Raw genomic sequence first — 144,179 nt, 5'->3', positions numbered from 1 at the left:
TTCTTGTATGTGGATTATGGAGCCCAATAAGGTTGTGCAGGCTCTGAAAGTGTTGCAGGATGAGGGGAGGGAGGACCTCATTAAGGAAGGTGTATTAGAAGAATCCTGGGTGGGGCTTCGAAGGTCTAAAAGGCTTTCTGCCGAGGGCATGACGGCTGGAGTTATTGCATGCACGTCACCTGAGAGAATGTCTAAAAAATTCAAATCCAAGAGTGTTATTGGTCGGACGGAAAAATATCAGAGGTTGTAGAGGATGTTTTTGGGGGCTTACCGACTGTCAGGTTGCAGCGGCGGGGTGGGGGTAGGTTTTCCAGGCGTTCCGGCACTTCGTTGACGCAGCGTGTGGCTGCCGGAGGGAGAGGGTCTGGCTCCTCGAGTGTGGTGAGCGTAGGCAGCCGCATGAGGGAGCAGGCCTGTAGGGAGCAGGTGCGGCCAGGTCCACGTGAAAGACGAATTAGGAAGCAAGCTCAATCGTCCTTCGAAAGAGGCATTGAGCTCAGCGAAGGACTTTTAGAGGAATGTACGTTGGGAGGCACGTCCAAGATGGCGGCGACCTCCGATTCTTATAGGCAGAGAGGGAGCATTTTAGAGGAAAGGTCCTTAAAGGGGGCGAGCAAGATGGCTGCGCCCATGTTTAACATCGATGATGCTGTAGTGTTGATTTCTGATGATGAGGTGGAAGAGCAGTGGGGCCAGAATAGTGTTGAGTGTAGTGGTAAAGTCAACAGTGAAGGTGTTTTTAGGCGAAAGGCAGGTAAGATCATTCAATGCAGTCAGTCCGATGCTGAATAAGGTACAGGCTTGGGAGGTGGAGAACCAGGCAGTATTTAGGTTAGGTGAGCAGGTGGAGTTTGTTGACAGGAGTGGTTTGGTGCTTAGGGATACAGTGTGTGGGGAAGCTAGCGGTGATGGAACAGTAGGTAGGGTTCAGGTTATGCTGGATTTTTGGCAGTCGGATCAAGGTGAGGGTCTTGCTGGGTGTGACAGTCCCATGTTTCGGGCAGACATGGGGATAAGACGGTGCATCAGTAGTTTGGGCGGCTGGCTGGTGTGCAGAGTTTGCTGGTGAAGGTCGGGGCACCTCTCAGACACTGGGCTGAAGGGAGGGTTAAATCCAGAGTGGTTTACCCGACATCGCAGGAGGCAGCTGGGCATTGAGCTCTGGGTCAGGGTGATGACCCAATTTTTGATGTGTGGCCATCTACTAGCCGGGGCGCTAGTGCCAGTTTGGAACGCGTGGAGGAAGAATTGCTCGACTATGATAAAGAAGTGGAAGAACATGTAGTGTCAGTGCCGAGGGGTGATTCAATGGAGACGCCCAGAGTTGTTCAGAAGGTGGTCCAGGGCGATCACTTTGGGGGCCGTTGTCGGGAACTGGTGGCTGGCAATTTGCCGAGAGGTGAGGAAGGGGTATTGGTTTCGGTTGGTTTTGGAGGTGGGAGGGAGGGTTTTGGGGATGCCATACAAAAGATTGGTAAGGGCATATGTGGTGTGGCCAAAGAGCAAAGGAAGCGTAGTGTAGACGCTTCCATCCAGCTAAGTCTGGTCCAGGATACTGGGGCAGGTAAGTCGGAGATGAGTTTGGGGCTGGGTTCCGAGGTTGTACAAAAATCCGGATTTGGGTAAGGCAGGTGAGGTGCAGGTTACCCCAAATGCTGCAGGGGGTGAGGGTTTGGGGGTTACTTCCAAAGCCAAGACATTACCTTATATGGGAGTGTCGATGCCTTTGGGGGTGCATCTCACTCCGAGTTTGAAGGAAAAAATATGGAAAGGGGAGTTTGTTGAAGTTTTTAAGATGTTACACAGGGAGGTCCAGGCGAAGGAGGGTTCAAAAGAAGAAGAGTGGGAGCTAGCGAGGAGACCTAGAGTTCCAACTACAATTGAAAATTGGACGTCAGCTTTCTTAATTTATGCTAGCGTGTATTGTGAGCGATATCAAGATTCTTGTGTGGCTTTGTTTAAATATATGGATATTGTGCGTTGGGCTCAGATGGACAATGGAGGTTTTGGTTGGTTTAGGTACGATGAGGAATTTAGAGCACGGAAGGCCATGGATCCAAAAAAGGTTTGGGGTGAAATTGACAACGAACTTTGGATGCAATGGCTAAGGACGGCGAGGAATGCGCCAACTATGCATACGGCGTCCCACCCAATTTGGGGTGGGTTTTGCACATCGAGGACAGTTCCAGAATAATGGGGGGCGTTGTTCGTTCAATAGTGGACTTTGTAGCAGGCTGCAGTGTAAGTTTTGGCACGACTGCTCCAATTGTGGAGGCAGACACCCAGCATACTAATGTTATGGTGGGCTCCAATGGGGCTGGCATGGACCACAGGCCAGGGGTGTTGAAAGAGGTAGGGGGCAGATGCAACAATTGGCAAGTAGAGGGCCCTACACCTATTAAGTTGGAGGTGGTTTCTTATTGGTTGCAGTTTTATCCATATGTCGAGGAGGCGAAAATTCTGTTTTATGGTTTTTTGGAGGGTTTCAGGTTGTGTTATCAGGGCCTCAGGCTGCGTAGATGGGCCAATAATTTGAAGTCTGCGAAGGACTATCCTGAAGTGGTGAGCACTAAGTTGAGGAAGGAATTGGAGTTGGGCAGAATTGTGGGCCCATTTTCAGAGTGGCCTTTGCCGAACTTGACCATTTCGCCCCTAGGTGTGGTGCCTAAGAAGCAGGCAAGGGAGTTTTGTTTGATTCATCACTTGTCATGGCCGGCCAGGGCTTCGGTTAATGATTTCATTGCACCTGAGGATACGGTTGTGCATTATGCTTCAGTGGATGAGGCGATTTCATTGGTGCAGAGGTGTGGTCGGGGTGTGGAAATGGCAAAATCTGATATACAGTCAGCTTTTAGACTTTTACCGGTTCACCCAGAGGACTTTTCCTTGTTGGGCATTCAGTTTGAGGATGCAATATATGTGGACCGGATGTTACCAATGGGTTGTTCGGTGTCTTGTTCCCTGTTTGAGCTGTTCAGCACTTTTTTGCTGTGTTTTTTTCAGTTGCAAGGTGGCCTGAAGTTGGTGACACATTACTTGGACAATTTTTTCTTCGTCAGTAGGGCTAACTCAGGTCAGTGCGGTAGGTCCCTGTTGGTGTTTGAGCAAATGATGTCCCTTTTTGGAGTTCCATTGGCGCAGGAGAAGACGGAAAGGCCGTTGACATGTATCAATTTTTGGGGAATTGAGCTTGACTCTGTCAAAATGGAGATGAGATTACCTCAGGACAAAGTGCAACAGTTGATTTCGATGTTGGAGGAGGTGGTGAAGAAACCTAAGTTGGAATTGCATCGTGCTCAGTCCTTGCTTGGTCATTTAAAATTTGCCTGCAAAGTGGTGAGAGTGGGCAGGGCATTTTGTCGAAGGTTGGGTTTCGCCATGCGTGGTGTGGTTCTGCCGCATCATCATATTCGGCTTCGAGCCGGTGTCAAAGACGACTTGAAAATGTGGATTGGTTTTCTTCAGGAGTTCAACGGAGTGACAATGTTAGTGGAGGACTCTGATTGGTTTTGGCAAATTAAAATTTGTTCAGATGCATCGGGTGCTAATGGTTTTGCCCTGTTTTGGGACGGGCATTGGGCGGCGGAGGCCTGGCCAACGAGTTGGAAGCAAGTGCGGCATAGTATTGCCTTTTTTGAATTTTTTCCCTTTGTGGTTGCTTTGGCTATTTGGGGTCCCTACTTGGCTAATAGGAATGTGGTTTTCAATGTGGAGAATCAGACTGTGGTTTACTTGGTAAACTTGCAAAGGGCAAAGGATGAGAGAGTGCTCAGGCTGTTGAGAATTTTCTTGTTGAATTGTTTGAGATTCAATATAATGTTTAAGGCTAGACACGTACCTGGCATTAATAATGATATTGCTGATGCACTATCTCGTTTTCAGTGGCATAGATTCCGTGGTTTGGCACCGGGAGCAGATGTGCAGAAGACTGCAATACCTGGGGAGTTGTGGGAGATAGGAGAGTGAGGATGTTGGAGCTGGTACAGGAGTCCATAGCTCCGTCAACGAGGAAGAGTTATTTTCAGGCCTGGTTGGAGCTTCTGAATTCAGGTGCTCTACAATGGGTGGGTGGGTTTGATGTTTGTTCAAGGAGGCGGGATGATGCGGTTCGTTTTATCATGCAGCAGATTGAGACTGGGTTGTCTGCAGTTACAATAGCGAGTAAGTTATCAGGGTTTTCATTTTACAGTAAGTATTTTTGGGGTTATGATCCGGCGGAGGGTGAAATTTGTTGTAGAATTTTGGCGGGCTAGGTAAGGGGGTGCGCAAGGGGATCGCAGGCACCCGATTACATCTCAGCTCTTACGGGCATTATTGGGAGCTCTGGTGGAGGTTTGTTTTTCAGTGTGGGAAGTGCGTTTGATATCACTTTGCATGTCTTGGTTATTTCACAGTGCATTTTGTGTTTCTGAGCTTCTGTGGGTGAGGGGAAAAGAAGGCATCTCACGCGTGGATGTTCAGGTAAGAGGGGGGGATATTTGTATTTGGTTGCGTTCATCTAAGGTGGATCAGTTAGGAAGGGGCCAGGAGGTTATTTTAAAAGGTAAGGACTCTTGCGACTGTCCTATTAGGCTTTGGATGTCTTTTGCCGGATTATTGCCCGAATCTTCCAGGTTGGTATTTGTTCACCAGGATGGTTCTTGTTTATCAGCTTCGCAATTGCTTGCGGTTTTGAAGATGGCAATTAGAAAGTTGGGTTTGGATCCAAATTGTTATGGCACACATTCGTTTAGGATTGGTGCTGCCACAGAGGCAAGAAGGCTGGGTAAACCTGATCAAGCCACTAAGGATTTGGGTAGGTGGAGATCGCAATGTTTTCAGCGCTATGTGAGGTTGTATAGGTAAGGATGAGGTACTTTTAATTTTATGTTTTGCGCTTTCTTCCCCGCCAGACTTTTTTTTCCGCTCGTCTGTTGTGCTGCTGTTATTGTTATGCAAGTCACTTAAGATATGTTCTCTTGTAGGTTGTGTCGCGGGCCCGGACAGAGCCTGTCCTGTGTGGATTGTCGGGCATTCTTTCGTTCGTTGGGCTGAGAAACAAGCTTCATCACGGCATTTTGGTCGGCAACTGGGCTTGGATGAGGCAAGGATTAAAGTTAGTTTGGTGGGTAAGAATGGCATGAGGTGGGGAACATTGATATATTTACTTTCTAAGAGGCTAGAACAAGGGGTTTGCCCAGATTTATTGGTTATCCATTTGGGAGAGAATGATTTGGTGTCACTATCGGGTATTGGCCTTTTGTCTAGGAAATCCTGGACATCCACAACAGCTTCATACCACACACACCCACCACACACACCCCTCACTCACCCAACTCAACCCCCACTCATGATCCCCCCACCACACTCACTACCTGGGCCCCCACCACACACGAAGAAACTGAAAAAACCATGAACTCCATCCACTCCTGATCCCCCTCCGACCCCTGTCCTGTCCACACTGCATCTACAACAAAGCCAGCCCAAACATCGCCCCCATACTCCGCGACATCATCAACTCCTCCTTCGACTCCGCCACCTACCCAGACCCTTGGAAGCACGCAGAAATCACAACTCTCCTAAAAAACCCAAAGCCGACCCAGAGATCCTCTCCAACTATCCCCCCATCTCCCTCCTCCCTTTCCCCGCCAAGGTCGCCGAGAAACTAGTCAACAGCCACCTATCCCACTACCTCGAAGAAAACAACACTCTTGACCCCTCACAATCCGGGTTCCGCAAGAACCCAGTATGGAAACCGCCCTCATCGCATGCACTGACGACATTAGGACCAAATTCGACAAAGGCGAGACCGTCGCTCTCATCCTCCTAGACCTCTCCGCAGCCTTTGACACTGTCTGCCACCAAACACTTCACACACGCCTCCACAACATAGGAATTCGCCACAAAGCCTTAGACTGGCTCACCTCCTTCCTCACTGACCGGACCCAGAGAGTCAGCCTCCCACCTTTCCACTCCACCACCACCAAGATCATCTGCGGAGTCCCCCAAGGGTCCTCTTTCAGCCCCACACTCTTCAACATTTACATGATCCTCCTAGCCAACATCCTCCGATCACACGAAATCACTATCCTCTCCTACGCAGATGACACCCAACTCATCCTCTCCCTCACCCGCAACCCCACCACCGCCAAAACCAACCTACACACAGCTCTCCTCGACACCGCCAACTAGATGACAACTAACCACCTCAAGCTTAACTACAACAAAACCAAGATCATCATCTTCGGCCCCAACAAAACCATATGGGACGACTCCTGGTGGCCCACCACCCTAGGACCCGCACCCAGCCCCGCAAACCACATACGTAACCTCGGCATCATCCTGGACCCCTTCCTCTCCATGACACAGCAAATCAATGCTCTAACCTCCTCCTGCTTCCACACACTCCGCACTCTAAAAAAAATCCTTCAAATGGATTCCCCCAGAGACCAGGAAGACAGTCACCTATGCACTCATCAGCAGCAGACTAGACTACAGTAACGCCCTCTACGCCCGCACCACACTCAAACTCACACGCAAACTCCAGCAAATCCAGAACACAGCTGCACGCTTCGTCCTTGGCCTCCCCCGCCACAAACGAATCTCACCACACCTCAAAACCCTTCACTGGCTCCCCATAAACAAGAGAATCACATTCAAGGTCCTCATCGATGCACACAAATCCCTCCACAACACCGGCCCGACATAACTCAAAGAAAGAGTGAACTTCCACACTCCCACCCGCAACCTCCGATCAGCCAACCTCGCCCTAGCCACAGTCCCCCGCATCCAATGCACCACCACAGGAGGCAGGTCCTTCTCCTACCTCGCCCCCAAAACCTGAAACTCCCTCCCCACCAACCTCCGCAAAACCATAGACCTCCTGCTCTTCAGAAAGAACCTCAAAACATGGTTTTTCGAACAGTGACCCTCCTGCCCCCCTCCCCAAGCACCTTGGGACCCTCACAGGTGAGTAGCGCACTTTATAAATTTTTTGATTGATTGATTGATTTTGAAGGCTATGAAATTGGACTTGGGGAGGGTTAAAGAACATTGGGCAGGTACACATATTGTATGGACTAGTTTGGTGCCTAGGAGATTTTGGAGGGGTGCAAATTCTCTTGTGGGAATAGAGAAGCAGCGTAGGAAGGTGAATAGGGAGATGAGGAATTTTTGTAGGTCGCAAAGTTTTTCGGATTTGACTCATGAGAACATCATTGGTTCAGATGTGGAGCTATTTCGGCAGGATGGGGTACATTTATCTTTCTTGGGTAATGAGCATTATCTGTTGGAGCTTCGTATGGTGATTGCAGAATTGTTGGGTGAGAAACTTTGGGATCGGTAGGTCTGGCTGGGTGGGGCAGGAAAATGCCTATCGGGTTTTCCTGTGTGGCGGGGGCTTTGTTCACAGAAAGCATTTCGGGGGAAGGGGATCGATCATAAAAGATGAGAGGGCAGGGAATTTTCACAGGCAAGGGTAACTGCAGAAGGTGGACAGCAGGACAGATAGGTAATGGGTTGGTCGGGTCAAGGTGGGGATGGGACAAGGGGTAGCGCTGAGGGGTAAGTTTAGAGGGAGGGGGAGGGGCTAGGAGGTCAAATTTTGTATTAATGTGAATATTTTGTAGTTTTGTGAGGCTTTTATGCCAAGGTTATGGTTTATTGCCAGACCTGTTCTATTAAAGCAGCCTTTTACCCCTAAAAAGAGTGTTGTGGTCTTTGCACTGTTTTGCCCGATGGGGGCTTGTGGGGAGCAGAGGGCTAGCCCGGTCTCCCAACGGGCTTATCGCACGACTGTGGAATGGTCTACATAGCGAGCGGGGATTGGGTGAGGTGTCTGGATGGGGCGGTGATCATGGTGTGGGCATATAAGGCATGGGCAGACGTTAGCATACTCCGAGCAGATGAACATGCACTGTCGGACCGGGTTGTTGAGATGCTAAAAAAACGATATGGCAGGACTACCTCCAGCGGTAAAAGAACTACAAGAACAGATGAGACAGCTGGCAACGGAGATGGATGACCTAAAGCGCAGAGCGGAAAATGCGGAAGGATGATCGAGGCGCAACAATATCCATCTGGTCGGGTTCCTGGAACTCGTTGAAGGCCCTAGTGCTGAGCTGTTCGTGGAGCGATGGCTCACGGAAACTGTATTACGGTATAAGATTCCAAAGTTCTTCTCGATTGAACGCGCCTATTGAAAACCTGGCAGGCCCCCACCGCCAGGAGCACATCCTCGCCCCTTGATAGCTCGGGTACTCAATTAATGTGACAGAGACCTCATATTGCAATTATTTCGCAAAACCGGCCCTTTGCGCTATGAAAATGCAACGATTACAGCCTATCCAGGCTTCACTGTGGAGGTTCAAAGGAAACGCAGCTCTTTTTATCAGGTAAAGGAGCACCTCCGAGAACATAATATTAAATATGCGCTGCTGTTCCTGGCCAAGCTTCGAGTGCAAGATGACTCTCGAGTGCATATTTTCACCTCACCAGAGGACGCCTCGACCTGGCTACATGCCAACGGCCTGGCCCGATCTGCAGATGCTGGAAACACAGAGGAAGGCTGGTCCTCCCCTCAGGTAAAGCACAGACAACGGAAAAGGCATGGGACTAAACCCACACCAGAACAATTGGTTGAAGAGCGCTCTGGGCTACTACAGGCCACGTCGCGATTTGTATCTGATGCTCCGACAGCTGTGTCCAGCCAGACGGATGCTGAACCAGACCAAGACACTCGCTCCGATTCTGTGGATTCTCCCAGGGCCCATTCCTCACTCCGCGCTTAGCTGACGATATCTGAAGTATACTTTCTACCTTGACACTCACAGGATTCATGCTGAGTTGGGTCCACAGACCCTAGGTTTTGATTAAGCATAATGCAGTCACCAAGCTGAATGACGAAAGGGGCCTGTTGCGCAGCTCTCCTTTATGACACTCCCGGCTGGGGTCTCGGGCGGCGGGTCGAGGGCAACCGCTTGAGGAGCTGGGAGCTCGAACTATCAGTCTTCATTTACATCATACATGCCCCGCTCCATATGGACCAGTTTCACCCGTTGTCTGTCAGCGGATTCTTCTCCGCTAGGACACAGTTAATGCTATTGTTTAACACTGTTGTTTGTTTCTTTATCTTTCATTGGGTTTTCCCCATGATGTTTACATGGGTCTATCTCACCAGTGTCACGTACCACATTTATCCTACAGGGCGATATGTTGTTGATAGATTTAGGGGTGCAAACACATCTGCGATGGGTGGCACTGAGGGGCATATTTATACTCCGTTTGCGCCGGAATTGCGTCGTTTTTTTTTACGCAATTTTGATGCAAAACTAACTCCATATTTATACTTTGGCGTTAGACACGTCTAGCGCCAAAGTCCATGGAGTTTGCGTCATTTTTTAGCGTGGACACCTACTTTGCGTTAATGAGATGCAAGGTAGGCGTTCACGTCTAAAAAATCGACTCCGAGGCATGTGCGTCGGATTTATACTCCCGGGCAAAATTCACGCCCGGGAGTGGGCGGGTCAAAAAAAATGACGTACGCCCGCTTTTGCGCCGTTTTTTAGCGCCTGCAAAAGGCAGGCGTTAAGGGACCTGTGGGCTCTGAAGGAGCCCAGGAGATGCCCTCCCATGCCTCCAGGGACACCCCCTGTCACCCTTGCCCACCCCAGGAGGACACCCAAGGCTGGAGGGACCCATCCCAGGGACATTAAGGTAAGTTCAGGTAAGTGTTTTTTTTTTTTTTTTGTGGCATAGGGGGGCCTGATTTGTGCCCCCCTACATGCCACTATGCCCAATGACCATGCCCAGGGGACAGAAGTCCCCTGGGCATGGCCATTGGGCAAGGGGGCATGACTCCTGTCTTTGCTAAGACAGGAGTCATTTCTATGGGGGTTGGGAGTGAAAACAAATGGCGCAAGTCGGGTTGAGGCGAAAAAATTGCCTCAACCTGACTTGCCCCATTTCTTGACGCCCAAGCCCCATATCCCCCTACGCCGGCGCTGCCTGTACGTCGTTTTTTTCCACACACACCAGGCAGCGCCGGCGGCTAACGCCGGCTAACGTCATTGATTAAATACGGCGCCCGCATGGCGCTTCAGAATGGCGTTAGCCGGCTCTAAAAATTTTTACGCAAAACTGCGTTAGCGCAGTTTTGCGTCAAAAAGTATAAATATGGGCCTGAGTGTTTCTTGGATACGATAGGGATGGGGGTCTTAAGGGGGATGGCGACACCGCGCAAGCATCAGCGAGTACATGCTTATCTCAGGAGACACCAGGTACATCTAGCTATGCTCCAGGAGACACACCTATCGGATGCCACACTAGAAAACACACGAGTAAAATGGAAGGAGCAGTTATATGGGACCACATCCTCGTCCTTCGACTGTGGGGTGGCGATCTGGATCGCCCCAGGAGTACCGTAAGTGATTGCTCGCACACAGATTGATCCTAATGGTAGATATGTGATGCTGGAGGGCGACCTAGATGGTTCACCCCTGTCGCTGGTAGCACTATATGCCCCCAACACCAACCAATGCAACTTCTTACACACATTATCAACGGGGACACTTCGTGAGCTGGCAGTAGATAGCATATGGGGCGGGGACTTTAACTGCGTTTTAGATAGCCACATGGATCGTTCCTTCCCTCCACTCCCAACCGCCCCACCCAATCGAATCTCACGCGAACTAGCAGCATGGGTGTCGAGAAACGGCTTAAGAGATGTTTGGAGACACACCGCAAATACTCCTTTTACTCCCCTGTGCATCGCCTACACACTAGGATAGATATGCTTCTTACATCGCCGGCAGTAATTCATAAGATATACACATCAGACTATCTGGCTCGCACCATATCAGACCACGGCCCGTTATGTTTGACACTAGACTGGGGTCGTTCACGCACACGAATTCCCGCATGGCGCCTGCAGACAGAGGCACTTGCAGACCCCTCCTTCCATGCTGAAGTTGCCCAGTGCTTAACCACTTATTTTTCCTTGAACAATAACACTGCGGCATATCGTGCAACCGAATGGGATGCACACAAGGTAGTTGTGCGGGCCATTGTTCGGCAGCTTCGGTGGGAGTAAGGCGGATGTTGCTCAAAGAGTTGAAAGGATTAGAGACTAAGTTACGCGAAGCGGAGGTGGCGGTGTCTAGAGATGAGATGTCAGTGGAAGAACTGAAGTCGTTGAGTGCTAGTCATAGGGAGGCAGACAACAGACTATGTAAACACGACTACAGACACTACACGACACGTCAATATGCAGAGGGAGATAAATCAGGTCGGTTGTTGGCCTGGTTGGTTCGACAACCATCATAGGCTTTACCTATAGGAGCGATCCGACTGCGTTCAGGGAACATAATCAATTCCCAAGTGGAAATTAATGACGCCTTTTATGCATACTACCAGTCTTTATATTCACCCCCTCCTCCTTCTCCAGTAGAGCAAATGGCCGACTTCTTGTTGTCAGCTCCCCAGAACCACCTGCTGATCGAGCAAGCAGACACAATGGATGGCCCAATCAGTATGAATGAAATCCGCCTGGCGCTGGCACTGATGGCACGCAGTAAAACACCTGGCTCAGACGGGCTACCAGTAGAATATTTAACTTCCCAAGCAGCTCATCTTCTGCAGCCATTACTTCAGTTGTTTAACGAAGCATATGATCGGATAGAACTGCCAGATTCAATGTGCAAAGCTTTAATAGGGGTGCTCCCAAAACCAGGCCGCGACCCCCTAGATGTTCGATCATATCGCCCTCTTTCCTTGCTCAATTTGGACTGCAAGCTATTGGGGAAGATCTTAGCAAATAGACTTCTCCCCTTCCTGCCAAGTTTGATCCACTGAGACCAATCGGGGTTTATACCCGGAAGAAGCACCTTCTTGAATATTAAAAGATTACTTTGTATAATGCACAATGGCAACCATGAGGAGGCAGTAGCTCTGTCACTAGACATAGAAAAGGCGTTTGGTACGCTGAGTTGGGATTTTCTTGTGAGCACACTTGAAGCAATGGGATTCGGCTCAGGATACATTAGGTGGATTAAAACGATATATGCTAAATCCACTGCCTGTGTTAAAACAGGAAAGATTATCTCTGACTCATTTCCAATAGGTAGAGGCAGGGCTGCCCGCTGTCCCCTCTATTGTTTGTAATAGCCATGGAGCCATTAGCTGTCAAGTTATGCAATCAGGCCCAACTATGGGGCATCCCGGAACTCAACACACACCATATCATCTCTTTATATGCGGATGACGCCCTGATATATCTACGAGATCATGCTACCTCTATGGCTGGGGTAATGTCGATACTGGACACCTTCGCATCCATTTCCAGCCTACGGATTAATTGGTCTAAGTCATGCATCTACCCTCTCTCCCCCATAGCACCAGAACTTCACGGGGCTCTACCGGATTATTAATTGCCATGGGTCCACTCCACCTTCAAGTATTTAGGTGTACAGATATATCACTCTATGGTTGATCTCAAAGAGGGCAATATAGATAGAGTCCTTCGATCTGTCCGCAGTTCCTTATCATTCTGGGGGACGCTTCCGCTATCCCCCATGGGACGGGTGGCCATTGCCAAAATGCTTATCCTTCCGAGATTCTTATATTATTTTGCTGCGTTCCCGATATTCCACCCACGATCGTTCTTCAAATCCCTGCATTCACTAATGACTGACCTAATCTGGGGTAGGGACAAACGCAGAGTTGCACTATCCATATCACAATACCCACAGAAGGATGGAGGATTGGGCATGCCAAATTTTGAATTATATTATGCAGCTGCCCAATTACAGTGGCCGACCATATGGCTCAGCGAGACCCCCTCAGAGGAGCGAAAAGTGATAAAGGACTCGCTAGCACCGATTTCGATTCTAACTTGGCTACTAGACAGCTCCAATCGCCCACAACAAGGGTCTATCCTACTAGACGTAGCCAGACTGTGCTGGCAAAGATACATTCACGGCAGAAGTTCCTTGATCCCATACTCTCCTGCCCAAGTGCTAACAGTGCATGATATGCGCGTTATAGGACTATCGAACACAGGCGAATATTATTCGGGCTGCACATTAAGATCTTTTAGGGAACTTATGGAATCAGAAGGGATCCACACATTTGCTTTCTTAACATATTGTGCAATTAAATACCTGCTTGACAATATATGGGAGCACGGCAACACTGAGCCACAGGAATCGCAGCTACTTACCATGATTCTCACAACTGGTAATACAAAAGGCATTATATCAAGACTATACAAGTTGCTGCTAGCCGGGGCTTGCCCTGAATTGCCTCACGCTAAGGCCCGATGGGATGTAGCACTTCCCTCCCCATTGCCCAAGAGTGCCTGGGCTGTTGCATTATCAATGGTCAAAAATGTCTCTCACAATACTAGACTGCGTTACACTCAGTTCAGTTATATACTCCACTCCTACTTATCCCCGTCCCGCATAAAAAGGATATACCCAAATTCAGACCCGGTATGCCCTAGATACGCGACTCCAGCAGTGGACTTTTATCATATGGTGTGGAACTGCCCCCCCCCCGTGAACACGACCTGGCAACGCATTACCAACACCATAGCTGGCATTACTGAGCATACCCTGAATTTAACACCAGAATCTTGTCTGTTGGGAATACATTGGCATGGCAAAGGAGACAAAGAGCTTCATAGATTTATTGACCTAGCCTTCACAGAGTTCAAACGCTTCATAGCCATGCACTGGAAAGCTTCACATGCTCCGGTATACACAACTTGGCTGCGCGACCTACTAAAGTGCTCACACGCAGAGGCTCAGACAATGCGCCAGTTGCAGTACAGAGGGCTGATCCAGGGAGGCTCAGAAATATGGGACACCTTTATTGTGGACATAGAGGCTAAGAGCAACATATATCCGCCATGAGCCCCAAGTATAATACACAACATTGAATCCGCTATGCCTTCTTACCTAGCGACTATTCACACATCACCGTAGCTAGCTCATGTACTACATTCACTGCACACTACGTAGTGTCCACACACATTGGATGCATGGGCACTACTTATGTTGTGCTCCTTTTGCAAAAGGAATGCCCACTACTAGGACAGAACCATCTCCAAAGTGTTACCCAGACCAGCTTGCTTGTTGAACTGTAGTTGTATATATCCGGCAGCCAAGCCACCCCCCGGTCTAGAGACACACACAATGTACCACCTCCCTATCCAAGACATGGACAGATCAACCCACCCCACGCATCCTGTAAACAACACAAAGGACATTAATGTGACGTAGTGTAACAGTTTATTGTTATGTGTTATTCCACAGTACAATAATATACGAACTGCACTATATAAGTTTATATATGTGCGTAGACGGTATACTAAACTTAACGGATAAATGTACTATTGCTTCTCATTAAGTTTAATAAACAGATTTTTTTTTTAATAGTATGAAGAATACTATTTAAACTTCATCTCCAGCTGAGTTATTTTTAAATATTACTTGCTTTAGAAGGATGATTTAGAATGTAACCCCAAAAATCCTCTATGTGACTCATAATTCCCCTGCTCTCCAACGAGCATAATCTGGTGTTTCTGCACATGCAATATGTCTTCACACATGCATTGTGTCTCCAAAGGTACAAATTGCCTTGTGAAATGATAATGGACACCCTACCTGGCCCTAATAGCAATGGGTAGGGACCATGGCTGCGAGTCCAAGGGAAAGGAACTCTCCTCCCATGGGCATGTGAGCACCAGACCATGGATGTGAGGCCCAGAACAGTAGGGCCACATCCCATGGGCCTTGCACCACTAGGTCATAACTGTGAGGCCCAGGAGATGGGACCACCCTTCCCTGTGCCTCACATCTTTGGATCATAGTGAGGTGATCCACAAGAGGGAACACCCTACTACTGGGCTTACAGTGCTACACAATTTTTATGAGGCATACGGAAGAGGGCTATCCTATTCTGGGCCCCTTCTCTTGGGCCTCACAGCACTAGACAATAGTTGTGAGGCCTAGGAGAGTGGAGGCCCCTACCCCATGCCTCGTTGCCATGGTGTAGCACTGCAAGGCCCTGGAGAGAGTCAGTCTCCCTTGGGCCTCATAGCCATGGTTCAGTGCTGCGAGGCCCGTTGGTAGTGGGCTCCCTCCCTTAATCCTCTCAGTGCTACACAGTAACTAAGAGGCCCAGGAGAGGGGGCTTGTGTGGCTCCACCCCCTGGGCCCAATCGAAATTGTCCCACTGCTCTATACCACACCTCTGTGCATGGGGCCATGTCAGGGGAATAGCCATCAGTACTACATAAGGTTCAATAGCACTGGGCTCGCGGTATAACGTGCCCGATGATCCCAAATTATGGCTTTATTTTACTGTGCGAGGGTGAGGAGACACTTTTAATTTTCTCCAAGTCCCATGGCACCATTGCTATGCCCCTCTTTCATGGGCCTCACGGTCATGTTCCAAAGCTGAGAGGTCCAGGAAGAACACAATTTGCCCAAGATCAAACAATTTGGTCAAGGAGAACCAAGACTGCAAAACAGGACTGGTTGTTTCAAGATTCATAACTTTCCCAGTATAACATATGCTTTAACTGTTACAGATTAGTGGTCTAATTTAGGACATGGTGTAATTCGATAAAAACTCTAAAATTAACTCTAATTGATTTTTAGTATCCTCCATACAAACATCTTTTTGGTAAAACAACAACCACAGGAAGTGTCCTGCTGTGTATTAGTGGAAAGTTGGCTTGTGTACTGGGGAGGGTTGAGCCTCTTTGAAACTTTTAGAAGTTAGGGATTAAGGGTGTCATTACAACATTGGCGGTAAAAGCCGCTTACCGCTGTGCAGAAGACCGCCAACACACGGCCGCGGAATTCCACCACAGCTATTATGACCCACATCTCGAAATCCGACAAAAGTCAGACACCCACACAAGTCCGCCACACCAAAGGTCAGGGATGAACTGGCAAAAACAAAACCTCCACCGTCACGCCAACAGAAACACGCCCATGCTATCACGACCCACGAATCCACGCGGCGGTCTTTCAACCGCGGTATTCCATTGGCGCTACACACCGCCGCGCTCAAAATACACACACATCTCCAAAACACCGCCACATTGGACAATTCGAAATACACACACCTGATACACATACACACACCACTCCCACACAATCAATACTATATAAAACACACACCCACATCACCCACAAACCCTTACGACCAAAAATGTAGACGAAGGCCAGAGAGACAGCACAGCATAGACAACCCCACCATACAGAGGCACACAACACCATCACCCACACTACTTCCACGCACAAAACACCACACACCACTACATATCACCACATACACCACCCCACACATCACCTACACCACCCCATGGCACGGCAAAGACACCCCAGGTTCTCGGAGGAGGAGCTCAGGGTCATGGTGGAGGAAATCGTACGGGTAGAGCCACAGCTATTTGGAGCACAGGTGCAGCACACCTCCATAGCTAGGAAGATGGAGCTATGGCGAAGAATAGTCGACAGGGTCAACGCAGTGGGAGAGCACCCAAGAAATAGGGACGACATCAGGAAGAGGTGGAACGACCTACGGGGGAAGGTGCGTTCCGTGGTCTCCAGGCACAACATTGCGGTACAGCGGACTGGCGGCGGACCCCCACCTCCTCCCCCACAACTAACAACATGGGAGGAGCAGGTCTTGACTATTATGCATCCTGAGGGCCTCGGAGGAGTCAGTGGACGAATGGACTCTGGTAAGTCAAATCTTAACTATCATATCCCCCACCCTTCCTGCATGCTATCACAGACCCCCACCCTCACCCCTCCCCTATCACTCCAACTCCTCACATATGTACTACTAACACAAACCACCCATCCCAACATCAAGCCCTGCATGACACAACAAAGCATGGACACCCATCACTAAAGCATGCCCACTGCACATACCCATAACACCCCCCTCAACCATCATCACACAAGCCCCCACACAGGAATGCTAGCACTGGGGTACACGCTCACCCACCCATTGCACACCATGACACACACAGATGCAATAATCATGCTTTTATACCCCTGTAGGACCACTACCCAACGTCACCAGACAGGAGGGTCCAGACATCTCTACCCCACCCACAGAAGAGGCCCACAGTGATGACAGCAGCTCTGTCCAACTGGATCCAGATGACCATCCCGGACCATCGTGGGCCTCGGGACAGTCGGTTCCCCACACCCAGTCACAGGCCACCACAGACCTTCCACTCTCTGGTAACACCAGCACAGCACCCACCCAGTGGGCCCATACCTCTGTACCCAGGACACGTCAATCAGCTGTGTGTCCACCACTACAGGGGACCCAGGATAACCCACCACCCCAACAACAACAGGGACCTGGGGGCAGTGGTAGTGGGCACACGGTCCAGGGGACGGAGGCACAGGAACACAGGGGAACTGGGAGGGATGCTGTGCGACAGGGGGCGGACAGGCCTAGGGAACCCACTCTCCACGAGGCCCTCTCCTCCATCATGGGAGCATACCACCACTCCCAGGAGACGATGGCAACGGCACTGGCGAAGTTTCAGGAGACCCAGCGCCTGCAGGAGGAACAGTATTTGGGCTTCAGGGAGGAACTCAGAACAATCAGCACCGCCCTGGGCACCATCGTAGGGGTGCTGAAGGAGATACTTAACACCAGGAGGGACACTGTGGCACTCTAAGGGGCCCCTGACACTAGCATGGACGAAGAACTGCCCACCACCTCCGCCGGCGCTAGTGGACAGGAGGCACCACCACACCAGCACCCCACCCCCTGCAGATGGAAAACCACCCCGCAAGCGGTCCCTGAGATCCAGGAACAGGACAGAGCACGATGCCAAGACCCCCGCCAAGAAATGAGACCACCCTGATTGTCATCCCACTGTCCCACTTTGTAACCCTGTTCATATTGGAACTGCCCCAGCTCCACTTCCTATGCCCATATGGGCAGTGCACCTGTGAGACTAATAGACTGGACTCTGCCATGGACATTCCTCCACCATCACCCATCACCATTTTACCACCACCCTCCAATATTTAGCACTTCAATAAACACCCTTGAAGCACAAAACAATCTGGAGTCAGTCTGTGATTTTGAAAATGTGTATTAGCAATGACAGTGACAAAATCCGTTCTCAAATGTAATGTCAACATACCTATGTCACACATCTCAAGTCCATGAGGAATCTAAGCAGATGACACACGTTGGTAACCACACCTGTGAAACCGTAATGGAAATGTACAACTCAGTTACCATATACTGGTTGAAATCGACAGACAGGATAGAGGTAGAAGTGTTAAAGTACTTGTAGTAGGCATGAATGTGTTCTCACCTGTGTGTCACTGGAAATATTGCTGGATAAATGAGTCCCTGTTGTCTATGTCTTCTTCCACTGCTTCCTCCTCATCACTATCCACAGGCTCCACAGCTGCCACAACACCGTCATCTGGACCATCCTCCTGCAGAAAAGGCACCTGTTGTCGCAAGGCCAAATTGTGAAGCATACAGCAGGCCACGATGATCTGGCACACCTTCCTTGGTGAGTAGAATAGGGAACCACCTGTCATATGGAGGCACCTGAACCTGGCCGTCAGGAGGCCGAAGGTGCGTTCAATCACCCTCCTAGTCCGCCCATGGGCCTCATTGTAGCGTTCCTCTGCCCTGGTCCTTGGATTCCTCACTGGGGTCAGTAGCCATGACAGGTTGGGGTAACCAGAGTCTCCTAATAGCCACACCCGGTGCCTCTGGAGTTGACCCATCACATAAGGGATGCTGCTATTCCGCAGGATGTAGGCGTCATGCACGGAGCCAGGGAACGTAGCATTTATCTGGGAGATGTACTGGTCTTCCAAACATACCATCTGTGCATTAATCGAATGATAACTCTTCCGGTTCCTGTACACCTGTTCACTCCTGTAGGGGGTCCCATCAATGGCACCTATGATGTTAGGGATATGTCCAAGGGCATAGAAGTCACCTTTAACTGTAGGCAAATCCTCCAACTGAGGGAAAATGATGTAGCTCCGCATGTGTTTCAGCAGGGCAGACAACACTCTGGACAACACGTTGGAAAACATAGGCTGGGACATCCCTGATGCCATGGCCACTGTTGTTTGAAATGACCCACTTGCAAGGAAATGGAGCACCTGCACTTGAGGGGGGATCCCTGTGGGATGGCGGATTGCTGACATCAGGTCTGGCTCCAGCTGGGTACACAGTTCCTGGATTGTGGCACGGTCAAACCTGTAGGTGATGATTAAATGTCGCTCCTCCATTGTCAACAAGTCCACCAGCGGTCGGTACACCGGAGGATTCCGCCATCTCCTCACATGTCCCAGCTGACGGTGCCTAGGAAGGACAACAGCGGCCACAGAGTCAAACAACTCAGAGGTATGTACCCACAGTCTACACAGAACACGAAACATAATCCAAAAAGTTGCCTGTATGTGTGTTGAGTCTAGGCCTAGGTATGTGTGACGCAGTTGAAAATGAAGCCATGTGGGCCCCTGAAATGGCGGCTGCCTGATCTCTAAACTGGGACAATGGGATGTGAGGTAACTGCGCTGGTGTGGTACACCGTCACGGTAGGCGGTTGAAGACCGCGGCGCAATGCTGCATTGGTTAACATTGGACCCTATGGGTCCCAGGAGCCAATGACGAAGTGCGCCGGCGGTGGTGATACGCACCGCCGCGGACGTCACCGCCGCAGACGTGACCGCTATTTTCTATCTGTTGAATCACTCGATACCTGATCTTCAACAGGAGAGGACCTACACTGCAAGTGCTGCTGTGACCTCGGTCTGGAAGAGACAATGGCTCGTGCGTATGGGGAAAGGGCCCCTGCCTTCACTGCACAGGAGTTGGAGAAGCTCGTGGACGTCCTCCCCCAGTACACGCTACTCTATGGTCCTCCAGACCAACAGGTAAGTACACAGGGAGCACGTTGTATGGGCTATACCTGAGTGTAGAGGGCTGGTTGTAAGAAGGAAGGGGCCACAGTTCTGCGTGCATGAAGGACTGTGAATGCATGTGCCACAGGGCAAAGCTAGGGATGTGGGCCACTCACTTCGACGGTGCAGTTGCTAATGACTTCTCTTCTTCCCCTGTACATTTCATGTAGGTCAGCGCCCACCAGAAGAAGGATATTTGGCGTGCCATCCCCAAGGACGTCCGGACCCGGGGGGTCCACCAGAGACGGAGCACCCACTGCCGTAAAAGATGGGAGGACATTCGCCGCTGGAGCAAGAAGAGGGCGGAGACTCAGCTGGGGATGGCCTCCCAACGTGGGAGGGTTGCCCGTCGTACCATGACCTCCCTGATGTTCCGGATCCTGCCAGTGGCCTACCCTGAGTTGGATGGGCGCTTGAGGGCATCACAGCAGACACAAGGGGGTGAGTACAACATCATTCTGCGGACTTTGCATGCAGTGAAGGTGTCTGGGTGGGGGAGCAGGGCTGTGGGTTCCCCTAGGCTAGGGCGAGTTCTGTAGGCTAGGCCCCTCCGTAATGCAGGCCATGTGGCACTCCACCCCACCTCTGTAGAGTGCCAAGTACAGGTATACATGCCCCTGTGTCATCTATGTGTGCAGATGTCGACCATAGCCATGTAGGCCATATCCCAGGTACTGCATCTGTAAAGCCCAATGGCGCGGAGTAGTGCAGGGGGCTGCTGTGTCTGTCTTGTCCACCAACGGTAGCGGTAAGCCATGCACTCAACCTGTCTTTCTTCTGTCGTTCCCCCCCCCCTTTTTGTGGTCTCCCTGTTCTTGTGTGCATCAGCATCATCAGGCGGAGGTCCAGTGGCACCGGAGCACGAGGGAGCTGCATCCCACATGGCCATGGAGGGCCACACCACGGACTCTGAATACACCAGTGGGACGGAGGGCGAGGGGAGCTTCACGGCGGTCACAGGATCTGCAACCAGCGACACAGACTCATCATCCGATGGGAGCTCCCTTGTGGTGGCGGCAAAATCTGTGCCCCCCACTTCTACAGGTACAGCTGCCACCCCCCCACCAGCAATGCCCTCCCAGCAGCCCCTCAGCCTTCGCCCGTGCCCGCTCACCCAGGAGGGTGGGCATCACCTTCGCCCCAGGCACCTCAGCCCCTGCCCCTGTCACCTCTGCTGCCCTCAGTGAGGAGGACATTGACCTCCTCAGGTCACTCACTGTTGGGCAGTCTACCATTTTGAATGCCATCCAGGGTGTAGAAAGGGAATTGCAACATACTAATGCATTCCTGGAGGGCATTCATTCTGGTCAGGCTGCCCTTCATCTAACCCTGCAAACTCTGGCCTCAGCACTGATGGCAGCCATTGTCCCTGTCTCTAGTCTCCCCCCTCCAACTTCCTCCACCCAGACCCAATCCCCTGTACCCCAGCCTATCCCAAGCACACCATCAGACCAGCATGCACACACCTCAACACACAAAGGAAGCTCAGGCAAACATAAGCACCACACATCCCACAGGCACTCACGCAAGCATCACACACATACAGACACAGCAACATCCACTGCCTCCACTGTGTCCCCCTCCTCGTCGTCTCCCTCCCAGTCTCGTCTACACTCTCACCTGCATGCACTACCACTACAGCCACTAGGCCCCGCACCAGCACACCCACCACCACACCCCGCTCACCTTCACTCACCACCCCCACTACCATTTACACGTCCCCTGTGTCCTCTCCCAGTGTGTCTGTGACGCCCCCTCCCAAAGTATACAAACGCAGGCACACATTCACCCAACATACATCCACCTCACGACAGCCTCCAGCGCATGCACCTGCACCCAAAGCCACAAATGTTACACCTCCTACAACCACCTCCTCTTCCTCCACTCCCAGACCCCCTCCAGCTACCCGTCCCAGTGTTCCTAAGAAACTTTTCCTGACCAAATTTGACCTCTTTCCCACCCCCCCCCTCCAATTCATAGGTCACGTACTAGCACCTCAGCCAAAAAATCTCCGGACCAGTGGTGCCTGTTGTTAGAGGTATGTGGAGTGCACCGGGCACCACGGCAGCCAGTGTGACACGGAGCCACAGCACAGCCAGTCCCCCCCCTGTGAAGCACCAGAAGTTGGACAGTGCCCGGTGGGAGTGGGGGAAGACTCCAGCCAACAAAGCCGCTCACAAGGGTCCCGGGGGGAGTGTCCACTCAGCTGTGACTCCTCCCAAGGTGGGAAGGGGCAGAAGAAATCGCCAAAGTCTGGGAGGAGCAGCACGGTAGAGAAGACCGCCATCATCCCCGCTGCCCAGGAGGCCACCGCCAGCCCCATCGTCAGTGGCCAGGAGGCCACCGCCAGAGTCAGTGCCCAGGCGGGCAGCCCCATCGTCAGTGGCAAGAAGCCCACCGCCAGAGTCAGTGCCCAGGAGGGCAGCCCCATCGTCAGTGGCCAGGAGGCCACCGCCAGAGTCAGTGCCCAGGAGGGCAGCCCGATCGTCACTGGCCAGGAGGCCACCGCCAGAGTCAGTGCCCAGGAGGGCAGCCTGATCATCAGTGGCCAGGAGGTCACCGCCAGCCACAGCCCAGCTGCCCGGGAGGGCCCCGGCAGCCACAGCACAGCTGCCCAATGAAGGACCGCCAGCCCCAGCCCAGCTGGGCAATGAAGGACCGCCATGGCAAGCACAGCTGAACAGGGCAAAGACCGCCATGGCAAGCACCGCTGAACAGGTCTGAAACTACAAACTCAAGCACCGCAGAACAGGGCAAGCACCGCAGAACAGGGCAAAGACCGCCATGGCAAGCACCGCTAGCCCATGAGCGGCAGGGGCAGTGACGCAACTGGGACCGTCACGGGGAGAGTGATGCACTCTGGGCACCAGTCCCCCTCCAGAACCAGTGGAGACTGTTATCCACTTGTGAGCCTGTGGCTTTGCACTCCCCAGGATGCAGCAGTGGGCAAACCACCCACTGTAGAGACTTGAGAGACTGTGGCTTTGCACTCCCCAGGATGGTACAGTGGGCAAACCACCCACTGGAGAGACTTGAGAGACTGTGGCTTTGCACTCCCCAGGATGGTACAGTGGGCAAACCACCCACTGTAGAGACTTGAGAGACTGTGGCTTTGCACTTCCCAGGATGGAACAGTGGGCAAACCACCCACTGTAGAGACTTGAGAGACTGTGGCTTTGCACTCCCCAGGATGGTACAGTGGGCAAACCACCCACTGTAGAGACTTGAGAGACTGTGGCTTTGCACTCCCCAGGATACATCAATTGGCATGGAGCCCCCTCGTGGATCTGGAGTGGTGCACTCATCCGGCTGAGGTGCCCCCCCTTCCCTTCCCCCTGAGGTGCCTGTTGTATTTCTATCTGATGCTCCGGCAGTGTTCTCTCCGTTTTGATCAGGTATCTGATGTGGGCCTCGCTCATGCATTTTGGGCCCAGTGGTCCACGGACAATGATTGGTGCATTACCTGCACTACTAATCGTGATGTATATTTTGTTGAATGTGTATATATATCTGTATATATTTGCTTACTGTATTTTGATATATTACAATGGTTGAACTCATTTCCTTTTGTCTTTGCATTCTTCCGGGGGGTTTGGGGGTTGTTACTGTAATGTTTGGATATGTATTGGTGTGTGTTGTAGTGGGTGAGGGTCGGGGTGGGGGTGGGGGTGTTGCGTGTGTGTGTGTCTGACTTTCGCTTCCCCCTCCCCTATGTCGTATGGGCAGTACTCACTGTTGTCTTCGCCGCCGGCGTTGATGATGGTCGTATAGGAGCAGGAAAACTATCGCAGGGAGAATTTGGAGTTCCGGTTCCATGGTGTTGTCTTTCCTCGTGGGGTGTGTAGAGGTGAGCGTTTTCCCTTTGAAATGGCTGTTTCCGCCGTATTTGTATCCGTGGTGAATCCGCCCCGGAAAAGGTGGCGGATTGGTAGGTTGTGATACTGTGGGCGGTACATTGTCTCCCGCCTGTCTGTTGGCGGTGACCGCCAAGCTGTTGGTCTGTACCGCCATGGCGGTCGGAGTGTTAAAGTGGCTGTCTTTGTTGGCGGTTTCCGCCACGGTCATAATTCCCATTTTTTTACCGCCGGCCTGTTTGCGGTCTTACCGCCGCTTTAACACCGTCCGCCAGGGTTGTAATGACCCCATAAATCTTCTCCTCGAGGACTACCACCTATGGCCCTGTGCTGTGAGGTCCAGGGAAGGAAGGGCAGTCCCTCCCTTTAGTATCACAGACATGAACAAGTGCTGCAAGCCTCAAGGAAGGGCTATGCCCTGGCCTTGCAGTGCTGGACCATGAGTGACAGACTCTGAGGGGCCTTTCTCCCTTTGACTTTGCAGTCCTGATCAAGCACTGCAAGGTCCAGAAAAGTGGACCGTATGTTTGCCTTTGATTACTTCTGCTGTTCAAGTAATATTTTTTCCAGTGACTTTCCTGTCTGCAAACCAGTGTTAATGTCTCCAGGTCCCAGTCCACCTGTGAAATGGCTAAATAAATGGATGCCCCATTATACAATGACTTACTGACTCTATTTTCTTTCACTAAAAGCACTGCACTGTTTTAATAAAAATGATGTTTGTCTCTGTTACCTTGTAGCATAACAAGTGATTTTCCTGGCCAGAGGCCAGAGGCGGGTGGGGTGGCCCATGAGATCAATTGAGGTCGACCAGGAGGGCCTACGCCCTAATTTGAAGACCTCTACCCAACACCATTTGTCTTTATTTTTACACACTTCCAATTTGAGAGATTTTACTTTGTTGATGAAGCAAGGATTTTTTTGATCTATATTGTTATATCCCATGATGTTCTAGGGAGATTTTTGCTGTTTTACTCTGGTTTAAGCAAATACTTCCCAGGGCGGTAACATACTGACCGGACTCAAATCTAAAGGTTCCCTGCTCTCCCATGGGCCTTGCAGCCATAGTCCAGCACTGTGAGGCCCAAAGAAACAGCTTGATTAGTGAGCTAGGCTCACGGCATTATTTAACTGCATTTGAATACATGCTTTCCAGGTGTTCTGGTGAATTCAGAGAAATTATCATATGCATGTGAAATATGTATCTCAAAACTGTTGATTGACTCTGCATCATGCTACTTTACAAAAGGAAATGCATTTTGAAATCCTGTGCCTGTATATTAATAAATAGTATCAGAACATATAGAGCCTTCAGAGGGCATTGTTAGAGTGCTGTAGCCATGGCCGGCTTTAGCACTGGTGGTGCTCAGTGCAACAATGTTTGCTGGCGCCCACCAATGACCACCTCAGCCACAGATTTCCCCACTGCCACCCTTTAAGCGTGCCCCCTAATTCTCCATGACCACTTTCTCATGACATTTAATTAGTTTTATAGCACCACTCATACTGGTGTAAGATGTTGCAGCACTTTACATCAAACACACATTACAAAGATACATGTGTAATCAGTGTCTAGGAAATGTTACATAGGACAGAGGGCTACAAGGTGTAGGAGTCACATGTCATCCATAATGGTAGGAAGTATAGTTCAAGAGTGCCTGGTCTGGAGAATCACAAACTCAGAACTTAAAATATAACACCTTGGTTGGAGGTTCTCTTTAATAATAAGAATTGATTTCTACTCAAATAAATCTGTTTTGCAACATTAGGTTAATGAAAGACTGGGGAAAAATCATAATGTTCTAATGCATGCAGCTTTTTGATGCCAGTTAATTGCTCACTGTTCTATATTAGGATTTTAATGTATAAACTGCAAGCAACAAAAGGATCTCTGACAAAAGCAGTAATTCACTGACCCATTCACATTTTATGCACTTTGTGATCTGCATGGTGGAAGTTTTTGCAGCAGGTATATTAACCCTCTGAGCTAGCGCTACTTTGTGATCAGTGACAACTTCCACTGGTCAAAGCTCTGATCTCTATCCAGGAAGGACATTAATCACCAGAGTTATCTTGAAATATTTATTGTTGCCTGAAAACTGCTAGAGGAAAGAAACATCGCAACAGGTGCTTTTAAAACCAAAATATACTTGCAATCATGGCGCCTCCACCCAAAGTCAGCACTCAGTGCAGTGGCACCGATCACACCACCCTAGAGCCAGCCCTGGCTCACGGAACACTTTTAGTCTACATATGATTGTATTTGGGTAGTTTCTGGTGTTTCACAGTGACTTGGGTGATGCCTTTATTAGAAGTCAAGGTATTTTCCACAATTGTATTTACTTTCATATCTTTTTTGCACACACCTTGCCTTGTTATGGATATTTGAGAAACCATCTACCACAATAGACCCCTTAAGGGCATTCTACATGCTGCAGCTCACCTCACTAGGGAATGAAGAAATTTGGTCATATCATTCCATTGAGATGGAACTCCACAGGTTCGCCTTGCCAGCCCGCACCATCTTGAAATGCAGATGCATCATCCACAGTGCCAATGCAATGCATTAACAGTCCACAACCAGCAACCTTTCCTATAACTCCTACACTTTATGCTTGCCATTGACACTGTACATTGTCTGGTATCTTTTGACTACGTTTGTACTGTAGAAGTACTGCATACACATGATTAATACCCCTGACTACCTTGCCATTACAAGTGACTCTCCACACACCAACAGCAAGGACATCTTCAGACGGAAGAAGAAGTGCTAAAAAGAAAATAAACAAGTAAAAGGCCTTTCCCAACTATGCTCTTAGGATTTGGAACAAGATACTCATATTGTTCCAGACAGCCCAAACCCAGCTCCAAATTATCAAAGAGCTGAATACTCAACTTTTTAAAATGAAAAAAAAAAATGAAAAAAATACATCATGATGCAGTGACAGTCCACAAACCATCTATTCCATGTTGAGTGTGTCTTTGGCCCTGTACAGCATCCACAGCCATTCGGCTAGTTCTGCGCTATATAAATATTGCATACAAACATACCTAATACAACCTGGAAAAAAATTGGTAATATATTAAAAATATACATTTTGGAGAGACCTTGGTCAAAACTCTCCATCCAGTGTGACTAATAATATAGTTCCAGCTAATAGAAATTTAAAATATACATGCGTATTTTATTAGTGTTAATATTTATTGTTTTTACTGTTTTACTGATATCCACACATACAAAGTTGTTTCTTGGGAAGTCAGTTTAGGAATAGTCAATTGATGGTGCTTTAATGAGATGTCCTTTCCTGTGATTTCTGGCAAAGGACCGCCCCCGCAGGGGGCATCAGGGGCAGGCGCATTAACCGCCGCCGCGGACCCGGAAATTATATTTCAAAGCCGCCTCAGCGGCAAATCAATGAAGGACATCCGGCATTCCCCCTCAAGGGAGAGGGAGGAGCCCCCTAGGACGTCTGGCAAGAACAAAGAAAAGTACAAACCCTCCAATGGGATGGTGTGACACCGCCCCGCCCTCAGTTTGGAGGGCAGACTAAAAAGATTCTGCTGCCCAGGCAGAATTCACTTTGTGGGCCACGAGGGACAGCGCGCCCTTTTATAAGGCTCTGGAACAAACTCATCTTGAGTTTTAACAAATGTATGACTTGGTAATTCAGAAAGCGCTGAGTAAACGCGGGTTAACTTTAGCGCTATAGCAAAGACAGGTGACATCTGCTCTGTCGTTCAAAGGTTTCACGTTCGAATCCTGCCAAGGGCAACTCATCCTTCCAAAGTAGGTAAACAGGGTGCCATTTAAAAAAAAAAAAAAAAAGGGGGGGAATTAATGACTTCTCAGTTTGACAACTATGGGAACGGAGTTCTGCCCAAAGGTAGATGCTGTGTACTGACAAGACAAGCACTTATTAAGTCAAGTCTCTTTCCTGCTGCTGCCCGATATTCTGACAGAGATCCGAACGGAGTTCTACAGGCTTGCGCATACTTCTGCATGTAAAATTTGATACGCTGGATTCCAATCGCAATTTATTTACAGTTTTTAGGGAAGGCATGAAGCACTGTTTGAAAAACGCAGTAGTTTGAGGTACTTATATTAATATGAAATGGGTGGCACAATAAATAATACATCGTTTTAGGATAGCGCATTACACATGCCACACCAGGTCAGGGTGAGATTTTATCCAGCCACTTGGTGACCGTATGATTATGTTCTGGACATGAACTTTAAGCTAACGGCATGATGCTTCGAGGTATTACATCCCTCCATAGTCCGAGGTGCACTAATAGTATTTGGGCAAGGGTTGTTTTTCTCCTATCGGGGGTTGGACTCGTCTGTCTTGACCATTGGTGTGTCAGAAACATCGCACTCTATTTTACGGTGCATAGCGCTCTTGGTGGAGAAAGCTACTGCACCCCGAGCACTGCCTCAGGGGGAAGTGGACGACTGTCACGCGGGCATGATTGTCGCACATGTACAGGACACATATGTAAGCAAGGTTTACAGAACACCGGGCTCCTGGCCGGATGTTCACACCCAAATGCATTCTGGGTATTGTAGTTCTGATTCACTTCACCTGAAATGGTAGGCCGGTACAGTGCTGTTTAAAAGAAAAGCCAAAGGCGCTGCAGCTTCGGTGAGGGAGTCAGCTAGTGACCTTGCATTTTAGAAGGTTCTTGCATATTCAGCCTGCAACATAACATGTACTTGTGAAGCATGGTCACCCCAAGAGGTATACTGTCACTGAATAACAACTGTTACCTAACTTAATGATACTCATTTTATCAACCTCAGGAAATGACCCGGAACTCCATAGTCAAGCACAGATCCCCGCAGCACCCCGGTCACCCATCACACTTGCCGTAGGGTAGAACCTGCCCTACTGGGGTTGCTCTAGGCAGAGTGAGGTGTGCCGTTCCGTAGTACACATCTGGAGTATTGTGAGAGCTCGGCACGTCCCTGGGTCAGCGGGCAAACGCCAAGCAGTTGAGGGGAGGTGGAAAGCAGCGATTTGACCTTCATATCCTCAGGACAGACACAGGCATATAGTTTCCCCGGGTAAACGAGGAGAAAGCTGGAAACCTGTTAGGGGAGCTGGCCCCCGGTCTGCCCGGTGGTTCGAGCAGGCGGCAGCGCGGACATGTCTCAGTCCTGGGCAAGCCTTCGATAACAGAGCCAGAAAACATCTCTCGTGATTGCGCTGCATAAAAGCAGCATATCGCGCTGAAATCGAAACCATAAAAAGATTAAGAGCTACATAGCGTCACGCAGCCGCCAGGCGATGATTCGTGGCGCTATATAAATAAATGAGATCAAACAGGATGGTTCACCTGGGAGGCACTAATAGGGCGGTTTGAAAAACGACAACTAGGCTTACAGGCCTGTTGGGAACAGGCCAGGCAACCTGGCTGAGGGAGCAAGCCCTGGAACCAATGAGGGGGACTGGCACACACGCAGCCCCCTTTGTTGTACTTTTCTAATAACGCACTCGAGTACAGCATCCCAACAGGTGACCCAACTTTGAACCAGAGGCGTTCAACGCCAGGGGCGTGTGTGTCTCGCCGGGGCTGCAACCGAAGAGGGCAGTCAGTTTCCTGAGGCATTTTTGTATAATTTGGAGCGGAGTGCACGCTCGGCTAATCTTTTTGGTGCGCTCTGGGTCCTCCCCGGAGTTGGCAAATGCGTATAGGATGTGGATCTTATAGAGTGCTCCAATTACCCATGGGTAAAATAAGTGCCGTCCCTCAAATTAGGGGCTGTCACTCCGCACCAGAAACAACAGGCACAAGTTAAGCGCTGGGTGCCAGGGGCTGGGCGCGAAGCAGGATTGGCCATTGAAATCACTTGCAGATCCCCCCCCCCCAAAAAAAAAAAATAATAAATTACGGGGACCCATTTTATAGGCACATTTCTCTGTGCGGTTCAATTAAATGGCCCCCGGTCAGCAATTAACATACAATTTAATATTTATGACATTTTAATTGAATTAAAAAAATTTAAAAAAAACACGAATTTGGGGTGCTACTTCACATGTAAATAAGTGTCTGTGTCCCCCGCCCTCCTTGTTTCCTTTCATGTAATGTATCGGCGAGGCGGGATGACACACGGAAGGGCTAACGAGGAGTCACACAGAGCTGTGTGGACGCAACAGTGTGCAGTGGGTGCAATGTGGAAGAATCGAGAGGAAGCACACCACACTTCAACGTCCAACAGACACGACTGATTGATAATCCAGCGATCGTTTTTATGGAAGGGCATTCTCATGGCAAATGGTAACTGCCGACAAATCATTGCAATAGCCTCTAATAAGGCCGGGGATAAAAAGTTGCCCAGCCCCAAGGATCGGGGGACATACTCTAATCGGAACCGAACACAGCACATGCAGGCTGTGTCAGTGAGGATCAAAAGTGGCTTGTAGGCGATCACAAGGATGGTGCGGCAAAATCAGTGATCCTTGGGAGGCCTGACGGCCGGGACACTGAGGTGCCCTGGTGCTGAGCTGAAAGGTAACCAAGGGCGGCACCAAAAGGATGGAAAAGGAGCAAACCCCAAAGAACGAAAGGGGGAAGCCGCCTGGCGACGTAAGCCCCTCAGGTGGCGGTAAAAGGGGCACATTGGTTGGTAAAGGAGGCACACCTGTGGGCGGTGTGCCGGAGAAAGGCTACTTACCTTGGGATGCCTTACGGCAGGGTAAGGAGGCCGATGGGGGAGTAAGCGGAGCATGGCACTCGCGGCCCAGACCCGCCGGTTGGCAGGGCACAAAATGGACAGACAAGGTAGCGAGTTGAGCCTAACAGCCCTAAGAGGCTACCCCCCTCCCGATCAGAGAAAAGAACCAACAAAAATGGATGACCCCAAAAACCAGCATGAAGGATGACCTCAACAACAATAGGTGTCAGAATTATGACAAGCAAATGGCAAGGAATTGATTGATTTATAGCAGAGATGATGTCATGCAGCAAAGTTATGATCCTGGAGAAATTATTTATGTATGGCATATCAACTGTGATTTATGACCTGTCTCCAAATTATGATGTACAATCATAAGGAAAGCAATGTGTGGCACTCAAAATGATTTATGGCATTATAATAATTTATGGCCTTGTCATTGTGATTGATGACTGAACCTAATGAATGATGAGGTCAGAGAGTGTCGCAAAAGTCTATGCTTGTAATAAAACTGCAGCCCAGTATTCCCACAAGAGATTGTAAACACACTCGTTTGTTGTGAATTTGTTAAATGTTTATGGGGAATTACATTAATTGGAGTGGGCTTTATGTGGGGTTAATGGTCTGAGCAAATTAGAGGGGCCTCACTCATTTCCTTTTTTGCCCTGGGCCCCAGAGTCTTAGAACCGGTCCTGCCTCTTTCTGGGGATCTCTAGGTATACCCCGCTCTTTCTGGTCATGCCACAGCAGGATATGCACTTCACGCCTTGCGGATTTTTTCACCCACAAAGTTACAGTAATATGTTACCACGCTTCATTTCTGGTCAGAGGCTCTACTCCTGGACCCCGGAGGAGGCGGGCGGACAGCGGGTTTCCCGCCACGCCCCTGATCGTCTTGGAGAGGGATCCGTGCACTTTGTTATCACCCTGAGCTGGCAGCGGGCCGGCGCTGTGTGTGCGCGGTTGGGGGAAGAACACTGCTCGTCTCCCGCAGAGCTCCCGGGACGCACAGCGCTCGCGCCCTGTCCCCACGGGCATCCTCTCGAGGCGCTCCCCGGTTGTCGAGGCTGATGGCGCGAGGCTTCTGAGGCGCCTCTCCCTGTATCCCCCACTTACGAGGTGGCGCCGGGTGGAGGAACGAGGGGTCCCGCCAGGTGTTAGGACAGCACAAGGAGACGAGATGGAGGCCAGGTTGCTGCTAGTGGCCGCCCTCTGCTGCGAGTACAGCTTGATCACACCCGGCTGCTGCGCCATGAGACCCAACGGTGAGACCCGCGCTGCTCCCCCCTGCGCTAAAGGCAGTCTGGCGGCCCCTTTGTTCAGGAGCCTCCGGCGACGGCTGTGCGCGAGCTGCTCAGAAAGTTGTCCGCAGCAGCCTGGGCACGCGCCCCTTCTCTGGGGATCTGGTTGGTGACCCTGTTGAAGCAGCAGTCGCTACATATATGTGTAGTTGGTAATTCTGCAGGAGTACATTTGCAAGCGGTTTTGACAGATATTCATGGAATCTTTTCTAACAGTGCCATTTCAACTTTTTTTTGAAGAGGGGAAAACGGCCTTCATGGAGTTGTGGGATTTGTTGTGTCTTTTGCATGCAGGCGGTGATTGTGAAAGAACGGTCGCCCTCCGAACACAGAAACACTGTCGCAACCCGCCTAGAGCCCCATATTTTTTTAGTTAAAATGTTTATCCTTTTTAGAATATATATTAATTGCGACTGTAAGCGCAGGAGCTGTTTAGTACAGACAACGTACCCATACATTGAGCAGCCTCGTAGGTTAACGTGTGAACTAAAGCAGATGTAATGTCATCATTTTTAAATTGGGTTAAGTGCCCTTAATTTTACATGTCGGGTAACGAAGATGTTTATTTGAGTGGGGGAGCAGGATAACGTGATGTAAGCCCATTGACAGGCTCATGTAACTCTGCCATTACTTCTTCTGTCCTAGTGGTGCATTTGTTTGGACCTGCTTTATTCTCCGTGGCACATCATTGTGGTCTTGAAAAACAGAACATATTAGCACTCAGACCGCGAGGTTCCACAGAAGATAATTTCCCTTAGTTTTACACCAAAAGTTAATGCTTTAGAGGAAAATATTTAGACTCCCATTAAGTTCGGGGCGGGGGTACTTGCTGCTTTGTAAGATCCCAGGGCCATCTCACAGTTGGTCTTCTTTTTCACGTTTCGAATTTATAAGCACCAGACGTTTTACAATATGCCTGGTGGCTTCCTTCTAAATGCTTTCCTCAGCAGATGAAACTCTCATACATCTGTCCTTAAACGAGACCCCCAGCGACTTGCACCTAGACCTTTCTCTGATCTTAGGTGTCGGTTTTCTGCCCTATCATCTGCGCTACATCCCCTGGTGTGGGGAATTTGCCAGAAAACCTGTCCCCCTCTTAGCCATCCACCTAATCCTCAAAGGGTTCCTATAGTTGGACGGTACTGAATTACAGGTCTGTCCTCAAAATTCACAATTACATCAGCCAGGATTTCTGCATCCCATCTTGTTTATCATAGATTTTTCTATAGAAGCCATTTCAGTTTTTAACATGTTAGTAAAAGAATTGTAGCTGTTTTGTGTTGTCTCAGAAAAAAAAACAGATCCCAGTGTTCATCTCTCATGCTTATTGTAATTTAACTTTGTGCAGTCCTAAAATGTTTTCATATCATGACCAATGAGCCCTGTTTTTAGGCCTTCTGATTTTACAAACACAGGTATAACATTCTTACAGATTAGGGCTTTCAGCCACTTTCCTTCATCCATTGGTCTGTTGTTTCATTCACATTTGCTTCCGCTCACTTCTGCATACAGCAAGAGGGAATGGGTTAGCCCAGTGGTTCCCAACCTGTGGGCCGGGGACCCCTGGGGGGGTCCGCGGCTGCTTAAAAAATGTAATAATATTAGGTCCCAGCTATCAGTAATGACTCCTTGGGGGTCCCCGTGTTCCAATAATGATTCAGTGGGGGTCCCTGGGCTCCAGTATTGATAAAATGGGGGTCCACAGAAGTCAAAAGGTTGGGAACCACTGGGTTAGCCTGCTTCAGCCACTGGGTAACTTGATTTTGAGTGACTGCATTGTGCTGTCTCACAAGGAGCACATTCACACACAAGTTAGTTACCTTCAGTGTCAGTGTTTTTGTTTTTACTTTAAAAATACTTTAGTGTTGACTGTGTTTAGAGCCTGATGTGAAAATCGGACACTTCTGTTGCACGTGCCATCTTTATCAGTTTCCATCTCTTGCTAATGCTATTGTAAAAAAAATTGGGAGTGTTTCTTTTCTGGCTGCTCCTATTTCAAAGCATATCAGAGTTTGTCCATTTGAAACTGTTCTGTATTAAGTTATTTTCTTTCTCTCTATATTTCTTTCTTTATTTCCATCTTTCCCTTGCCTTATTTAATTTTTGTTGTCTTTCACTATTGCATTCCTTCATTCTTTCTATGGCCTCTCAAGTTATTCCTCCTTTCCTCCCTCCCTTCCTTTTTCTTTTTTTCTTTTCTTTCTTTCTTTCTTCCTTTCTCTTTCTTTCTTTCTTTTTCTTTTTCTTTCTTTCATCCTTCTTTCAAATTGCCTCGAGTCCTTCCTTCTTTCTCTTACCTTGATTCCTTCTTTCTTTCTCTTGCCTTCATTCCTTTCACTTGCCTTGAATTCTACTTTCCTTTTTTTTCTTTCTTTATTTTTTCTTTCTTTTTCCCTTTTTCTTTTTTCCTTTCCTTTTCTTCTTCCCTTCCTTCTCTTCCCTTCACTTTTCATCCTACCTTCCTTCCCCTTTCTCCCTCTTCCTCCCTCCCAAAAAAACAACTTTTTGGGCCTGAAGCAGAAAAGATACATTTTTGAAGACTGAACCCAAACAAGAGTTCAGCAAAAAACTGTGACAAAACACAAAAGAATTGCCAGAAGGCTGAGAGCCTGCCAACGCCAGCCCTATTGGCTTTACCAATGCTTGTTTTATTCTGGGGTATAACATATAGCATCATATCTCTATCAATGTATCCTCCATTCCCACTCTGACTCATCCCAAATCCATTCTACTACTTTCATCTCCTAAATAACTCTGCCTATGCTCTTCCTCCTCTTTCACATCTAACTCGGCAAACTTCACTTTACCACCATGACCTCACAAACAACCCTACTAAATTTGCCCTCATTTATCTCACCCTGCCACTATGATCTCCCTAACCCCTTCCACAGGCTCTTCCCTCCTCCATCCCCCTTTACTCATCCCAAGCCTAAATCCTATTACCATATACTCCCAAATAACACTTCTGGATTCTTTCCTCCTCCAACCCTCCATTACTCCAGTCAGTCTAACTAACAAACTCTCATATCCGCGGCTCAAATTAACTCATAATAATACTAAAACTGTACTCATATTTCCTGACACTAATCCATCACTAATTCTTGTTGGGTTCCGAAGTAGCATGCTACTCACCGAAAAGCGATTTGACGCCTCGTCAGGGGTAGTAAGCTCATTATAAATACTATTACAACAGTACAATTTAGAGAGTTGCAAATGTTACTGTTTAGGCGAACGTCTTTCGACTGTTTATACTTTAATGGAGACCATTTAGAAATAGCCGTACACGTGGGCGCACACATAGGCACATATAGGTGGCCATCTTTAAATGGCTTGTGTATAGATTTAATTTAAAAACATTTTCACATAACTGCCTATGCGTGCATTTATGGGTAGCTATTTTGTAATAATGTTTTTACAAAACAAGCATTGGTAAAGCCTAGAGATTGACAGTCAGTGTAAGACGTAATAGCGTCACCTCAACTTTTTATACCGAGGTGTTTAAATGACTTGTGATGCAAAAGGCGAACAAGCAGTGGTGATCCTTACACTGGCTGTGTTATAGTGCATTTAAAAAGAAGCATGCTATACAGAAAACCACCTACATATGCAGCTAGAACAGGCCTTATAGCACACATGCACACTTAGGCCAGTATTTAGAGTGACACGCACACGGAGACAAACATAGATTCATCCATGCACACAGCAAAAAATAACGTAGACAGGCACCCAAGTACAGAGTGAAGTAAGGTCTGCATACAGTCACTAAAGGCTTGTTTGTACACACACAGATGGACTAATTTCTTTCCCTCTTTCCTGACCTCCCCCTTCTACTTCTTTCCTCTCCTTTCATTTCTCACATTTCCTTCTCTCTGCCTCTTCATTACCTTACTCTGTTTTCTGTTTCCCCCCCTTTTATGCTAGAAATGCAACCACTGTCAGTTTTGCCCATGCTTGTTCTTAAATGCAGGAGATAGCGAATAACAGGAAAACTCAGTACCATTGTAGCGTCTCAAAAACTGTGATTGATGTGTGTGTGTGTATTTATTCAAGGCTCTACTTGGAAGTTCTAGTATAATTTGATGAAATAAAAACATTTGTCATTACTTTTAGGTTACTTTCTAGCGCTGAAAGTAAATAAGTAAGAAAAAGATTTTGAATCGATTTTCTTTTTTCACTTTTGTGGCTCAAACACAGCATGAAAATCTTAGTAAATATACCCCTCGGTGTATGCCACATACCAGCGATAGGGCACAATGTATCAAGTGGTGGGTGGGCGCATTCAGTGTGTGCTTTTTTGTACAGATGGGCAGCCAGCAGGGCGTGTTGGAGATTGGAGGCTTGGTGCCGTGCTGTTATCCCAAATGTAATCTGTAATATACCAATCTGAGGTGTTGCTAGGTTGGGAGCAGGTTTCACGTTTGAAAGGCAGCAAAGCTATACACTGTTGCCCCTTGCCTTCAGACTCAGCAGCCCATCAGGAGAAACAACGTCTCCGTCATTTCACAATTTGACCTAGAGTTAAATTTAGATATGAAAGTAGATGTTTGCTCCACAGACATAGACCACTGCACCATTTTGCCAGGAGTGGAGCTCATTACCTGCATGTTACACAAGATTAAGAACCTCAGCTACGAACAAATTAACCCACTGAGGTCTCTTCTCTAATTTCTATGATCTCTTCAGATTTCTCACAACCCTCAGCATCAGGCAAGTTAACTGTAAGCTGTGACTGAGAACTGTGACCAGAGGTCAGACGTGCACGCACACGGTTTCTCTCGTATATTGGGAGGATTAATTTCCTGAGTTATCCTGCCTGAAGTTTGCTTGATACCCATAAATGTCTTCAGTTCAGCATGTGCTTTGACCTGCTAAGATGCAGTGTTTGTAAAGATAAATAACGCATATATCGTCCTGGCAGGATGATCATAGGTAGTGTACCACCAACTCGACCCCTCATGGCTGCCCCCTTCAGGGTGTCGCTCCATTTGTGAGGGGGGTGGGCGAGCGCAGGTTAGAGGCAACTTAAGCCATGTTTCCGTTTACAGCACTATTGAGTGGATTCGCTTCTGTGGGTTGTTGGGTGTTTGTTGGTGGTGGGCATCTGGCCCTCGTTGTGGACCTGGGTGCCCCAATTTTAATGTGCAAAACCAAATGCATAAAATATTGCAGATTTGTTTATCGCCTGTAGTGTCGCACCAGTGACATAACTGGTCGCGGGCACTACCATAATGTTAGTTACAAGTGAGGGGACGCCAGCTGGGTCTCACTGTGATGTGTTATACTGTGGCCCCATGATCACATAGGCCGAGGTTATAAAATAAGGCTGGTGGGCGTGGGCACAGAAGGTGACAGATAGAGTGGTGACCCGCCGGCCGGGAGTATTACAACAAACGGCGTCAGTGTCATTATAGTTTTTGCCGTCACCGCAGTGCTGCTCCCAGCAGCCAGCAGGTATGCACCCATTCACCAACACAACATTGGCAACGGTAATGGGGGGGGCTCATACCCACCATGCCCTGAACTCTGTGGCGGCCGCCTACTGGACAAGTGCGGTGCTCGTGCCACGCGTAGTTCACGAGATACCACATAACCTCATAGAGCCCCAGCTACACGACTGAAACCAGCCCGGATCCTCAGGCTGCTGCCGTCATCACAGCTAGCCTGCAGTGATGAGAGTACAGCCCTCGCGGTGTGATTGGAAGGCTGTGCATGCTGCATATTGAAACCCGCCACAAGTATGCGCCCGACGCGCGGATGAAAATCCTGCCTTCTGACAGGCCTGACTCTAGCTCGTGTCACCGAGCACACCCATCGGCGCGAGTCTATCGGCTGCTGTTACTGCCTTGCAGCAGTCACTTTCAACCGGGGCAGGCAAGGATATAAAAATATATTACAACAAATATATTACAAATGCCCCAGATGGCAAGCCAGCACAGGACTGGAAGGCCACATGAGAGGCCACATCAGCTGCTTCCACTCCATGCCACGCCTGCACCTCCAGTCCTTGTGAATTCGCCAGTCACTAGACAAATTGCCCCAGCACGTGAGGCAAGCTAATCCACCCAGAAGTCGGTCCTTGCACTAGCACCCAGGGAATAGCAGTGATACTTGGACAGACCGCAAGACATTCATAATGGCCACGATTCCATCTACTGAGCCATTCGTCATGGAAGGCACCCCGTATGCTCAAGTTCCCAGATGGAAATACTGGGTTGAAAGAGTCCTGCTGTTTTTTGGATCCACCAAAGTAGAAAACGCCAAGAAATGAGCAATATTATTACATCTGGGGGCAAGGATATGTACAGAATCTCCAAAGCTATTGTGAAGGCCATACCCAAGACCCACCTCACACTCATTGCTGCCCTTAATGCGCACTTCAAACCTATGGCGAATAAAGACTATGAACGAGTCATCTTTCAACAAGCTGAGGAATCCATTGATACTTTCCACATGAGACTCAAGGAACTGGCCAGCACATGTGGCTTTGACGATGAGACAGAGGAAATCAGAGGGCAAATCATCTAAGGTTGTACCTCAGCGAAGCTACACAAGAGAACTCTAGAAGAATCTGGAAGGTCCCTAGCTGACATCCTGACAATGGGGCAGACTAAGGGGTTATCCAAGGCTCGGGCGTCCCATGTGGAAGCCACCCTACAAAGACCAATCAAAGAAGAACTGGTTAATGTTGTCACGCAAACATCTACCAACCCCAAAGCTAAGAACAACAACCCAACGCCAAAAACTTGTAGATACTGCAGAGGGCCAATACACCGCCCCACGGACTGCCCGGCAAGGGGGAAACAATGAGCTGGATGCAGTAAAATCAACCACTTCCTGAAGGTGTGCTGGTCAAGTAAAGCACGAGCCGCTAGCACTATAGCTAACGCTGCCCTTAGGGCACCAGAATGGAGCAGTGACATAGACAATGACGACAAAGAGGGACACACAATTCATTCCATATTCGCCATACAGACAGCAGCCCAGAGACTGCGGCGCCTACCATGGTGCCAAATATTAATAGGAGAACACCCAATCCTTGCGTTTGTGCATACAGGGACTTCCATCAACATCATGTCCTTAGACATGACTCCACATGACTGGAACCCCCAGTATCAAGCCTCCCAAAAGAAAGGTATTTGTCCACAGCCAAGACCACCGACTTGCCCTGTGAGGCCGATTCAGAACGACCATTGCATATGTACCTTGCTTCATGGAAGCCCAGGTGTACGTTGCTGAAGATGGCCACGGCATACTGTTAAGATGCCAGGCGGCAGATACCCTATGCATTGTGACATTCACATTTGAGGTGTACCAAGGATCTGTGACTGACATCCTAGACGATGTCCCAGAGGTGTTTAAAGGCATAGGCTGCCTGCGAAACAAAGAAATAAGACTGCAATCAGGAGGTAGCGACACCTAACACCCATGATAGATGGGCTGATCGGCGAGTTGAGTGGAGGCAGCTGGTTCTCCAAATTAGACCTGCGGTCTGGATATCGCCAACTTGTCCTTGCCGAAGAATCGCATTACGTCACAACTTTCTTCACGCATGTAGGCCTCCAGGTATATCAAGTGCTGCTGAGGTGTTCCAAAATGTAATCCAAGAGCTCCCAGCTGGCCTCCCTGGCATTGTCAATGTCAGTGACAACATCTTAGTTTATGCCAAGACCACACCGGAACACAACCTCAGGTTAAAAATCGTGCTTCAATGAATCAAGGACTCAGGCATGACACTCCATCGCAGTAAGTGCGAATATCTGAAATAGGAACTCCAGTTTTTCCGATATGTATTTTTGTTGGAGGTAGTAGCTATTGACCCCGAAAAAGTGCGGGACATGAAGGAAGCAACCTTTGCCCCCCCTACCCCAACACACACACAAAACAGTGTCTGAAATCCGCAGTTTCCTGGGGATAGTCAACTACTGCGGATGTTTTATCAAGGACCTTTCAATGCTGACCTAACCAAGGCTTTGGCGCCCTGGTCTTGGGGCTCAACCCAAGAAGTAGCTTTCAATGCCACTAAGGACACGTTCACAATTCTCAGGTACTTCAACTCTCGCAAGGACACCCCCATTGCTGTTGATGCCGGCCAGAAGGGATTGGGAGCTTTGCTGCTGCAAAAACAAGACAATGAAGAGTGGTCACCCATTGCGTTTGCCAGCAGGTCTCTGACCAGCATAGATCAGAGGTATTGAAAAAGAGGCAATTGAGGTACATTGGAGATGTAGGCATTTTCATCTCTATTTCTATGACTATCCTTTCACCGTAATCACAAGCCATCATCCTTCTATTCAATAGTACAGCATTGAAGCCGCCCCCGTGGATAGAGAAACGGCTACTTCAACTGCAGGGGTACAATTGCCATATAGAATACCGACCCGAACCTAACAATCCAGCCGAATACCTATCACAGCACTTAATAGCGGCCACCGCAGAAGAAGAGAACTAAGCTCAAGAAATAGAAGAATATGTAAGATACATAATGGACCGGTCTAGACCGCTGCCCCTCTCCACCGTAACCACACGCCAAGTGACCGGCCAAGATGAATGCCGCCAGTAAGTGCTAAAGGCTGTACAGACCAACCAATGGCATGCCATCAAGAAGCAATGGACTCAGCTTACTCCTGAGGCTAAACGAATCATGGAAAGCCTGTACCAGGTACGACAGGAGCTGACTGTTGACCCTGACTGGTGTTTACTGAGAGGGCAGTGGCTGGTTATTCCCTTTTCCCTCACCGATTGTGTTGTCCAGTTAGCCCAACCAGGTCATTATTGTGCCCGTCGTCAGCGCAGTGCTGCGGCTAGCAGCGACCCCACAGCAACACAACAGTCGCCCACACCATTCTTGACTGTTTGCGTCAAATACGTCTTGTATCTTGGCAAACATGACTTCCCAAAAGGAAAGCTGTAGACTTGATTTGCCCAAATGGGTCACTGTTCCCGGGCTTCAGTCTCGTGTAAGATGTGGGGACTGTGGTTCTCTTCTCACCCTTTCTGCTAAGTGCCTCTGACGCACTGCTTGTAAACATCGTGAGAGAGTTAACACCTCCCAGGGTGAATCAAACCTGTTTGGCATTCACGCCAGAAAATAGGAGGCGGGCGCTTCGCCATACAAGGTGGGTTATAAACACCTTGTTCTTTCCTTTTCCATTGATTGTCCGCGTAGAAGGTCATTTGGCCTCTTAAAGTCTGCAGTGCGCGACCAGGCACCTACTCTGGTGATTTATGAATACCTCCATACGACTAATATGTGAACTGTGAACCTCTGAAATGATTTGCCTCTACCTTGTAAACGGAGCCTTACAAAATGTCTGTTTTGGTACAGCGACAAGCAAATCTCTGATTCAACAACCACTTTCCGCTGATGTGGCTTGCCTTGAAGTTTCCATAAACACAGTTTGTAGAAGTGTGTGTGACCAACCGCGTGCTTTGTGGTAACTACCTGGTGCCTAAGGTGTGTGCCTAGACACATGTTTTCTGTTAGCACTCTGGTGTGCCTGTCTTCCTACGTGAAAACTGAACCGGCGGTTTGCGTTACATCCGGCCCATTTCTTACTTTCCTTCTCGCATTTTGTCTGTGGTGTACCACCTTTCACCGGGTTGCATGCAAGCGGGGGGTGCTCTGAGTAGAAGACGGTAGGCCGTGGGAGGGGCGGGTGTTTACTGCTTCCCTCGAGCCTGGGAATGTTAATATTTTGTTTCTCTTCATTTGTTCATCACAAGAAGCTCGCGGCAAGCCCTGCGTGCTGGCGACATCCGTCCCATGGGGGTAGTTAAGAGGGCTGTGCATTTATGTTTTCGCAACGGGGGGAGTGTGTTTGTTCTACTTGAATTTCTTGCGGGGCGCAGTAGAATTTTCAGTGTTATGGTGGTGGAAGTTTGAAATTTCCCCACCAATGAGGGGTGTACGGTGCACCCAACAAAAATAAATAAACGCGACGAATGCTGGTGAGGTGTATTATGAGTATCATGGTTTTGAGGAGGGGTGTCTGGTGCAAGTGGAGTGCGGACGTATTCTGGACGTAGACAACATGCTCGATGTCATGAATGGGTAAAACCATTGACCACAACACAAGAAAATCCAATTGCAGCAGTACTGACGCTACAACCGGTTAGTAGAACTAGTTGGTAGTCTGCCTCCAAAGTCAAGACACCTGCCCATACTTGTTAAGAAGTAGATACATATTTACATTTTCGCCTGATGTAGACGAATGTATGTTGGAGAGACTGCTGGGTCATATTATAAAGCATATTAAGCATCTGCCCTACTTTCTCGTATAACCATAAAATGTAAAGCGGTTAAAAAATAAAACTAAAGGGAGCTGCAGAATGTAACAGTTTTAAAGCGTGATTTGTTTCTGAGTGGCTCTTCGAGCGATATCAGAAGGTGTAAGTAAGGGTACCCGCCCTTTGCATCGGCCTGTCATGTGGTTGCGGCGGTGCCAGGGTATGGGCGAAAGAGTAGTAACAAATAGACCGCAAAGGTTTCTGGTCCAGTAAACACGCGCCCCGACTTCTGCTGATCCCTGGGGTGCCCTGCATGGAGTCTAGAATACAAGCCCTAAATTGAATGTCTTTACCGGCTGGGAGACCCCCTCCACCGCCCCCTCTGTTTAGCGATATGTTCCCAGCTTGATGTTGCCTGCATCGGTTTTTGGTTATTATGGATTAATGTGTCTTCAGTGGCATGCATTATTAGAACATTAGTGAATGGGTCATGATTGTGCATGCTTTCTCTTGCGGTCCATTGGTGTTTTGTTGGCAGTCTGAACGGCAGATATTTGGTCAGGATGATTGCACGAATAATGACCTCTTCCTCATTGTGCTCAGAGCAGGGCCTTGGCTTGGATCCTTTTTCTGGACGCAATATAATCCAGTGACGTCGTGCAGGGGCGGGACCTGGCCCTGCTAACCACTTTCACATGTCCCAGCCAATGCATGGAGGGCGCCCGATGTCTGCCGCTGAAATTGTTTTTGAACTTTTTTTTTCTCTTTGCAAGTGATGGCAAACGAAAATACGAAAAATAGAAACCTATCTAAATACTTTTACAGATTTTTGTTTTCACTTAAATCCCTCTCTGTGGAAAGTGTCATCCCCTGAGACCTTCAACTTATTCGAGAGGACGAGGGATGCGATTGTGTTGGGGTGAGATAAGACAGACCATCTTCCAGCATTCCTGAGTTATAACTTTCCTCTCGCCTGTGTTCTCACTTGGCCGCAGAGAACGGCGTTTTCAGGAAGTAAAACATCCCGCTCGCAATCGGGTGTTGTACATGCATCTTTAAATTGCAGTGACCTCGGAAAGGACGAGGTGCATCAAATAAACCACAGATGTTCTATTTTCGTCTAATTAAAATACTCTCATTGTCAAGAGTTGTATTTCTATACCTTTTAAATTTCATCTCTGCTTGGAGGAGGAGAGCCTGGACCCCGGCCTCTTGACACTGTCTCCGGAAGCGCCCTTGACCATGGTAGCATAGGAATTTACAAACGTTTTATGCTGTATTTTATCACAGAAAACATCCCACCCTTTATCAAATAACACAATTCTGCAACATTACAAGGTGCTTAGCTCCAGACTCATCAGACAAAGTTAAGTACGCCTCTTGTAACTCATGAACCAATAACTAATTCGGGGTGCTTGTTAAGTATAGAGCCTGTAAGGCATGTAGGCCCACAAATGCCATGGCATGCTTGGCCCCCATTAATCTTGCTTTACCAGCCGGCCTCCTTCTCGTGAAACACCGGCCGGAGTAGAAAGTGTCGCTTCTCCTGAATGAGCTGACCCTTCTCAGTCCTCATCTAGTCTTGGCTTCCTTCGCTGCTGGTGGTGAACATTTTGATGTGCAGATGGAACTTCAGAACCAGGTTCGAGGGTCTGCTTCGGCTCAACATTTTGATTTTGGGCAAATAACTTAAATTCCCAGTGCCTAAAAAAACTGAATGTGTTCTTGTGTAATGTAACCGGTACTCATGTAAAGCGCCCCAAAACCTTCGAGACGAGTTCGCGCTATATAAGACCTGGGGAAAAAAAAAATAGGAGGGGCAGCGAGAGGGTGGGAAATGCGAAATTGCCCCAGCAGGCATAAACATTACAAAACTTGTTCCTCGGCAAGAAGACATGGAAATAGGTGAATAATATGGTAGCCAGATAGTACTTGTGCCACTAATACTACACTCCACCCTCACAAATCTCCACCTCTCTACCTCCAACTGCCATGACTCTTTTGAGAAGAGGACTCCATTTTATGCATGGGGTAGTTTGAAATAGGCAATATCTACTACCAAATGTTGAAGCTAACTGAAAATTAGGATTGGGGGTTTGGGGCAGTGCATGCAAATAATGAAACACGGCCACTAAAGACTTAAGACAATTGCTGTTCACCAACATATATACCTAAATCCACTGCTGTAGCGTACTGACCAACCCGGATCAAATCATTTCCAGCCAAGTTCTGGAGTAAGTCAAGAACTACAAACGACCAGTCGCTGGTACTGCAACTTTCTCACATATATCAATGGAGACAAGGAAAACACTAACACCACATAGGACAAAATAAGAAAATAAAAGGAAAAATAGCACATTCATAACAAGGTTATTTTTATTTTTTAAGGAAATTGTGGCATCACAAATATGTTTACTCATGACTTTACCCATCACAAAATACAATCCTGAGATTCACATGGAATGCATGTGTGTACGTATATGTGTGTGTGTATGTGTATATATATATATATATATATATATATATATGTGTGTGTGTATATATATATATATATATATATATATATATATATATATATATATATATACTGCACCATTTTCAATGAAATTTAATCCCAGAATATAGCAGTTGGCACAAGGTATCTCATCTCTCCCTATCGCTTCACCCTTTTCGGACATCTAACCACAAAGAATCCGCAGACGGTCAGCAGGGCACACACTCCTATGCAAACAATCATTTAACACATTTTTGGTATTTTCATGTCTTGTTCCAACAATCTTGATCTTATTCAGGGCCGGGAGGGTGGTGTCCTAGTGCTCCACAAGAGAACTGTAGACGAATATTGCAGTCTGTTGCGTGTTTCTCAGCATCACCATGCTGCTGGGCTTACATCTAGTCCTTACCCTGAACTAAGGATCCATCCAGGCACTGAGGGTGGAACACATAGCAGAGGTCAGGATCTGCAGATGCGTGATCAACTATTGGTCTCATTTTTTGGTTAAGACTTTCTAAGGTGAAAACATATTGTGGGCATAAGAAGAACATAGAGGATCTTGCAGCCCACCTATTGCTTGGTCTTCATGCCACTGATTTGCTTGCTTCTTATTAGTGTCCCAGCTTGTCAACCTTGTGTTTGTCCCTCCCATGAAGCATAGCTTTTTTACCGTCTCTTTCAATTGACTGGTTTCTATGTTTCTACTGCTTGCTTTTCAAGCACTATGTTTTAACTTTTTGGTTAAGCACCCAACAAGAGTGCACGGGTTTCCAGCTTTCTCCCTTGTGTACATCTCTCCCCCTGAGCTCCTTTGCTCACGGTTGCCATTGTGGTACTCCCCACCCCCTCTATATTGTGATCGCTCTTGTGCCCTCCCTGTTACTTTCTTGCCTGTGTGTGTGTATCTCCCCTGCCCACTCTACGTTGCTCTCATGCCTGTTTCCTTCTCCTCCCCAACCCTACTCTGTTGTTTCTGTCACCCCTCCCTCCATGTTGATTCCTCGCCTGAACTCTCCTTCTCTGTCACCTGTTGCTTCTGTTCCTCACCCTTGTTGCTCCTCCATTGTGCCTCCCCATTATTCCCCTACATCCACTCTCCTTTTTGCTTCCCCACCCTCTTTGCTTCCCCCTCTTGTGCTTCCAAACAGTTTTACACATTCTTTGCTGTTGATTTGCAATCGTACTCGGATCGCAAAGAAAAGCTCTGCACCATAGGCTTTATGGCTTTTTTTTCTGGATGCTGTACAGCATGTCTAAAAGCCATTGACAAAGCCATTAGGCCTCAAAGGCGTTACCCATTGGCTTTGTCAATGCATTTTCCTCTGAGCTGTTAATTTGATTGCTGAATCACAGTGGTTGGACTGTGTTGAGTCTGTAATGAATGTTGGATTTTGATACTATTCTGTTACACCACTGCTACTACACTATGAGGTCACAACCAAACATACAATTTTCTATGTATTATGCATCCATTAGCACATGACTGATGTATTCTTAGGATTACAAGTTTTGACTGTATTCATTATTCACACCCAGTACATTTTTGTCACATTCTAACTGCCCACATGTATTACATGTATACTTAAAAATATCTAAAGTTGGATTATATGTACAGATTTATGGATTTATAAGAGGATTTACAACATTTGATATCATTTATTTTAATTGAATGGTATGCGTGTTTAACGTTTCCCTTTTAATTTAACATTAGAACAATCCATTCAGTCAGCATACCTGATTTGTCTGCCTCCTGAACTGTGCAGGCTGGAGTTCGGTCAACAGCGACCAACCGGAAATGACATACAGGAATGTGAAGTAGGCCAGTCCTATGTAATCTATTATACACAAATCAGTCCTCCTCCATCCCGCTACACGTTTTGTCAAATTCCTCCTAAATCACCAATAATTATGAGAGGATTCTCAGTGTATGGGAGACCAGACAAACAGCTGAATAATGCTGTGCGAAATTAAATATGTCAGGACATCGTCACGTGGTGCAGTTGGTGTTCAGACCAGTGAGTGCCACACACATTGTGAGGATCTGTGACACTGGCCTGGACTGAAAGCACATGATGTACTGGGGCATTCTTCCATGTGTGGCACACAAGACCACGCCACTGCAGTCAGGGGTCCTGGAAGCAGCCTGGCTGACCTCCCATGTTCAGCTTTAGACTTATGAGCAGCAGAAAAGGGGTACGTCTGATCATAGTAAAGAGAAAACAGCTGTGTTTGAAAGAAATGTGAACATCACCATTGGCATAAGGCCTTAGTAGAAAGATAAGCTACTTCATATTATGAAAACTACTTATTTTAGTATTTTTACATAATGTCAGATACAGAGCTGAGACCACTTTAAGCACACATCTGCAGCAATGGCATAGTCCACACACAGAAAAGTCACTGTGAAGTGATGTACATACAGTGAATACCTAGAAGTCTCCACCACCATATGTCCAGAAAGTAGCCATGCACGATCCACCTGTCAGTCATTATTTCTTGACCATCAGCTCTTATCTGTGTTCCTCTTTGCCATCATGATTGAATGAAATAGTGCTTGTGTAATTAAATGTATCCCATGTGCTGAGGTGAAGTTTTGCTTTTTAGAATGTAAACAAAGGATAATGTTGGAGGGTGAAGAAACGTGATTCAGCTGCTTATTGACAATTCATATATGATCACTGTAAAAGTGGCACATGGGAATAACTCTGCATGTCAAAGGGGTGTTCTGTGCTCAGCAATGTTGCTCTTTGTCACATTTTACTGTTATTATGGTGTAAAAAGTATTTTGCCCCTCAACACTTCTTTCTTTTTACACAATTCATATTCAGTGGACAGTACAGGCAAAACCCGGATAGAGAGCGACCCGTGACGAGGACAAAGTAGGGCCTTAGCTGGTAGGTGGGCAGTGGAAGCCTCCAGCCCCATCAGTGAGGAGGAGGTGAAATCCACTATCAGGGAGGATTAGCATGTCTAAAGAGGCACCTTTCAAAAAAACTCTAGGCAGGCTGTAACTCACAGAGGGGGCAGTACAGCAGGACACCACGAGCCAGTAGGAGTCAGATGATGGGTCTCCATCTGGTTCCGAAGATGAAACTACAGTGGTCTCCCAGAAGCAGGCCCCTCTGTCATTGAGAGCATGAGGCCACCCACTTCCATCAATCAAGAGCCTGCCCACATCCAGGGCCTATCAACTGTACCACCTGGTATTTCTCCTCATGCAAACACCTACAAAGAAATTTGAGGATAACATTTGTCCCAGCCACTCATGAACTGTTGTGTGTTACCTTATCTCCAGCACTAGAATATGTTACCACGTCTGCATACCAGAAGGTCACAAGGAAGTTGATTGCATGTCAGTAGTCGCTCTCTTAGGATTTTAAAGAAGTAGTTTCAGAGTTGAGATCAAACCGAGAAGTGCAGTGACCAGCATCATGAACTTCAAAGCACCCTACCTATGGACTGCATCTCATCTAGTAACCCACCTCTCTCAACTGATGTTGTCGCTCAGTAAGTTTGCCACTTCCTTTCTTTGACTTACCACAGTGTGTCCTATCACTTAGGTGGTGTCCGAACCTTCCCTGGCAGCCCAGTTGTTTGCATAAGAGGAAGAGTTGATTGTGACCATCAAATCTGAGCCGGAGGATGTACAAGAACTTTTCCCTCAACACAGAGCACCACCTGTGATACGCCATATGGGTTGAGGAACCTACTTTAGGTTACTGTAGATTTACTAAGTCACAAAAGAGAGTACTGGTTTTTTTGGAATTATAAATGGGTTGAAAGTGTGCTAATTGCGTCACTATACCAATCCTAAATCTAAACTAAAGATAAAACGAGGGGTGGTTTAAGGTCTGTGGAGGGGGATTTCCTTTACAGACTAGGTGGTCTCACACACTATATAGTGTCATGCGTCATCATATGACCACCTAGCCCCACCCAGGTAGGACAATACCACCTGGGCGAACTCAACCTCGCTGTTAAAAGAACAGGAGGGAGTGCGTAAATTAGTTTGATTTCTGGAAAGTAGGGATCCAGCTATGCTATGGGAATAAAAACACCTACTCAGATACCAGGGTGAGTTTTAATAGAAGGTTCTGTGTGGTGTGATTAAAAGAAATGGGAGACCAGTGTGAGAACAATGACTCGCAAGGTCACCTATCTAGCCGACATGTTTCTGCCCTTGTGATTGAGCTATGGAGGGTCTCTGGGCATTCATCAGGGCGTTGGATCCCTGTTGCAGATGCTTGTAGCGCACTGCAGTTTAAATCGCAGTAGGAAAAAAGTAGGAAGGGAAGGAAGGGCCTACCTTAGCCAAGGGAATACCTGGGGAGGACCTATGGTAAATACAATAACATAAACAGACCAAAATTGGCGGTGAGAAGGTAATTCACGGCAAACCACAGCACACGTGACAAAATTTCATGCATAACACAATAGTACTGGTTGCAGATAAAACGGTCGCAGTAATGCAGGTTATGCGCGGCGAGTGGTGGGTCAGGGAAGACAATTCCTTACCCTAACAATAAAGGCTACTAGCCTCTGGTATCCTGGAGAGGGAGCGTCCCCTTATAGTCAGACTCTAGGGTTAGAAGGGAGAGAGCAGAAGGGGAGTAAAGGTAAAGAAATATATATGAGAGAATAGGAATAGGAATAGAAAAGGGAAAAAGAAAGAGAAAGAAGGAGAAGAGAAGGGGGAAACAAAGGGGAAAAAAGGGGAAGAGGAGAGGGAGGGGGCAAAAGAAGGGGGGGCAAAGGAATAAGGAAGGAATAAGACAGACATGGAAGAGAAAGTAAAAGAAAAAGAAAAAGAAAAGGAAAGAGAAACAGAAAAAAAGAAAGAAAAGAAAAAAAGAAAAAAGGGGAGACAGCTTGGAAAAAGGAAGGTGGGCAAAGTAAGAAAAGAAAAGAAGAGAAGAGAAAGGCTTCTTATCTGTGGGAATACCAGACACTACAAGCGGCTGTCAAGTGATCCTACAATTGATGTCCAAGAAGAGATCACCTTCCTAGTGTCAAAAGGGAAAGAAAACAACTGGATCACAGATCATGAGGCATCATATTTGATACAAACCAATCCAAAAATCCCGTACTTCTATATTCTACCAAAAAGTACATAAAGGGAAAATCTCCCCACCCGGTAGGCCTATAGTTTCCGGGATAGGCTCGGCACTTGAGCCCTTGTCTAAGTTTGTGGATTTCTTTCTTCAGCCGATAGTCAAAAGGATCCCAACCTATCTTAAAGACACCACCCATGTCCTCCTTTTACTGGAGTCCATAGCCTTCGACAAATCCAAGGAACTGCTAATTACTCTCGATGTGGAATCACTCTACACAAACATCCCGCAAGAAGCTACTCTGGAAGTAATCAGTAACCTACTGGACATACATATGGGTGTATCCCAAACCCAAACCCCCCCTGGGTTTATACTGGACTTAGCACATCTTGCCCTGACCAGAAACTACTTCAAGTTTGAAGATAGTTTCTTCCTGCAGACACAAGGCACATCGATGGGTAGTACATTTGCCCCCAGCCTAGCATGTCTATACGTTGACCATATTGAAAGACATACGATCCTACATGAAGACAACCCCTACCGAGATCAGATTAAACTCTGGAAGCGATACATCGATGATGTATTGTTAATATGGACCAGTAGTAAAGAAGAAGCCCAGGCATTCGCTATTTGGCTCAACGGGGCCAACCCGTTTTTAACCTTTACTATGAACATAGGTGACAATAAACTACCTTTCCTCGATCTACTAATCTTTGAACAAGACGGCGGGTTAGCAACTGAAGTTTATTATAAACCAACAGACTGCAACAATCTATTACAATACCAGAGCTTCCACCCACGAGCCCTACGAGATAACCTTCCGGTTGGGCAGTTCCTCCGGTTAAGACGAAACTGCTCATCCGTCACCGATTACCGCAAACATGCAGAGAAACTGTCTACCAAACTACACACCAAGGATTATCCCACACATTTGATTATTAGGGCAAAAAAACGGGCACGTAACAATAACAGAGACCAGTTGCTCCAGCCCCGAGCACAGAAACCAAGTTTGGATAAAATCGTATGTGTTACCACCTTCAATCCCCTTTCCAATGAAATCCAGAAGATCATTAGAGAAAATTGGAAAATCTTGACGTCAGGCGGCTTACCCTTTGAACCACCATTACATGCATTTAAGAGAGCAACTAGCATACGGGACATGGTGGTCCACACTAGACCGAAGGAGAAGCGAGGGTCCACACAGACTACACTTTGGCAAATGCCCCCCCCGCTGGTCATTACCCTTGCGGCAACTGCAGCGCTTGCCCTTTTACCCATAGATCCACCACCATCGATCTTGACCTCAAAACTCCATGGGTGCAAAAATCACTGACAAATTGCAACAGCAAAAACGTAGTTTATTTAATCAAATGCCCTTGCCTACTTAAATATGTGGGTATGACTACAAGGAAAGTGAGCACCAGAATTTGTGAACATAGAAGCACGATTAGGTGCAAACGAGATGCAACGAAGCTCACTAGCCATTTCCTACAAAGAAACCCCTGTCCAGATGACATGTCTTGGACGGTCCTAGAACATTTCTCTCCTTCAACCCCCAGCTTGTCCGATAAACTTTTTAGGGCAGAACAACGCTGGATTTGGAGATTGCACACCGACATGGTTGGATTAAATGACGAGATACCGTGGTTCTCTCCTCACAATTAGAACCCCCTTTGTTCCCCACCGTCTCGCCTCTCAGGCGGTGCTGCTTCCCCTCCCTTCTCTTCTTCTGTTGCCTCTCAACTCTTTTTCCTTCCCCTTCTCTCTTCCTTCCCTTTTTCCTTATCTTTCGCTCATACGTTCCTTTTTCCTCCACCCTTCCCCTCCCTCCTCCTCCTCGACCTGCAGTCTCTCCTTGAATCTTCCTTTTTCCTTTTCTCTATATCTCTTTCTTTCCCTGCCTCGCCCCTCCCCCCCTCCCCTCCCCTCTTCTCCCCTTCCCCCCCCCCTTTTTTCCTTTTGCTCTTCATTTTTCTGCCGGTTCCTTCCTCCTCTTTCTCTCACTATTTCCTCCCCTCCCAGATTGCCCTCTTCTCCTTATCCCCCTCTGTCCAATAACATCCCCACTCCTCCAATTTATCTTTATTATTTATTAATTTTTGTGTTCCATCATCATTCCTTAGTTTCAATTCTTATTTTTATTTTTCCTATTTTTATTTTCCTTGCTTATTAATACATTTTTCTACCACCCCCACCCCTGCCCCTTTTTTCCTCCCTCTTAACACCACCCCCTCCTTTTCGCCGCTCTTCCTCCCTCCCCCCCCTCCCCCCTGCCGCCACTCGCCACCCCCCGTCCCGGCTTCTCTTTGTTTTGAGCCTCCCTCACAGCCGGGATACTACATCTCCCGGCTCGCGAGTGTAGGCTACCCGCATGGCTGTTCGGGAACTACATTTCCCGGCAGCACTAGCGGGCTCGCGCCCCCTCCCCAACAGGGCTTTCCCAAAGCCGCGGTCGCTAACCGCGGCCGCCTCGGCCCTCGCGGAGGGGGCTGATCATGTGGGACTACGCTACTTACGAGCGCCCCACCCATTTTGGGCCCCTTTCGGCCGATTCCGGCCCTCGGCACCTCCGGAGGGATCGCAAACTAATCGGGTGCAACAAAACGTTCACAGCTCGTATCACTTCCGGCCCCCCGGGCCGCGGCGGTGATTACCTACAGCTGCAGGCAATTCTCCCCATTAAGATTACTATAAAAACTAACGACTTTCAGGTCACTTTACCCAAGCGGTCCTGACAGAGAGGTCGGTATAGGCGCACAGAGAGCGCCCACCTTTGATGCAGTGAGTCTACCATCGATGGATACACAGATAAGAAGCCTTTCTCTTCTCTTCTTTTCTTTTCTTCTTTTACTTTGCCCACCTTCCTTTTTCCAAGCTGTCTCCCCTTTTTTCTTTTTTTCTTTTCTTTCTTTTTTTCTGTTTCTCTTTCCTTTTCTTTTTCTTTTTCTTTTACTTTCTCTTCCATGTCTGTCTTATTCCTTCCTTATTCCTTTGCCCCCCCTTCTTTTGCCCCCTCCCTCTTCTCTTCCCCTTTTTTCCCCTTTGTTTCCCCCTTCTCTTCTCCTTCTTTCTCTTTCTTTTTCTTTTTCCCTTTTCTATTCCTATTCCTATTCTCTCATATATATTTCTTTACCTTTACTCCCCTTCTGCTCTCTCCCTTCTAACCCTAGAGTCTGACTATAAGGGGACGCTCCCTCTCCAGGATACCAGAGGCTAGTAGCCTTTATTGTTAGGGTAAGGAATTGTCTTCCCTGACCTACCACTCGCCGCGCATAACCTGCATTACTGCGACCGTTTTATCTGCAACCAGTACTATTGTGTTATGCATGAAATGTTGTCACGTGTGCTGTGGTTTGCCGTGAATTACCTTCTCACCGCCAATTTTGGTCTGTTTATGTTATTGTATTTACCATAGGTCCTTCCCAGGTATTCCCTTGGCTAAGGTAGGCCCTTCCTTCCCTTCCCACTTTTTTCCTACTGCAATTTAAACTGCAGCGCGCTACAAGCATCTGCAACAGGGATCCAACGCCCTGATGAATGCCCAGAGACCCTCCATAGCTCAATCACAAGGGCAGAAACATGTCGGCTAGATAGGTGACCTTGCGAGTCATTGTTCTCACACTGGTCTCCCATTTCTTTTAATCACACCACACAGAACCTTCTATTAAAACTCACCCTGGTATCTGAGTAGGTGTTTTTATTCCCATAGCATAGCTGGATCCCTACTTTCCAGAAATCAAACTAATTTCCGCACTCCCTCCTGTTCCTTTAACAGCGAGGTTGAGTCCGCCCAGGTGGTATTGTCCTACCTGGGTGGGGCTAGGTGGTCATATGATGAAGCATGACACTAAATAGTGTGTGAGACCACCTAGTCCGTAAAGGAAATCCCCCTCCACAGACCTTAAACCACCCCTCGTTTTATCTTTAGTTGAGATTTAGGATTGGTATAGTGACGCAATTAGCACACTTTCAACCCATTTATAATTCCAAAAAACCCCGTACTCTCTTTTGTGACTTAGTATTGTGTTTGGGGAGTCGAGTACGATGGGTGTCTTTTCCTACTCCCTTATACTCTCCCTTTGTGTACTATTTACTGTAGATTTACGCCTTTTCCTTTCTACATCAGCTATCATTTTAGACTTTTAGACTATGATTTGGACACTTTGTATAGGACACTTGTAAACGTTTTGTATGTTCCTCTCTGGACTATGAAAATAGACTTTCCCCCTGACATTCTCAACGTGTTTTTTCCATTGCACACCCACTCCAAATTTGCCTAATCTTTACTAAACTCTGGCACAAATTTTACACCCAAAGACTGTCCCCTTTCTAAAATGTTACTTCAATCTAATATTTTTTTGTAAATCTTACATAAAACAAACTTAGTTTTGTGTAGCCTGGATGTGTTTTTATTCTTTTCTGAGTGCCTGATCAAGTTTGTTGATGTATGTTTGCGTGCCGCATTAAGTGAAAATGTCAATCTAAACAGAGTCTGTAGCACAGTACAGTAATTGTTCTCACACAACCATATTATGTGGCTAAGCACACATGAAATCACACACAAGACGGATGATAGTTTGAAGTGATGTTTATTCACAGAGGTGCTCAAAATGTTCACTACGTGATAACGTTTGGAATGGGAAAATGTAACACTTGTGTTTTGTTGTGAAATGTTGAGCCAGTGATGAGTTTGGTGAAATGTTCATGGAATTGCTGGTTGACGTCCGCCCCAACCGCTGTGGTGGTGATGATGAGGGGTATTCACGTGCCCTGTTATGCAGTTTTTGGTGCAGTTGTGCAATAAAAGTAGGTGTGTGCAGGTGTGTTGTTTTTAGGATTTGTGGGAGTGTTTGGCCTGATAGACTGGTGTTGTCCCCTAGTTGACCATGTTGGCCCTACAGATTGACACAGGCACCGGATATGCCCTGTATTATCTGCATGGCCAGAATATGCCCCTTTGCACCCCTCTCCCTGGACAAAATAAGATTTCCCAGTGCAACTTTGACCTGTTCTGGATACATATTTTAATTTCATCCAGGACACCGGTCTGTCTCTCCATCAACCTTGGTACATCTTCCTGGTGAGATTTAATGTTTCAAAGTGTCTCCCCTGCATGTCGAATGTACTTCTGCACAGATGTTTGTTGCTGGAAAAATTGATCCTTCCTTGAAAAAGATTTTGATTTTTCCGCACCGCCCCACCACTCTGCCTCCCCATCATTTTCTCGTCACCTAGGTTTATTTTCCCTTAGATGAAGAGATGGCTTTAGTTGCACCTGTGCTAGAGGGTGGAGGAGTGGAGTCACATGAGATACCTGTAGGCTTAGATGTGGATTGAGGAGAGACTTGCGCAGCCAGTGCAAGTGCCGGTTGCAATAGTTGCTGTTGCCTAGAGCACTTGTAACCCATAGTAGTAGTATAAGAGGGAGACTGTTACCCCGCCTTTGTCCTTTTTTTCCAAGGAAGAGACATAGAACATTCAATTTATAATATAAAAATAAACTGTCCAGACACTTACCCATAGATAAGGAAGGTAATACATATGGACATATATATGGACAAAGACCTGCCAGTCTCTGCCTATCCACATCTCAGTGCACTGGTAAGGGCAGAAGAGGAGGTGGTAGCAGATGGGCAGACAGCACAGTGTTATGATCTGTATGACCACATGGCAACCATATGGATTAACAGTATAAATTATGTTGAACGCATAAACTTTTTTTTATATATATATATATATATATATATTACAGAGAAAGAGGGAAACGCTGCACTCCCAGAGACTGCAAATACACTTGTCATTTATTCATAATAATAAGATGAATCTCGGTGTTAATTTCAAGTTCAATCCAGCTCCACGACGCGTTTCGAATTATTATTCTTTTTCAAGTGGTTATCGCCATCACGAAATGGCGGCATTTAAGATCCACAGAGTTTCTCCAATTAACAAGCAACTGCGGCATTTCTCCGATATTAATATAATGCACGCATGTCCATCTGATTAACCAAGTCTCTATTTTCCAGATCACAAAATCACCTTCTCCAAAGTCTCGACATTTATGCTTAGTCCGTCTTTCAGAGCCTCCGTGCTTTCAGTGCAAACATTCCGTGAATCACTTTCTGCATGCCTTCCTGATAGAATTCTGCCGTCATGATTGAAAAAGCGGCATTCTGGTATTTATAGTTCTCCTTTCACCTGTTCCCAATCAGAACGTTCCTCCCATTAATCACTCGCACATAGCCTTGATGATTAAACAGTCATGTGTATTAATGAAATGGGACAAATTCATGCTCATAACGTACTCACTAATGTAAAATATAATTTCCTTAATTCGACAATCTCAGCATCTCGTCCCTGTGAGCATGAAAGATTCTTGACTCCCATCACGATAAAACTGCCACGTGCAAACATCCATCACCATCCACAAGATCTTCAAATGCTATAATTTAAAAGGAACCAATAACACTGTTGTTGTTCGCTTACCTGATGGAATAAACTAAAGTAAAAAAACAGTCTCCGGACCCATGAAGGCCACATCAGCAAATTGGGGTAAAAAATAAAATATGGAAAAAGCATTAAGCGCTGGTAGAAGTCGGCTTTATCATTAATCTTCTAGTGTTTAGTATACACGCAGGGGATAAGTATCTCCTTGCAGACTCCAAAATTTCAAACCCCTTGCCGGGCACTGCCACTGTATATTATTATTATTATATATATATTTGTGTGTGTGCGCATATGTAATAAAGATACATTTATTATTGTGGAGGTGTCAAAAACTAAGACCTACAAAACTAGTTTGTGGTAGTAGCAAAGACCTTAGTATGGCATACCTTTGTGTGTTTATGTTTGGGATATGTTTAGCCACATGCTCCAGCTGTTTTTTCCACAGTTAATGCTGCTCATGCTGTTGCTACCAATGGACTTGAAATCTGGATTGTATTGAAAAAGTGAAGTGAGATACTATTCAGGAAAACAATATAAAAATGTGGATGTAAACTGTTTGTGAGTGATATGTGTGGCCAAAAGAGTTACATGGCTTGTATTAGAAATGTCATTGTAAAATAGTAATTTCTTTCCTTGCCTGGTGTTATATTGGGATTTCCAGGAAGTGACAGGCCATATAACAGGTTAGTGTGCACGTTGGAGTGGATACATTCATCGGGAGGAGTCTGATGAAGACCGGATCCAAGTCTGTAAATCCCACTGTGATTTTCCTATTGAGATTTTCTTCTCGAAATTGCTGAATGCTATCTGGGTGGAGATCATCACCCAGATCAAGGTGGAAATCTGTGCGTGGACTCTTCATATATGGATTTCCCTTTGTGATTTAGGCTCAGATTTGGTAGAATGTGTAAAAATATGTGAATGGTGATTGAGGCTTGCTAAATGTGGATGAGTGTAGAGGTATTTAATAAGCCTTAGGACAGTACATATACATTAAACACCTTTATTTAGTGCTGAATTAACTGGCGGACAAGCAGAGGGACGAAGACTTTGAAAAATGAATTAACTGTGGTGGCGAATTAGCTGCTTATAGGGGTAGTCCCTTTAAGATTTCAAGCTCCGGGACCTGCTCCTGTTTTTCCCCTTGGACAATAAGGAGCAGTCCTCATAAAATCCATAGTGTAAAATGCCACTTTTGAATGACAGTGTTTGTGTCTATAATATTTGCAAATTAAACTTATTGCCTCAAAAACACAGAACTTGGCTCCTTATTACGAGTTTGGTGGAGGGGGGATTACTCCATCACAAACGTGACGGATATCCTGTTTGCCGTGTTACAAGTTCCATTATATCCTTTGAAACTTGTAATACGGTGGATGGGATATCTGTCACTTTTGTAATGGAGTAATACCCTCAGACAAACTCGTAATGAGGCCCTTAGTGTCCACACTTATCCACTTAGACCTACATCCCCTCCATCATTTCCAAGCCTAGCTGTCTTAAATCGAGTGTGATTTCCTTCTGATACTGCTTCCTGACAGTGTAGCTCCAGGACCTACCTCTCTATTCATTGCCCCCTTTTATTCACTTTGTTTATTACCTACTGTTAGCTCAGAATCCTCATATCTCCAAACTCGATTGTCAAACTAGGTACAAAGGCCAATCCTCCGTCAATAGTTTCTCTTAATAACTTTGTGAAGGTTCTTCAATCTGTTTCATCCTTAGCAATGATACATTGTATGGAGGTGCACCCTCTCCACGGCACAAGGACTTGGTCAGTGCACCAATAAGGGTTAGAAATCCCAGTTGATCTGCCCCTTATACACAACCTGCTGAGCAGGGCTGTGTAGAACGTGTTTCGTGGAAAGGATCGGTCACGACATTGAGTTTAGGGACACAATGGAACTTCAAACCCTATTTCATTAATAAATAATACACACTGAAGAATGGCACTCAGAAACAGGGACTGTACTTTTTAAAATGAAAACCGCCAGAAAAACTCTAACATTGTTATTGATTTGCTATCATCTTAACACCCTACGGTTATGTGTAAGAAATAAGCTACATTTAAGCTAAATCTTTGAATAGTATGTGTCGCTCGAGGTTCAGAGATGATTTGCACCGCACGCCAGTGCTTTAATTCTGAAACCGCAAGCTAGCGATTTCCTATTGCAGCTCGTTCAAGCCTGGACATAAACAGCGACAGCTGAAGGCCGCTTCTCTCCACTGTCGCCCCCAGTGAAAGCGGACGCTGCTAATTGGCGTGACCGGTGTCTTGATCGCCGCAGTGCGAAGCCCCCTGCAAAAATATGCTTTGATACCTGGGTTTTTGAAGTATCTTTTTATCAATCTTATTTTTTTATTTTAAGAAGAATAATGGGACTAAAAGACCAGCAGTAAAACAAAACAATCATGGCTACAAATGTGTCAGCTCGGTCGTCATAATGGTAAAAGCAGATGCAGTGGGAACAGACACTTTTAGCATTATACACGTTGAAACTTCACACTTTCTATGAAAGAAATAGAAAGGTCTGAATAAAGCAAAGAATGGAAATGCTAGAGTCTGAAAGGACAGAAATAATGGAAATGGAAAAGTCTGTACAGGCACTGTCAGTGTTGTCAACAACACCCCAGATGACCTATTATATCAGCTGCAAATCTGTACACACAGGCCACCATACCCATTTTTCCTCAAACCTGGCCAGCAAAATGGTGTGTGGTCAATTAAAATATCTCCATCCAGATGTACAGGAAAAGCCAAAGTATGAAGCCCTCCCCTACACACTCTGCAAAGAAACACCTAACACCGCCCCTTAGAGAGGACCAGCCGATCAAAAGAAGAGCAGTCAAATGAATCAACCCAACCTAAGGACTGCAGGGAAGATTCGTATTGCCTTTCGTGCCCAGGCCAAAATTCTGTGAGATGGATGGAAGCGACACCCCACTTTTAATAAGACATGTATGTGTTAAAAAAAACTGCAGCAGGCACACTGCCTGAGAAACTAACCTGTGCTTCACTGACACAGAATTTATTGTGACCCCCCCCCCAACTTGCCACTGATTACTCACCAGCCATCCAATCCGCTATGACCTCTATAAAATAGGGTGGCCAACTTTCCTCCCTTTCATCCACAGTCCACCCCATTAACTATCTGTCCACCTATATATATCTTCTGCTAACTTTTACTTAGAGATCATCCAGCGTACATTAGCTCACTATTGTCCCCTCCTTTTGGCCCCACCACCTTTAAACCATCTTGTCGGCACTAGAACAAAGGCCAATCCTTCTGCAGTACTTTAGCTTAACAACACAGCACCCCGAAAATCCCTTTCTCTTGAACCATCGTTTCAAACAATTTTCCATACTCACATAGCCTAATACGCTTGCTACAGACCCATCATGCCCCAATCGCGCCTCACCTCCAGTAGCAAATACTTGATACCTAAAATAGCCTTCTGAAATGCATCACCCCTCTGAGGCGTACTCCCCACCTTATATCCGTCTATTGTTTCTAACTCACAAAAGTTCCTCCTTTACCCATTACCCTTTTTTCTCCTTTGCGAATGCTAATTGCCCTGAAGCTGCTCTCTGAGTTCTCCTTGGCCACTAACGCAGTCCATATTATGCAGGTCTAGCCGAGTGCTCTATCATTTCCCTTAAGTCCCGTTTTATTTGAGTTATGTATCTTGTGTAACTGCAACAACTTATTCCTCCCCAGATGTATCATTAAGGCAGCTAAACAGGCCGTTCCCTGGTGCAACTCCAAAAGGGCTGATATACACTGATTCCTATTAATAAACCCTTTTGTCAACTAACGCATAGTCTTACATATGCAATTATAACATAAGGATCAACATTTTGTGACTATGTAAATTGTATACATACACGCTTTTGCCAACTAATGCATACCCCTACATATGCAATAGTAACATAAGGATCAACATTTTGTGTCCATGTAAATCTTATACACACAAACACAACGGGAGGCACGATCCTGTGCATCACTAAAGTATTGGGGCATATTTACAAGAAAGTGGTGCATCGGCCTCAATGCACCGCTTTTCTTGCGCTGCCCCTGCCAACGACACCATGGTTGCGCCATATTTACAATACAGTGCATCATGGCAGTCGTTAGGCACAATACCATCAACATTTTTTATGCTATTGTAGCTCTTTGCTTCACTAGCATAGAAATTGTTGACACTAGTGCAGCAAAGCACAGGGAGGCCCATTGATTAAAATGGATGCGTCATTTATACATCTGCTCTGAGCAGGTGTTAAAAATGATGGAAAAAATGGCGCAGTAAAATGTTTTTTAATTTCACTGTGCCGTTTTCATGGGCCTCCCTGCATGGGAACGCCCCCTTGCATACATTATGCCTGGTTCAGGCATAATGTGGTGCAAGGGTTTACAAATACAGCGCAGGGGAAGAGCCTTCTTAATCCTGCCTTAGCGTAAAAAGAAAATGACGCTAGGGCGGAGCAAGGTGACGCTAGGGGCTTGTAAATATGCCCCTTAGTATCATCAAAATTATCTTATAATACAAATGGGGGTTTGAAAGCGATTACAATTGCAAAAATGCTCTCCAATCCTATAACCTACATAAATCGATTCCCACATCTTGCATGCATGCGTATCCTTATCAGGAAGACAGCATTAGTTGTGACAGTCATTTTTTAAATTTTTGTTATTTGATCATCTTTGGGATTGATTCCATAGCTGATCCTGCCTATATTTTCAAGGAGACCCTATTTAAAAAAAAAAAGTTAATACATTAACTTCTGTGTTTTTTGTTTTTTTTAAACACATTACCTTTCTATTTTCCTCAAGTGTCATGATCACATCCATTCAATGCATCCGCTATGAATTGTGATGCCAGCAAAAGAGTTACATGGTCCCCGGCTTCTGAAGCAATAATTTATCAGAATAATGTACTGCTGCCTTAGTCTGCCTGTCGAACACTCAAACTCCAGCCATTAGTGGAACCATCTTGAGTGCTCATCTGTTACTCTTAACTGTCTAATAGAAAAACATAGGCCCTTATTTATACTTTTTTTGCGCCGCATTTATGTCATTTTGTGACGCAAAATCGGCTCAAACTTACAAAATACAACTGTATTTTGTAAGTGTGTGCCGATTTTGCATAAAAAAACAACGCATTGCTAAAAAAGTATAAATATGGGTCATAGTACTTTAAAACCATAATTTCTTGGCTTCGTTGCTGTAGGTTCGGTATTGTGTGTACCTAGATACAGCACTGGACCTATATAATACAGCAAGTGGCTTGTTGAAGTGCTACACGTTAGGTGTGCTGCCAATTTTAAACATTTTCAAATCTCAAGCATTCTGTTTTTTGTTATACTCGGCTCCGTCTGGTAACCAGAAATTATCACTCAAAACTTGTTACCCATGATGTAGACCATGAGTAGTCGCAAATATTTTCCCAGGGGCCAATAAGTTTGGTCTGTGACGTGCCTGGGGGCCGCATTGATGCCAGGGCGGTGGTGGTGGGGTGACTAGGGGGATTGGTGGCAAGGTAGGTGTAGGAGAAGCAAAGGATATATATCTAGTGGATGAAATAAACAATGGGAAACCAGAAAACCTGGAATTAATCCCGGTTTACCCACTTTTCCAAATTGTGTGATCCTAGGCAATTGTTTAGTGTCACTTTCTCTCCTTTTTCTGCATTATCACATTTAGGATGACCTCGAAATACATGATTCATGGTGTGCGCTGCACAAAACCTGCTTCTTTGTTTGATTTAATAAACTATAATGTTGTTTATGTATGATAGGCACCCAGGCCACCCATAAAGTGCACATACCAAGTGACTTGCCTCTTTAATTTACTATTGGTGGTGTTCTCAGGGTAAGGGAAATAATTAATGTTTCCAAATTTATGTTTGAAAACTATCACTTTAAAAGGAATACAGGGAGTGCAGAATTATTAGGCAAGTTGTATTTTTGAGGATTAATTTTATTATTGAACAACAACCATGTTCTCAATGAACCCAAAAAACTCATAAATATCAAAGCTGAATATTTTTGGAAGTAGTTTTTAGTTTGTTTTTAGTTTTAGCTATGTTAGGGGGATATCTGTGTGTGCAGGTGACTATTACTGTGCATAATTATTAGGCAACTTAACAAAAAACAAATATATACCCATTTCAATTATTTATTATTACCAGTGAAACCAATATAACATCTCAACATTCACAAATATACATTTCTGACATTCAAAAACAAAACAAAAACAAATCAGTGACCAATATAGCCACCTTTCTTTGCAAGGACACTCAAAAGCCTGCCATCCATGGATTCTGTCAGTGTTTTGATCTGTTCACCATCAACATTGCGTGCAGCAGCAACCACAGCCTCCCAGACACTGTTCAGAGAGGTGTACTGTTTTCCCTCCTTGTAAATCTCACATTTGATGATGGACCACAGGTTCTCAATGGGGTTCAGATCAGGTGAACAAGGAGGCCATGTCATTAGATTTCCTTCTTTTATACCCTTTCTTGCCAGCCACGCTGTGGAGTACTTGGACGCGTGTGATGGAGCATTGTCCTGCATGAAAATCATGTTTTTCTTGAAGGATGCAGACTTCTTCCTGTACCACTGCTTGAAGAAGGTGTCTTCCAGGAACTGGCAGTAGGACTGGGAGTTGAGCTTGACTCCATCCTCAACCCGAAAAGGCCCCACAAGCTCATCTGTGATGATACCAGCCCAAACCAGTACTCCACCTCCACCTTGCTGGCGTCTGAGTCGGACTGGAGCTCTCTGCCCTTTACCAATCCAGCCACGGGCCCATCCATCTGGCCCATCAAGACTCACTCTCATTTCATCAGTCCATAAAACCTTAGAAAAATCAGTCTTAAGATATTTCTTGGCCCAGTCTTGACGTTTCAGCTTGTGTGTCCTGTTCAGTGGTGGTCGTCTTTCAGCCTTTCTTACCTTGGCCATGTCTCTGAGTATTGCACACCTTGTGCTTTTGGGCACTCCAGTGATGTTGCAGCTCTGAAATATGGCCAAACTGGTGGCAAGTGGCATTGTGGCAGCTGCACGCTTGACTTTTCTCAGTTCATGGGCAGTTATTTTGCGCCTTGGTTTTTCCACACGCTTCTTGCGACCCTGTTGACTATTTTGAATGAAACGCTTGATTGTTCGATGATCACGCTTCAGAAGCTTTGCAATTTTAAGAGTGCTGCATCCCTCTGCAAGATATCTCTCTATTTTTGACTTTTCTGAGCCTGTCAAGTCCTTCTTTTGACCCATTTTGCCAAAGGAAAGGAAGTTGCCTAATAATTATGCACACCTGATATAGGGTGTTGATGTCATTAGACCACACCCCTTCTCATTACAGAGATGCACATCACCTAATATGCTTAATTGGTAGTAGGCTTTCGAGCCTATACAGCTTGGAGTAAGACAACATGCATGAAGAGGATGATGTGGTCAAAATACTCATTTGCCTAATAATTCTGCACTCCCTGTACATCTCAATGCACTGATAAAATAAATTGTACTAAGGCGAAAAGGTTCTGCATGTTAACTAAATACTCTTAATTTTGAAGAGACTGTCTTAGTTTTACACTTATGCTGCAAGATGTCTTTAAAAATGAAGGTGTTTCTAAAGTTAAGTGAAGGAGTCCCAAGTTACTTCCTTTCTTTAGCACCAATTAAGTTTGAAATAAATGATTGTGTGTGTATTTAATACTTTTGTTAGTGCGGAGTCGTGCAAACAGCTGCCCAGTGCTCCTGTTGCCCCAGGGGCCCCATGTAAAGGTCAGAGGGGCCGCATGAGACCCGCGGGCTGTACTTTGAGTATCCCTGATGTAGACTGTTTAATCCTTAGTTCTTTGTCTACAGGGTATGATATTTATAAATACTGTAGAATATATCCATAAGACAGAATCGTTTTTCTGTTTTGTTTTATAAGAGTATTCAGTAACATGGGTGACTGTGGCAAGACGGTTAGAATTTTTATATAACTTTATAATGTGGTTGAATATCAAAGACACTTTGGAAACAATGTGAGTGATAGGATGTGCCTGGAAAACCCGTCTAGTTTGCAGCACTTGCTGTTTCTTAAGAGAACCATGCCCTAAAGAATACAAATTTTGTGATTTGTCTGAATTGCAATTCAGAGTTTAATACGATAAAATTCTACTTTCGTTATTTCCAGACACATCATTATACTGCTATTATTTTGATAGTGAGTATGAAGCAAAGATGCTCAGCGAGGGACTATAGTAACGGATGCATTTTCACACTGTTGAGCAAAATTTTACATCAGTGGCCTAAGTACTAAAATTGTTTTTCTCCAAAATGAACCCATGAACCAGAAAAAGGTGAGTAAAAACTTTTTCAGACTTGGGTGAGTTTTTTTTTTTATTTTTATTTTTTAAATTAAGTTTGAGTGTTTGTTACAGGTTGACTATTTATTCTGAACTATATAGTAACAGTCTTTTTTTAGATTTTAAAGTGGTTTAAATATATGTTTTAAAATGTTGACAACTATTTAAAAAATCTTGCAGGATTTTCAAGAATGTTGAAATTGTTGTTTAAACACTTCAAAAGTTTAATTTATAGTTTATTGTTAGAAGACGAAATAGAGAAGAATAACTTATTTTAAAAGGTTAATAACATTAGGAAGGGTAGTTGAACATAAGTAAAACATTTTAAGGGTCTGAAGAAAGTTAGAAGTTGAGACTTTAAACAAATGTTGATTTTGGATTTACATTTCTAAACACCTTAAGTTATCCCTAAATGAAATTAGTTGAAAATGTTTATTTCAGTTTTTTTAGTTTCTTGTCCGTGTTGACACCTTTTAATTCCACCTATTTAATAGTTCTTTAAGATTCATGAAAGATTTTAGAATTAGAGAAACAATTATTTCCAGTTTAAAAAAAGTTACATTTTGAGGTTCCTAACTATTTTGATATTTTTTAAATGTTCATAATAATTTAAAGTGCAATATTACTAAAGGAAAATTAGCAACAAGTAGCCGGGGGTTAAAAATAACACAAGCCCCCTAGATTCTCCATTTCCAAGTGCAGAAATAGGCTGAATAATAAAATGTTGTGATCACCGTCCAATGGTGAATAAGTGGTAGGGTTGCACTAGTGGAATAGTGAGACACAATCTTGCTGGGCCTGGTTAAAAACATATAGCAGACAACGCTGTGAGGTGTATCAAAAAGGGGGTGTAGCAATTCCATCCACTGATGCGCAGTAACAGCGCTTACTTACATAGAGGCTTGTTGCCTGCCAGATACACCATATAGCTTGTATTACGTTCCTGGCTTCCCACAGTTAAGTCTTCATCATCCCTCCTTACCTGGGGATGGGTTTTCACCTCTTCAAAGAGCACTCTCCTTCATGCATATTGCTCAGAGTACATTTAACAGATTGGCGAAGAACAAAATGTGAACTGAGACCAGAGAACAAGCCGTTGAAACATATGAATATATATTAAGGAATTGCACTGTTATGTTGTGGTTTTTTGTTGTGTGCACCAGAGGCACATTTGTGCATGGTTAATTTGACTGTAAAATGCAACATAAGTACATACTTATTGATATGCCTATTTCAAAAAGTAAATTGAATGATAAAAAATAATAAAGAAAAATTGGAAATATCAGACCAGTGTTTCTGACATTTTTGAAGACTTTTAATAATTTAATATTACATAAAACCTGAAATGTAAGATTTTAAACAATTTTGTTCTTGAATACTTACTGGATTTTGTAAAATAAAAATGGCAGTTCTTTGTGAGATAGCTTTCTCGCTTGGCCGTTTCTTTATTTTTCTGCTTACATAAGTTAGACTTTTTAAAGGTAATTCATTAAAACTATGTAGGATCGTGGAACCGCTGAATCAGAATGTGAAGTGTTGTTCAAGATTTTTAGATCTTTCTAATATGTTGAAATAGTTTCTATAAGTTATATTTAGATGAACAAATTATTTGTTTATAAGGGATTTAGCCAAGATTACACAGCATAAATAATTGCAGCAATTTAGAAAGTCATGTTAGTATCTTTGGAGAAACCAATACACTAACTTTTTAAAATTTGTTATGAAAATAAAAAATTAAAATGCCACAATTTCTTTAACCAAAGGGATTTCTAACCTGTCAAAAGTTGTGGTTTATGATGTTTGCTGTGAAATCTGTCTGTTCTTGCTCAAGACTGCAAATGACTGATGGTATATTTAGGTGAATAGATAGTTTTTTTTTATGTCTCACCTACCAGGCAGTGCAAGCTGCCTGGTTTCGAAAGACCTATTTTGGCATTACAAACTTACCATGGTCTTATGCTTAGCATTACCTGGATTTATTGACACTCTTGTTTGCTTGTTTTAAATGGCTTTCGTTTCTCTTCTGTTACTCCCCATGGAGCATGGCCTCTTTGCCATCATTTTGATTGACTGACTTGCGTGCTTTTGCTGTTCACTTTCAGGGAACTACTTTTTAGAGTCAAGCGCACAAGCGCTCCGTCCCTCTAGTAATCTCTCTTTGGGCTTGTAACCACCCCATGCTGCGCTTGTCACATTCATTGGTTCTTGGGCTTGCCTTTTAGAATCCGCTTGCTTTCATTAGTGAAAGACATGCATATGTCATGCCTTTTCTGGTGTGTAGCCCTCCTTGAACGCACCAGCCAACTACTGGAAACTTACCAGGCTCAATGTTTTTTAGCCCGGTTTCTGCACTACTTTATCTTTTTTTTTTTTTTTTTTCCACGCAGCGCAATGGTCCTGGGTTCTACATAGCACAATTGCGTTCGTTTTTCTTTTTCATTCAATTTGTGTGGCAGGAAAAGTCTGGTTAGGAGTTTACAATGCTAAGAGCTCTAACTCGAGCAAATGCGAGACCTGTTGCATTACAAATGCTTGTTAAGTATTCAGTGAGCGTGTATATGATTTCTATCTCTCAACCCTTGTGTGCTTCTTCCTCCAAATATTACCCTCCATGTGTTCCTTGTTGTTCTTTCCATCCTTTGCTGCTCCCTCTGTCTTCTTGTGGTCCTCCCTCCTAAACAACCCACCCTCCTCGTTGCTCTCTCCCTTGTGTGCTTCTCCCCTTGCCGCCATGTTGATCTCTCCATCATGCGCTGCTCCCCCACCCAGCTTAATTTTTATTTTATTGCTCCACCCCGCCATCTGCGTCATTCCCTGTGGCCCTTATTTATTTATTTATTTATTTATTTATATTTTTGGGAGGGTGCAGCAACAAATAACCACCAGCTTATCTGGCAAAAAGAAAATCGCCTTCACACTATTCCAATTTCATTTTTTATTACTGATCCATCCAGGATTAATTGAAAAAGAAAATCTACATCCATGTCATTTCATGCATGCGCACTTGTCTGTGCATACGTCATTACGTATCCATGCGCTTATAAAATTACGTGCAGGTCATGTCAAAATGCCTTTTTCTTTTCTAACTTTTTGGTTTCTTTTGGACAGTGCTGCACAGCATTGCCAAAAAGGCTTTCTGCTGTTGCCTATGCTTGCATTTGAGTCTGCAGCAGATTGTTCTCTTTTGTTACACAGCTTCAGCAGAGGTGCACTTTGGTGCTGGGCTTCAGAAGGGATTTTTTTAGGTGCACAGTTCAGAGAATGAAGCACTTTATGTAAAAGTTCTTTTTTTCTAGGGCTTAAGACTATTTTGTACACCTTGAAAAACTGATGTTCTTTTGTTGTGAGGCTTGAAGACGCTCCACTGGTTTCTTTTGAAAGCTTCACTCATATTTGAGACCCTCTGTCTCCTCCATAAATGCAAACACTCCCAGGATCTCTGAATTAAAAAAAGACAACACTACAGGCCACTTTCTGCCCTTTCACAGGGGTATGGGATTCCTATAGCCCAATGCCCAGGACATATTGTTTAAGGTCATGGACAACAAGATTTCATGTTTAATTTGTCCTTGGGACAAGTAGTCCCAACCACTTGCAGCACCAACCTTTTGAATGCCAGTTTACATTTTGGAGCAGGGAAAGGACATGTCTGCAGTTGAGATAATAGTTGTGCTCATATGGTAATGTTGTTCGAACTTGTATTTATGGTTTCTTAATGCAAAGCTGTTGTTATTAGGATAAGTGATGTAAATAAATATTGTAAGCTTGGACTGCACTATACAACGTGGGTCCAGTAAAAATAAAAAAGTGTACACACATTTGCAAAGCTTAACTATAAGAGGCTATGTATAAAACTCCCAGATTGCTCTCTGATTAAATGCAATTTTTGCAGAAGCTTGAAAGCATGGTTGATGATTCTCTGCTTTTAAACTAAAATGGTCCCAAAAAAATGCTACTTGGAAAAAATGTTTTGCTAAACTTCGGTGAAATTTTAGGTACCATTGCTTTGAAGCATCATTTAGTAAAATGTATTGATGCATGCTAGTATTTCCAAAAAGTATTCATAGTGGGAAACATGAAATTAAACAAGCATTGGCAAAGTCAATAAGTCTACTATTTGTGGTCAGTTTTTTTTGGTTTTGTCAATGTCTCTCTTGTTTTGACATGGCTTCCTAAAACTTTATTGATGTGGGAGCTGCCGAGCCCTCACCACTGTAACAAACATTGGCAAAAAGCAAATATATGTTTTGGCCTAAAAAATAAAATAAAATAAAGAACACAGACAGTAACACTGTAGTTCCTGGCACTGAACAAAATTACTTTGTGTGCTGCTGTGTTCCTTTTGAATGAGCAGATTGCTATCACTCACAGTGAGCCCAGCCGATAGATGGATAAAGAGAGAGAGATAGAATAGAATTTTAATAAAAACAAAAGGTGTTCGTTAATGCTAGTCCTAATTAGAGGCCCAATTTGTAAAGAAAGTCACAAAAGTGCACCCATGGTATATGTCTTTGTATTTGTGCAGATTATCGTATTTATTGAACTCTCAGGAATTTACAGCAAATATGCATGTGTAGATTTACTCCTCTGAAAATTTATTGAGCATTTACAAGTTTACTTTCGCTCCAACCACCTTTTTCCTCAACCATGGAAGAAGCTTTATTCTGCCCTTGTCAGGAGTAAATTTCCGAACATGCAAATTAGTAGGTTTGCACAGACTCAAAAGGACATTTCATTCTTTGAACTACGGTTTATTGCTACCTCCAGCACCAGTATGTAGATCTGTGGAAAGGTAGCAAAGTAATGAAATTGCTAGTATTAAAGCCCTACTATAGTATTAGCCCTGGCATAACCTGAGATGTTATTGTCAGAGCTCTTATATAATGAGATTGCTGGCATAATTTGTTGCCACGCTACATGGCACCAAAAGTACAAGTAGGTTTTTAGGTCGAGCACGCATGCGCTTCGGACCTGTTGTAAGTATTCAATGGGCTTTTAACCACGCTCACCTAACCCCCATCACTTTCACTCGTTTGTGTGCTTGGCTTTCAAAAATCCCTTGATGTCATTGGTAAATGCTTTGTTTGTTCCACCTTGGGACAATTTTGTTACCGCCTTGCAGACTGACCCTGTTACATGGATCATTGCACGATTGCCAATATGTTTTACTGTGAACGAACTATTTTATTCTTTGGTGACTCTCCTTTTCACTCATGCTCATGGTGCTTTCAATCAGCTCGCACGGCCGCCCATTGATAATTTTACAAGATTATTTTACACATACTGGCGCTGTGCTTATAAACACTTTATTTTGGTTGCGTTTTTATTTTTATTCTTTTGTGTCTCTCCTTCATGCACATGCTCATGGTGGCCATGTTGTTTTGAATTGGCTTGCTCTGCCCTCCTCCAGAACCACCCCCCATCCCTGATTTTCCTGTTCGTGTCTCCCTATCCCCCCGAACACCTCACCCATGTTCTTTGCTTGTTTCTTTTGTGACAAAATCTGTTACCATAACTCTGCTGAAGCTAACGGCCTCTGGGTTCTTTTCATTGAAACAGCAGCACTGGTCTTAAGTAAAATGTTACGTGATCTAGCCTCCGTCCCCAACAGTGTTTCATAAACCCTCACTTTTTGATGAGTGGGCTGCAATGAAGATTGCTTCCAACCCACCATGTCCACCCTCCCCCACCTCCCTTTCCCTGATTATACAAGCATCGAGGAGGGAACCTATGAAATCAGCACAGAACAATTAACAGGCGTCCTGTTGCTGGTCTGTAGAAGCCCAAGCCGGTGTTTGCATGCTATTCAGTGGTGCCTGAAAACAAAATGTACTGCGTCCTGGGTGCCTTGCTGCTACTGCTCAGTGCTGCTTCTTCCTCTGCAACAAGACCTGCAGACGCCAATGGGACAACTCCCCGATACTGCCACTCTTATTACTGTCCCCAGTACGAGTTAAAATAAAAAATAAAACATAAGGAAAACAGCTTAATAAAGGCTGAACTACTTTTTTTTCAGATATTCAACATGTTTTTGTTTGTTTTTGCCCCAGTGTTCCCAGACATCGTCCGTCTCTGTCCCCGTGGAAAGAAGGTCTCATGTGGGAATACTTTTTCTGTTTGTACTGTTTCTGAAATCAAGAAATGCATAATGCATACATTGTTGCTTTTGAAGGTTATACTTCATTTGTGATTAAAACCAGGCCATGTTAAAGTGGATTGGTGGGAAAATAATATGACTGCATTTCTCTGTAAAATATCTCTATATGGCAGTGATTTTCGAGTTTATTTTTGCAAAGTTTACACTTGCAGAAACTTATGGTTTATGATCTAAATTTTTGGATTCATATTCACTTTAGTAAGTATGATGTTTTCTGTTGCTTAGATTGTGGGGTTTGCAGTATTATAATTGTAATTGCATTTGTATACCGCTTTGTGCCTCGGGCGAGGTATCAAAGCCTATTATTGGTAGTGCTTGCCAAATTACATGATGATAATAACGTGAGCAGCACCTGTGCAACTCTTAAAATAATCACCAGTAGAATAATGATCAAAGAAAATGCAATACATCAACAATGAATATTATATCTATATAGTGACTACGTATTCATGCATGCACACTGCCAAGCTAGAAATAAGAATTAAAAAGGCATCACCATTGGTGCTTGACTCCAACATCAACCCTTGTCTGCCAACTTCAGGTTGTGAAACCCTGGACAAACGAGACAAAAGAGAACCACCCTGATGTGCTTACTCTCTGGGCAGTGCGTCCATTCCCAGAGTTGAGTTCCTTCTTCTCCCAGCTGCCCAGCTTCCCTACCTTATATACTTTAAACAAACTTAAGAGGAAAGTTCTAGAAACCCCCTTCCCTTTGAGTAAGTTATGAAATTCAAGTGCTGGCCGAACTAGGTCAGTGTTAAAAAAAACATTTAGAGACTGGCCAAATCTCCGTGTATTTCCAAGACTGAGCTGTACCCTGCTCTGCCATAAACATTTTCAGCCTGGTACATCTTTTTCTATATTCCTTCCCTACGTGTTGTTCCCTTCCCTGGTAAGAAAAAGCGAAAACTTGTTAAGAACCTGTGTGCGGAAAAATACCTGCACCCCCAATGTGATGGCGTTGGAAGCCAAACTAAGCACAAAATGGAGTCAGTGGGCAAGTTGAAGCCGGTGGTTAAATACAGAAAGCATTGCAGCTGGTTGGTCGTAAACTCTTACTAAGGCAATTAAAGCGTTGGAGTTTAGCTTTAGTGATTATGTCAAACAGCTTTTTCTTTTTCAATACAAATCTCTCCTGCTTCAGTTCTGCGTATAGTTTTGATCCATGTTCCCAGATATCTAGTAGATTGTTTTTGTATTGTTATCCCCATATTGTTTCATCACAAAGTTGTGTAGGCACATAGGCTCAGTCATTTCAAAGGGGTTTCCTTGCTGCTGTGTGAAATGAAGAAGTCTGTCAACATGTTTATTAAAACGTTCCTCTTTCCCACAAGTTTGTGGTGAGGAACAATTTCACTATGGTCCATTAACTTTGAATTTGTCATCCTTCTGAAAACACTGCAAATAGAAAGGACTTCATGGTAAAGTAGCTGCCATTGGGCAACATATTCACTTTTATGTGTCTGACCAACAATTCCCTCGGAGCCTTTCTGTGATCTATGTATCATCTTTTCCAGTGTCATATCTGGAGCCACAGCATTGAACCTTTAGTCTCTGTCTTTTACCACTCATTCCATATACCAGGGCCCATATCTCAGGTAGTTTATGAAATCAAATTCGCGAAACACAGTAGCCAGTGACTCCACAGTCTTCGCATGCAGCTCCCTGATCACCTTCATGATCAGCATGTGCTAGATTTTTCAATAAAGCTGTCATGTGTAAAACATTTCCCTAGTACTTGCAAAGTTCGGATTTTTATTCATAATCTTTGACAAACTCTACTTGGTTTTCAGGTTCTCTGACTTTGAACTGAGTGTATTGAACATTGACTGGCTGTGCATTGGCTTTTGAATGAAGTGCACCCTGTGCCTTGCTTACTTCTGAAATAAGATATGCAAAACCTAATTTGTCATTCTTGTTACAGAAAGCATTCCAACGCAGTGTTTCTATAGCCTCAGATATGATGAGCATACCTTGTAACAAATTAACAAAATAAGTTCTGCTCAATACTGACTGGACAGTTTTTCTTGCAAATATTTCAGCCTCAATAAGTGCATCGTCTATGCCACATCCTCTGCGATAACTTCCTGCACACTGCAGCGCACCTTTTGTCACGTGGAAAACACCCATCATTGGATAAAGATAATCAAATTTTACTGGATTGCTCATAAAAATGTTGGCTACAATACAGAAAACATCTTCATTGCAGAAAATTGGCAGGATAGGCTGGTCTTCAAGCTGAGCACAAACATTTTGGAAATGTTTTAGAGCTGTGTATACTTTTGCGTAGTTTGTGAGTGGAGGTGGTATCATTGGTAAAAACCCAACCTTCTTCAGTGAGACAGTATTCTGGGAGATCAGAGCCATGGAGGAACTGGCTTTTCTTCAGTCCCCACCTAATAAGCGATATGATAAATTCAGTTAAATCAGCTTTGCGAACCGCAACATCAGGCAGAAGAAGATCTATGTCCTCAACCACTATGAAACTTTCTGGTAGACTTTAACCTGTTGATGGCTTGTAGTGGTTTTGCACATGTTGACAAGGCAGTTGGGTTATAAGTTTGCAGCTTCATTTGTTTATGCCTACAGCGGACACAGCTTGTTTTCAAGCAGCTTCTTCATTGGTACAGACTTGAAAAAGCACAATGGCAGTATCATGTGTGCTGGACGTTCCAGACAAAGAAGAGCTGTCTTCAAAATCAAAATGATCAATTATGATGTAATTCATAAAACATGATTTGGAAAAGACAGTACATTTGCACAGCATAAGCCTGTTGGTTCATGGGATTGTCTTCCACTTCTTCGTTTATATCTTCAAAGCTATCAATGTTGTCGGCTTCTGTCCCAAACTACAGAGCTTTAGTTTGTAACAGTTTTGCTTTGCTGATATTAAACAATGATGTAAAAAATGTTAAGACAGCATTAGGCACTCCTGTTGACTCCCGTGATTTGTGAAGCTCTGGGGCATCACAAAATTTGTCAATAAGTCAAAAATCAAAATCTTTCAGGACGTTTCTTAAAATGCTTCCTACAGATTTTGCTGCATCTGTGATCTTATTTTGGCAGCAAGAACTTCAGGAGTCAAATCAGCTGAGAACACCATAAGTGGCTCATTCTTTTTGTTAAACTGGCAAAAACAAATTCTGTACATTGTACATTCTCACCAGAAAAATCTTAATTTCATTATTATGGATCAATATGTTGACCATTATTTCTCTGTTCTCACTGAGTGTGAACCCATAGCCAGCACTCAAGAGTGGCTTTAAAACTTCTGCTTTTTTAAAGAGTGCAAACTTAACTAAAGGCTGGTGGTTGTGTTGCTGCTGAGAGCTCATTGTACATTCTTATTTTCAAATGTATACATGCATGCAGTTCGGGTGGGTATATAAATCCGCTGCAAATACATTCACCTTGCTGTTCAAATCAGCATCTTGGAAGAAACTAGCTGTAGAAGAAAATATATTTTCCCTTTGAGACTCACATACTCTGTACTTTGTTCTTTTGTCAATCGTGTTAGCCCTTGTTCTTGCTAAACCACAGTTAATGCATTGAAGATTCTCTTCTTTCTGATCAGTTGTTGGAGGTGGATGAGGGGGAGCCATTGATCTAAGTAAATGGGCATCGGATTCTTGTTGTGATTCACTGGTTTCTGCTATTATTTGACACATTTTTTTCCAGGCTTTTTTCCATTTTAAACAACTTGTAGCACTTGTTGTTACAATGATAAAATATTTGATCCTCTTCACCCATCAATTTCAATCTTTTGTGAACTTCGAGTTGCCATATTTCTACAGCACCTCAAACTCTCTTCTGTCCAGCCGCAGTTGATGTTAGCTTTCTTTCAGATTAGTTTGGTGTATGACACATTTTTCTTTGTTGAAGAAGACCTCAGATTTTGTAGTTAGCACCACCCTGTCAGGAGGTATAGATCCTCTGCTACCCCGTGCTTTGCTCATGTTTACGAATTTGAATCAATGAAAAACCTAAAACAAAAACAATATAAAAATAAATTCCCAATATGATAAGTAAAACACATCATTATAGAGCCGCCATTTTGGAAAATGGCAGAAGGTATGCTCTGAAGAGTTATTTTCGGTCTCTTTAAGACTACTTTAACCCCAAAACTGATGTTTTGACACCAAAATAAAGTATATAGGTCTCATGGTTCCTGAAATATTACATCAGCACTGCAACACATCCACCATTTAAAAAAATGTTGTCCAGAAACAAATCGGCCTGGATTAGCAATGTCTATCCAAGCTAAATTACTTTTCTAATGACACAAAAACACAAATAAAAAATGACTATATTTTTACAGAAGTTTATCAAGGGGCCAGGACTATGAGAGATGTGGCTTTAGAAATACTTGGCTGAAAGAAAGCTGCTTATTTGAGTTGGGAGTTTAGAGCGCTTTCTACTTCATTTTTAGGAGATGGATCAAGATTTACTTTTGACACTTTATGAAAGTCACACTATAATAGAAAGATACCTCTTGTGATAAACACAAATTATAGAAATCATATAATTATGGAATATTATAAAAACATTGCAGTGTGTCCTATTTGATTCAGCATGAGTTGTCAGCCTTTACATCCTATCTTAATTGTTTTGTTTTTAAGTTTTGGTGTTGACAGCAGAGCTGTCAAACAGACCCATTGCTTACAATAGTCCTAGAGAGAGCTTTGGATCTTCGTCTTTCAACCATGGGCTGTCTTTGACCAGCCTGTTTCAGCCTTTGGTTTGAGACATTGTCAATCACATTTTGGTTGAGTCCAACAAAGTATTCATCTTTCACTTTAAGCAATCGACTGTTTGATTTCATCCTTCTGCCTCTATTCAGATGCTTAAATTGAACTGTGAGGAACTGCTTTTATAAGTCCACTCCTTCTGGCTTTGTGCTTATTTTGCATTTGTTAGCACCTTAAATCCTAGACCTATTGGCATTGCCATTGCTTGCTTACCTCTTCAATTCTATTTAATGGCCGTTAATAAGCCAACACTTTAGCCTTCATCGTATTGTACTGGTAAGATACCATTTGAAATATTCGAGGCATAATCAGAGAAGTCCCAACCCAAGTAGCCTTCTTCACAACAAGCATTTGGAGCCGTAATTGCTTTACTCTTGGTCAAACATTTTTGACCGAGACTACCAGATTCTATGTATGTGGCTTGGCTTTTTTGTTGCACCTCTTAATGATTGTGATCAGGTATCTGATTTTGAGGTAGCTACAGTAGCAGTGTGCACACAGGAAAGCAAAACAACACTAAGTTTAAAAAAGTAATTTGAACTGCTCACATGTGGAAAATAATTACATGAGTCCAAGCAGACTACCAAAGTTTAACTAGCATTTGTAATGCAGAGGTCACACATTTACTTGAGTTGGAGCTATTGGCATTGTAAATGCATAACAGGACTTTTTTTGCCACATTAATTGGTCAACCCTGCTGCATATGAGAACGTACTTTTGTCTAGTGGAAGCTTGGAGTCATCATAAGGTGGTGCATATGGTTAATATGCCTGCTGCAAAGAACGTGCCCTGAGCAGATCAGAGTGCATATAATGTAAAAACAATACCGCCGATCGAGTTTGCACTCTGAGTGCTGTAAGGGCCATGGCAGCCAAGAGAACGTACTTTTGTCTAGTGGAAGCTTGGAGTCACCATAAGGTAGCACACAGGGTTAATATCCCTGCTGCAAAGAATATGTACTAAGCAGACCAAAGTAGTTAGCCCACGCTGAAATATATCGGCAATCGTGCAATTATCCCTGTAACAGGGTCAGTGTCCAAGGCTGTAACCAAAGCTCCCCAAAGCGGGACACATAAACCATACACCAATGATATCGAGTGATTTTTGAAAGACAAGCCCAGGAAGGAATGAAAGTGATGAGCAGGAGGTGGGCTTGGTTGAAAGCCCACAATACTTACAGCAGGTCAAAGTGCTTGCTCGTGCGACCTAAACATGCGTCAATTTGTGCATTCTTTGGACAATAAGGACAGAATGTAGAGGATATTATGCATGTTCATGTTTGCATTTTAACTGTTTGAATGTTCTCATTCAAACATTGCATAATTACCCCTCATGGCCGTCAAACAAATTTATCCATGACTAAACTGAGTTTTTGTTTTTTAATGCCTGAGGAATAGCAAGTAGTATAATACTTACAAGAACAGTCTGGTTGCTTCTGCCTACCATACTTTTGAAGTGAATCAGTTGTTCTGTGAGCGGAGTCATAAAAAAGGCAGCAAATAATGAAGATTTATTTTGAATTAAAACAAATTTGTGATTAGCTTGAGAGCACCAGCTGCTTTTTCACAGGAACAGGAGGAACTAGAGTCAGGTATTTCTGATCCGTACCATGTGCAAAAAGGTGAGTGGATGAATATTGAATAGGTGACTGGAAGTGAATGCTGGGAGCAATGTGAGGATTGTGGTCAGTGGAAAAAGATTCTGAGATGTTGAGATTTTTCATGAAATTTTAGCTTTTTAAAGTACTTTTATAAAATATTTTATCAAGGTTTCTTGAACCAATTTTTGATAATATTCCGCACAATGTACTGCTGATATTCGATATAGTATGGGCCATTACTGTGCTGGATATATGTTCTCTGTGTCTACTATGTTCTCTAAAATGCTTAAAAGGAAGGGAATTGGTTGTCATTGGTTGTGAATTCCCTGATGACTTTTGGGGGTCTATGTTCTGGTGGCTGATTTGGATATTTAACGTAAGTCGGAATGCATGGGCGTCTATAGGACCCCATAATGACCTGTAGATAGGATTTTGATACTGTCTGAGTTCTGACTAATCCTTTTGCTGATTAAGGTTTATTAGATTAATCTTAGGAAGCGTTTATATACGAATTTTGTGATTGTTGTTAAGGGGCAATGCAGCCAGATCAGACAATACCACCGAGGCTGTGCTTCTGCTTGTCAGCTTTTTTAAGAGGTTATTTTTTGTTATTTTAGTGCCTCTACTAGCTCTAAAATCTGGCTGCTTATCTCTCAAAGGAGGGCTGAATTTATGATGTGACTCGCCTGAGATATAAGGTCTACATACACCATCATGGCAATAAAGGGGATTTAGTTAATAGAACAAATATTTGGAATTATCATTGACTTTAAATATTGATAGCATTAAAATAATTAATGGTAGAAACACAAGCTGTGGGCTGTGTTGTGGTGTGTTTGAGGGAAAATATAGCTAGGAAGGTGAGATTCATACCATTAGATATTTTGATTGGGACTCCGTTGGAAGTGGGTAAGCGGTATCAAGAATATGTAATTGAAAAAGCAGCTCACTCTATGAAGGCTTCATGTTATGTTTTTGCATTCAAGTATATTTCCTACGCACTTACATAGAGGAGCATGACTGTGAGCAGAATACAACATTGCAAATAATAAGAATATTGTTAAAGACCCCGCCAAGCACGGTTCGTTGTAATGGTCTGAGATAAAAGGAGCGTACATATGTTGGAGAAGTGGCTTTTAGCTGACCATCTTTTTAGTGTAAACAAATCTCGTATTCTCTGAAATCATGGTTGGCTATTATACAAGTCTCTCCAGAGTCTTATCCACCCCTTGATGCTCAGTACTGCACGCACGTTTTAACAAAATTTGGAGTACTTTTAACAAATTACATTTTTCATAATTGTTTGAATTTATATTTCAAAACTAAATGAATTTTTAAGGAGCTCATTAAATAATTGACTTGATTTTCATTAAAGTACTTTATTTTTTGTTGTGACTAAACTCCTTTTTCCTTTTCATTTACATTCTTTCAATAAAAGAAAAAATACACAATGATATCCCATCGAGTTCCAAATTACAAGTGTCTTGCCATTGTTATGTTTCTCAGGATGCAATTTGCATCCAATGGAAAAATAAACTGTTATCTATAAAGTATAAGCAGTTTCCAAACTATTCTAAAGCCTCCAAAGTTATCTCTAAAACTGTTCTGTCATTTTCATCCTGCCAACAATCAACGTCTCTTGTTAGAGCTCAGTGATCATTTACTTTGTGGTAGGCAATAGGAGCTACCAGGGTTTTCAGCAGTCACTGGTACTCCAGCTGCCTCTTACACCCAGACGACGCTTATTCATCATCAACCCAATGTTTGCAGCGTTTATGGATTTTTCTAAATCAATGTTAAGTGTGTTAAATGTTTCATCCTTCCTGGTTTATAGAATGTGGACGCACCATTTGCATGTTGTTATGGCAATTTCTATATGGTAGAGGGGATCAGTTCTCTTTTCCATTGTTAAACCACTGCTGATCTGCTGTCCAGATCAAGATCTGTTTCTTGCCTATTTTTCTTTTATGCCCAATTAATCTCTGGATTGCCAATCCCAATTCTTTAAAAATACAACTTCCAATGTATAGAACTAAATAAGCAAGAGGGGCACAGGGTTATTCTTGTACAGGTTCATGGGTCCCTGCTACTAAAGCGTAAGCTAGTCCTATCTTACTAGATGGCCTTAAAGTTAAGAGGACAGAGTTAAAGTTAATTGATAATCATTTTCCTGTTGAGGTTTGGATATGTAATGTAGGTCTCAGCTAACTGTATTCCTAAATTGATCATATCTTGCAGTTCACCCTTCTTGCTTTGCTCTAGCATGCTTTAGTAAGTACCTTAAGACAGTTCAATGGAGCTCACTGGCCAGGTGTGGTATAGCGGACTGTTGTTGGTCAATAAGGACCCATTCAAGCAATCTCTCTCAAATTTGTATACGCACAACTGTTGCTTTTGTTGCTCTGTTTGAGAAGTTATACTCCAGGGGATGGAAAAACAAAAGAGGAGAAAGGAAAGCTATTAACAAGAAGAAAACAAATTAGTCAAAAGAAAGCCAACTAATGATAAGCGGCGGGTTAGTACTAGTGATTAATTTGTAAAAAATTAAGTGCCAGGGGCCAGGATATTTCATAAGAAGTGATTGCAGTTTTCACCAGTCACTGTTGAGGTCAGCGTTGCAACATGCCACTACCAGTGCAACTACTAACCACCATGCTCCTACAAGTGGAACAATTTGGCTCAAGCGCAGTGATATTTATTTTTTATGAATTTATATGATTAAACATGCTGATAATAAGTTCACTTCAAAGTTAGACAAACAGCACGACCATGTGGTGAACTGTCATAAGACCTGGTGTTGAGAATTAAGCGCCAGTTCTCGGCACCGGAAACTACCAGCTCAAATTAAGCACTGGCTGGCACAAAGCTCACTGTAAGTTTTTGATATGGTCCACAAAAAGTATTTTGAAAGCAGTCAAATAAAACCTCTCTGCAGTTGAGCCTAAATAATCCGTGCTTGTGCCTTACTGGCTTGCAGTACGGTTCCAAAGTATAAACCACTGTTTTAATGTAGTTACATATGCGTGTTGTCTTTTAACTAGTGGTTGACGAGCTTAGTGTGGCTGTTTAGTCACCATGAAGAGAGAACATTGTTTCTTCAACAGGAGTGTATTACAAAAATTGAGAAGATGTGAATAAACCAGCTAGATGGCCTGAATGAAAGGTATAAATGTTCCTCAACGGAGGATCATTGTAACTCTCCGGAGGATGCGATTGAGTCCTTGGAGGTGCAGCGCAGAAGGGCAGTGAAGCTCCATTTGAAGAGTGAGAGTCTACTCGCCCTCCCAGAGCTTCTTCACTCTAGGAAGCTTTACCTCAGTAAGTGTGGTGGTTAATTGGAGCTAATAAGATCTAGTAATAGCAGCACACGTTCTGCAGTTACCATCCGCCAGTTGCCAGTGAGATACATAAAGAGAAAGACTGACTGATTAGCCTTTCCCGCACAAAAGGACACCTAAAATGGATCCAGCAGATCATAAGTCTGTCAGATGGCGGATTTTCCTCTGTAAATGTTCTTTGAAGGAAATTAGCAGTGTTGGATAGTTTTAAAATGAATGGGGAGCAGACCAGATTGACGGAATTGAAGGTTAAGTATTTTGAGCTGACTTAACTAACGCCTGCTTTACATTATATAGAGCTATTTGAGCTAAAAGTGATGAGATAACTATCAGTTTAAGTTGGTTTTAGATAACCAATGTTAGGTCTTTCAAACTTCTCATAACTTTCCCTTGAGGGGTGTGAGTGCAACTTTTTATTGGGGGTTAGCAACCATTTAGGATTGGATGATGCGGAGAGGAAAAATTACATTTCCTGCTTGGACTTATTCAATTACTGACACTTTCACTTTGCCAGTGGAGAAAGTAGTAGTTCAGCAAGATTACCTTTTGCCCTGCCAAAAATACCTCCACCTTTTCCTATCTGGATTCCAGCCTTTGTAAGGCACTGCCGACGCATTGGCTTTCAGGATTGAGAACTTCCATCCATTGAGGACTGCGTCTGCAACTCTGATCTCTAAGCCATATGACCGCAACTACTACATGCATGGAGGATAAATGGCCCCTTACCCAGCTTGACCTTTTTGCTCCATGCCAGTTCTTGAATCAAATGTGAACAACACCTCTTCAGCATAGTGCATTATGCATGTCGTTCGTAAGTACACCTAGCCAATTGGTTGCATAAAACATAATTCTAATGATATTTACAACAGTCTTTTCAATATAAGTATTTGAGGGTTTGCTGTCCCAAATCCTCAAATACATGTTTGTTAAAGTGGTTTGCACCACAAACATTTCTTGACCCTTGTTCAGCCTCCTCTGTAATCCATATTGTGCAGGTGTCACATGTAGTGATATCCAAATTCCCTCATTGTATGGAAATGAAGGAACACCACGCCTTTGCGCCTGTTCTGTAACATACGTACGGGCACAGATGCCACGTAGCTGTTAAAAGGCACAGTGGCTCTGAGCCACAAAGAAGTAGCATACATTTAGTGTGCCTCTAAAGACTTCTCTTAAAGAGCGAAAAAAGTGTTCCAGGAGCCTGCCAGACATTCCCCTGCAGGCAGGTGCAGTCACTCGCTGCACTCGCCCAAGAGGCGATCTCTGCCTCCCTTTCAAAGACGTCATGTTGCTGCCTGCACCGAGCAGGAAAGACCAGTTCCAACAGCAGGTTCGCCCTTCACTAATGTGCTTTCCACAGGGCAGGTGTGAGTTTGCTGCTGACCTGGGGGCAGCGCATTACTTGTAATAGGGAGCACTGACTGAGTCTGTGGTCTGGGCACCCATTTGAAGGCCAGGCCTGTGTCACAGTACAAAATACGGGCCCGGGCTGTTCCCGCTTCTTGGTTACCTTCCTGGCCGAATGTACTGACACAGGAAGAGGCCATGGGACACCAGTAGTGCCGGTTTGCTGTAACTGAAGACCCTACAGCTACCAGTATGCATAGTAATTCCTCAGCAGACTGCTCCCCCGTGACTATGTAGAGCAGGGATGAGCACAAATCAGACATTACTAATACATTTATTGATCCTGTTTTTCTTGGTGTCTCGACGCAGAGAACAGTACAGTATGACTCTGGCTTGCAGTTACTGAGTCCCCGACAAGAACAAGCGTTTAACAAAAGAGCAAGGTTTAAAGCACTTTCCTAGAGGGAAGATTAGAGATAATTGTTAAGTGATTGGGCAACATATTCCACAAATTCAAACCAAAAAGCGCAGAGAGAGACCGCTCAGACAGGACGATGCCACATGGGGCAATGAGAAAAGAAGCTTGGAAGTAGAGCAAAGAGACTTGGCAGGCCTATAATGTGTAAAGCAAAGATGTAAAGGAGATTTCTTAGTTTGATTATAAATCCTAAACATGAGGGTTTTAAAGATCACACGCTGCTTGCAGGAAGCCAATGAAGCTGAATCTGGGATTGCATAACCTGGTCAAATTTATGGAGCTAGTAGACTTTTAATGACTTGGAGTTTTACCATTAAGCAATGTAGTACACCTAGGTACAAGATGTTACACTATCCAATCTGAAGACGATGCATGCATATGCCACTTGTGTATGCAGCTGATGTTGCGAAGCCGAAGAGTGGTGACAGAGAAAGTGCTCTTTAAAGTTTAAATATACACTTTCTCTGGCACCTAACATTTGTCTTCACAGCTCTCACATGCTGTACTTTTGGGGCACAGTATTTTGTGACAGTTCGGTGCCTGTCGCAGAAATACCGAATTGTTTTCAGCCGCCTTTTATTTGTTTTGAGGCTGCAAAATTTGGCTAAATGGACCTCAAAATCCTGGAGGGACTGTTTTCTTTGCGCTATTTCAACTTAAAATTTGAAAATTCACATGTTTGGTTCCCCTCATTCGATTTTTGTCATTTTGTTGTCATTGTGTTTAGTCAGTTTTACTCTATTTTTCGTATTTTTGGGGGGATTTTTATTGTATTCCATTTCACTTTATTACTGCTGTAGTACTGTGTAAATACGTCACACATTGTTTCTGTCTGCTTTGTGCCATAGATATAAGGGGGTTGACCTTACATTTATTTAGTGACTTTAGTGATTTGTCCTGACAAGGCTCGTGATTATTTACCCAGATGCCCAAATTACTAGCACATGAGACGGCTTCAGGGACAGAAGTTAAGCACAACCTGAGAAGAATAGGAAATCCTCCCTAAACTGGGAGGTATGTAAAAAGGTAAAGGAGCAGCATCTCCCACTGATTTAGCAGAGGCTGGCTTACCTTAGGTGTACCTGCTTTCTCTCACAAGAGGTGGGCACAGCATAATTGTCTTCAGGGAGAGAAACGCTTTCCACAGAACCGAATGTAGTGGACCAAAGAGCAGAATCGTAGGATTTTTGGTTCCATCTAATTCTTCATTGCGTATCCTTAGTGATCCAAGCTTGCCATCTACTGCCCTTACTTTTGTTCCCTCTGCTACAACCCTCTTGCTATGACTTTCCTTGCATATCATCACTAAATCTGCTTGCTCTTCACTCACCTTGCTTGGGATCCCTATCCCCACTTGCTTTCATGCACCATCATACTATCCCTGGCCCCTAACTGATATCCAGCACACTTCTAATTCTTACTTGCACGCTCTTCCCTGTCCCTGCTTACCCCTTGCGTCTGCTTACTCCTTTTTCCCCTGATAGTCTATCCATGCTTGCTCTCCCCTGTTTATACTCCCATCCCTGCTTTTGCACCCCATGTCCCTACTATGGGCCTGCTTGCTCTTCCTGTCTTTGCTTGCTGTTCCTTGCCCCTTCGTGCCCACATTTGGTCCTGCTTGGCGTGTCATGGTCCTATTTGCTCCTCACTGTGCCTGCTTGCTTGCATTGTTCCTGTTTTCCCTTAACTGTATGTGTTTGCTCCCCAGTGTCCCGGCTTGCTGTTCCATGACTCTTCTCCACAATCCTTCTCTTAACAGCCTTTACAATCTTACGCTACTCATCCGCTCGGTTGCTGCATTGGCAAATAGAAGATGTAAGTCAGACCTGTTGACTTTGCTAATGCTTAGTTAGAGGCATAGTTTATTTTTGAATGTGGCCTTGGCTCTGAAACGACCTTTGATTTAAGAGATTATGCGTTTCTTAAGACTAAAGCAGGGTCATTCTAGACTCCACCTTCTGCATATCATTTATATGCATTTACATGTAAAATATGTATTTAATTTAATGTGTGCCTTCATTCGTTAATCTGTTTCCTTTTAATAAGAATGGTTAGGTGGCCATCTTTTTTTAGCATGTTAAGAAATTATATGTAGATGTAATGAGTTGGATAATAGCCAATATAACTGCATTTATTGAATTTACTGTAAAGTTTGCCAGTATGCTGTTTTCTCTCCTGTGCAGGTGGATCATCGGGTTCCTCATTAGAGAAAGGTTTATTGTTATGTATAAGACTGATCTTGAGGCCTGAAAAAGGCAACGCAGGCAGCAGATGCAGGGGGTGACTGTGAAAGGAGCCTCCTGTACTTGGCATACTAGGAAGATGCAACTCTCAAGGACAAGCAGATGTGTACCTAATTGTGTGAGGATGGCAATTGAGGGAGTTTACCGACTCACAACACATGCCTCTATGTGGGACCGAGGTATGGATGTTCTGGAACCTCAGATTGTGCTTTTAATTGGTGTCCCATAGTTAGGACAGGCTTTTATCCTGACTCTGAAAAGAGATCTCTCTGCTGGGTTTCCCCGACTGGAAGGCTTCATGCTAGACACTGTCATTTCCCCAGAACTTCTACTGAGGTTTGCATTATGCTGACACCTTCTTCTCTTCCCCCTTAGAAATTCACAACGCTGTTTCATATTTTCTTATTTAGGCAGGGTACACCTCTTTATTGAACCCCTAATTTGGATAAATTGCATTCTCTACATATTGGTTCATACCATTCTGTATTTCATAACTAAATTTAGAATACTTGAGCATTTCAATATTTTCTTTGTATTGATATACTGAATTAACCATTGTCAATTTCACTGATTTATGATTTGTCTAATACTTGGACAATAAACCTTTGAATGAAAACCACCCTAGCTGTCCTTATTGTGGAGCCACATTGTTTTCAGTGTAATTGAAATGTATTTACGATCTTAACTCCCTCTCAGTGCTTCAAGTCGACAATCAAAGGTCCATACGACCAGCAGGGGATACTGTTTGGTGATTTTACCAGGAGATTGAGATTTAAACATGCTCGCTCCATCAAGACCACAAGCCTACATGTCAGAACTGGATAACTAGACCACAGTACTGGTGCTCTCTTCATCTTCTTTTCTTGTCGCCAGCCCATGTTTGCTCAAATGTTAAAGGGTACAGGTGTCTCTTTTGCTGTTTTGGTGCGCTCTTGGAAGAGCTAGAACAGTTTATGACGCATCACCCCATTGGTGGCCGGTGTACTGCAGGCTTTTATTGCAGGGTAGCATTCCACATCCTGATTGGATGGAAGCCAGCTGTTCTGTGACTTCCAGAGCAAGGTTCAGAACAGAGCTCATGAAATGGGTTTGGAGGTATCTGATATCTAGTACTTGGACTGAGTCCAGTTTTGATGAGTTACCTTTCGCAGTATGCCATAAAAAGAATAGTTGCTGCAGGAAATGCCGTCATGAGCTGCTGACTGCTGTGCTATCTGCTTTTAAAAATCTCCTGGTAATTTCCTTATGTACTGATCAAGTGTACTGCCCCACTGGCACGTATGTCTTCCAGCGTTCAGGCAAGTTTGAATTTACAGTTGGGGAGAGCTTCCGGGCCATTAAGTGAGCCCTTGTTTGGCACTAAACATTCTTATTTTGATACTCCTTGCTCAACACGTTCACTATCTACCCTTCCTGTAGAAGTTAATAGTTAAACCATATACACATCAGTATCTTCTCACCCCGGGATATGAATAAACAAACCCTGGAACACTACGAAGCAGCTAAAAGGAAGCCTATTGGTGTTTTACAAAACAACTACACAAATAGAGAAAATAGTTATCAGCGAAAGGTTACGTTATTATGGTGTGAACACCAGGTCTGTCCCAGACTTGAAGGACAAACTCCAGAAGCCAGCATGTTTGTTCTAAGATGGTGCCATTTTCTAAACAAGAAGCTAAACTTGGTCTACTGGAACTCCATTTCAGTATCACTGGTTGCTAAGACTACCTGAGATGTGGTCTATAGATAGACTTGGAACTTCATCCTTACTTGAATGAAAGTGAAGAAGCCAAATTTGTGTGAGCGGGTATTAGATCAAACATGTATTCTCTTTAGTGTTTACGCCTTTTGGGTACATCAACTGTGACTTTAGGAGAAGTTTGATGATGCACCAAAAGCATTTCCAGCATCACAATGCTTGACACTCTAGATATCCTCGTCATATGAACATCAAAATCACCAGTAGCATCGTATATCTACTTTACCATTTTCCACTTATCATCTAGTTCTGACGAAATGATTCGAAGAAATCCTTTCTCCATTTTGAAAAGTAAAATCTGAAGTGCATTACCTACTGCCATCCTCCAGGAGATCTTTGACTTTTTTTAAGGTAAATGTGTTAACCACTGCGGTGTTTTATCTGTGATCATATACTTTCCTTTACCCCTTTTTTCTGTCACTCTAGTGTGCCACTGGCACTTACCTGCCACGAACATAAAAATGTTTATTTGACCATGAAAACATCTGCAGCCTTTTTTCGAAATATGTAAAATGGGTAAATAACACGTGAAAATTATTTCTGAAGTGCTTTAGTTTTAATGATGCATAGTCATAACCAACCTGAACTGACAAACTTGCACTGAGAATGAATTACCGAGGTCATATAAAAGTCTCGATAATGCCATGAATAGTATATGCCACGTTTTCGTGTGGTGTGCCATTATTTTTAAGTGGATGGCGTTTTTTGTTTTCTGTTCAACTGCTCCTGCTCATTCCGTCTCCCAATCAGTGTCGTGCTACAAAGCCTTCTCACTCTTGCTCTGCGGAGAATCAAGCCGATGACGTAATTGAGTTAGCGTTATATACTATCTTGTTTGAAAGCGTGTATTGTGAATGAGGCTTCCATGATGTACCTAAAGTACCATTTTCAAGGACTTATGCTGGAAAGTTCTGGTGAAGACATGTGGGCTCTATGAGCCATTCTTCAAGAAATGTTTAATTTGTATTATACGTCTCAAGTGCAGTTGCTGAGGAAGTAATAAATGGGTTTGTGTTTAAATAATTGGGTTGTGTTTTAATATTATGTTATTGTTCCTGATTTGCCAAATGGACCCTAACCATGATCATAACATGCTGAATTTGCAGAATCTGTCATTAGCTTGTGTGATTTTGCCATAAAACCTCTGGGATCTGGTGGGCTTACTTTACTTTTTGGCATTAACTGGGATACTTTGCCATTTTCCTTGTAGATGTCTTGTTATATTGTCAGTGTTCCTTATGAGTCTTGTACTTAGCATTTTGCTTAGACCGAAGCCTAACTAGGGGTTTGATGAATTTGCATTATTTTCTGTCCTAACTACCGCCTTGGGCCTTTATGGTGATTTATGCTTATTCTCCTCTTACTGTTTATAACTTTTATTTACTAAAGTCTTTTCAGCATATTTTTGGTCTAGAACTCACACTTTTATGCATCTAATACTTTATATTCCATTCAACTCTGCTAAATTGTGTTTAACCTGGTGAAGAGTGCATCCTCTAACAGCTAGAGCTGGAGATTCTGGGGCCAAGTTAATATGGTAAATAGGTGATCAAATATTGGGGTTTAGATTATTATTGGGGTTTGGCTCCCACAACTTGTATAAAACTACTATACTTCACACTGTACCCTTTCTATTTTAGCAAAACCATACCTATTTTCCCTGCTTTACTAACCTGCCATACTGTGCTCTCTTAGGGTACGCTGCTCTGCCCTCCTCAGGACAAACCACTCACTTATGTTGGGTTTCAAATAGGATCCAAATATCGTCCTTTAATGTTTTTTTCAGCCATGTCCTGCATCCATACAATGCTTATTTTCTGTTTAAAAATGTCCTATTTTAATATGTTTAGAAACATTTGAATAAGTGCTGGTGCTTGCCGTATGCTTCATGGCTTATAGTTGAAAGACACCCAAAACATGCAGTGGCATCTGCTGTAAATGTCCTAGTGGTTGTATTGAAAGTAATTTGCCGTTACACTTAACCTTTGTATTAAGGGCTATAGGGATTTGTGTTACGTTTGCATGCTATCCTGCTGACAGTCCTTACCGTGTGTACCAGCGCACAGCTCTTTGTTCATCCTCCTATCATTATTGTTAGATAAGACTGTAATAGGCGATTGAATCAGCTTACTTGGACATTTCTGCTGTAGTGTTCACTGCCGTAGAGTGTGAAATACACATTAAGAAATACATGGTTAGTTTGTGGTTCAAGATATATGTTTAAAGATGTATTTAAGGTCTAATAGGTTTGTAAATTGTAGGTTAGCCAGACCTGCAATACTCCTGTATCAATGAGTCTATAACACAAACTTTTGCTTAGTTGCTAGTTTTAATTGAATGTGGATTATCCAATGTTGAAGCAGTGTAAAAAAGGGGAGTACGTGAATCAGTAGGCTTCAGAACCAAAGGAACCATCACATTTTCACACATGGTGAGATTGACACAGTTTTTATTCTTGTATTTATAAAGTGCAGTGGCTGTTATAAAACAGTAGAAGACTGTTGAGAGGGAGTGAGGTTGCAAAATACAAGGGCGGGTGAAGGAAACGCTAGGGTAGTCTTCATTCACCGAATAGGGTGGATGTGTAGTAAATCTCTTACCTGTAGATGACACATGCCTTGAAGGGGTGAGTGAGTCATTAGCTCCTCTTATAAATGGGCTAATGAGAGAACTTCTGTCTGTTTCAAAATGGAGTTCTAAAAGTTTGGTGCATAGTCTGAGAAGGCGTGGCATCTTCTCTTCTCCATCTTGATCTTCAGTCTCAGGCCTGGCTATGTCACTGCACTGGTTGTGTTGAAGATTACCAGAAATCATGATGTGGCTGGCGATTTAGTGAGATGTGTTGGAGATCAAGAGCTTGAACATGATGCAGAAATTCTTGAGGATCACTGGGACAGACATTGAAGCCAGTTGAAGCCCCTGAGTGTGCAGATGATATGATCACACTTTTGCAATCCGGTAAACTGTGTGGCTGTGTTTAGGTTGCTGTTCATGGGAGTTGGATGGAAGTCTGGAACACCGGCGAGCGGGACGTTGGTTCTTTTGGGTAGGACTAGCGCTTGAATGGCTATCCTTGGTATTATTTCTGTTGAAAGTCTTTGACTCTTTCATGCAGGAAGCTGGTGTCATTGTGGCTGTACATTATGGATTCACTCAAATAGATCTGCTATATTATTTCAAAATTTGGTTACAGTCGTAAACACCATTACCTCCCGTCCCTCCCTCGCCTTCCTTTTAACCAATGAGGCCTCCTGCCTCCCCCCTAGACCCTCCCTTCCCCTTTCAAAAACACCCCCCACCCTTATCCCCTCCTGTTCTTTTGTCTAGCCCACGCTAGACGGTTTTCTTTCCCTTTCTTACCTGCACGGTGGGGCCTGGAGGTCGTCGATGGAGGCACTCCTCGGGACGCGGTGCTCCGCGAGGAGTGCTACGGCTGGGTCACGTCTTGAGCGAACGGCATGGCTGCTCGAGAGGCGTGTATTGGGGGCCGGCTGACGGGGTCAGCCGGCCCTCTGTGGCTGGGGCGTTAGTTTCCGGGTTTCCGCGCCGCGGAGCCGCGAGGACCGAGGAACTTCAATTTTTGGATGCTGGTCAGGTAGGACGGGCGTTCTGCCCGTGGTTTTTTGGATTTTTACAAGGATTGTGACCTTTTTAGGGTTTGGTGGAGCCCTGTTAGGGAGGACCAGGGTCCTATATGTAGGGTAGTGTTTTGGAATGAAAGGCAGTGTTATTTTGGTTACCATGCCTAAAGCTCCAGCAAAGAGACGTGGTTGTCTCTTCTTCCTCCTCGGAGGTGGGAGGGGAGGGTAGCATTGCTCTTCCTGAGAACCCACAGGTACCTGGCAGGGGTACTCCCCTCATGTCTAGTGAGGAAGTGCAGGATATGGGTGAAATGGCTGTCACCAGGGCACTGCAAGCTGGCGTGGCCAGGACTGATCAGTCTAAGCGTGCGCACTCATCGGTAGCGGCAAGGAAATCCTCATCGGAGAGTGAGGATGAGGCCCCATCAACGTCATCTGGGGGGAAATAGGTTTCCAGAAGAGGTAATGTGGGAAGTGATGACACATGTTCGGGACAGTTTAGGTTTCCCTGTGTTTCAACCTACAAACTCAGAGTCTCATTTATTTCCTCAAATATCAGACGCCTTTTATGTTTGCCATGCCTTTCCAGGGACCTGTGAAGGATATGGTGTTTCGTGAGTGGAAGGATGTGGAGAAGGCTCAGGTTCCACGATTCCTTCAGAAACTTTACTTACTTGAGGGTGAGGGGGTTTTTCCTCCTTCAATACGCCTGGACTCTATTCTGGCTACTCTAATTGGCAAAACGGCAGTCAATCCGGAGGATTGTGTGCCTACGTATGCCACAGACCGTAAAGTGGATTCAGGTCTTAAGAGGGCTTTTGCGGCGGAGAATCTGGCGCTGAAGGCAGGGATTTATTCTGCTTATGCGTCACAATCATTGGTTCAAGGCTTTGATAAACTGGCGGTGGCTGTACAGGAAGGGGCGGAGTGTTCGGAGCTCCTGGCTGGTATGGAACAGCTGGCCAGATTATTGGCGGATGTGTCTTCAGATATAGTCCGTACTTCGGCTCTGGCATCTGGGTCTTTGATTGGGGCTCGTAGGTCCCTCTGGTTGCGTTCATGGAAGGCTGATCCAGGGGAAACGGCGGCCTTGTTGAGACTGCCGTTTGAGGGTTGTAACTTGTTTGGAGAACTATTACCATCCATACTTTCCAAGGCGTTTAAGGAGCGGAAGCATGCCTTACCTTATAAAGGGGTTTCTTCTTCGGGTAAAGGGTGGAAGAAGCATTCCAGATCTTCTCCTACTAGGGTTGCTAAATCCTTTTCGTTTAGGAGACGGCGTTTTCATCCGCGTTTTTCACCTAAGAAGTCTACTCCTGAGACCCGGGGTGGTTTCAAGAAGGGGTCCTGGCATTCGCTGTGGGCCTGGCAGAGGGCCGGTTGGGGGATGACTGTGTCACTTTCTTTCAGCTTGGGAGGACAGTGTAACCGATCATTGGGTACTAGACATGGTGACCAATGGTTATGTCATAGATTTTGTGGCGGTTCCTCCAGATTCCGGGGTGCATCCCACACCTCTGCCTTCAGAGGGGTCTTGGAGTGGAGCATTATTGGACGGAGTGCGGGACTTACTGGTCATGGGGGCCATTTCCCATGTTCCGCTAGACGACCGAGGTCAGGGCACTTATGCGGTCTTGTTTCTTGTGCGGAAAGTTTCAGGGGGATTTTCAACCGGTGCTCAATCTGAAGGAGGTGAATACCTGGATCAGGACAGTGCATTTCCGCATGCTGTCCATTCGGACTATTTTTCCATTGGTCAGGCAAGGGGATTTTCTGGTGTCACTGGATCTGCCGGATGCTTACCCACACGTACCGGGGGCATGGTCCTCTCAAAAGTTCCTGAGGTTTGCTGTGGGGCAGGATCATTTCCAGTTTTGCGTTCTGCCTTTCGGTCTGAAATCTTCTCCCCGAATTTTCACGGATATGCTGGCTCCTCTAGTGGCTTTGCTTCATTCAGAAGGGGTGTTTCTGCACCCTTATCTAGTCGACATTTTGATTCATGCCCATTCACGAGACCTTTTGCAGAGGCAGGTGGCCCAAGTTCTGGGGGTCCTGCAATAACACGGGTTTTTGATCAATTGGGTGTAATCAGACTTTGTGCCGTCCCAGGATCTGGTTTTTCTAGGGGCTCGGTTTCAGCCTATTCCAGGGTTGGTGACTGTGTCCGAAAAAAGGTTGGATGCTCTCCAGGCTTTGGTAAAGAAGGTATGGTTACTGTCTGCTCCCCGAGCTCTTCTATGGTTGCGACTGCACATTTGGCGTCAGTGGTATTTTGGGTTCTTGGGCACGTTTCCATCCCCTGTGCTTGATGACGTGGTTCTTGAGTAGGTGGGATCCAGGGTCCGGTTCTCTGAAGGACGGGGTTCCAGGGTCCGGATTGATTCACAGAGAGTTGCAATGGTGGTTGGATGCAGACCACCTGAGGGTAGGGGTGTCTTTGTCACCTCTGAGACCCGTGGTGGTGACGACGGATGCCAGCCTCTCCGGTTGGGGGGCATGGATGGGGTCAGCTCAGATTCGGGGGTTTTGGTCCCCTCGGGAGGCGAGTCGGTCATCTAATTGGCGAGAATTGCGGGCTATATTCCTGGCTCTGGTCCATTTCCAGGATTCCCTGAGGGGGTTGGCGGTTCTGGTTCGCACAGACGACTTAGTGGCCGAGGCTTATGTCATTCGGCGAGAGTGGTAAATGTTCGGGCGGATCTACTGAGCAGAGTGATTCCTTCCTCTCAACTTTTCTCTCTCCGGAGGTCTCTGTTTCGGCATCTGGTTCGGCTTTGGGGTCTTCCAGTGCTGGATGTGTTTGCGTCAGTAGAGAATGCGATAGTGGAGTGCTTCTGCTCCCGGTTTCGGTGTCCCCAAGCATGGGAGGAGGACGGGATGTCATGTCCTTGGCCGCAGGGCCTTTTATATGCGTTCCCTCCGTTTCAACTATTCAGGGCGTTTCTGTTAGGTGCCAGTGGCTTTGAGTTCTACCTTGCTGGCTTCATGGAGACGTTCAACTTTGCTTTCTTATGGTAGACAGTGGAAGGTGTTTTCGTCTTGGTGCTTAAGTCGTGAGTTGGATCCTTCCTGCGCTTCTCTCTTTGAGGTGATGCAGTTCCTGCAGGACGGTGCTCGTTTAGGGTTGTCAGTGGCTTCTCTTCGGGTACAGTGGGCGGCTATTCAGGCATTTAGGGACCATGGCGTAATCTTCAAGTTGAAGGGCGATTGATGCCTGGATTTTTTCAGGGGCTTATTAATTTATTTCCTCGCCCGGTACGTTCTTTTCCCTCATGGGATCTGTCCTTGGTTTTGGATGTGTTGACGGGGGCCCCTTTTGACCCATTGGGGGATTATGATTTGCGACGTCTATCTTTGAAGATGTTCTTTTTGGTCGCCATTACTTCGGCTCGTCGGTTGGGGGAATTGGGGGCATTGGCATGTTCCTTTCCTTTTTTGTAAGATTTTTCCCGATAGGGTGGTTCTGGTTCCGGTGCCTTCCTTTATTCCAAAAGTCAATTCTTCGTTCCATTCCAGGCAGGCGGTCATCCTTCCTTCATTTTGTCCGGATCCCTCATCAGGGGAGGAGGTCCGTTTGCATTTGTTGGATGTACGTAGGGTTTTGTTGGAGTATCTGCGGGTGGTGGCTCCTTTTCGTACAGGGGATTCACTGTTTGTTACTTTTGGTCCGGCGCGCTAAGGTGAGAAACCTTCCACGGCTTCCTTGAGTCGGTGGGTTCGATCTTGATTCTGTTGGCCTATTCCTTGAAAGAGGTGGTTCCTCCTCTAGGGATTCAGGGGAGGTCTTCCAGAGGCATGGCGGCGACGGTGGCAGAGCTTCAGGGGACTTCAGTGGTGGAGATTTGCAGGGCTGCCACTTGGGCTTCTCCTTCGGCGTTTGTGCGTCATTATAGGCTGTCGGACTTGGGTGGTTTGGAGTCGGTGTTTGGTCACCGGGTCTTATCCTCTATGAGATAATGTTTGGGATGTTCTTGGTGCAGGATATTAACTAAGGGTCTTGCAACTCGATGTCCGTCTCCTGTGTGTTTTTCTTGCTATGTCTCATTGGTTAAAAGGAAGGCGAGGGAGGGACGGGAGGTAATGCTTCCATTTTCTTACGATAATGGCATTACTCCTAGTCCTACTCCCTCGCCTTCCTTTTCCGTTCCCTCCCACCCTCCCGGTACGGACTGTCCGAGTTGCGGCTTGGGCTTGGTTTTTGTACAGGAGGGGATAAGGGTGGGGGGGGGGTTTGAAAGGGGAAGGGAGGGTCTAGGGGGGAGGCAGGAGGCCTCATTGGTTAAAAGGAAGGCGAGGGAGTAGGACTAGGAGTAATGCCATTATCGTAAGAAAATGGAAGCATTACCTCCCCAACATAGAAAGTAATATTTTTTGTTTTTTCATTAAGTAACTTTTATTATGTTTAACCGCATTGAGAGCACTGCTTTTAAGTCTATATTGCTAACCAAACTCTTGATCAATGTAGCTGCAGTTGTAATTAATAGGGGAGGATCATTAATTAAACAACCCCCGGGGCAGCACTTTTAGACTGATAATAAAATGCTGTTACAGATTATGAAATCGAGGACTTTTGCGCATGATTATCTTTTGTCTTTGGTTGCAGAAGATAGCAATGTGTCCTACGTTTGTGGCCTAAAATGTTGTTAGCAGATATTTCTGCATGAAGGTTTCACATGGAAGCTGATAACTGAATGAACACCGGATATGACTGATCTCCTATTTCACCTAGTATTCATCTTATCTCGGGTACACTTTCCCTTCAGTGATAACAATGAAGCCTTTGGAGCTGCCAAGAATTTTTCTAAATAAATCTTAATAAAATAAAATTGGTCGAAGGGAACAAACCTCCAAGAAACCACGAGAGGGCATAAGCTTGTGAGTTGTCCGTAATAGCCTTGTTTACAACGGATTAAACGGAGAAGTAAGACAAGAGTGAAGGGAGGTAATAAAATTGCACAGAACATACGCCTGTGCCCGTTTTTTGGCCCCTCAGACAGGGAAGCCGCTAAAAGAGTGCATGTAAAAGAGAAATAGACACCTGTTCCACCTGCATGCAACGAGATTCACTGGAGGCGCGCAGAGGTTGGTTATTAAGTGCTGCGTGCACAGCCAATGCCAAGGTGGCATTTACTCCAAACACTGAAGCAATGGAAAACATAAAACAAACAGGAGAATGTGAGGTTGTTTCTATTTTTCGCGCCTATTGAGTTGAAATAAGCAGGTTTTGAGGGATTTCACTAATGTTGCGGTAATTTTGCAAATCACGAAACGCTGGGAGGGGTATCTGACTAAGGGTGGCAATTATCTTCCCATCAGTAGGTCAATATACTCATTGTTTGGCCTTGTACAAATCGTCCACCCTATAGCAGACACAGTCTAGTTCGATGCTGGATCTCCCATCTGCGACACCCCTTGCATGCCCCGCACTCTTCCATATCCTGGGCCAGAGTATCCAATCTCACACAGTGTGGCAACACGACCCATTGAATTTAGTTACCCCTGCTGCCATGCACATGATTGATGGGACTCCTCCAGCACATCTCACCTGAGAGCCATAATAGCTTGCTTCAGTGGGATCCAACAATCCAGGCAGGTGCTTCAAATTGCTCTTTTACCGGGCTGGTACCCAAGCTGCTGGCCTGCACTTTCCCTCCACCTACCTTTGAGATGGCGACCCTACACATTGATCCACTAGGTGTTGCTCTCTTACTTGCCACATGCATGCCCCTCCCTCCCCTCCCCCCCACTACCCCAGTCCTCTTCAGTAAGGGACTAAGGGGCAGCTTAATCTCACAAATAAGTATGCAAAACCATTGCTGGAGTGGTATGCCCAAGTCACATTGCCACTTCCTTCAGTCTTCTGTAATCATGACTTATTTTACATCGCCTGCTGGTTCATGCATTTGTTTTACTGTGCTCCTAGAAGCTGTACATTATATGGTAGATTTATTAGATTATTTCGACTCATCCTTCATGAACTAGTTACATTAATTGAATGACTGAAGAAGATTTTCTAATGGTTAGAATAGTTTTATTTGACTTTTTCCTGAAGGGTAAGTAGTTTTCCACAAGGAGGACATCGGTGGGTAGTACAGAAGGCCACATTTGTATTTGCAGTATCTCCTGGTCATGACCACATAATTGGGTCGAAAGCACAGAAGAGAGGTGAGTAACTATGTTAGTATCTTATTTATTTTTTGTCTGCTGTAGAAGCTTTGAGAATCTTGCTTTTGACTTATTTCTCCTAGAGGCAGGGAATGTTGAAGTTCACTTGGGCATTTGTAGATACCAGCGTCTTAGTAGTCTGTCATTTATGTTCTTTCTCTAATTTTTCTTCTGAAGGAATGACTAGAGAGCCAGAGCATTGCCCTGAATTCCAAGGTCCCAAGTTTGGTGCTCGTCCCACAATGCATAGGCCTTACTAATTGCAAGACAGTGCTACAATGAATCCCTTTTAGCATATCACAACACTGCAGCCTATTTTATGTATTTCTGGGATTTTATTTCCAGCTTCAACCGTTTAGCCTGCTTGGACGTTTGAGGCATTATTTTCAGCAGTATTTATTTATTTTTGTTTTTGTATAGACATGTCCCCATGGCTGCATTAAAGCGCTTTGTAGGGTAGGGTAGGGAAGAAGACCACTGGAACTCCACAGGGGTAAACTCTTACCTGGCAGCATTATATTAGTAAGTACATTGGTGTTGCAGGCAGTCACCTCCGAGAGAGTGCAAAGGCATGTTTGATAAGTTGCCTTTTAGGGCTTATGTAAATCTTGATGATTTGATGCTTAGTGGGAGAACGTTCAACTGTATGGAGCATTGCAACCACATCATTCTGCTGCCAAAATAGTTCTATCTTGCAGTGCAAACAGTCCGTTTTGGGCGAGCTGCCTTTGGTATCTGGTAGGCTGATCCAGTGTTATCAATTGGAAAGCTATGGAATTGCGCAATCACAGAGAGCTTTGTGAACAAGATACACAGGTTAAGTTCAACCCTTTGTTTGTCCAGGGTTCAGCGGAGAGACCATGCAGATGATGGAAACTAGTGGAGGCACAGTGCAAGTGAAATTAGGTGTTTATGTTTAGTGCATGGAAGAGGGAAGCAAACTGGTTTTGTGCAGTCCGTACCCTTCCCATCGTATGCACTGCATATGTTCTACTGCAATAATCAATTCTGGAAATGGCCACTGTTCAGCAAGGAGAAGCAAGGGAAGGGTACACAGACCCACTGAGGACGTTTAGGAAGCAAATGGATTTTTGGTGATGTTGTTCACATGGAGTAAAAATGACCATTTTAAGTCTAGCACGCCTCACAAATTGCACATTTTTTGCAAGGATATGAAAAAACAGTTGATGAGATTAAGATGTGGGTTAATCCTCTTACCAGTATATTTGTGCTGTCGGCGGGATCTTGATGATTCCAATAGGCAATGCCGTTTTTGTGCAAAGGGAGAGGAATCCTTGGTCCATATCCTCTGTATTTGTGAAAAGCTGCTCCAGCTAAGAAGGTTCTGGCTGCGCCCAATATGGCGTACCTTAAAAATCAGGACTTGCCAAGATGTCGTGCAAGCATGTCTCAAAGATGAGTCAGTGGCTCGGTTTCTGAAATGTATCAAACATGCTCTAGCTACCCAGTAGGTGTGATGGATACCACTGGAAACAAGATAGTAACATCGCTTCTACATGTCAAAACAAGTTTTGGCCCTTCTTGGCATTGGTATGGGTCATCCACTGATCACGAATCAGGCTCCACTCTAAAGTAAAGCTGACTTTGGAAAAAAGGCCCTGGGTGCTCAGGAGCATAAGGTAAACTGAGAACTTTTATGGTCTTCAGGAGCCCAGACTTAAAATTCGCCAACACAGGCCTTTTAATTTAACATGCTGCTAAAAAACTTTATTCAGCCCTTAGATCTGGACCTTTTTTACTGCGCTATATGCTCCTGGGGGCCTAACAATAATATTTTTTAATGTAGGCTTTTTTATCTAGGGCCTGAGTATTGAACCTTTTCCTCAGAAGCCAAGTCAGCACCTCAAGGTGTTTGGAGCAGATTTTTGTAAAGCGTTGTTTTTAATCTTTTTATCCTAAAATGTTGATTTTAATTGTTATGCTGAACTGTTCCTCGCTTTTGTTTTTCATGCTCAAGTCCATCTATAATTAATTGAGAAATTCAGGACTCGACTGTAATGATTTTAATTAATTGTGCAATAAAGATCCTCTATCAATCTGCACATTTTATGGGAAAGAAATTTAGTTTTTGGTCTGGAAGGCCAGTCAGATGTTTGTTTGATGGTTCGAAATGGTAAGAATGTGATCTTGGCTGTACACAAGCCCAACAAGTGTGAAGTTCTAGCTTTTGATATATAAGGCAATCAATGATATGCTGTTGATTTCTCACGTTATTAAAAATCCTGAACTGAATCTTGGTGTCATCAAGGTGCAGATGGTAATCCATGTTCTATTTGTCAATTCATGTTAGATAGTGGCAAATATAGGTGTTGAAGAATATCATAACAGTGGTAGCCCTTGCAGGATTCTGCAGATAATAAGTGCTGGGATGCAGAAGTATGAGGCCATTTTCACCTGATAGGGTAAGGAAGGATTTGAATCATTTGAGGGCTGATCCACCATTACATGAGGAGAGTGGCTGGGAGTCTAGAAGAGGTTTGTGGTTGACCACGTTGAATGCAGCTGAGGAGAATCGATGCACAGTCCTGGCTTTAGGCTAACGTGGTATGCACTTCCATTGTTAGGCTTTATAAAGGTTGCCTCACTCCCACATCTCAGGCTGTGGGTCACCAAGGAGGTTGCTTTGTTTGAGGTAGTAATTAAAATGTGTCTTTACTACCATCTCCAGGACCTGGAAGCCTATGGATCATTCTGTAGTTGCAGAATGCGTCAGGATCACCATTATTCTTCTCCTACACTAGAATTACCAATACACATTTTCATTGCAAAGGATCTTCATCCTTTTTTTTTTTTTTTTCCAACCAATTTTATTTATTTTGGAAGTAAGTCAAGACAGTGAGCCCATAGCAGTTCAATCAGTGGAAACGGATCAGTACAGTTGACGACGACCCCCACGTTACCCCACATAAACAAAGTCATTCCCCTCAGAGGGGCAACCCATGATGAGTCCGCCATTTCCTCCAAGTGTTCTCATATTTCCAAGGGCAGCCACGTGCTTCATATATCAGCTTTTGTAATTGAGAGCACCACTCAACGCCAGCTCGCCATTTAGAAACCAATGGTGTCTCTGGGCTTCTCTGTAATTGTGCAGAGTCTCTTTTGGCCACCAGACATGCAACCCCCACAAAGGTTGATTGGCTCTTGGCCCCCCAAACTCCTCCATAAGCCAGCCCCAGCAGTGCCACCTTAACAGTCAGCTCAATTGGATGCCCCAGGACCTCAGAAATCTCCCCCTCCACCACCTCCCTTAAGGGACACAACGCCCGACATTCCCAGGCTACATGCAGAAGGTGCACCTCTAGGTGGCCACTTCTCAGACAGCCAGGAGGTCTTGCCTGACATATGCGTTGTAGGCACAATGGGGACAAATATGTCATATGAAAGTAATTGATCTGCAACATTCGTAAGCGTGCAGATATGGCCAGTTCTTTGGGTGCAAGGTATGCCTTCCTCCAGTCATCCTCACCCAGCTCACTCAGCATGGCGAGGCTGTTGGGGGCAGTTGTAAGCTGCGAACGGTAAATTTGCGTAATGGCTCCCTTCCCCTGGTGGCACATAAGAAGTATCACCTCAAGAGAGCTATGATCAGGAAAGGATAGTTCAGACGGCAGGTGGACTCGCAGGGCATGGTGCAGCTGGAGGAAGCGAAAGAACTGGCTATTGGCCAGGGCATAGTGGTCTTTCAACTGCTGGAAAGATATCATTTGGTCCCTGTGACGGGGCACAAGAGTCGCGAATGCCGGGGATGGCTTTGGAGTGCCCCGGGGGAACTCATAAAATATCCTCCCACAATTCCTGCCATGGCCCGATGACGTCAGCGTCCAGGGTGAAAAGGAAGAAGCAGGAATGAAAGGTGGGGGGAGAGCTGAAGGTGACGGAGAGCGGATCAGAGAACGAAGACTATGGGGAAGAAATCTAGCGGAACGCCATCACCAAGACAGACGATAAGAAGGGAAATAGAGGAGACCCAAGGGAGAAAACACTGGTTCCAGATTGCCGCAATGAGGAAAGGTGAGCCCCAACAGAGAGAGAAAGAGACGAGTGGAGAAGCCAGCCACGCTCCCATAAGAGCGTAGCCCCCACAGGTATGGAATCGCATAGGCGGTTCAACAGAAAATTTAAGTGGGAAGGCAGGGAAGGAGTAGGGAATGTCTAAGGGGAAAAGGGGCATAGAGGCATGCACGACACAGACGGTATAATGGAAACACGGCCACGAAGTGAATGGCCTCTTGTCGGCTAGTCCCTGATACTTTTGTTTTTTTGGCTTGTTTGGTTTTGGTATGTGTGTTTATTTTATCACTTTATACAACGGTAAAAACCCATGAAAAGAAAAGCACTTCTGGAGAGCACAGAAAATAAAAGAAAACCCTAACTAACACTAGTGAATGGATTAAACAAAGTGAGGAGAGACGCATACTAAAACCACTACCTCTTAAACTAAACCAGCTTCACTATGACCACAAAAAGGGGGTGAAAAAAAAAGGTGTGAAACACGAATACATCACAAGGAAGGTGAAAACACAAGCGTAGAGAAGAAGAGATATTAAACGAACAAAACAATTCACTTATCTGATATGGGCATTATATAATTTCTTTTTCTCCTTTTCTCTCTCTCTGACTTGATGGGAGTTTTTTTTTCGTGGAGCCACAACAACTTCCCTGGGAAGAAAAGAAAAGAAGACACATTAACAAAGAAGAAAGGGCTACGAGAAGAGCAAAATAGACTTATAAAGAATAATACACTGAGGACTTTCATGAAAATAGACTTATGGGATACTTGACCACTGTTTAAGAGAAATTAAAAAAAAAACGTACATTACCTAGTGTTCACCATAAACTGGTGTAGAGTCCTATGTAGAAGTCCACTCACAAGAGCTTGAATAACTTACATATTACCTACCTGTCACAGTCCCGATCATACACGCCCCCCAGGTAGGTAATCCCAATGTTGTCCCACTGCTCAAAGCCCCACAGTTGGGACACCTATCACAACCATGTGCCCTGCCATAAGAGCATCAGCTTAGTAAGGCATCAGTCCCACCCCTTTAGTCATAGGGCCTCCCTCCATCACTGTACCGCCACCCACGTGCAGTCAGGGGTGGCCTGTGGGATTAGACCACCATATAGCAAGCCCAATAGGCCATGAAATCCCAGGTACTAGAACTCTCGACAATAAGCCGGGTCCTCCCACCCACCAGTGAACCAGTCATTGATTGGTACTAAAAGAGCTGCCAGGTAATATATGTAGCGGTCTGGTATCCCCAGTCCACCCTCGTAGGGAGAAAAGATCCATTTTGTTGCCCTCCCTCCCAGATCAAGGAGGTTGGGTTGGAGGTGAGGGACAGGAACCAGGTACGAGGCATTGAATATGGGAGGTTTGTCAGAACCTACAGATAGCGAGGGAGACAGATCATCTTGAAGAAGACATTGCGACCTAATGGGTTCAGCGGCAGGCGGCGCCAGCAGTTCAGGTCCCCAACCAGAGCCTGAGTTAGGGGCTGAAAGATTAGTTGCCAATCCAGATCTTGGAGCGGGGATAGGAGAATTCCCAAGTATTTTAATGTGTTCCGTGGGGTATCCAGACACTGCCCACTGCACTTCCTCGTACCTCCACTAGTAGCTACTTCCTGGGATTCCGTCACGGCCCAAGCCCTCGCCGTATAGTGTCAAGAGCTCAAGACAACGGGGTCTGGAGCTCTAGAGCTCCCCGTAAGAACACCAGGATGTTATCAGTGTATAGGGACACACAGTCCTCATGACAGATTACCCCATCTCCAGCCGCTGATGAGTGGGTCACAACGTAAAAGCAAGCCAGTGGCTGAATGGCCAGAGCAAATAGCAGAGAGGAGAGGGGGCATCCCTGATGCATCCCACATCGAATCGGAAAGGGGTCTGACATAATGCCATTAACCCACCTTTATTCTTTTTAAGTGGGGCATTAATGTGTGCCTTAATGATGGGCACAAGGACTGGCTATATCAGTTTAATGACATTTGAGTAGAATGGGAATTTTCACCCATTTTGTATACTGCTCCTGCTTGTATCTACCTTTCTTAAAGATTATATGGTAATGAATATCTTATATGACCTGATATGTATGTTTAGCACACTTGGGGTCCCTTAGTGGTTGTCTCCCTCTCATGGGATTGTGTGTATATATTCTTGGTTCCCAGACAAAAAAAAAGTAGGAAAAGTATGTGTGGAGCTGTCTGTTTATTCTACTTTTGGAGTTAATAATCACTACCAAGATTAAGCCAGAGAGCAGCGCCAAACTTTTTTCTAGGCAACATCCTGTTCCCGGCGTGCAAAGTTCTCCATAGCACATAAGTCTGCACAGGATGAAAAGGATTCAATCTGCAAATGCACATTTGTTTGAACTAGAGATGATCCCTTCCCTTTCACACCCTTGGAAGGAGATGTATTCCAGTCTTTGCTGCAGTCAATTTCTAACACTTTGAATGGTGGAAAGGGAAGGATTAGAACTTGGCAACACACGCTAATGTACAAGTCTTTGGGTGTTCCAAAACGTCCTAGTTAAACCACAGCTTTAATCGCTCACACGTTTAGTGGGATTTATGACTGTGGATGGTGGTACAGATCTCCACTCACTTAAATGAGTTTACGCTTGCCAGGAATCCAATTGTGAACTTCTGGCAGGCATAAAAAAGGTACATTTGGTTGTGAATGTGTTTTTATCACTACATTTCCCTTTGTGAATAGACCCGGTTCTTTTGTCTTACAATGGTCCTATTTATTTGGCTTCGGGGACGCTCAGAGCCATTTACCAAACAAAATAATTTAAACACAGAGCATGCACTATTGTCTCATGGGGCTGATGATGTCACTATTAGACATTCATTTTGCATACATTTCTAATGTTGTTAATAAAATTTGCTTGAATTTTGTATACTTCTGAGCTCTTCGTAATTACGATTGATAAAATCAACTCCGATTAATATGTTTCTACAATCTCATCGGACACAGCAATGTTCTTAAGAGTCCTGTGACTAAGCCTCCTGCATAAAAAAACTAATATTTTAAAATTAAAAAAGAAATGCATTTTGCACATAACTTCCCCTTGATGATTTTTTAAGAGGTGTTGGTACCAGAAAGCAATTTCCCTGAGGATAATTTTCTGCACTGGAAGATAAGATGCCCAAGACCCATTTGGTTGTTTAGTGACCCCTTCAAATCACATGTACACAGGGACTTAAGCAAAGCCTTCTTAATGTTTCATCCTATATGAACGTTGCCACTAGATCTGTGTCGGACACTTGGCAGGGTATTAGAGCATCAGATTATCCCTTGACTGCCAGATCTACGAACTTCCAAAAATAAACTTCAGTCAACTTTTTGGGTTTGACATGACACACTTCAAATAAGCTGTTTCACTCCACTACAGCTCTGAGCAACACTTATTATTTGGTATTCCCACATCCTAAAGACCCTTTGCCTACTTTTCCTTATTGGACAGGTGTTAATTATATTCTATTTATTTTTATGAACTAGCTTTCATGTAATTTCATTTGCATTGTGTTGCCTTCTCAGATTTTATTGTTCTGTTTATTGCCCGAATGGAGCCTTCAGACTTTTCAAAGTGCATGTTTCTGTCTCCCTGTAACCTGTTCCTAGTGTGTTTGTCTACATCAGAAAGCTATGATGGTTGTGAGACAGCCTTTTAGGAGAGGGTCAAAGAAATAGTTGACAGAGCTGTCACCTTCTAGGTAGAACATCAATCTTGCATTAATAGAAACATCTTTGATGCATTTGTGGGTAGAAATCATTGATGAATGACATTGCAACACCCACATAAGAGAGAGACATTTTACCCTTTCCTGTTTGTATATGTGGGTGTATGTATGTGTGGGTGTATGTATATATATATATATACACACACACACACACACACACACACAGTAGAGGTTGTGAAAAAGGTGTCTCTTATATGGGCGCTGCAATGTAATGCATCAATGATTTCTAACCACTTTTAAATTATAAAGTGTTGAAATAACACAAAACCTACAGTTTTAAAAACAATCAAACAGTGATTCACCAGTTATAGTTTACTGAGCTAACTATAAATTACTCCCCTGCCATGTATTGCTTATGACTTCATGACATTTTAAATTACATCACTGATGAAATCAGTTAGAACGCTGTAGTTACTGACTGTACATGTGTGGGTTGATGGAAAGTAAATACCATAATCCTGGGAGAGCAGTGTAATTGTGGATTTTAACGTGAACTTATTTTTTTTATCAAAGTTGAACCCCTACCCTCCCACCCTCTTCCCTGGCATTTGTCCACGTTTCTACTGCATATACATAACTTTACTTGTTCTGTTACTCCAAGTTTCGCGTAAATAGCATTGCTTTTTAGTTGTTTCGCAAGGTGCCCTTCCTCTGTGCACACTTTCTAAAGTTACAGATTTGTGGCCTTCAGAATAAGGCTAAGTTCCTTTATGAGGTTATAGAACTACAAGGTGACTTACAGTATCTTTATCATGTAGGGAAAGGGGGTACATTATCCCTCATAAAACATGGTCACACCTTCACCTTTCTCTCAAACCACTTATATCCTTGGTACATAGCTATTTGATATAAAAAAGAGAGCATGTTTGCAAGTATGAAGATTAAAAATAGCACCCCTAATGCAACATTAATCACATCAAACAAACTGTGAGGTAGCTGTTGCAAGAAAATATTAGAATCAGTTTCATATCGGTCAGACACAGACTTTGTGCGGAGGGAGTCTTCTAACAGCTGGGTAGTCTCCTCCCTGGAGTACCTATAAAAGCCACATAGACAGTGATCAGGCAAAGGTACAAAAGTCTGGCCTCCTAAAGGGCTCTTCACCCACTGAACAGTAGAGACTGCAGACCCGCCCTTCACCCCTATCATCTACCAGGTGGCTGTGCTAGTAGAGTAAGAGTTAGCAGCAGCCCCTATCAGCAAAAGGATGCACTTGAATTTCTGCAGGAACCCTGTCTTATCTGCACCCAGAGTGTCGAGGTTTCCTCACTCTCGATTCAGAAATGTCAGCAGCGCACTTCCACTGTCCGGGGAAACAACCTCACCCTCCTCTTGAGCACATGGACATAGAATTCAGAGGCTTACATTATTTTGCTTCACTTATACATAAAATGCATGTGCCACACTGGTCACATACACAAACATGCACTTGGAATGTTAGCACTCGGTACTTTTCCTTGTCTGCTGCTGATCTGCTATGTTGTAGAAACAACCTGGAGTGGTATTAGGTAAAAAACAAGTTATAAATCTGAGTCTGCACTAGCAAGATGCTTTCGGCCAGTGCCAAATAACTATTTTCTTAGTGACACTCAGCCTTTAATACAGAAATGTGAAAAAGGATCATTAAATGAGACTTTTCCCAAAAGAAAGTGTCTGTGCCACCTTTCCCTTTTGCAGTGTACAGACCCTGTACTAAGCATGGGATGCTGCAGACTATTTTTAAAAGGGCTGCCCTCGTCTTGGTATATAGCAGGCTCGAGCTATTGATGTTTGCATGATCTGTACGCTCTGACTTGCATGTTTGAGGCACGGTTCACGATCTATAATGTTGTTTATTTCTACAGCTTACATCCTCAGTTTACTTGCTATCTCAGAAAGTCTTCTCCCACTGTACTCCTAAAACCCAGCATGAAAATCGACCTTGAGTGACTTCTGATGGCTTCCTGTCCTTTCTTCAAGGTGACCCTCTCCCTACATTCTGTCCACCTTCTATTTCTGAGTATAGCCTACTCTCCTTCTCATGCCAGTCTGCCTCAATCTCTTTTATTGTAGTTCTGCAAATGACTTGCACCTCGTTTAATAGATCACAACTTCTCCTGCTTTAAAACCCCATCCGTGCAACTTAACAATACCTAGTCTCCGCCAGCCTATTTACCACACCATTCATTTGCCGGATATCACATAGCCCCCTCGATGATCATTCTGAACTGGTATTCATTTTCATGTACCACAAAAACTGGAGTGAAAAAATCGTTTTTGTCTTTTCTTGTGACCGCATGACTGAACCCAATAACCAACAAAACAACTTCATCAACCATTAACTTTGGATTCCGGATTAGTGTGCTAATTTCAGTAAAGCAATTCAATACGATATGTAAATGCAAATACAATACTATATGTTAATTATGCCAAATAAATTATTTGCAAGCTTACAAGATATAGGGCCTGATTACAACCTCAGCGGATGGGATACACTGTCACAAATGTGACGGATATCCTGCCTGCCGTTTTGCAAGTTCCATAGGATATAATGAAACTTGTAATACGGCGAATGGGATATCCGCTTCGTTTGTGACTAAGTATTCCATCCACCAAGGTCGTAATCAGGCCCATAGTGTGGCAATACCACCATTACATGTAGAGTGCACAATTAACAAAACCAATAGTGTAGCCCAGCTCCCCAAACATTTTTATATTATTACATCTTGTGTTACCAATTTGCCTTGTGCAGATTTGGAGATCTCTAAAGCGCTGTCTGATAAAGTTAAAAACTGAGGCTGTTTTTATCAAATCAATACATTCAATAAACGCGAAGCACGTTCGGCTCCACAAGTAAGACAGAGCAGGATTAACTTTCAAACATATAAGGTTTAATTGTTCACTAAGCAAGAAGGCAACTAACGTTAGTCATTTTAAAATGCAGGCCTATGTTAGATAAGGTCAGTGTAAACGTGAATAAACTTGAATTTAACTCTTCAATTAACGTCAGCTTATTTGTTTAATTTCAATTTAATGTAAACACTTTCTATACAAAATGCCCTTTCACTTGTTAGCCTGCTTTTAGAGCGTCGCCATAATATTTCTCTAGGAGCTAAATCTTGAAGGCTGCCAAATCCCTATTTAGCTGTCGTTTTCCACAATACAGCTGCCCTGACTTTTCTCCCCAGACTTTTTTACAAGGCTAGAAAGCGCGATCTGAATGTATCACTTAGAGTATAAGTAACTTTACCACAAGAATGTCTAAGTATGTTTGTTATTCTTTCAGATAGACGACACTGGAATGCGATAACAATCTAAATAACCCGAGTACAAAATTACTGTTTCCATTTTAGTGCCTCGTGCAGAGAATAGTATAGTCATTAACACGCATACGGCTAGTCAAACAACTCCCTGTCCCAACCAGTACATATGCAGCCAATCAACTTGCAGGCAGAGTTCCCAACTAACACACAACGCAACCAGCCACTTGAAATCCAACAACTCTCAGCCAGCACTTTCACTGCCAGCCACTTGAAATCCAACACAACTCCCAGCCAGCACTTTCACGGTCAGTCACTTGAAATCCAACACAACTCCCAGCCAGCACTTTCACTGCCAGCCACTTGAAATCCAACAACTCTCAGCCAGCACTTTCACGGCCAGTCACTTGAAATCATCCCACTCCCAGCCAGCACTTTCACGGTCAATCACTTGAAATCATCCCACTCCCAGCCAGCACTTTCACGGTCAGTCACTTGAAATCCAACACAACTCCCAGCCAGCACTTTCACTGCCAGCCACTTGAAATCCAACAACTCTCAGCCAGCACTTTCACGGCCAGTCACTTGAAATCATCCCACTCCCAGCCAGCACTTTCACGGTCAATCACTTGAAATCATCCCACTCCCAGCCAGCACTTTCACGGCCAGTCACTTGAAATCCAGCACAACTCCCAGCCAGCACTTTCACGGCCAGTCACTTGAAATCATCCCACTCCCAGCCAGCACTTTCACGGTCAATCACTTGAAATCATCCCACTCCCAGCCAGCACTTTTACGGCCAGTCACTTGAAATCATCCCACTCCCAGCCAGCACTTTCACGGCCAGTCACTTGAAATCCAGCACAACTCCCAGCCAGCACTTTCACTGCCAGCCACTTGAAATCCAACAACTCTCAGCCAGCACTTTCACGGCCAGTCACTTGAAATCATCCCACTCCCAGCCAGCACTTTCACGGTCAATCACTTGAAATCATCCCACTCCCAGCCAGCACTTTCACGGCCAGTCACTTGAAATCCAGCACAACTCCCAGCCAGCACTTTCATGGCCAGTCACTTGAAATCATCCCACTCCCAGCCAGCACTTTCACGGTCAATCACTTGAAATCATCCCACTCCCAGCCAGCACTTTTACGGCCAGTCACTTGAAATCATCCCACTCCCAGCCAGCACTTTCACGGCCAGTCACTTGAAATCCAACAACTCTCAGCCAGCACTTTCACGGCCAGTCACTTGAAATCATCCCACTCGCAGCCAACACATACACCACAAGCCACTTGAAACCAACCCACTCCTGGCCTTTTATTTCTGTTGCTGTCTGTAACGAGTCACCAGTCATGTGCCATGCTACTCTGTGTATCCACACAAAAAAGTTATTACCTATTTTGACATGCACAGTGTTGCTATAGGATAGTTCATAAACTAGGAAGCCCTTGACTTTCCTACTAGGTATGTGTGTCTCCTTTTATGTTGCTTCCTCCCGCCGGTGCTGCTTGCCACCACAGATTATTTCTAAGGAGCAGCTCCCACGGCAGGGTAGAACTGCCGCCTAGGTCCATGCCATTTTGCCACCATGTTTCCAATTTTTGCCTCTTGTTCGACAGCTGAATGCATTCTGAGAAGTTGTAATTTGGCTTGCTTCCATTAATTCAATTAGAAAAACGAAACTGTTATCACTGATTGGGAAAGTGAAATCCCAACTTCTACCCAAGATGTCCTGCTTCATGGAGTGAAGTGACAACACTAGGGTAGGGTTACCGGAGGAGGTGGAGCTGGCATCTGAGGGGTAGTGTGTGCACCGTCACTCATTCCTGCTCTGACAGCTTTGGTTTATTGGGTTCTGGGTTTACTTCAGGCCCGATAATTCACTTTTGGGTGACTTGACCATACTGCTTTGTAAATTGGTCTTCCTTTTATGGTTCATATTTGCCCAGGAGCACTAATAATAACTTGGTTTTATCTACAGCATTGTGAGGTTTATAAATAAAGAATGTCTCAGTTAAGCTCAGTGGTAATGAGAAGAGTGAAAGTCTGGGTTGTCCTGAGTGAATGAAACTGTAACCTGCGGGTTACATGTCCCTCTGAGGCGCATTTACCGAGTTAAGTCATTTCCTTCTCTCCACCACTTCGGGCCAGGCACATTGATATGTGACGTCATCAATAGAACAGAACCATCTTTTGAAGCTCGGTGCCGGGTTCTGTTCATCCTCCACCGGCTCCATAGTAGTGCCCCTGGTACAGGCCTGAAATAGAGATACCACCACAAGCAGTGCTCATGCAGCTTCCTCCAAGAGTGTCATTTTCACCGCAGCACCTTCCACCAGAGGAGTTACCACCATCATGCTAGGTGCTTAAGAAGGGGTTTGACACGTAATCCACTACTCAACCCTAAATCAGGCCTTTTATATTTCCCATGAGCTATGAACTTGAAAGATCCCCCTTCCTACATGTACCTTACATCTGTATGATGAGGGAGGGTGTGTAGTGTTTGGACAGTTCGTCTGCTGTGCAGTGTTTTGTACGGATTCAGTGATTTCAAGTGAGTGGCAGAACTGTCAGTGCAGTCGTGGTTTGGGTTAAAAGCTTAAGAAGGCAGAGACTTTTCTATTAAATGTCATATAGTAAACCACAGTGGCGTTCGAGGGTTCCAAAATTATTATGTGCTGTACGATAAAGATGGGCACATTCCATTCATTGAGGCAAACCCACACTCACCCCAGATCTCACAGTTGACAAAGGAGGAAATCGGAAGCAGAGACAGGCAATTAACACGAACGTTTTATCAATACGTGCGAATAAACTACAAACAATCCTCCCGGGGGTCTGACGCAATCCCCCTTGAGAAAAGACAGGTTGTCATGAAACACACAGAGACTCAGCTTCCAAGATCGCATTTGTCTTCCACTCTCCCTCTGGGCGCCTTCTTCACACTTGAAAGAAAACCTTTGCCTTGCAGAATGATTCTGCGGTTCTGGATCGCTTGAAGTGTAATCCTTTATGTGTTGCGCGTGTGGCGTTTTCATTGTTTTTTTATTTTAAGTTTACCATCGTGGAGGGTTTGATGAGGGAGTGAGTTTGGCCATCCCTTCACTTTCATCCATCCCTAAGGTTTTCAGTTGGAGCCGTCTCCTTTCTTACAAACTACAGTAACAATGCAATCGCCTTTCGGTCACCTGAGAGGGCGAAGGTGAGCACCAGCCTTCTCTTACAGTATCCTGCAGACGCGCAGCCCCCTCTAGCGGTTCAAATACACCTGATGAACGAGCCCTTTGATGGGAACACTGGTTTAGACCCAAATTAGTTGAGTTTTTAGAGCAGGACACGAAGGACACCGAGACAAGGCTTTGGAGCTCAGCTGCAGCATCGCATGATTTCTGTAGGCCACGGGAGATGTATAGATGCATCCCATCCCATCCTATGTCAAAGGCCACCAGGCTTCCACATAACAAACAAAACAACTCTGGCACAAGCAGTCAACATGCTGTGGGGACAATTTTGTAGACAATGCTTGCTGCCGGCAATGGCTGTCTCATGATAAAGGTTTCGTTACTACCAAACAATGAATCAGTTACCCAACCCTAAACCCCCAATTATAAGACATATGTCTGACCAAATTTGAGGTTTTTCCCCTCGCAGATTTTTGACAAAATGCCTTGGGAGATGGGCGTTTGATGATGCCAGAGAGATGTTATACCCAATTTGACCAGCAATCGCGTCAACTACTCAGTATCATAGTCCATCATTTACGGTGTTTTTTTTTTTTTTAACGGAAGTCATTCATTTATGATGAATAGCGCAATAAAATACATTTCATTATCAGAATGGGAAAGGGTAAGTAGGCTGTGTGCTTAAAATTTAGACTTAAAGGTTCTGACTATGGGCCAGCAAAAAGTAAAATTGCTCTTGAAGATCCTTAGAAAAAGGTTGTGACTTTCTGGGAGGTGTGACAGGTTCCTAGCGGTACTCTTGGCTGGACATCTCTTGACAGGCTCAAGCAACTACTAGGTAGAATTCTGAGATGCTGCTCGTCTATTGCTGTCTTTGGAGAGTGATATTGAACTGAAGATGGCATAGATTAATTGAAACCTCGATGCATTAAACTCCAGTAAAGAATTGGATGGCTGTTGCATTGATGCCAACACAGGTCTACCAACCCCAGTAGGTTAGAATGGGTTATGGAAGCCTCTGCTCCAGTGTCCATGGCATGGAAGAAAATAACAAGCTTTGTGTTTGATTTGTAAATTACTGTTCTGGATGGTAGTAACAAGCGATGTACTGCTTTATTTATAGTTACAACAAATGTCAGATCGTTTTTCCGTCTCCTCGTTGCCCACTACAGATTTGTTCCCAACACGGAGGTTGGATTCCTTCCCTCTCAGTAGGTCATTGACGGTCTTGTCCGAGCAGTGTAGCTTGCGCATACCCTCCCCACACACACACACACCGTCATTAACGGTGCCTGTCATGCATGATTGAGACACACATCTGCCACAAGCCTCTTTCTGGAGTAGTTATTGCCCTTGATCGAGGCGCGGTCTGATAAAGCACCCATCGGACATTGACTTTCATTGTAATGTAAACAAAGGTACACTGTTCCACGTGTTCTCTAACGACCTAGGGGACCTAAAATCTCAGGAGCAAGAGCCCTCAAGCATCACAATGGATGAATGGCATCATCATCGGGAAATGCTCCTTGCCAGGCCGGCACTGCAACGCCTGACGGGCTCCCCGAAAGGGGGGCTCTAAGCCATACTGCTCTGATAGTCACTGGTGGGTTCAAACTATACCTGCATTCAGGCACCAGCGCACGTAGGAGAGAACAGGAAAAAAATAATATACTTAAAATTGGTTATTCATCTCACAATACACATCATAATTTTAATCAGTACACAAGGATGAAGACCAAGATTAAAACCAGAAGGAAAGTAACAAATTGAGTTATGATGCTCAATTACTCTCAAAGAGCAGCAAACCACAGAGGACTATAACTGTTATAGTGCCTCTAAACCAGGGTCGACATGTTGAGCGTCTTACGGTCCAACCGGATCCATTGACGCTTCATCAGGACCAATAACAAAAGATTTAATCAGCTCTTCTCCAAATAAAGAAAACATCTTAATAGCATTCAGACCAGAATGGATTTGTCCCGGGACGCAGCACCTCTCAGGATCTTTTGCGCCTCTTTCAGGTGCAAGATCAGGCCCAGGGGACGTTTCCCATTTGCTGTGTGCCTGGTCCTGGATCTGCAGAAGGCATTTGACTCTCTGGACTTGCGATACCTGTTCCAGGCCCTGACATGAATGGGTACTGGCAAGCATCTCCTCGCATACACCAGACTATTCTACAATAAGCCTCTCTCACTTATTCGGCTTTGGCGCCAAATATAAACCATGTTCCAAGTTGTGTGTGGGACCCGGCAAGGCGGCCCCCTGGCACCTTTGCTCTTCATGATGGAACAGTGTCCATGTTCCATCAGGAAGGGGGACACTGGGGTATTCCTCTAGAAGATTGGACATATGCAGTATTGTTATATGCTGACATCCTTTCACTGTTTATCAGAGATGCTAGAATGGATCCTATTTTTATGCAAGAGGCATTTCAGGCTTACGCTCTTATATTTGACCTCACAGGCAATTGGGGCAATTCCTCTGCCTATCCACCCCACTCTGATTTCCCCCCTGATGGATATCACCGTAGAAAGGACACTTCTTACTTGCCAGACCTCTGCGGTGCGTTTTTTGGGAATCATATCCACCAATCCCCACCTGATCTCTTTGAGATCAGGTGGGGATTGGTGGCCTGGTGGCACTGAGACCCTCTGTGGCTTTCTGGAAAAAGCTACCTCTTGCTACTACAGGAAAATTCGCTCTGTCCAAAATGGTAATACTACCATGCCTCTTGTATTACTTTGGCAACCTCCTAGTAGCCCTTCCAATATTTTCTTTTGAGATCTTGACTCACTGCTTACCGAACTCATATAGGGTAGTGGTCACCGTAGGATAGTGCTGAAGAAATTCCAGTTACCTACCGGAGAGGGAGGGCTAGAAGCCACCCTTCTTTGAGGCATACTTCCTGGCAGCGAAGCTACAATGGTTTACCAGCTGACCAGCTGACTAGCTGACCAGCCAACCACAATCTTGAGGAGACATGCCACCACTCCCACCCCATCCCCAACCCCAACTTGCCATCTCCGCTGTTGCTTCCGGTGATGGCCGCACACTCATTACAAGGCAAAGTTGCCCATAAATTAATTGCCCAAGTCCTCCTCCTTATCTGACAAGTTCTTCCATATGCCCCGGGTTCTCACTGCATGGCCTCCTGTGCTACCCATGCACGTCAACAGCTTCCATTCTCCTTATCTGGCGGGAGCACTCGCTGACCACAGTTGGCGACTTGTTTTCAGTTGGCCATCTCCTCTCCTTTGAACAACTCCAAGCGGACCATGGCCTCCCGGCTGGGCAGTTTCCCATCTGTTGCCACTTACACTTGGTGTATTGAGTCTAGGCATATTTCCATGTTTCTCAAAACAGTGATTCTTGCTACATCATTGTATTCAAGCACCTTGTAAAACCCTAATAAAAATGTTTAGTAAAACATTAATACAATAAATGTGTGTGTATATATATGTGTGTGTATATGTATGTCCCAAAGGAACAGAGGTACGGACACTCACAGGAATGCACAGTATTCTTGTTTATTCTTCATAATTCACCTTCAGCAATAAAAAACAGTCAGGTTTCCGCTACTGTCTCTGTCAATGTCAGTTAACCCGGCACCGTTAAGCCCCTTTAAAAAAGTATAATTCATCAACATCGAAACTAGGTGATCATGCTGAAATCTACAAGGAGATGTTTAGTCGCCGTCTTGGAGTTACCAAACAGTTTCACCATTCAAACAAAAATTAATCCCCATAAATCCCTGAATGGGCTTAATCATAATATTATATTCCGGCTGTGAGTAAATAAAGGGTGACATACCAACATTTCAGTTCATCAAAGAACAACCGTTTAGCAGTCCATAACATAATTACCCTTTTAGAACACCCAAGATAGACTTGTTTTTCACACCAGCCAAACATATCATGTCAAAAGGCAGAAAAGAAAACACGCCAACCCCTGCATTGTTGAAAACGCCCATACCACCTTGTATGGGCTTAGATTTATAAATCCCAAGGTGATAGTGAAACAGTCATGCCTCACTGTAAGGGCCAACATACAGAAAACAGACAATATTATACAGCTACAAATAATCCAATAACGATATATTCTGCGTCCTGTGGACTATAGCCATACAAGCTCAACTACATTGGTGTTCAAATATGGCTACTTTCTCACATATCTCGGTCAAACCAAGATAGTTCAAATAACGAAAATAGTGAAAATGATAAACAAGAAAATAATAAAAGTAAATAAAAAAAGTAGTAAGCTATAAATCAAATCCCAGAGTCCCCCAATGTGGACCCTGTTAGTGTAAAAAATCCTGCGGGACCAGAACTGTTACATCTTATCCAACAAGTACCCAAAGCTCCTCTTCCATGTTGAGGTTCTTTGGAATCTTGGTCTGTAATTCTATTTTGTATTTCGATTCCATTTGTCTGGAAGTCAAAACTGGGTAGTTATAGTTAGGTCTGCTTTTCCATGGAAACAACGTTTTTTTGTTTACTAATAACTTTGGTTCCATTTCATGAAACTTTACCAAAAAAAAACTCATCCAACTCTATTCCTTCCTGGAAGTTTCGGAATGATCCTACAAGCAGGGGCTGAAAAAAAGGGGACCCAAAACCAAATTTCCCCAGGCATTTTCAATAGAGTTTTTTAGACAGTGCTACTGCAAAAACTGCTGAACAGAATTACATTAAATTTGGCTGGAAGCTATATCTTGGTCTTTGGTGTAAATCAGTTTTGTAGTTTATGAAAAAATAAGGTACAAGAATATTTGTGTATCTGGACGATTCTGTTCAGAGAACTCTCATTACAGTCCCTTGAACAGCAAATTAAAGAATAGAGCATTCGGATTGGCTCAGGGTACTTTTTTTCCCCCATGGCCATCTTGCGCCCCCCGGAGTTAGACTCCTGTGGCAGAGAGTGCTCTGATTGGCTGCCAGCAACATGAAGATACGTGTTGCTGGCAGCTATTACAGGACTCTGGGACGTTGTCCCCTGTCCTGCAGTTAAAAAAAACAACAACAAAAAAGTGAAGAGGGCAGGGTAGGTAACCTGCCCCCCTAGCACTGTGGTTGGGTCCCAGAGGGATTTCCCAAGCCCAAAACATTTTTAGAAATTGATTGTTTTTGCCTCAATTCAGAAGGATCGAGTAACTATAACCCATGCTCTAAGCTAAATATATTGTGCGTCTTTGCCATGCACTGCTAATTACCTCCCATATTATATCACTGCTGACATATTTGATAATATCACTGCACCATTTGCAATAAAATTATTGATGAGAAAACTGTTCATGGCGGTGGCAAAAGTTATAGTTTCCTTATGGCCCGAGTTATAGTTACTTGAGATAACTATATCTGGTGAATTTCAGTGTGATTTGTGAGTTCAGAACATTACTTTGTCGTTGAAATTTTCACCTAACTGTAACACTACTTTAACCTTTGTTTTTTTCCAGTGAAAATATGTATAACGTCCATTTTACCTTACCTTAATTTGTGTTCTTAAGTTGTCCTCTGATGTAGTGACTGCCAATATTCTTGAACATCTGATGTAATGCCCGCGCTGTTTATATCTGCACTGGATCTGCAAAGTTCACACTCAGTTTGCACACTTACTATTCAAAAAGGGGGGATGTGCCAATGCCCCTATAATTGTCAGTGATTTGGGAGAAGGAATTTGTTCCCCAATAAAATTATTTTAATGTTCTAGAATAAACAATTGATAGAAAATGATCTAATGCCCTTTTTACTGATGCTTACTCTGCAAAACTCTGTTCTTCGAATAATGACAACAAACAAGTTTCTATTATCCGCTATCCATGAAACTTTGCTCATTAATAATTTGAAACAGCACAGATTAAATACTATATATATATTTTAGCAATCTGGATTAGCACACTGCAAGGAACAAACACACTAAATGAGCATTCTCTCTTAAACAATGTATTCACTTTTTATTGGTTAGCAGACGTAACTCGAGAAGTGGAATACCTAGAAGAGAAAAGTCATAATAATCATGCCTGGTACAGTGTAGGAGAGGGTTGATATCACAACCATGCTGTAAAATCTAGTCTCCCAGCCAAAACCCTATGCCCTGGTATGTGTGCATAACTGAACAGGCCCATATAGGTAGCCTCCAAAAAGCCGATAGAGGACCTGGGTGGAATAGAATATACTGTTGATTTTCCATCCTGGGTCTACCAGCTGCTATATAGAGCTACAGTTAGCGCTCTCTTGAAGTTACTAGGACAAGAATGTTGGCAGGTGGCTGGACTTGTATTCAGAAGTACTTAATTGCTGCTATCGTCAACTGACCGCTGTACAGTTCTGTAAAACTACTGATACAATTCCTGTTTTCCTTACTGCTCAATCCAGGTAGTACATGACAACTTCTTTGAGTACTTCCATGTAAATACTGCATTCCAACTGTTACTCAGCCACCCAATGAAGTCCACAGTGAAGGTTAGAGTACCTTTTTCCGGCACACTGCAGGTTTGTGCGGTGACAGCCGCCAGCATCTTTATTTTTGCAGTTGTTGCATTTTCTGTTTTAGAAACAAGGCCTCAAGTGAGCAGTCGGTTACCCTGCTCCCTTCAAGGCCTGCCGAGTGCATGTTCAGTGCTTGTAATGTCTACTGACATACTCTTCACTTTTCCTTGGATCCTGAACCTAACCATTGTGATTTTGTGTCCCTTTTTAGAGTCAACCTCATTTGTTAGGAACTACTGCTTTAGCTGGCACATACATTTCCATGGGAATGACAAAAACATTACACTGTACCTGGAACTCTGTTCATTCAGCACCTGGGGTGCGGTGGGTACAGGAGAACAGAACAGTTCAGGAGTTAAGATGTTCTATTGTACACAGTAGTTGAATTTGAGTACTTTTCACAAAATATTCCAGACTGAATCATTTACTAATATTCCATGAGGGCTGTAATATTGGGGATTGAGTTGGTTGATGCCCCATTGATAGCACCTTCTCAAGTCCCTTGGAACATTTTCTAGGCTCTAGAGCAAAGGTTTTCAAATTAGGGGGCTATTCTTCCTGGAGGGCGAATTGATCGCAGGGGGCGCCAGGTACTGGCCGATGGGAGCGTCATGCTGAAAAAGTTGCTTTGTGTTTAGTGGAAGAAAAGAAAGGCAATGAGTCATGAGCAGCCTCTTTTGACATAACAATCTTGGTTGGGAGTAAGTGCCAAAAGGGGGGTGGGGGAGCTCAAAGTAATCCAGCAAGCCCCCTCCCCCACCATTGCTGATAAAAGATTACATTGTGGATACTTTTACACTTTAGGAACACCAGGCTGCCCATAGCTCCTTAAGATTAATGTATTTTATTGCATTTTCAAAAAGAATAATTGGGCTTAACAGCACTATATGAATTGTTAAGAACTGCCAGTTTTATAGAGTAATTGGAAAAAATATGGGGAAGAGTTGTTTGAAAGTCTGAGGTTGTTGCGTTTTATTTGACTAAGACTAATCTTAATATACGTCTTCTAGAAAGTCTTGCCTTCCCATTGTTTGTCTTTTCTCACTCCCTCTCTCTTCTGCTCTTTTCTACAGTGCCCTTACTTCCTCCTATGACATGCTCTCGTTATTTTTCCTTCCCTTCCACAATTGCCTGATTTGTGTCCTATCAAACACTCCCCCGCATCTCTTCCTTCATTGGGTCGCTTCTGGGTCACTCACCATCATGTTGTCTTTGAATCGAGCACCCTTTCTTACTCATCTGTGTTCACACAGTACACATCTCCCTTCCTCTCTCAGGCACCCTTTTTAATTTCATTCCCTTCCCTTTCTTGACGTTTAACAGTGCTCTTAGAACAGGCAGAGGACTAACTGAAATGTATTGCATAATGAAGATGTGTATGTTAATAGTCTAAAGTAGGGCCAGTGCGTGGCCTGCACAGTATTCGTGTCTCGTGTATATTGTACGGTATGTGCACTACCATTGATATTTCCAACTACTTCTTTTCAATCTCCTCTGAAGTTCTTTTCATTTTCTTGTATTTCTGTAGGTTCCCGGGTGTTGAACAACACCATTATAAGAACCTTCTACAACTATTACAAGCATGAACAAGATGAAATCATTCCAATTTCAGACATCGATGGTGAAAATGATTCAGATGACGGATCAGGACTTCAGATTTCACCTTTCCCTCGCATTGTTGAGATTAAAACTGAGAAAGAAAAAATGATCTCAGAAGAGGCAAAAGGCTATCTGACCAGTCCTTGGCTGACTCTGTTTGTTCCCTCGGTGTACACGGCGGTGTTCTGCATCAGCCTCCCTCTCAACGTCCTGGCAGTTCTTATGTTCTTATTCAAAATGAAGGTTAAAAAGCCTGCTGTGGTGTACATGTTGAATCTGGCGTCCGCTGATGTCCTTTTTACAAGTGTGCTTCCTTTCAAGGCGGTCTACCACTTCTCTGGCAATGACTGGGGGTTTGGGCCAGGACTGTGCCGCTGCGTCACCGCGGCCTTCTACTGCAATATGTACTGCTCGGTCCTGCTGATGATGTGCATAAGCATTGACCGCTTCCTGGCGGTGGTCTATCCCATGCAGTCCCTCTCATGGCGCACTCGAGGCCGCGCCTCCCTCATGTGTATACTGGTTTGGATTTTGTCTGCTGCAAGCACTATCCCTCTCCTTGCCACCGAGCAAACTGCCAAGGTGCCAGATTTGGGTATAACCACCTGTCATGATGTTTTAGATCTTGCTGACCTCAAAAACTTTTATATGTACTATTTTGCTGTCCTCTGCTCGGTTCTCTTTCTTTTGCCTTTGGTAATCACATTGGTCTGTTATGTAGGTATTCTCCGATGTCTTAGCACTGTTAGCATTGAAAATAGTGCAAAGAAGACAAGGGCCTTGATTTTGGCTCTGGCCGTCTTATGTGTTTTCATTATCTGCTTTGGACCTACCAATGTCATTATGCTGATCCATTACGTACGTTATTCCACTGGCTCCAGCGAGGTGATGTACTTTGCCTACATCCTTTGTGTTTGCATCAGCAGCGTGAGCTGCTGCATTGACCCCATTGTGTATTACTACGCTTCCTCCCAGTGTCAGAGACACCTCTGCAATCTCTTGTGCTGCAGGAAGTCCTCCGACACAGGTAGCAGTGGCAGCACTGGTCCACTGATGATCCGGCCTAGCAGAAGGGACACCTCCTCTACCAATGCCAACAGCAGCATCTACAGAAAGTTGTTGACCTGAATAGCTTAACCATACACACCACTCTTATTTGACCATGAGCATATCTGAATGCCAGTTGTCAGCTACATCACATAGCAAATTATAATTAAACTTCTGTTAAAGTTCTATTACAGTAGCATAAGAGTTAATAGCTGTCTATGGCTCCTAGGATGTAATGACAATAAACGCATCCACCATTCTCTGGGCCTCAGGGCCTTATGAAACAGACACTCCGTTAATACAAGGAGAATGCTGTTAAAAATGTAAGCTTTTTTTTTTTTACTTGAGAGAGCTAAATCTAGCGTAGTCGGGTTTGCCAGTCTATGCTGAATAATCTGATTCGTTACTGCACCTGACAACCAAGAATACTCCTGGGTTCTTGGTTCCTAGGTTATCAAAATATAATGTAAAGCTCCCAACCTGGCAGGACAAGTGCCTTGTTCTCAAATGTGCCGATGTAAGCAAGACTTTCCATTGAAATTAGATGGACCAAATAACAATGTATGTACAGTTGCAGGAGCATGATGTCCGCAGTTTGGATTGTTAACGCAAAAGTTCTCTCTCTGTTTGCCTCTCTTGACACCTTCCACATTCCTAGTGTGGCCTGTCAAACACGAACATTGCATCCCTTGAGATGTTGTGTAGTTGGCGACAGAAGTGCACTATTCAAAAATTCTCAGACACTCCAAGCTAGAATTTTATTTACTAGGGAACTAATAATGAACCAATGGTAGCTTCTTTTTTAGAATTTGCCTGCACACGCGCTTCCGTGCTGCTTGTGAAATCTATTGTTAATAAAAAAAAAACTTAAAAGGAGCTTAGAACCAGCCCCTTACTTACCTGAACTTACCAATGGCTTACTCCAACGTTGCTGTGATTTACGTGCTTCTGTCTGGCCAGCACGTCCTCTGCACATCACTTCCTGTTGTCTTCTTCGTCGATCTTGCCATTGAGTTGCTTCTGGACCATGTACTCCTTCCGTTCACTTCCCATTGGACACTGGCCAGTGTACTTCCTCTGGCTACAATGCTGAAGGTACTTTTTTTTTTCTTTCTGCATGCCGTCTTCTATCTTTTGCTGATATTTTATTTCCTCGCTGCTTTCTTCTCCGTCTTCTTTCTTTGTTGCCGCCTTCTTTTTCCTTTCTTCGTTGTCTTCCTTTTTCTTTCTGCATGCAAACTTTTTTCTTTCTGCTTGCCGTCTTCCTTCTTTTCTGCGGTCTTCTTTCTTCTTTACCGCATGCTGTCTTCTGTCTTCATTCTTCTTCAGCTCATGCTGTCTTCTGTCTTTTCTTCTTTGCCTCATGCTGTCTTCTTTCTTCTTTACCGCATGCTACCGTCTGTCTTCTTTCTTCGCTGTCTTCTTACCAGCATGCTGTCTTCTGTCTTCTTTCTTCGCTGTCTTCTTTCTTCATCACATGCCGTCTTCTTTCTTCGCTGTCTTCTTTCTTCTTTATCGCATGCCGTCTTCCTTCTTCGCTATCTTTTCTTCTTTACTGCATTCTGTCCTCTGTCTTTTTTTCTCTGTCGTCTTTACCACATGCCGTCTTCGGCCTTCTTTCTTCTTTACCACATGACGCCTTTTTTCTTCTTTCTTTGCTGTCTTCTTTCTTCGCTGTCTTCTTTCTTCTTTGTTGCATGCCCTCATGCCTATAGGTTTTACCTTTGTTATTCTTTCCACCTAACTGGATTACAAATATTAGAAACATTTTATAATACTGTTTCTTTTAAATTTGATAAACTATTAATGGTTTATCAAATTTTAAACAAAGATTATTTAAAAAAAAATCTAATATTTTAGAATTCAGTTAGATAGAAATAAAACAAAGGCGAAACTGACTGGTGTTGCCAATACTTATTCTAATAAAAGGTTGAAGAAGTTAAATGCTAGGGTCTCTTCAAAGTCAAAGAGACATTTTCACAAAACATGTAGGGCTTTTTGTCTAGCCCAACTCCATTTACCTTAAGTGACGAGATGCCACGAGTACTGCAGCCACAGAAGGAATTAAATACAGAAACTATCTTATTTTGGGAATAAGGAAGCCTGAAATAATAATACATATATATATAAATATGTATGCTGCTGCATACAAAACATTTTTTTTATTTTACATTTTTCAGTTTCTTGGGCGCCTTTACCGTTGATCTGGTTCATTTTAGATTTGCTCACCAAAAGTAATTATTAATCTAACAATTCTTCAACCAAATTCCACAACTGATTACATAATAAATCCTTTTTCAGGCTACACACAAATAATATCTAGCGTTTCAATATACCCCGGTCCCTTCTTCGGAACTTTGTATATTATAAACTGCAAAACACAAACATTGTACATTTTCCTTGGCCATATGAAAATCACATGTGAGAATCACAAGTGCAAGTAATGTGGTGATCTTATTTCAACTCAATATAAAAGCATACCTCACACTTCGATGAACATTTTTTTAGTTATGGTATATTCAGATAAATACATGCATCTAGTGGCTTCCTGTAATGTTGCGGTCACCTTTAATCAGTGTTGTGTACTATTCTTCTCTTACACATAAACCACCACATTTAGGAGAACTCAGTCGCTTTAAAAAAAATAATAAATGTACCCTCCTTCAGTCTGAGCAGTTTTGTGGTTTTTGTGGCTCCAAATCTACAAAAAAGTGAAGATTTGTTTGAGTGTCACTATATCTAACTTGGTAAATTTTCTGTCCAAATGCACCCCTTTACAGTTCTCTACCTTAACCTTTTTATCTTTGACCCTCCTAATAATAATTAAAGGACACACATTCCCCTGTGGAGAAAAGTGCACCGCCTATAAACATAAGGAAGTTTGGGGATTTTTTTGCACTCCGCGTACACAATTACTGCAAGTATATTTTTTACCTTTATTAGGAATATAAATGAAAATGAAAAATCAGTTGGAAATGCTAGGGTTCAGGCAAAGTTACACATTCATGGGTGTCTACATTTCTAGTGGTTACTGCACCCCCTACCCCCCCCATCTCTCTTCCCGGACAAACCGCGTTCTCACCTGAACACTAAATTTAGAACATTGCCATAGTGACACATTTCTTGCTATTGTACGTGTACTTTGCCGTATTCAAATTCTACTGATCCTAGTTCTGTGAATGAGAACATGGCATTGCAAACATAAATGTATTTGTTGCACATACACCTGGCATGTAGATGCACACAAATATTTGAAAATCGGGCATTTAGTGATTGAATATAGCCCTGCTTATATAGAAACCTAAGGTGCATTTCTATGTAGAATATCGGCAGCTTATTCTTTTTCAAATTATAATCATGTTAGTAATCTAGTTTTTGGAAGCAGAGTAACACTTTTCACTCAGTCGCCCTGATGTCCTGAACTTACTTTTGATTCTAATAGTCTGATTTGAGGAGCAAAATTAAAGTTCCTTTGCAGTTCCTAAAAGTTACAGAACTAATATGCATTCTTCTGCCTGACAGCCATATACTCTACACCATTGGCTTCCCAGACATCAATCATGAGCTCAGAGCAGTAGCTCTCAGAGAGCAGTAGAATCTCAGTCTCTGACTGTGGTACGCTTTCTGTCCAGGCTATTAGTGTTGTCACAGTCCGTGCGTCAGTGGGCATTATTATATGGCACACTGCTTGAATAAGGTAACACTTCCGTCACTCAGTCAATTTGGAATTCCGTCTGTTTTTTTTTTTTTTTATCTAGTGTTTGAGTTCATCTCCTTCCACTTGTTAGATCTATGGACCCTCATCAAACATGCATTTGAAATTGTGCTCTTAAAATGTATGCAAAATTATTTTTACCATTTTTACTTGTGCAAAGTAGGCTTAAGAAAAGCAGTTATTTTTGTACTATTTAATAAAACCGTTTGTTTACAGATGATATTGTTTAATGTATGTACACGTGATAAAGTATTTTCTGTAATGGGTTACTGATGCGGAACTTTGAATTGCATTTGTCTTGGATCACAATATTGCGGCTTCCAAATGGTAGAATACAAAGTAGGCACACTCCTTATCGGATTATTCTTTAGCTTTAATAAAGGCGACACGTTTATATAAAAGTGTGAGTTTGTATGCTTTATATACTTCCCACTCTGCAGCCCAGTAACTGCCAGTCTTTAACGGGGTGTCTCATATCTGTGTGCATGGTCAAGCGGCAGTGTCATTTCAAAATGCACTTATATTTCTTTTCATCTGGATAGATTTTCTGTCTTTTTATAGCTTTAGAAAATGTTTGAGCATTCTGTTTTTCAGCACAGTGACATTATGGCGTAAAAGTGCAACTGCAGTTCCTTGGCATTTGAGGCAATGTGACATCACTGTGATCAACCAGCTTCTTCACAAGGAAGTTGAAAAGGAACATGTTCTGCTGATTTCTACATAAAAACATTGCTTGAAAAAACAGCAGAAATAACATTTTCAGGTTCCATCAACTCTCCCACCGACTCCTGCGTTCCTTGATAGTTTTATACTCAGACCGGCTGGCACTTAACACTTAAGATTCGTAGACCCAGGACTAGAAGACCCTGCAGTGTAGGGCTAAACAGCCCCTTCATATCAGGCTCAGCTAAAGCATACAGCAAGCTCATGAATGGAATCCTTGAGTGAATCACTGCCGTTGGCAATCACTCTGGGCCACATTCCAGTACATCGTTTTTTGCCCACTATGCCAATATAGGCTAAGACCTGCCATGTGCAAATCAGTCTTGGTCCTGCTCTAATAGGAGGAGTCCAGCCAAACTGCCAGGTCACGTCCACTCCAGACAGGAACACAATCAACCTCAGACTGGTTTAGGCCTACTTGGGTCTCATCTGAGAACTATACCTTGATTCTTGTGGCTCAGTGACCAAAGGATCGGCATCTGAGCATATATGTCAGGCTTCGGTTATCAATTGCTACACTCAACAAGGTGACAGAATAAATGGTTATATTAATCTCAGCCACAGATGATTGGTGTTTTTCACCCACTGTGCCCCTCTATACAGAGTCCTGCTAAATGGAAATTACTGTGACGTCCTGTGACATGGTCAGAATGGGATCCGCGTCTGGGCACACCCATCACACTTACGATGTCCGCTGCAACAAACACTAAGGTTATGGATGGGCTGCAGAAATTAATCTCAGCCACTGGCTATTGCTTTGGGGAGGGGCACATTCCGGTTAATTATTTTTTGCTCTTAGTGAAGAGTTCTGGATTTTCCTCCAGGTCAGCAGGGGTTGGATTTCTAACCCATGAGTGCAAGGACTTAGTTCAAAGCACTACGATGAGGAAGAAATGCCATTTGAACAACCATAACTCAACACCACTCACTTAGCATTCCTGTGAGAGAGGGGTTTTCTAGGTACCTTTAGGTGTACAGTGGTAATTTAAACCATCTTTCATTAATGGGTTACACACTAGATCATTAGAAATTGAATATGTAATTCAAAATATTTATTTGAAAATTCCTAAATCTTTTGCACCCAGTGGTAACATCAAAGAATATAAAAACTAGAAGCAGCTAAGCGTTTCATGACCAGTGAAAACAGGGAAAAAATTTAACATCATTATCACCATTTGTAGTCCTAACACCCTCGCTGTGCTATCTCCAAGTGCTCTGCTATTTCTAGCAGAATAAATAATAAGCCTATTTTTCGAGTTTCAGAGGTAGTGCACATGCCTGGGACAGCAAGATTTGTCATCTGTCTGAAATAGCTTGCCTGCTACTTAGAGTACAAGGGCAAGGAGATTGTGTCTGTTCTAGAACACAATCCTGTCACCAGTCAGTAAAAGCAAAATACTTTGCAGAGTCCCACAGGAGCTTTCTTCGGTTAAGGTGGAATCTGCTGCCGCACCAATTATGGTCTTTGCCATGGGTGAAGTTTTCTCTCTAAAACAATGGCAATTTCTGGGGTTTATATTGGGTATCAACCTCTGCTTTTTATGATTTCAGAATCAAATAGGGATTTTAAGATACTAAGGCCCTCATTACAACCCTGTTGGTAAATGCTGCCTACCACCGTGCTGACGGCCAGCAACATACCGTTAGCGTGGCGGTAATCCACCACGGGTATTATGACCCACACATAGAAATCCGCCACTATATATACACCCACAGAAGTCCACCAGACCAAAGGTCAGTGATAAACTGGCGATAGCAAAACCCACACTGTTACGCCAACAGGAATACGCCCACAGTATCACGACCCACGAATCAACGCGGTGGTCATTCAACCGCGGTAAACCATAGGCGGTACACACTGCTGCGCTCAAAATACCCACACGCTTACAAAACTACACCACATTGGACAATTCAAACTAAATACACCTGACACATATACACACACCACACCCACACCAATATAAAACACACACCCACAATACCCACAACCCCTTACAGTGAAAAAAGAGACCAAGCACAGAGAGACAAGCAAGGAGCACCCACTCAATCAGAGGCACAAATCACCTTCACCCACACACCATTCACGCACATCACAGCATACACCACAACACATCACCCCACACATCCCAACACATATCACTCACACCACATCCATGGCACCCCAAAGACACCCCAGGTTTTCTGAGGAGGAGCTACGGGTAATGCTGGAGGAAATAATCCGGGTAGAGCCACAGCTATTCAGATCACAGGTGTGGCAGACATCCATTGCAAGGAAGATGGAGCTATGGTAGAGGGGTCAACGCCATGGGACTGCACCCAAGAACCAGGGATGACATCAGGAAGTGGTGGAACGACCTACGGGGGAAGGTGCGTTCCGTGGTATCAAGACACCAGATTGCTGTACAGAGGACTCCCCCACAACTAACAACATGGGAAGAGCAAGTCTTGGCGATCATGCATCCTGAGGGCCTCGCAGGAGTAGCAGGAGGACTGGACTCTGGTGAGGCAAATCTTTACTATTATATCCCCCACCCTACCTGCATGCCATCACAAACCCCTACCCACACCCCCATCACTCCACCAACTCACATAAACCCCACTATCACAAACCACCCATCCCAATACCAAGCCCTGCATGCAATAACAATGTATGGACACCCATCACCACAGCATGCCCAGTAGAGAGACTCACACAACCCACAAAATCACCATGAACACAAGGGGAAGCAGACAGGGAAATCACAATGAGAGGTGGAAACACACCCATTCACAATATGGCCCACGCAGATACATTAACAATTCATTTGCATCCCAATAGGACCCCTACTCAGCGTCACCGGAGAGGAGGTGCTAGATACATCCAGTCCCCCCCTGAAGAGGCCCACAGTGACGACAGAAGCTCTGCACACCTGGATCAGGATGACCAACCTGGCCCATCTGGGACCTCTGGACAGTCGGTTCCACTGCCACAGTCCCAGCCCACCACAGAGCCTCCCCCCTCAGGAAACACCAGCATAGCACCCACCCAGCGGGCCCATGCCACTGTCCCCAGGACACATCAATCAGCAGCGTGTCCACCACTACAGGGACCCCAGGCAACCCCAGAAACCCAGGACAATCAGGGACCTGGGGTCAGTGGCAGTGGGCACACGGTTCAGGGGACAGAGGCACAGGACAACAGGGAAGCTGGGAGAACTGCTGTGCGACAGGGGGAGGACAGGCCCAGGGAACCCACTCTCAAAGAGGCACTCCATCATCCTAGGAGCATACCACCATTCCCAGGAGACGATGGGCCAGATACTGGCCAAGTTGCAGGAGACCCAGCGGCTGTAGGAGGGACAGTACTTGGGGATCCGGGATGACCTTACAAAAATCTACACCATCCTGGTCACCATTGCAGGGGTGCTGGCTGACATTGGCAAGACCATGAGGGAGGCAGTGGCACAACAAAGGGCGCCTGACACTAGCCAAACCAAGGAACAGCTTTCCGCCGGCACTAGTGGACAGGAGGCCCTGCCACAGGACCAACAGGCCAACTGCACCCCATCCCCTGCAGACGGAGAACCACCCTCCAAACGGTCCCTGCAATCCAGGCAGAAGACGGAGAACATTGCCAAGACCCCCGCCAGGAAATAGGGCTCTCCTGATAGTCACCCTTCTGTCCCACTCTGTTACCCTGTCCACCTTGCACTGCCATTGCTCCCCTTCCTATCCCCCATTGGACAATGCACCTGTGATACCAACAGACTGGACTCTACCATGGACTTTCCTCCACCGTCACCCCAGCCCCTTGCACATACCCCTATACTTATTAGCACCAAAATAAACACCCTTGAAACAAATAACAATCTGGAGTCAGTCTAATGATTCACAAATGTATTAGTACAACATTATGAAAGCATTGCAATGTAAATGTACAGTGAAATATACTACCGGATGACCTTTGGTGGGCAGCAGTAAATACAGCAGGAGCCAGAATGGGGCACAGTAATCTGAAAATAGAGAATCCAAAGGGAACAGTCAGTTGCCATAGACATAGGGTAAGAGACTGCCTTGTACAATGTCCAACAGATTACTGAAATGTTAAGTGGAGTTACAGTCTCTTACCTGTGTGTCACTGGAAATACTGCTGTATTGTGTTTGTTCTGTTGTCCACATCTTCTTCCTCTGCCTCCTCTCCGTCACTGTCCACAGGCTCCACCGCTGCCACAAGACCATCTCCAGGCACATCCTCCTGCAGAAAAGGCACCTGGCATCTCAAGGCCAGGTTGTGCAACATACAGCATGCCACGATGATCTGGCACACCTTCTTGGGTGAGTAGTACAGGGATCCACCTGTCAGATGGAGGCACCGGAACCTGGCCTTCAGGAGGCCGGAGATCCTTTCTATAATCCTCCTTGTACGCCCATATGCCTCATTGTAACGTTCCTCTGCCCTTGTCCTGGATTTCTTCACTGGGGTCAGTAGCCATGAGAGGTTGGGGTAACCAGAGTCGCTTGCAAATATTCAAGGGATACCTGTTAGACACACACTAACCCTTAGGGACAACCCCATAACCATTCACCAACATATACTGGGTGGGGACCTTGGGCTCGACTATTAGCCACACCCAGTGCCTTTGGAGTTGGCCCATCACGTATGGGATGCTGCTATTCCTCAATATAAAGGCGTCATGCATAGAACCAGGATATTTGGCATTTACATGGGGGATGCACTGGTCCGCCAAACACACCATCTGCACATTCATCGAGTGATAGCTTTTTCTATTCCTGTAAACCTGTTCATTTCTCTGGGGTGGGGGGCAAATGCTACATGTGTACCATCAATGGCACCAATGATGTTTGGGAATTGTCCCAGGGTATAAAAGTCAGCATTCACTGTGGCCAAATCCTCCACCTGGGGGAACACGATGTAGTTGCACATGTGTTTCAGCAGGGCAGACAACACTCTGGTCAACACGTTTGAGAACATTGGCTGAGACATCCCTGATGCCATGGCCACTGTTGTTTGGAAGGAACCACTTGCCAGGAAATGGAGCACTGACAGGACCTGCACTAGAGGGGAGATTCCTTTGGGCTGGCGAATAGCTGACATCAGGTCTGGATCCAATTGGGCACACAGTTCTTGGATTGTGGCATGATGAAATCTGTATGTGATGATAATGTGTCTGTCCTCCATTGTCACAAGGTCCACCAGGGGTCTGTACACCGGAGAATGCCGCCATCTCATATACTGCCTCAGCTGTGGAAGCCTATGGAAGAGAACTGTGAGCAGAGGGTCATATTTCCACATCTATTGCACTAAATTTGATTTAATTACTTTACAGAAGCAGTATGTGAACTCTGGAGTCAGTTGATGTGCCAATGTCTGATGTGACGCATTTAGGTGCCATGCCGTGTGCCCCCCCTGAAATGGCGGCTGCCTGACCTGTGATGAGGGACAGGTGGAAATGAGGTAATTGCACTGGCGTTGTGCGCCATAGCGGTATGCGGTCAATGACCGCCACGCAACTTCGCATTGGTTATCATTGGGCCCTATGGGTTCCAGGAGCCAATGGGGTTGTACACCGGCAGTGATGGTACACACCGCCGCGGACGTCACCGCCATTTTCTATCTATACACTCACTTGCTACCTGACCTTCAACAGGAGAGGACCTACACTGCAAGTTCTGCTGTGACATGTGTCTGGAAGCGACAATGGCTCATGTGTCTGGTGAAAGGGACCCTGCCTTCGCTGCGGAGGAGTTGGAGAAACCGGTGGATGGGGTCCTACCCTAGTACACGTTACTCTGCGGTCCTCCAGACAAACAGGTGAGTACACTGTGAGCCTGATGGGTGGGCCATGAATGTTTGGAGTGCTGTGGATGTAAGCCACATGTTGGGGGGGGGGGGGGGTGCTGAGTCGTCCTTGCCAGAGTGCAGCATGTAAAGTGGTCCGTGTATGTGCATCAGGACATAGGTGGGAACTGGTGGGCAATGAGTCTAACGGTCGGGACTGGTGAGTAATATCCTTTTCTGCTGTCTTTTCCCTCCATGTCAGCGCCCACCAGAAGAAGGGTATTTGGCGTGCCATCGCCAAGGAGGTGCGGACCCTGGGGGTGTTTCACAGGCGGAGCACCCACTGCCACAAGAGATGGGAGGACCTGCACCGCTGGTCAGAGACTACAGCGGAGGCCCAGCTGGGGCTGGCCTCCTAACGTGGAAGGGGTGCCCGTCACACCATGACCCCCCTGATATTTCCCATCCTGGCAGTGGTCTATCCAGAGTTGGATGGGTGCCTAAGGGCATCACAGCAGCCACAAGGGGTTGAGTACAGATTTTGAAAGCTGACTTTGCATGCGTTATGAGTTAGCTGGGTGGGGGATGTGGGCTGTGGGTGCCCCTAGGCCAGGGCGGTCATGACAGGGTAGGCCCCTTGTTGGGCAGGCTCCCAAGCACTCCTACCCCAATGGTGTAAGTGGCCATCTACCACTTGGAAGGGTCCTGTGGGTATCTGGTGTGCAGATGCTGGCGTTAGGCATTGTATCCCATGGGCTGGTGACTGTCTCAGTAAATGGTTGGGCATGGCCTAGTGCATAGGGCTGATCCCTGTGTGTAGTGTAGGTCAAAGGTGGTGTTGTTGCTGGCATTGACCATGTGTATCCTCTGTCTCTTCCCCTCCCTTTTTGTTTTGTCATCCTGTCCTTGTGTACATTAGCATCATCTGGCGGAGGAGCAGAGGCACCGGCGACAGAGGGAGCTGCATCCCAAATGGGCCTGGAGGCCGAATCCACAGAGGATAAAGGCACCAGTGGGACAGAGGGCGAGGGGAGCACCACGACGGGGACAGGAGAGGAGACCACAGACAGCGACTCCTCTGATGGAAGCTCCCTGGCGGTGGCGGACACCTCTGTGCCCACCCCAACAACAGGTACAGACACCCCCCCCACCAGCAATGCCCTCCCAGCAGCCCCTCAGCGTGTTTCCCGTGCCCGCTTACCCAGGAGGGTGGGCATCTCCTTCACCTCAGTCACCTCAGGCCCTGCCCCAGTCAACCGTGCTGCCCTCAGTGAGGAGGCTATTGACCTCCTGAGATCCCTCACTGTTGGGCAGTCAGCCATTCTGAATGCCATCCAGGGTGTCAGCAAAAAACAAGTGCATACCTGGAGGGCATTCACTCTGGCGTGGCGGCCCAACAGAGAGCATTTCAGGCTCTGGCCTCAGCACTGATGGCAGCCATTGTCCCTGTGTCTAGCCTACCCCCTCCAACTTCCTCTACCCATCCCCAATCCCCTCAACCTCAGCCTATCCCAAGCACACCTTCAGACCAGCATTCACCCAAATCAACACACAAAAGTGGCTCAGGCAAACATAAGCACCACACTTCATCTCACAGGCACTCACAAACACCATGCCCATGCAAACACATCAACATCCACTGCCTCCACTGTGTCCCCCTCCTCCTCGTCTTCCACCTCCCTCCCAGTTGCATCTCCACTCACACCTCCATGCACTACATCCTCATCCACTACCTCCATCACCAGCATGCCCATCACAACACACCCCTCATGAGCAGTCACCACCCGCAGAACCATGCACATGTCCCCTGTGCCCTCTCCCAGTGTGTCTGTGACCTTTCCTCCCAAAGTACACAAACACAAGCAAACCCAACAGCCATCCACTTCACAACTGCATCCAGCCCATGCACCTTCACCCAAACTCAGCAGACAGACACTTCCTACAACCACTCCCTCTTCCTCCACTTCCAAACCTTCTCCATCTTCTCGTCCCAGTGTGTCTAAAAAACTGTTCCTGGCTAACATTGACCTCTTCCCTGCCACCCCCCCATCCTTCCCCCTCGGGCCAGGGTGTCCAGATCCCAGGCCAGCACCTCAGCCACCAAGTCGGCGGACACTGTGGTACCTGCAACTCCCAGAAGTTCAAAGGGGGCACCCGTCAGGGCAGCCAGTGTGCCACCGGACCCCTGCAAAGGACCAACCCATTCCGCCACCTGCCAAGGTGAAAAAGGGGCCAGCATGCAGGATGGCTAGGGAGCACGACCCACCAGCAAGGCCTCCTCCAAAACCGCAGCTGCCAGTGCCAAGGTCCCAGCAGCATTTGCCAAGGTGAGGAAGGGGCAGAAAAGCCAAGGCAAGGCATTTCGGGCCTTGGAGGCTCCAGGTGAGGGCCTGGTGCCCACCACCATAACCGACAGCCCCCACCACCTGTACCGCAGCAAGCACCGCCACCTGCCCTGCAGCTGTCACAACAACTGTCAGCAGCAGCATCCCTAGTGGGCAGCCGTCCGAGGCTGCAGGAGATGGCCTGGTGTCTCCCTCCATCACTACCAGCACCTACACCACGACCAGCACCACCAGCATCCCTGCCGCAGGCACCGTTGCAAGCACCGCCACCTGGCCCGCCGCTGCCAAAACAACTGTAAGCAGCAGCATCCCCTGTGGGCAGCCATCCGAGGCTGCAGGAGACGGACTGGAGCCTCCCACCAACACTGGAAGCACCCCCACCAGCACAGGCACTACCAGCAATTTGCAGCCTTAGTCGACGCAGGATGGAGTTGGCCCTGCCTCCATGGAGTATCATGCAACCTGTTCCCTGCAAATCTCGTGCCTCAGATACCCAACTGCCACACCCCAAGTATTGCATCACTAGGCACAAAACCCCCTCCAGAACCAGTGGAGATATGCATCCACTCACCCAATCCTTGGCAGGATGAAGCAGACTGGGCACAAAGCCCCTTCCAGAATCAGTGGAAGAAGGCATCCACTTGAGAGATTGTGGCCTTGCACTCCCCAGGATCAAGTAGTGGGCAACCACCCACTTGAGGGACTGTGGCTTTGCACTCCCCAGGACCAAGCAGTGGGCATAAAGCCCCCTCAAGGAGCAGTGGCGTTGTACCATCTTCCGGCAGATGTGCCCCCCCTCCTCGTCCCCCTGAGGTTTACGACCAGATGCCCCTGCAGTGTTCTCTCCGTATTGAGGCAGGAGTCAAGTGTGGACCTGGCCCATGATTTTTGGCCCAGTGGGCCACGGACATTTGCAAAGGACAGTGTACGACCTTCTGTACATATTGTGAATATTTGTATATACTGTTTTTCTATATTCGTTTATTATATCTGCCTATTTCTTATACATAACTACTTGGACTCTATTCCTTTTGTCCTTGCGTTCTTCCAGAGGATAACTGGGTGTAAATGTACTGTTGTTGCATGTGTTTTTGTGTATGGTGTTGAGGGTGGGGGTGTTGCGTGTGTCACTCTTTTTTCTCCTCCCCACCCCCTGTGTGCTAGGTGCAGTACACTCCCTGGTCGTCGCCGCCGCTTTTGATATTCATTGTGTATGAGGAGGTAGACCAGCATCAGCACGATCTGCAGCTCGGGCTCCATGGCGTCCTGGTTCTTCGTTGCTTGCCAAGAGGTGAGTGGTTTCCCTTCCAAAGACAGTTTCCAACGTGCTTTTGATGTCGTTGGTACTGCCCCGGAAAAGCTGGCAGATTGGCGGGTTGTGATAGGGTTGGCGGTACATTGTCATCCGCCTGTCTGTTGCCGGTGACCGCCGTAGTGTTTGTTGCTTCTGCCGTGGCGGTCAGTGTGTTAAAGTGGCTGTATGTTTTGGCGGTATCCGCGGTGGTCGTGATCCCATTTTTTTTTTTTTTACCGCCGGCCTATTGGCCGTATTACTGCCGCTTTAACACCGGCCGCCAGGGTTGTAATGAGGACCTAAATCTAATTGGACTGAACTAGTGGGATGCAAAATACTTCACCTATGTAAAAAAAAAACAAGCATTTGAGTTGTCTTTATGTCATGTTTACTGTAAGTTTCTACTGCTAAAGCCCTGAAACGTAGAAATCGAGGGTATGTACTAGACTTGTGGAGCCTGATGGTGTAACAATTCAGGCTAACGGGTATTTAGTCATAAATACCTCTTTCACAATTTCTGCAAAAGATGACAAAATGCTGACTGTGAATTAATGAGCAGATAGGGTAACTAAAATGGAAACTGTAGCTAAAATGGAACCTGTCCCACGTGTTTAGGAACCTCAATCTCTCTATTAAAATAAAAATAAGCCTAAACGCAAGTAATTAAAATAAATAAAATGATAAAATTGTGAAGGGGAACAGTCATTTTGCTAACACCCTAGAATAACTCCTGAACTAAACAATCACAGAAATATTTAATCATTAGGAATGTGTTTTTGAATAAGCTTGGTTATTATACCTTACTGGCGCATTAACAGAGCAGAATAAAATGATAGAAACATGCTTTTGATGTAACGACAGTTCATTACCTGTTGCATGTTCAATAACAGGTTTTCATACTGCAATAAAAGGGGCCTCTGCATTACTAGACACACGATCACAGCATCACTATTCGCTCTAGACAGAGACTTGTCATTGCAAATCTGTCTGGGTCCTGCTCTTATAGGAACATTTTAACTCGAGTTGCTCTTTACCTCCCACCGCTAGGATTATTCTCAGCGCCTCGTTCTTTATTTGCAAAACTAGCAGCCCCTTTAACAGTGGAATTTGACATCCCTTTTAGGGTCTCAATTTTGGCCTACAAGTCATCTTTTTCTGCTCCAAGAAATGTTATTATTTTTCCTAAGACAGATCTTTATTAACACCAGATTACGCTTTTGCTCCCAGACATGTCCTTATATCCACCCTACTGTTTAGTATGTGCATTCCTGATAGATTGCTGTGTATTTTCCACAGATGTGTCCTTCGTGGATGTCCCTGACTCCAGATGGGCTTTTATTTTCCACTAGACCAGCCTTTATCTTCCTTAAGTTGATGCACATGCTTGTTTTGCCCCGACAGCGCTTTGACTCCCACACCCCTGAGATTGGTAATTAACAACCATTACACCGATATTTATCCCCTGCAAGAAATCTTTATTTACTGCTCTTTGTTGGCATCACAAGACTCCTCCACGCCTGCTCATCTCTTCTGGGGTAAGCTTATCAGGTGCCTGTATATTTACTTCACCCAGACAGACCTGTACGTTTCCCCAGAAGCCTGTCATTTTCTTGAATAGGTCTTTATTTACCCAAGACGCCACTTAATTCCCTCTCCCTTCCATGGACATGTCCTTACGCTTATGACTGTCAGTTTGAACTTCACTTAAAGGAAAAGTGACCCATCATCAGACACATAAAGATATCGATAATATTTGCCTTTTAGATGGAAACTAGGGAAGTGAGAAAATGGATGGATAAAGCGATGATTATTTCCCCTGTGACGCTCCTGTAGTACTTGTTATTGTAAACCTGCGTTTGCCACCGTCTACCTCTTCACTCCTGAAGGCTGCTCGGTCCCCCGTGGTTAATTAGTCCGTATACTGTCAGCCGCGCGTCCCAACAACCAGCAGCCCCAAGAGGTGTGCACGATGGGAAGCGGCTGAAAAGCCCTTTGTACTGGGGGACAGTTCCAGGTTTACCTTTGTTGTGCATCGCTCGGCGAAAGAGCCAGTGGTAACATAAGCAAGCACAGGAGAACAGCGTAAAATATGTTCTTTTAAAGCTAAAGTGCTATAAACCCTCGATCTGTTGCATCGCACATTTACGCAACATCACAAGAATGTGCAGTGAAAGGAAAAACCGCCGCCAATATCGCGTTAATTCCTAGACGTCTGTATTGTAATTGCAACAAAGTAGTACTGTTTTACTTATTTTTGGCTGATGTTTTTGTAGTTGATCAACATACTGGACTGCGGCTCCAGAAACTCTCTTTGGGATACGAAGAGTATTATATCATTAGCGTTTTTAAATGTTTGACAGAACACTTTCCGTGCATTGCGCGGTAGCGATCGTCAAACAGCCACCAGTCAGAACTTCCATTCTTGGATGACACGCGTCCATGTTCCAAACGCGCTTTCTCAAGTTGTCTTCTCTCAGCTGCAACAATAGAACTGCCATCTTGGAATGAAAACTCTGTGCACGCTGTTAGATGTGAAACAAATAATATTAAATAAAGAGTGTACAGCTCCAAATCAAGGTGTATTCTTTTTAGTGAGTAAAATCGGCAAAAAAAGAAGAACGGAAAATGAGGGATAACCGTCACCTAACAGCATAATAGCTTATATTTAACACTAAAATGTTCAAACGCAACAATAAAAATTGTATTTTGGATTAAGAAATCCCTAACCACATAATTAACAGCCGAATTGGAAGAACTGAAAACCGTTACACACATTGGGGGTCATTCTGACCCTGGCGGTCATGGACCGCCAGGGCCAACGACCGCGGGAGCACCGCCAACAGGCTGGCGGTGCTCCCATGGGCATTCTGACCGCGGCGGTACAGCCGCGGTCAGAAACGGAAAACCGGCGGTGTCCCGCCGGTTTCCCGCTGCCCTGGGGAATCCTCAGCGCCGCCATGGGGATTCCGACCCCCTTACTGCCAGTCTGGCTCTGGCGGTTTTGACCACCAGAACCTGGCTGGCGGTAACGGGTGTCGCGGGGCCCCTGCAGTGCCCATGCCATCTGATGTTACTAAAACATATATACACTTTCAGCCAGCTCTCATCATACATGGGTCAGTTGTCATTTACGTTTTCTTTTGTCCACAATAGCATTGGGCAGTGAGCCAGCTCACTTCAGCCATAAGCTAACTTCACTGGGAATGACATGTTCTGCCCTTTCACAGGGAGTACATCCTCATCCAAAGTAGTTCGTTCTAGTGCCAGGAACTACTACGACAAAGTGTGCTTTTCTGACACCAAAATTCATTGCCTTTAATCAATGTTTTATATGTTGCTGAGTGCCTGGAAGATCCCCCAACAATGAAGTTTTACAAAAACTATGAAAAACATGCATTGACAAAAAAGGCTGGCAGCCAATGCCAAACCTATCAGTTTTGCCAATGCTTATTATCAAAAGTAACCCCCCCTACTACCGGGTGGGTAATGGTGCCCAATAATTTTTTCCTCGAGCAGGCAAAGCAATGATTTCTTCCTGTTCACTCCTACTCAAACTTCAGAAAATGCAGTCAAGTACACCGGGTAAATACGCCAGCTCTTGAACAATTCAAATGTGTTGCAGAGGTCAGTTTTCAGTCCAAGGGAAACCGCAGATTGTGAGAGACTGGTAAGAATGTGTGCGTGACCTTTCAAAATGTAGCAAACTGAAAATGGCCCAGGAAGCAGATTGAACATCTCAGGGCTTGTCTGCATTGCCAGTGTACATACAACAAAGAATGCTACAGAATTTGGCTAATGTTGTCACTCTCCTCAGCAGCTTTACTGTGACCAAGCAAGCTGGCATGCTCAGGTGCAAAACTGATCTGGTGATAAAGTTGGTGCAGTAGATCACTATGGCTTTAGTTGTGATTCCGACAGGCATCATCGAGATAATCACACTCAGCCACCTCTCCTGGAATGTCAAATATTTAGTGCACAACCGTGCATCTTTGGTGCATTTTGCCATCAGCAGACCAATAACCAGGGTCATAGATGGTCCAGGTGCCACCAACTATTGAAATCCTCAAAAATGACAGCAGCGCTTCTATAGTCAGCAGCAGCTCCTCCATTATGGTGGCGGAACGTCACCCCCTTGCCAATATATGCAAACTTGAAAAATAGAATGATAATAAAGCAGATTTATTATTATTTATTTTTCTTCTGGGAGCCGAGTCTTGGGGGTGAGGCCATCCTCATGCCAGCACTGCAGCAAGCAAAAAGGGGGCATGGTGAGCACTGCTGCAAGTGTGCATGTCTGTTTGGCCGGCGGTCTTAGGATAGCCAACCTGACATGCGCACTGATATCTCTCTAACCCGAGCTGCATTGCTGGGTGGAGAATAGCAGTCCCAGGCTCCCAGGCCCTGTGGGAGTGCAAAACAACTCCGCTCAGGCCAATCCCAGCTCTTCTCTCATGCTGGGTAATAGTATTACCAGCATGAGAGCAGCGTCTGGATTGGCCATATGGAAGCCTGTAAGCCTCAACCTGTGCATAAGCAGAGGAGCAGAAGAGCTGCCTGGCGGCAGCTAAGTTCCTTTATTTAAAAAAACAAAAAAAAAATGTTATTGTCTCCACCGCACTGCCCTACCACTTTTTCCTGATACCAGCTGCTGCTGTCCATAGTCAAATTATTTATGTACTTCAATGTTTGCCTGAACATCTTGGCACTTTTGTATAACATAAAACCACTAATAAAAACAGACTTAACTTGTTGGTGAGCTGAGCTAAAAATAACAGATCACAAAGAGGAAAGGAAGCAATGGAAGAAATTATCGGTTAAAGACCTAGATATTAAAGTGCTTATGAAAAATCAAGATGGTGGACACCAGTTATTAGCTGTGGACAAGGAATTCCAGACTATGGGTGCCGCAAACAAAGAAGCTCTGGCACCAAAAGTGTTTGTTTTGAGCACATCCAGTAGGAGGAGGCTGGCAGACTAGAGACACCGTTTTGGCACATAAAGTCTGAATTTGGATCTGGATGATGACTTTGTGCATTATGGTCAATCAATCAATCAGAGTTTGTAAAGCGCAACTACTCACCCATAAGGGTCTAAAAGCCCCAAGAGAGTTGTCTTCAGAGCTTCAGTCAAAGAGCCAGTTTTTAAGGTCCTTCCTGAATTGGGAGAGCATTGGTAACTGCCTGAGGTGCAGAGTGTTCCAGCTCTTTGCTGTGAGGTAGGCAAAGAATCACCCACCAGTGGAGGTCTTCCTTGTGTGAGGTACAGTGGCTAGTGCATGTTGAGTGGAGAGGTCTGGTGGTGGAGTAGAAGGTGATGCAGTGGTTGAGGTAGGCAAGTCCTAGGTCGTGGAGGGCCTTGTGAGCGTGGAGGAGGAGCTTGAAGTTAATTCTCTTCTTGATACAGAGCCAGTGGAGGTCTCTTAGGTGATTGGAGATATGTTCGCAGTGAGGAATGTCCAGGATGAGTCTGGCAGAGGCATTTTGGATGTGCTGTAATTTCTTGAGGTTCTTCTGGGTGGTACCGGCATAGCGGGCGTTGCCGTAGTCGAGCCTGCTGGTAACCAGGGCATGGGTTACAGTTTTGTGGCAGTCCTTTGGGATCTATTTGTAGCTCTTCCGTAGAAGTAGGAGTGTGTGAAAGCAGGCGGATGCAACTGAGTTGACTTGGCGGGTCATGGTGAGCGATGAGTCCAGAATGACGCAGAAGTTGAGTGCGTGGTTTGTTGGGGGTGGGGGGTTGCCGAGGGTCGACGGCCACCAAGAGTCATCCTAGGCTTATGTTGATGGTCCCAGGATGAGGATCTCAGTCTTGTCGAAGTTGAGCTTATGGCAGCTGTCCTTCATCTAGGCAGCTACGGCTTCCATCCTGCTGTGGAACTTCCTGGCAGTAGTGGGGTTTTTGGTCAGTGAGATGATTAGCTGGACATCGTCAGTGTAGGAGACAATGTTCAGTCCGTGGTCCCTGACGGTGGATGCAAGCAGGGTCATGTAGATGTTGAAGAGTGTGGGGCTCAGGGAGCAGCCCTGTGGAACTCCGCAGCTTTTGACAGGTAAGGAGGGAGTCTGACTCCCTGTTTTCGGCCAGACGGAATGGAGCATATCTATTGTAGGGCCTTTTCGCGGATGCCAACTGCATGGAGCTCGGAGCAGAGGGTGAGGTGTGAGACCGTGTCGAAGGCAGCCAATAGATCTAGTAAGATAAGGGCTGCTGTATGGCCGTGGTCGAGTGAGCGGATGTCATCAGTGGCGGCGAGGAAGGAAGTCTCTGTACTATGATTGCTCCTGAAGCCTGAGTGGGAGGTGTCCAGGATGTCGTCCTTGATGTGCTTACAGAGCTGAGCGTTGATGGCCAGAGATATTAGAACAACTCTGTAATGAACCGATGACCACTTGAGAGCTCAGATAATTGGGCTGATGTGATTTCTGCAGTGAAGTCCACAAATGACGTCACAGCATTTTGACCCAGTTAAAGTCTCTTTAAAAGTGTATTAGGAGAACCTAGGCAGATCAAAATTCCATATTGCAACCTTGATTGTACTAGTGCATTTTTAACTTAGATATGTATTCTCCTGTGAATGGTGAGGTTGGCGTCTGTTTTGATACTCATATTATGGACTTGTTTTGAGGGCACAGGAAGGTGACCCATAACTTGCAGCCCTACATTACACCTGGCAAGACAGAGTTTGGTGATGAACTTCGTTTTTGATGGATGCCATTAAAAAAAAAAAAGTGTGGACATCACCAGTGGACAAGCCAGAGGGTAGAAAACAAATGTGGATGCTTCCAGGTATAGCACTTAAAAATCTTCCTTGTGTGCTACAACAAAAAGATGGAGGATGTTGTTCACTTGCATATAGAAATGAGGTACAATTTGATAGAACAACTTTGCCAGAAATAGCATAAATGTGTCAAAAAGGACAGGTGACAAAGTAGGTTCTTGCAGGACACCACAACTAAGCATCTTGGATTCTAAAGTTCTGTACACATAGAACATGCTAAAGCAAATCTGATAGAGGCTTCTAGTTGCAGATTCCTTACCATAGAATTTCCCCCAGGCGTCAGACTGGACCCAGAGATTTTTCTTCAAGCAATACCCTTGCGCGTCCGCAGGTGGTGTTGGTCGACTCCGCAGGCGTCGTTGGTGTTGTGGTCGCCGTGATGACGTCAGGAGTAGTATATAGGCGCCACCCTCGTGCAGTGACGTCAGTTCTTTTTTTTCCCCGCCACACGCTGATCTGGAGAAGAGCTACCCTGGCTATTTTTTGGCCGAATTCAACCGTTTTGTCGACTTTTTTCTGTGAAACTTTGCTGCGTCGCGGATGTCCCCGAAGACCAGGTTCAAGCCATGCTAGGACTGTCATCAGACGATGTCAGTGACTGATCCTCATCAGGTTTGTCTGTGGTGTCTTGAGCGTGACCACGCCCGAAGTTGTGCTCCGAGTGCCGTGCCATGCACCAGAAGGCTTTGAGGGAGCGGTCCATAAAGCTAATGGCGGCCCGGCACTCATCTCTGCGTAGGTCCTGGTCTCACTCGAGAGGAAGGTCTCAAGATCGGTTGCGGAGTCATCACCACTTGTCTTCTAAATCCTCAGGTCACGGTAAGAAGAAGTCGAAGAAGTCCCATCGTTCTCTGACTTCGCCCCGTCACTCGACCGAAGCGACGCGGGAAGAGCTTCCACGCACAAGGCCTCCGTCATCAGAGCCTGCGTCTGGGTCGGCTCCACGCTTACCCGAGTTTCCTGGAGCCGGAGCGACCCCCGCCCAGCTTAACGAGTTTTATGAGGGTATGCGCCTCATATTTGGGTGGTCTGACCCCCATATGGTGCCTTCGGGCCCAAGGGGTTCGGCTGAGGGGCCTTCGGGTCAAGCCACTGAGGTCACCTCCGGATCCGTGTGCGGATCCGCGCCGGTCGCACCCTTGAGACCTTCTCCGGCGCCAGGTCAATTATCGACGCTCCCGACGTTGGTGGTGCCCACTATTGACGTTGACCCAATTATTATCCCCAACGACACTGAGTCGGAGCAGCATCGGCTGACGCCGCCTTCGGCTTCGATGGGGCTTATTCGCCCCAGGTTGGATTTGAACCCATTTTCTTATTGGTACGAATATGAGGAGGAATTGGAGGGGCCGCTGGACCGTTATGAATACCAGGATGACCCTGCTATGGACTGGGCTCAGGAATTGGGCGAAGCCTGGATACTTGTGACGCTGGCATTCTGTCTCCTCCTACCGTGGCTACAGAGAAGGGAGCAACTTATGGTATGGTGGTCAGTAGGGCAGCTGAGGTCCTTGGTCTCGAGCTTCCCACTGTTGAGGTCAGGTCTAATCTCCTGATGGAGGTGCTTCAGCCTGGGGCTTCTACTTCAGAACCCCTTTTGCTGTTTAATGAGGCCCTCACCGATGTCCTTTTGGGTACATTGTCCAAACCTAATACAGGGGCTCCTGTGAATAGGACTATTTCACACCGCCATCGGCCGGCTCCGAACGACCCTAAATTCCTGTCCCATCACACCACGCCTGAGAGTCTTGTTATACAGGCTTCCTCTTCTTCAGGCGCATTCCCTTCCGCACCCCCGGATAGAGAATCCAAAAGGCTGGAACAGTTTGGCAAGAAGTTGTTTTCTTCCTCCAGTCTTGCGCTAAGGTCTGTGAACACCGCATGCCTTTTGGGCCACTATACCCACTCTCTCTTTGTGGGATACGGTTGCGCAAGTCCTGCCGCAGATACCGGAGGAGGCCCGTGCTATCGTCTCCCAAGCTGTGACCGATGGGAGAGATGGGGCAAAGTTCACCATCCGTTGTGGGCTGGACCCGACCGACTCTCTGGGCAGATCGGTTGCTACGATAGTGGCCTTATGACGCCACGCCAGGTTACGCACTTCTGTTTTTGTGGGGGATGTTCAACAGTCACTCATAGACATGCCCTATGATGGCTCCCGTCTCTTTGGAGACAAAGCGGACTCGGCCTTGGAGAGATTCAAGGATTCGCGGGCTACGGCTCAGTCCCTCGGTCTTTCCTCTGCCCCTCACCCACCACAGTCTGCTTTTTGCCCCTTTGGCCACGGAAGGGGCTCCCTGTCGCGTCCTTCACCCAGCCACCGTGCCTCGAATGCTGATCAGCCTATGTGTGGCCGGGGATGCGAAATCCCTCATGGCCGTGGGACAGGGAACCAGAGGTCTGCCTAGTCCACCTCTGCCCCCGCTGCAGCCTCCAAACCCTCATAGTCCGTCCCCTCACTCCTGTCCAGTTGGTGGCAGGATTCGCCATCACCTGCCCCACTGGGAAAATATCACCACAGACAGGTGGGTTTTGCAGATCGTTTGAAAGGGCTACTCCCTTCCTTTCGAATCTGCTCCACCACCCTTGCCACCATCCTTCAATCACCTTCCAGAGGATCATTTGGCGCTTCTCCACCAGGAGGTCGCAGCTCTCTGGGCCAAGGGAGCTATAGAAAAGGTCCCTGTGCCAGAAGTAGGTCATGGTTGTTATTCCCGCTACTTTCTGATACCAAAAAAGAACAAGGGCTTACATCCTATCCAAGACCTTTGGGACCTAAACTACTTCCTCAAGAAGGAGAAATTCAAAATGCTCACCCTGGCTCAGGTTCTGTCTGCCTTGGACCCAGGAGACTGGATGGTAGCGTTTGACTTACAGGATGCTTATTTCCACATCCCCATCCTGCCTGCCCACAGACGTTACCTCCGATTTGTGGTAGGTCACAAGCACTTTCAGTTTACCGTGCTCCCCTTTGGCCTTACCAGCGCCCCTCAGGTGTTCACGAAAGTGATGGCGGTGGATGCAGCTCATCTGCGCAGGTTAGGGGTCTCAGTCTTCCCCTACCTCGACGACTAGCTGTTGAAGGGGGATTCGCCCCTGAAAGTTGTCTTCCACCTTCAGACTACAGCGAACCTCCTGCACACGCTGGGGTTCACTATAAACATGGCGAAGTCACACCTGACTCCCTCTCAGTTACTCCCTTTCATCGTAGCGATTGTGGACGCAGTGCAGTTTCGGGCTTATCCTCACAAAAAACGAGTCCAAGATATTTAGGCTATGATTCCGATCTTTTGGCCTCGGTCTTGGGTTTCAATCAGACTGACTCTGAGGCCGCTGAGCCTCATGGCCTTCTGCATCCTGCTAGTGACACATGCCAGATGGCATTTGCGGGCTCTGCAGTGGGACCAGAAGTTCCAATGGGCACAGCATCAGGGGAATCTCTTCAACCTGGTCCAGCTCTCGGAGCGGACTGCAAAAGACCTGCAGTGGTGGCTTTCGAATCCACATTGGGTCCACGGCAGATCCCTCTCCCTTCCCCAACCACATCTATCTATAGTGACAGATGCATCACTTCTGGGTAGGGGCGCCACATGGGAGAGGTGGAGATCAGAGGACTCTGGTCTCCGGCTGAGTCTGGGCTCCATATCAGTCTGCTGGAGCTCTGGGCAATCAGGCTTGCGTTGAAAGCATTCCTTCCCTCTCTCAAAGGGAAAGTGGTGCAGGTGTTCAGACAATACTACCGCCATGTGGTACTCCAACAAACAGGGCGGAGTAGGGTCCTGGACCCTTTGTCAGGAGGCATTACGCCTCTGGACATGGCTGGAACATCAGGGCATTACCCTGATGGTTCAACATCTGGTGGGCTCCCTCAACGCCAGAGCAGACAAACTCAGCCGTCGATGCACAACCGATCATGAATGGCGTCTCCATCTGGAGGTGGCGCAAGGTCTCTTTCAGCAGTGGGGAGAGCCTTGGTTAGATCTGTTCGCCTCCACAGAGAACGCGCAATGTCATCTGTTTTGCGTGTTGGAGTTTCCAAGGCGGCACTTCCTCTGAGCAGTGGCAGCTGGTGAAGTGTGAGAGTGGCGGGGCTGGGCTTCATCTCTGAAGGGGGGGCAGGTGAAAGGCACATTGGAGGGACACAACACAGCATTTCTGGGAAGGCCAGTCACCATTTTCTTTGCAAATCTTATTACAAATAGGATAACACTATGCATTTTCCACTCCTCCAGTTAGGGCAGTCTTCTAGTGCCCATAGAAAAGCAGGGTGCAATATTTCTTGGTGGTACTAGGGTCCATGACATTCATAGCTGAAAATGTACTCACCATACACAAGGGGGAGTCTGTTCATTTCCCTATGTGTTATAACACTGTGGAATTTCCCTGATGTTACCTTTGGCTTTATAACACTGCACCGAGAAGTAGTTATTGAAGTG

The 144,179-nt window shown here is 45.3% G+C and overlaps 1 protein-coding gene across 2 annotated transcripts; it reads left to right on the top strand.

Moving 5' to 3' along the window:
* Window positions 1-31,317: 31,317 nt before the first annotated feature.
* On the top strand, window positions 31,318-123,225 carry F2R (coagulation factor II thrombin receptor). 2 transcript variants are annotated; one of them, XM_069223583.1, is made up of 3 exons: window positions 31,353-31,756; window positions 64,195-64,360; window positions 117,992-123,225. In XM_069223583.1, the coding sequence occupies exon 3, from the start codon at window positions 118,168-118,170 to the stop codon at window positions 119,188-119,190; it is 1,023 nt and encodes a 340-aa protein (XP_069079684.1). In that variant the 5' UTR covers window positions 31,353-31,756; window positions 64,195-64,360; window positions 117,992-118,167; the 3' UTR covers window positions 119,191-123,225. The 2 variants fall into 2 exon arrangements, with proteins under 2 accessions (XP_069079674.1, XP_069079684.1); XM_069223573.1 differs by lacking the exon at window positions 64,195-64,360 and having other exon boundaries at window positions 31,318-31,756.
* Window positions 123,226-144,179: the final 20,954 nt, after the last annotated feature.

The sequence above is a fragment of the Pleurodeles waltl genome, chromosome 1_1, assembly GCF_031143425.1.
Source record: "Pleurodeles waltl isolate 20211129_DDA chromosome 1_1, aPleWal1.hap1.20221129, whole genome shotgun sequence".
Lineage (NCBI taxonomy): Eukaryota > Metazoa > Chordata > Amphibia > Caudata > Salamandridae > Pleurodeles > Pleurodeles waltl.
This window is presented reverse-complemented; position numbering and strand designations above follow the sequence as displayed.

What these genes read in the sequence shown, in the direction of transcription:
- F2R (XM_069223573.1), top strand. Translation starts at nt 31,672, where the DNA reads ATGGAGGCCAGGTTGCTGCTAGTGGCCGCCCTCTGCTGCGAGTACAGC. An exon ending in CTGCGCCATGAGACCCAACG is followed by an intron (nt 31,757 to 117,991) that starts GTGAGACCCGCG and finishes GTATTTCTGTAG; the next exon opens with GTTCCCGGGTGTTGAACAAC.